We start from the raw sequence: 135,285 nt of genomic DNA, 5'->3' as shown, positions 1-135,285 counted from the left end.
AGCCAAAACGTCTTTATTTAAATATTACTTGTACACTTTTACAAATCTGTTCACTATAAATTACACCCTTTGAAAAAGTACAAATAATAATATGGGATCCATTTGCAACCGAATTTTACGAAGTTGAGTATTTGATACCTAAAGATTAATCTCACTTAAATATATTAATGACATGTGGTATAGAATATCGTAAACAAACGGTTGTGCGACACGACTGAAAGTTGGCAAACAAAAGTGGGTTTTTATTATTTCATTCATACATTAAATCTGCAAGCGTGAACGAAAAACAAATCTCAAAAAAGGTATCCGGTTTAATAACATCTCTGCATGATACTCGGCGCAAGCCAACGTAAAATATTGATGTCAAGCTGACGACAAATATCAATTATTGTATCACTGTTTCATTCGTAGTGTTATGTGAAGGAATACAAAGTATGTTGCAGCTTTAAGTTTTATCTATATCTGTAACGTCCAACGTCCGTTGGTTATGATAGGGTGTCATTATCCTTATCTTTGTCTGTGTGTCCTTATGTGCTGGGGTAATTGCGTGTTTTTTTCATCTTTCATCCGACCGACAAAGAAGATTTGTATAACCAGTAAGCAGGTGAACATAATACTGATGCGTCTTTGCCGCCTATATGTAATGTCCGCACTTGATCGTTGTTCGACTGGTTTCACGATACAATTTACTGTGACACCCATTCGCCCGATATAGTAACCTTTTATAGTTTAAACTTTATCTCCAGTTAATGAATTATTTTGGAATGCTTAATATTCATTACAGATATAAAGCGCATTTTATGGCATTATTTTATTTAATAATACCGTTATTATCTATCAAATTTAATAATGCCGAAATATTGTCTATTTGCCACTATAAAACAAGGAATTGTTGTTCAAGCAAAACTTTATTTTATAATTAGGTTTACAATATCATGTATATGCCAAATTCCCGAAAAGGAGATGGACCTCGGCTTATGTCTCCATCCATATAAACCTTAGGGTGCCGTCCTTATTTATACCTATGACACGCAGTTGTGTATAACCTGTCATAAATACGGTTATATTTTGTACATTTCAGCTTGGGTTTCAAAACGTCTATAGCAATGAAAGTGGTCAGGAAATAAAACTGCATGTCAATGAGTTTGTCATCTGTACAGAGAAGACAGAGGGTAAGAAACAACAGCAAACTTACATGTGACGCAACGCATTCCAGTGTCAGTAGATATACATGCAATATTTTCTGGTGTAACTAGATGTTTCGATTTAAACTGTCAATTGATTGATGCTTTTGTATGATGCAAATTATGCAAATGTTTGTTGTTTTAGAATGTGGGGGTAAACATGAAGACTTTTCTAAATGGTAAGCACAATTCTTTACTGTCTATTTGTCATTGATGGATGCGCGGAACAACAGGTCTGGGGACTCTGTATTGACGGCGTGACGACATTTCTGTTTACAGGTTTTCATTTTTGCTGACGCCTCGTGGGGAAATCAAACAAATTTACTACGAACGAGAGGAAGACGGCAACATCCTCGCAATCAAAAAGGGGTTTGTTGACATGTTAAGCTGCAAACTGCACCATATGAACGAGGTAATAATATAACAAGTTACTGATTGCAAGACACATACGAATATCACTATGTCGAAAGTATTTTATATCAATAACTTAATAACGAAATTCATATGTTCTTATAATGTGTTTATCCATCAATAAAACATAGCATGAATGATTCCTAACTATTGTTTCATTTATGTTCAACTACACTTTAAAGTCCGAATAGTCTAGTACACAACACTATATCACACGACACCATATTTCTTTACACTTAGAGTTACTACAATACAATACATAACACTACATTATATCACACGTCTGCTGGTCTCATTACAATATACCTCGCTACATTAAACTACAAAACAATACATCAGTCATACAATGAACGCTAAAGGGACATGCTCAATATCGAATTAACGCATTTCCACTACATTATATCACACGTCTGCTGGTCTCATTACAATATACCTCGCTACATTAAACTACAAAACAATACATCAGTCATACAATGAACGCTAAAGGGACATGCTCAATATCGAATTAACGCATTTCCTGTTAAGAAGCTCCAGGCGTAACAAACACTTAAAGTGACACTCTTTTTCAAAATCAATACATGCACATGTGAAACAAACATAAACTTTGAGTGATACAGCCTCAACTGCTTACTAAATAATGTATTTGAATAGGTTGAACATAAAGCACATAAACATGGATGGATGTACCAAACGACGGAGAATGGGAAAGAAGGTAATATTTTATTTCCCTGTCTAAATAAATGTTGTTTTGTAAGCTGCATTAACCAGTTTACATACGCATCGATTTAATTGATTCGGTACTGGCAGAAAAGTCGAAAATCTGGTAAAATAAAGTAATGTAATAACGATATCAGCATTTATTTCTGCAGGTCGACATAATTCAAATTATTATGTTAACAAGACTGAGACAGGATATGCTTTCCACAAGACCCGCATGAATTACACACATCCCATGAAAGGAGGATCTTCGTCCTATCAAAAAGTAAGTATAATAATTATATGTCTCAAAACCAGATATCAATGATTTCATTTAAAGTAAACAGCGTAGAGCCAAGCAGTTACACATTTAAAATGAGCTTTTTTAAATGTAAAACCATCAGAGAACCATATATGTCAAAGTCACAAGATTACAGAAATATTAAAATGCAGTTATCAAACCAGATTTTCAAAATTATATTTTGTTTAAATATAAAGCTTTTGAAATGCTTTTTTCCATCTCATACAATTTGCATTGTGATCGAATTGTATTGCGCCTTTGACAATATTTCTTAAAATAAATAATGTTTTTGCGCGCGTTGGGTTCTTAATCATAAGACACATCACCTGTCATCTAAATCCCATTCAATGTTAAATAAAGGCTAGCAATTCGATAATATAATTTATCAATTGAACAATTATTTCGACTTCATGAATAATATTGTTTCTTACGCCGCAATGATTTACGCTAACGCCCAAGTATTGTTGCAAAGACACCCATTATGTGGCATTCATAATTAAATCCAAGAAGGGGTCTTGGCATAAATATCCTTTGTTATCGATGTTTTTGTACAGCTGGTATCGTATCATGCCACCATGTTTTTTTTCCCATTGAACACATAATATTCAAGTTGCATCTTGCATTTTTTTTAATTTCAAGCAAAACATTCATATCCGTATGCAAATTGTTCAATTCGATTTATGTTTTGCAGAATTTGACATTTCACTCCGAGTCCGCCATTATTGAGAGTGTCAAGCTTGAAGAAAATTTAACATTGGACATCAGACATGATGATGGGTAAATGACAAAAAGTTTTTCATATTTTACTTTTTATGCAAATATACACTACTATTTGCAATTAAACTGAGCATAAAGTGCTCGTCAATCAGTTAAACAAAGTTATATTGAAATGTCACTTTACCCCGAAATACGGTAAATTTGTACCGCCTAAACAGCAGCTTTAAACAGTCAAGTTCAACACATCAAAGCGTTTTCTTTGTCCCATTTGTGAGCGTTACTTATAGCTACCATTTAATTAGTCAGTTGAATTAAACCAAATAGGATTGTTAAAGTTTGAATCCTTAACGGGATGTGACAGGGGTGGGTGGTATGAGCCCGTCTCATACGCGGTTAGTTTCATGCGATACGTACAAGTATCTTGTTATAATGTTGCACTCGTTTTGTCATTCACTTTCTGGAAAGGGTCGTCATTGAAAGCACGATCATTCTATGCTTCAGTACCTCGAAATGCTAAGTTTATTTGCAAACAATAGTAAAACGTAACCAACTATTTATAGAAACGCAGCAGTTCAAGTTTTTTAACGTTCAAACTATTTTGCGATATAGCTAAAAAAAACCAGATTAGTTACAAATAGAGCAATACAAATTTAAATAAAAATGCAACAAGGTATTGATTAATGTTGTAACTAGGATATCATGACCATTTTAGGGAAAAGGAAACAATTCCTATCAGCATAGACTTTCAACTTGGTGTTGTATTTGTCTGCATTTAACTCCACCATTGCCATATGACTGCAGATCAATTAAACATAATGACTTTATCTTAGGCAATTGTGATAACCTGGGAAGAATGAGAATCTCTTATTCAGCAGTATCTGAAACGCACACTTTTGTTTTATAACCAAAGGCAGAAATATATCTACAATTACATTTTTGTTTACAGCTTTGATCCATACAAAGGAATGAGGCCATCGGTACACGAGTCTTCTTTCAACGACTTCGGTAATGACTTTACAATATAATGAACAACTTATCCATGCAATGGAATGAATTCGTACCAATCAAAATTGGACAAACATACAGCGATATATTCCCCCTTTTTTACGTTATAAATGACAATTAGGGTCCTTTTAACACGTTATCAATCAAACGGTAGGCGGACTAGACATTTCGAGATATTTGATCTGCCAAAAAGTGCATATGAATTGCATTAAGCCGGATAAAAGGGTGTTCATTATATCTATTAACGTCGGTTTGAAATATTAATAGTATTAATTATAATACTTAAGGCTATGCGCATTCATTGCAATTATTTATTAAATATTATTAAAAAAATAAATGACATGTTTTATTAATGCGATGGTTTCTTATTTTCTCCACCTTTCAATCTAATAAGTAACGACCTGTATGAAAGGTGTATTAAATAAGAAACCATCCATTAATTGAAAATGTCATTTTTTTGTTAAAGTGACGGTATAATATTTAATGAATGAATGCTATTAATGCAAAATGCTAAAATGAGACTAGACCAGAAAACTGTAAAATAAACGAATTTGACATTTGATTAAATCATTATGCGATATTTGTTTGAGAACATGATAACACACTTTCTACGTCTTTATTATTCTTAATTAATGTATTAGTATCAATTGAAAAGCTACTCATATATCATTTATACCCCCACGAACGTGCTTAAGACATAAACAACTGCATTATAACATGTTGTATAGGTAACGATAAACCAGTGTTTTTGTAGCGACGCCAATTGAATTTAATTTGAAAAATTGTTTTTTCCTTAATTGTTTTCAAATTAGGTTTGTAAATTTAAATTGATAGCAGATCTTATTTCCTATTTCATTTCAAAAACAGAAAAGAAAAAGCGGACATGGAATGAATTATACCCCCATAAGATTTTATTTACATATCACTTAAGTTATTCAATAAATATTTAAATATACGACATTCAATTTTTTATATTTATCAAAATTGCAAACCTTCTTTTTTATGAAGCCTTTTTAAAATTTGAAACAGAAAGAAAGAACAGATGTGTTGGCATTTATATATATATCTAAATAAGTTTGCCACGGGCGAAGATAAAATACCCGTATGGAACACTTTTTTAATGGTCACCACATTGTAATTACCTCCCTTGTTAAAGACTGTCGTCTGTAGCATCATAGAAACCTTGTCTTGTGGCAATATTTAGAATGCTAATTAACTATTTCTCGCTTCAAATGTCGCCATAAAAAGTTTTCACGCACCTTTCAAGAAATAATGCTCCACTCCGATCAGGACTATTTAAAGACCGATTTGACTATTAACATAATCTGAATCAATGCGCGCATATCCATGACAACCACGAACTATCAAATATCCATACGCATTATTTTTACTACGCACACAAGAGTTCCCGCAAAAATACATTTTTACTTTATTTTGTTTAACTGAGGTGGGAGAAAAAGCATCTACCATAGCCGCTCGTGTAAGATAGGTTCATCGCGACCCTCGCGCGGGATGTTTTTCGGAAACTCGGTAAACCTCGTTTCCGCAAAACACCCTACGCTCGGGTCGGATTGAACCTATCTTACAATTTCGGCCATGGACGATACTTATAATCTATACAGCATTATCGGTCATTTATTTTACATATTTGTGACCTACAAGCGCTAGCCCTACAAATGACACCAAACTATTATGGGTAACCTGGAATTACACTTGAACGTTATTTCCAAATGCACGATGTAATTACACTGTTATTTGCACATCGAATACCTTAAAATACGCGAGTATTCGCTGTCTGGGAGGTAAATTCATGAGATACAGCCTAACACATATTTTTAATGTTCTGTTTTGTAGTAGGTTCCGCTGAGGGTTTAAATAACAAAACTAATCAGAATAATTATAAAGGTTTGCAAATGTTGTAATGTTCTAACAAAATATAATTTTTCATTTTCAAATAATTTCAGATATGCCACAAATACGAGCGCACTCGAAAGATAACTTAATATTTACCGGGAAAAGAGTTATCGATAAGAATGTTCAAAAACCCCCACACCTTACGGAAGCAAATATCTCTGATGCGGGTGTAAGGAATTATCTTTTAATACTTAATTTTAAGGCAAATAAGGAGTGATAAAATCCTTCTAATACTTCAGATATCAGTGTCACTTTCAATGATAAAAACCGTTAGTTACTATATAACTCCATGTTTTATCATGCAATGCACGTTTTAATTTTTTAAGACCTAGTATTACATTTTTATATGAATATGTGCAAACTACGAGATGATCTGTTCTACAATTGAATAGGTGTTTATGTAAACAATACAATTTGTTTCGGTTATTTCTCAAGTCTGTAGGACTAACGTTATTGTTAGCAATGCTCTTTATCATGTTTGGATACTCAATAAAAACAAATTCATTATTGATCAGTTTCAATGCTCACGATTTAAGTATTATTATCTGAAATACATAACCTTTGTTTTCAAGATGCCTCTCAAAAATGCAAGGAAAAAGGACTGGGGCGTAAATGCTACGGAGGCAATAATGTCAAACCTTGAATGCCTGCGGAAGGAACCAGAGAAGGGTAAAGCATTAAATACTGGAGTTAGATTTTAAAGGGACTCGACACCAGATGGTTCCAAAATCGGCAAATACAGTACATCCTCGAAACAAGACTAGAATTGACAATCCGAGCTAGTATGAGGCCGATAATAATTCATTTTACATGATTAAGATAATATTTTGACGCTGTCTCAGCTGAGTTTACCCTTTTAAAAATAACGCATAATGGTTTTAGAGTGTATAATGTGAATACTTAAATTGTAAATGTCACGTGATTAGTACAGATACATATACCGACGTTATTTTTAAATTGATTGAGATATACGTGGTAGACAAACCCAGCAAATTTATGCAAGTTTTTGAAAATTCTCTTTTTTTCTAGCAGGTGTTTCATTTGGTGTCTAGTCTATTAAATGATTTGAGAAGAAATATGTTCATAAATCAGCATGATAAATTATAGGGAAAATTAAATGAGCTAATCTGTTAGGCTATTATTGTTTTAAGCATCTACTATGACTTTTATAAACATTAAATTTGGTCCTGAGTTAAGGAAGTATTAACTCGGTTTGAAAATCATGTCACGTATCGTAGTTTATGTATTTACCGCTCAGTAGATTTTGTCGATTATGAGAGCATTAAAACGGCTGTTTTCAGGATCTCATCAGTCCAACATGTGCTTTAAGACGTTAGTGAATGTCATTGACAGCCTGCAATGGAATGAATTGAAGAACATTACTGAATGTTATCTGCAATTTCCTTTCTCAAGGTAAAAAATGTTCACTTTTGGTGTTGTTCTCGACACAGATTAATTGTCCTACTTGTCATTCGGTCCTCCTTTGTTTGGTTCACGTACACACGTTTATCATGCATTATTTTGTGTACAATGTGACCACATTTACAAACTTAAATGCAGTTCGCACATGCTACACTACAATGATAACTCAACTGCATTGCCTTTGTAACCACCTAAGAAGGGTCTTCGAAATTTTGAGTTCACTCAAACGTTGTGAAGGTCTTAAATGGTTTCCGAGCGCTTACAATAATAATGTAGCTTGATGTATTTAATAAAATAAAATGTATGTGTTTTTTTGTAGAAATTGTTCAAGAAGAGCAGATCAAAATCATTTTGCTGATGCATTAGGAAGTTTAAAGAGCGAACATTCAATTGAACTCATCGCTAACGTTTTGACAGGAGGTTTATCGCCAGAACGGATTATTGATCGAATTCTAACGGCAATAACTGCTTCAGATATTATCCCGTCTTCGGTACTGCATTTGAATTTTACTAATTTGGTAGCTAGTTATAATTGCGATTTTGAGGTTGTACGTCCACTTAAATAGCGGTTGTCCAGTTAGCGCACTTGCTTCTCACCAAGGCGTCCCAGGTTAGATTTCCGGTCTGGGCGCATGTGAGTTTGGCTGGTGGTCACCTAGCCGCACAAGTGGGTTTTGTCCGGGCTCTCCGGTTTCCTAAACAACACAAGACCTCACTCTCGTTCATCATCGTGCAAAGGATATTGACTTTGCATAAGTTAATATAACTTTCTGCACAATCGTTGTAAAATGAATAGACTAGCAACTTAACGCAGAATTAGTTATCGTTTGTTTCCGATTCGTATTGGATAAATGCAGTTCTCACCTTGCGTTTGGTATAGCTGCAAATTTCTTTATTCTAAAACACGATTTTCTTTCGTGATATTGTTCAGACTTACTCTTTAAACGACTAAAGGGAAGCTACCGAATCAGTTTATAACGTTTGTTTGCAAATGTACTGACCTCCTTCGCTATTATGAAAAAAACAACAACTTAAGTTGAACTGAACTCATAAAACGTATTGCATTAACAATTCGTATTCTTCGCTAATGATCATAGTAATACTTTAATGCATCTCATTCAACCTTATAACAATGTGAAGTTTGACTAATGACTTATCGTTTTATATTGTTCACTGTAGGAACTATTAGATGCTCTACGAATAGAATGCACGAAGAAAGACACACGATTTGAACAAGAAACTCGGCATTCTTTTTGCTTCGCCTTTGGTGGACTAATTGGAAATCTTCACCAGAATAACCAACATTCTGAAGCAAACGAGCATATTCAATATGTTCACAGAGCTCTTGGGCTGCATGGTATTATGTTTTTTTTGTAGTCAACTCATCTGTAATAAATAACTGTAATAATAAATTCAGAATTTGCTAAATGTTATATGTTATGCATTTAACGGTTTTGTTTCTAGATCCATGGGAATATAGAAGAAAGAGGTCATTTATGTCAGAGAGCGAGTGCATCGAACATGATCTAGAAAAGGTGGTTCTGTTAGAGACGTTGGGGAATGCTGGACTCTCGAGCTCATATGAATACATTGCATCTCACATAAATTCCACTAATTCTCAGTGGGTGAAACGAGCTGGTATTTTTGCCCTAAGACGTTATCACGATAAACAGGTACGCAACCAGTAGTATAGTAATGCTACTGCCTCGTTAAAGCTAATAACTTGCAAAGGACAATGAAACAGCGCGCTTGTACGTATGTTTGGACATTAGTTTAATATCATGTTTAACACACATTCCATTGCATTATATGACCGCTTTGTAAAGTTATCATTTTTAAATGATACACACTAATTACTTATTATTGGATTATTCATGGAATTGTTTAAAATGATTGTACATTTGCAGACTCTGGACACGCTTCACAAAGTTGCCATCAGCGATGACGAAGAAGTTGTGAGATATGAGGCAGTGCAACAGTACCAATCCCACCCGCTTGCCGTTAAATCGATGTAAGATTTTCTACTTGTTCATTCTTTGGATTTTGATATAATAAATATAATATCCTCGCAATTTAAAACAAATAGACACATCTCAGATAAATTAATGCACACACCGATTTTCAAATATAGAAACATCCTTCAAAGATATATGATGATGCTCTTTGAGGAAGTTTTCGTTTCAGTTTTAGCCATCTGCGATCATCTGTAGAATGGCGTGCTGTATATACGGAACGTTTATTAAACCTAATAACAGGCAAGAACAAATCTTGCAATTGGACTGTCAGAGGGGCTTTATATGAGCGCACACTTAATAAACATAATAATAATAAACATGAACATAAAAGATAAACAACAAATACGACATTTAAATCCATTCCTGAAGGGACATCTTTCGCAAGCACATGATTAACAGATGCCATTATATATTTAAAGTTGTTAATTAACACCAATGAAACACTCCCTAGCACCATCGTAAGTGCTATTCTTTTTGAATAGTACAATGGAAACTACAAATACAAGTAGCCGTTCATTTAACAAAGACTTCGTTTCAAAAGAAAAGCTAAGGCCTTACAGACAAACAACGCAAATAACAGACAGGCCACAATTGCAAGAAGTCATCAATATACATGTTAGGGTAAATACAATATATGTACATGTAATTGCAGGGACACCACGAATGTTGTTACTCATGATGTATCAAAGAGGTCCATATTTGACAAATCATTAGCGTTTAAATTGGAAACCCCTGGGGTAAACTGGAAAAAAGAGATTGGCTCGAAAACTATTGGCGCTTCGTTTGGACTTATCATTGAAAATCTTCTTGACCTTCAAGTCTGTGAGTTTTCTGCTCGGACACTTCTCTTTGTCTTGTTAAGTATAAAGATCGCAGTTTAGTGGTAATGTAAATATATAGTTAAAGCTATAAATTAATAATACATACTGACACGGTTATTATATGAAAGAAATAAACACTTATCTTTTCAAGCACTGCTCAAGGGGAGTATAGATATCAGAGTGCACGATGAAGCTTACGGCATAGTCCATCTAGGATTTCTCGGTTTGAACTTTGAATTCTTTGTCGCTCGGGTATGCTTCAAAGGTGGAGCCAAATACAATCTGAACATCTTAAAGGTTTGAAATCCTTATAGTTATATGTAAATGGATATTATTCATAATACTATCAATAACACAAAGATCCATACCTAACTCAATTTTTGTATTAACTGTTGCTTACATCTTTGAAATTTTTATAATAAAACAATGGAAACTACAGGGATAAGCCCATATCCTGTTTAAGGGCAAACCACTTAATCCAACAACATTTTAATGTTACTGTTCGAGGTGACATTCACGAAATCATGATGATTTTATAAACAAAAAAGCTGCGTCGAAGGGAAATTTACTATCGATAGCAAAACATCAACATATTGATTGATTTGATGATTTTAATTGCAGGATATAGAAAACGTCTTCCAGAGGTTTAAAAAGTTTGCTGCAACTGTGAAAAATGTTATATCCGCTATTCGAAAGGGCGTCACGGCATTCGAAAAAATATTGAATTCAGATGGTTCAATTAAAGATGTCGTTGAGAGATTTGTTGACGCATTAGAAGAACTCCCTGATAAAGTGAGACATGCATTAAACCATTATCATTGGAATTACCATTTTTTCCATAATCACGTTTACTAGATAAAATGTGGATATATTGTCAACATTTCCATGTATGAATGTAGCTGCAATTTCAGCCTTTGTGCTACTTTTTGTTTTAGGTGTCCTCGTTTGGCGATCGAATTCAAGTTGTCATCAGAAAAATATCAGTGGTTAATGCAAAAAAACTGCCGGCATTTATTATCCCTGTAAAACAGTTTGTTGATGAATCGGTGAAGTTGTACGAGAAAGTACGAAGTGACGTTATGACGTTTTACAATGTAAGTTTGGTGTATAGGGTGTTAAGGTATATTGTTGAGAAAAGTGTAAATTTAACTTTTCATACATAAACAAAGTTAAAAAACACACTTTGTGTCGAAAGGCATCTCTTTCAATTGCGGTGCATCAGTTTTAAGTTAATTGTAAATTCTCAAAGCAATAGATTGCTAAAATATGTAAGGTTATGATGGATAAATGAATATGTAAATCATACTGTACGAGTTTGTGCAGAATGATGAGGTGTATTTCCCGTTTTATGGACACTATAATGTGATAACTCAGGTCGGATTAATACCGATACCATCTATCTGTAAGTGTTTTATCATCATGATTTTTTAATTATCTTCTTAAAACTCCTTTTACACAATATTTCATTCAATACGCCCTTAAACGCAATGCTCACGAATTGACATCATTGACGTTAATCAAAGTTCCTATCGTTTGTTTCATATATCGTACAGCGTGAGTGTCGTCACGTTCTGTTACGCTCGCGGGTGTATTTACAATAATATCACATTTCTACATTTACTATCTCTATTATTGTCATCTGACAACCTCTCTACCAATGTTAAAACATACCAAAGATAGCATCACAACTGTAATTTCATACATGACATACGTCTGACGGCGATTATAATACATATCTTACAATGCATTTGTCAATGTTTCACCAAGTTTGAAACGGCCATATTCCACTCAGCTGACGTCATATTATAACAAGTATCATAGCGCACTGTTATAATGACGTCATATAACGAAATAGTGCGCCATTAAAATGAATAATTGAATGTAAATATAATTTCACAAGTAGGTTATATAATACATTAGTTATTAATATTGCATTTTAAATCCGGACATTTTGATAGTTAGAAACCTCCCTCATGTAAGGTACTTAAACAAATGTCGGTCATATTTTATTCTGGAAAAATGATAAATATATGAAGGTTGTATATTTTTATAACATTGACGACTAAGCAATACATGCATGTCATAAAATAATTGTGTTTAGAGGGAATTACAACAAAGGCAATAATCCATGACCAGCAGTATCGGATGTAAAGGGACAAGTATTTTACAGCTTAATATAACATTAACCATTCACATGAAGAGCATTGTCCTAATTCAGTTAATGGATAATTGTATTGCAGTGAAAAGGATTTTTCTTTTTACTGAAGAAAATCCTGATATTTAATCACGTTACCTCAAACTTATTGGAGCTTTTTAACAGTCATGACCCACGCATTAGTTGAGCTTCATGTTATATAAAAAAAGACATTATGATTAAGTCGTTTTAAAAATCAAAGATCTTGTCAAGTCTTAACATCGCATGTAATACAACGTAAGCCTAAAATGGCACGACTGTTTTTGCAGATGATAGCAGACACCATCAAGATTAAAATTCCACAAGCTGCAGAACAAATTTTTGAAGCAATCCAGGGAATAATTAAAGGATTTATGAACATTTTCATCGATGTTAAAACGTCTTTGTTTAACATCGGAAAAGGTGTAATTATGTGAGTAGTATTAATTATGTTTACTGTAAGTGTCTTCCATGATAATTATTTTAGAATGTACGTTCGCATCACGAACCGACACGAATTAACCAACGGGACTTAACTTGTTGGTATTAATTGTATTAGGTATTAGTAAAACGAACGAAATACTTCTCCATAAAACTCAGAGATCCTGTCTACATAACAGTCGGAGTTCTAATGTGCGTTTTATTTTATTTATTTTAAGAACACTTTTTTCCAAATTTTAGCTATATTGTTTATGTAAATGTTTAGACATTTGAATGTAAACTGTACTGACTAATGGATTGAATAACGACTAAACAACTAACATCAGACAAGAGGCGATACTGATAATTCGCATTGAGCTCTTTGCCCTTATGTGAGCTAACCATAAGGAGATTGGTCACTATTTTTTGAAATAACCGTTAAGTATCATATTTCATTTAGCTAAATGTTTCAAACTTCGTTTTACAAAACAAAATATAGTTTATATCGATTATCTTAAATAATGTTATTACCTTTAAAAGTCTCAAAACTCTTCAAAAGCAGAACATAAGACGTCGTATACCATAACAAAAATCGTTTGTTTAGTTTCTTTCTGTTTTAAGGGACTTAAGATTACTCGTCTAATTTGGGACTGTCCTTAGTTCAGTTCAAAATTTGAAACGCGTTGTGTTTTGTTTATTTTAGTTTTTTTTTTTTGCTTTCAGCATTTGGATCAATGTCAAGGAACTAAACGAAACATTACAAGAAGTGAAATCTCATACATTCATATCAGGAGGTAATATAAATTGTTAAGTGCTGTTAAATTCACTGTTTAAGTTATAATTTCAGGAAGTTCATATTTACGTGCATTATGTTCATACAAAGTTAAGCGTAATATTCCTTTATTATAAAACACACAACATTATTTTTATGAAAATTATAAACATCGCTTCGTTTGAATTTATAGAGAATCATATACACTATAAAACAGTTTTTTATACTACGTGTAGATACTAATTTATAACCCTAGTTCGACATATAATATGTAATCCCTACATATTTAACATTGTTATGCTATATTATATGTTACAGGTATGAAGCAATACTTTTTCGATCTGAATCAAGACATTGGTGTACTTTTCGATATGTTCAAAAATGCATCGAATGTTCTTATTTATCAAACGGAAGACTGGATAAACGAAGAAATTGAAGGAAATGATTTAATTGCAACGTTTACAAACGGGACATACACAATGGTAACACAACATGGTTCATTTTAAGTTTGTGTCAACCAACTTATAATTCAGATAATGTTATTAACTTTCCGCATACATATGTATAGCGAAAAAACCTAAAAAGAGGCAATGAGATGACAGTAAGCAAAACCGTGTCGAGATAAGTTGAGATAGCTTAAAGATAAATCGCGATGTTGTATCAAGAACTGATTATTGAGCTGCAGTTTTCCATTCACTGATCATCTTATTTAATACCCTATTCATATATATTATTTTAATTTGTCAATGTACAAATGTAATAGTTTGATTTTAAAATACGTTAATCAATCAAGAGCTTTCATTGGCGAAACACAAGTTTGCCGCATTAATGACTTTTGAATTTGCGCATCTATCAGTGAATCCTATTATTGCACTGTTTTCAGTAGATAAGGAAGAAAACACAATTTCAGTGCGATTTGTATTTGAGGAGGGAAACAATTGGCCATTATGCTCCGTCTCCCAATCCCGTTGCAGTAATGAATTGTTAAAATGTCAATGTTATATCTCCTTTTAGGGGAAGCTCCGGCAGCGTATTGTTTTGGAACTTAAAAACGCAATAAATGATGTGTATGAACCTCTTAACAGCTTGCTTGACATCGGCGGGAGTTTTCTTGAAAATTTCATCGATTTATATGAGAGCTATACTACAATCAAAAGTGCATATGAGGAACTAAAACAAGGGTATGAAATTAGACGTTATACTTCTTATAATATGTCTTAGATATATTTTTTTCTTCGAATAAAATTAACAAAACACATAGTCAAACATTAAAGAAGCGAATTGTGTTAGTTTATTACATTCAATTACATTTTACTAAGTTAGATTAAATGCGTATAATAAATTTTGTTTATAGTAGTAGCAATGCATAAATCAGGTGTGTATCAATACAACATCAGAGACTAATGGAAATAAGAATATGCCAATCCATATCCTTATCCATATCATATAGTGAAAAATACAACCCGCCATATCACATTTCTGTTATGTTTTGTTAAATTTCATGTTGGTGCCATGTGATGAGTGCTGCCTTTAAAGCTGCACTCTCACAGATTTAATGTAAATACAACATTTTTTATTTCTTGTCTTAGAAAGAGCAAATTTTTGCGTAAATATCTGCAAACCAATGATAAAAGATTGCTGACAAAAGATCAGATCGCATATTTTGATATTTCCGTTCGAAAATTAATGTTATATGGCTTACTAACGGTTTAAGAAAAATGCATAAAACATCCGTTTTTGAACTTTAATAAAAACATATGTGATTTATTTTTTTGTCAGCAGTCTTATACAACTGGTGTCCATGGTTTTTGCAAACATTGGCTCGATCCAAGACAAAGCATAAAAAAGTTGTCATAACATTCAATCTGTGAGAGTGCAGCTTTAACACACTGCAGCGAATTAAAATTTCAATTAATTTATTGATGAAGGAATAAAGATGAATATCAGTAACATACCGAAACATGTAAAGAAACAGTTCCTAAATAACTGTTTTATTTCGTTTATATTCAAAACAAAGCTAAACATCCATAAAGTGATTGTGTTTTTACATCATTTCCGGATTGGAAATTCCCGGAAATGTCGTACTTTGGTTTGAAACACAAAAGTACATGAAAACATATAAATAAACACAGGAGGCATATAATCAAAGGAATATTACAATAGGACGCTAATCTGGCGACCTGCATATCGTCTCGGTATGGGTATTATCTTGCATCCGACTTGACAGCACGTGTCTTATCACCGAACTTGACGCGGTACAGGATGTCAGAAGCTTCCCATTAAAATGTCCTATATATATATTTCGAAAATTGAGTTTTAAAGCACAAAATGCATAAAAATGATCAAAACTGTGCGTATATTTACCTTTTAAAAGTAAGATTGTCAACGTTACCAAGACCAAGTAAATGTATTCGTGCATATGCGCCTTAACATTTTCTTTAATTCAATTTTCTGCCTAAAGATACGAGGATGCGAAATCCCTGGTGGCTCGCATATTGGGGACTAACTGTCACCCTGCCTTTCCCAAAACCAAACGGGTAAGCGGTGGTGGATGTAACGGGGACGGATTTTATCCGGCTAGACTTAGGAATGGTGGGCCAGAATACACAAATGATGGTATCGATATTCTCATAGATGAAAACAACAATGTAAGTGTTCGGTAATGATTGTGTGCTTTTGTTTTGTATTGCTAGACCCAACATTTATATTGGTATCTGCCTATGAAAATATGCCAATTTCTATCATAAGTGTTATGATTTTATTTTGAATGCCTTGATTTGGGAAACTTAATTTAACACATATATACACCGTCTTGAATGCACATGTATAAATCAACAAATGTTTATTAGATAAACGATTAAAGTAAACATGTAACTACAGGGATTATCTAGACCTATTGATGATGATAGTAACTAACATTACCGGTATGTTGCCTCTAAGAATGGACTATCTCATATTGCTGTTTTATTAATTAGTGTTGCTATGATTTTATCCTATTTTTATATTAAGCTGCACTATATTACGTGTTTCTTCACTTGATGTTAGGTCGTTGCGCCATTTGCTGCTAAGGTATATCTGTCTGAGGACGAAAATGAAGTGATACTGTCAAAAATTGGATCACTGCCTTCAAATTCTGAAATAATCATTACAAACGTGAACCCGTCGGATTTTATCAAACAACCGTCGAATGAAGATTATTTCGAGACCTACGTAAGTCTATGCCCTGAATAGAACAGTTTAAAATTTCCATAACAAGATTGTTAAAACAATGCGGTGTGAATAAAATATATCATATCAAGCATCAGCATTTTAAAGGTATCTTATATACACAATAGGAAGATCGTATTAAATTTATTGAATACTTACATGCAGCAAAATCTGTGGCTTGTTTATTAGGCCTTGATCCTTGTGCATTTGAACAGGATCTATTGAGCTTGCCCATGCAGTTGTTTATTTAGTTTTGATGCAATTGTTTTAATAGGTGGCAGGAGGAGATACTATCGGTATTGCAACTAGCTCTCCCTGTAAAGGATTCAACCACATTCATATGTCCTTGAAAAGGGATGGCGGGCTAGTAGACCCCAGTGATTTATTAGAGTCTCGCATACTTCAGTTACCAAAATGGACTCAAATATGTGATGATTACAAACTCGTTTACAAGGTATTTGCAAGGTGTTTTTCCATATTAAATTTAGCTAGTCTTAAACCGGGTTTATGTTTAAACTTATTGCTGCTGAGCTTATTTCTGCAGCTTTTTGCATAAATATAGCTTTTTGCATAAATATTTACATACGTTACGGAAGAATTTTTTTATGCTTAAACGTGTTTACCCCCAGTGAGTTCTTGCTTAGTACAACATTTACCAATGACGATGGTTTGATATGTGCTGAATACTTATTGTCTTGTAGCATTGTGTCTCGTGTTTGATGTTTGCGTGGTTATTTACTTATATTGTACGTATAAGCTTATCTGGAAATATCAAAAGGAAATGTCTAGTGATAAATCTACATGATTTATCAGACAAATACTGCTTTTTAGCGGACCCATGTTTGTATCCAATAATTGGTGTTTGTTTGTTTTAAATTCCTTTTATCTTCATGGGAAACATATTGTTATTATCATACTGTAATGTTTTTGTGCATTTTGGATTATCTTGGTAATCTGTTTACTCAATCTGATTGCTCAATGATATATATTATTTTAGAGTCTTAAAATAAATCAATATACTTTCGAAAACAAGTGATTTCAGATAAAATTGCCACTGATATATGGTGTTGTTTTTGTCAAAAAAACCTTGGTAGATCTAGGTTTCTTACCACAGTGCATGTATTAGTAGTTTAATCAAGCTCATGCTTGTACTCTCGTTACAGGACAGAATTATCAAAGCAGGATTCATTGTTGGAATTAACGGAAGAAGGAATGAAGATACAAGTCAAACAGTTCCAACAGACGGCACGGATCCACCCCAGGGTTTGGCGGAAACACAGCGGCCCGGAGCAGATATTGACGATATGAAGGGTAATCAATTTATTTTATTGACTCCAGGCTTTAGTTAAACTTTATGCTTGCTGTGTATTATACTTATAATGGCTTGATTATACATTCGAAAAGAAAGATCCTTCTGAAACACACCTCATATTAAAGCAGCAGCAAAGGCAAAGTAAATACCGCAGTATTTTTACTTATTTTAAAAATTAATATTGCCATTAAACATTAGCTATAGATTAATATACAACTTATTAGATACAGGCAACCATCGACAAACTTATCACGAAAAAGACCGATGATGCATGAATTGCTTGACAGAAAATGATATTCTCGCCGTTGTGTCACCATATAATAATTATAGTCATGCTTACTGATTAGGAACAGAATGTTATCGGACAACATTTTGAGAATTATAATTATCTGAAATTTTCTGAAAATATTGTTTACTAAAAGAACAGGAAAATGATATTTTAATTAAATCGAGTTCAAATGACCCATTGATACCCATACAAGCGTGCTTTGAAATTATTAGCACTATTTTTAATAAAACTACATATTCACCTTTAAGCTTACTATAAAACAGGGAAATAAGCGGTTTGACGACCAAGAACTATTTTTAAGTTTTTTTTCAATCTGGTTTGACCGATTGTTTAATGGAAATTATAAATGCATGTACATGTTGGTAAATGCTTGCATGGTGTCTGCTTGACACAGTTCTTTATGAATATTGCGTTTATTTTCTATGGGTTGTGGTACCATAACTAATGCCAGTGCGATGAACTAGAGGTGGTGTTATGGTGTAGGTATGTGCCTCTCTTGCCAAGAAATTCCCTGGTACGAGTCAAAACAAGACACCGGCTTGGTCTTGCAGACTGAGTACATACCGATGGAACTGAATCTAGTATATGACCAAAATCCTGGTCAATTTGGCCTAGTTACCACTTCGACCTGGACCACCTCGTCCCTGTTACGAATTCGGCCTGGAGTGTTTCGGCATTGACCATATCGGCCTACGTTTGTATTATGATCGGTAGTAATAAATGTTGATGGTATGAATAACTTTGAGTTAAATTCTTGTTTTATGGTGACACGACTCAAGAAAAACACGATTAGTTAGCTCTTGCTATTATTCAAATCATACGACCATACGCTCATACGGACCTATATCTAGTTTGCAACGGGGATATTTAATGAACGATTCTGGGCTAAGAACAAAAAAGAAATAACTGATTTTAGCATCTTTATTCACATGCATATGACAACAACAACATAATATATATATGATAAAAGTTAGAAAATGAATGTAAGTCAAAGTTTGTCAAGTACATCTCAAACACACTGATACGAGAACCAAATGCCCCTGTCCTCCACTGCTGCCTCGCTTAGCGTATCGTGAACTGACCTGAATAAGGGATGTTTCTACTGAATTTCTACAAACGACTTACTTACGGAAGAGTCACATTGCATAGTCCGTGTATGCTGTAACTAGTTATTACATCATCCAGCTATATCTTCGCGTATTCATTTTTGAATAATAATTATTACTTACTGATGAAATTTTAAATATCATTGACTTTCTTTGAAATTTCTCACCTGCCAAAAATCTTTCTTAGACGCTTTCACTGTTGAAAAGCAGGTGTGAAGGATTGAAGTAACCTCTTTCACATCAGTCGGAATATGAAATAACAAACGGGGGCCAAAATAGACCATACCATGTCTTTCAATCTGTCGTCATATAAATAAGTGGGCCGAAATGGTCCAGGCAGATCTAGTTATTGGGCCTAGTTGATCCGTGATTTTCTAGCGGTCGCCCTTCTAGTTGATGAAGAGTACATGGAACTGGTGCTTGCAGCAGTGTACACATCATTGCTGCCAATACATAAATTCACTTAAACCGAGAAAACTCATATCGGTTCTGGGAAAATCACGAACTTTAATATGTAAGTTATTTAAAAGTATTATTTTCAGGGGACCCTAACAGCATATACAGCGCAACAAAAAAAGGAGGTCGCAGACCTAAACGCTTTTTAAAGAGCATAGGTAAATTGATCGTACTTTACGTAATGATATGATGCGAATGTACTTAATAACTACATGTAACTGTCAGTAATGATTATTAACAAAAGTTACTGTCGTGAAGAGTTTAGAGGGGACCTAAACTCTTACATTTAACATATTAAAAATTGTATACATAATAACAATGTTATACATCTAAAAGTAGCCAATTTTTATTATATTCACTTTTTCAGGTTCTTCGTTCAAAACGATGTTGGAAAATATAAAGGTTTTTTTGAAGAAATTGAAGATACGGCAAATGAAAATGGGCGACATTATTGACTTTCTTGATGTGTTAGGACTCGACAAAACCAAACAGGGATTAGCAAATCTGATGAAAACTGTCAAGGTAATGCAGAAACACAGACTCAAAGTCGTTTAACTTTAAGTAAAAACGATTTAACTTTTTTATTTTACTATGATATGTTCAGTTTTTATGATTGTAAACTTGTAATATGGTATATCACTCAATACTGCTATCATTTGTTTTAATATGCAACTTATTTAATACATGAAGCAGTCTCACTTATTCTGGGAACATTACATGAAGCAGTATAATTTCTTCTGGGAATATTACATAAAGCATTCTCACTTATTTTATGAACATTACATGAAGCGTTACAAATTCTTCTGGGAACATTACATGAAGCAGTTTCACTTCTTCTAGGAATATTATATGTAGCAGTCTTATTTCTTCTTGGAAAATCACATGAAACAAACTCATTTTATCTGGGAACATTACACAAATCAGTCTGACTTCTACTGAAGCAGCCTCACATCTTCTTGGAACATTACATAAAGCAGTCCTACTCTTTCTGGGAACATGACATGGAGCAGTATAACTTTTTCTAGTGACATAATATAAAGCAATATCACATCTTATGGGGACAGTACATGAAGTAGTCTCACTACTTCTGGTGACACTGAGATGCTTACTGACTTTTAAAACCGCGAAGTCCATAAAGATTTCAACTTTATTTCTACATTAATATAATTGCAGAATGCCCTAGACAATGATCGATGCAACAATCCCGAGTTCCTGACTGACGATGAGCTTGAAGCAGAGCTACAAAACAGAGGTCTTCAGCCAACGCAGAGTCGAGAAGAAATGATACAACAGCTAAAGCAACCCGATACTAGTATGAACCTTTAGATTAGTACATATACGCATTTGTTTCAAGTGTGACTGGTGTGTTTGACTCGTTATCATGTGGTTTTATTCTTTTAGTTGTCTTACAAGTCTAGTCCCTGTCGTATTTTGCCCAACTGAGCACAAAGTGTTCAAGGTGAGCTATTGTGATTGGATGGTTATCCGTCGTCCGTCGTCATCCGTCCGTCGTCCGTCGTCAACATTTTCCTTTAATTAACTTCTACTCCTAATCAACTTGGACAATTTCAACCAAACCTCACAGGAATGTTCTTTGGGTAGTTTACTTCCAGATTCATTCAATAAAAGAGGTTCCATGCAGAATCTGGTTGGCATGGAAGCTGGATGGAAAGAAATAACTTCTTCTTCCCAGAAACCGCACACACGATTTCATCATAATTTCTCAGAAATGATCCTTAGGAGACTCTGTATCGAAGTCCTTAACCCCATGTTAGTCGTAAAAAACATGGCCGCCCGGGGGAGGGGTTTCTTTTCACTATATATGTTTATATGGAAAACTTGAAATCTTCTCCTCAGAATCCGCTGGACCGTTTAAAAATAATTTCACAGAAATTATCCTTAGGTGACACTTTATAAAATTCCTTCACCCATGTTGATTCGTAAAACAACATGTGGGCGGCGCATCTTTTCACTATATATCTTTATGGAAAACAGAAAATCTGCCCTACAAAAACTATTAGCCGAATTTCAAAATAATTTCACAGATGTGTTCCTAAGGTAACCCTTTGTCAAATTCCTGCAACCCATATTGATTCATAAATAAAATAGTTGCCAGGGCGGGGCTAGTTACAACTGTATGTCTAAATGGAAATAAGAAAACCTGTCGAAACCTGTCTTAAACTCGCTACAGCTTTGGCCACATTTTATTGAATAAGGCAACGATGTTAAACATGAGCATACACTTTATTTACATCACAGGATACGGTAATTGATTGAAGGTTGCACATCACGCTTATAATACTTTATATTGTCAATATCTGATGTTGTATGCGACACCCTTCAAGAATTCCAGAGCGGTGCGATTGTCAAAATCTCCGACGATCTTTTTTCATCTTCTTTAACGTTTGTTTTCTCACCCTTATTAAAGTAAAATATATAATAAACAAATACCTGTCGTATTTGACGAAGTGTCTTTCGACGAAGTTTCGTGAACGTGTTATTTAGACACTGTCAGAAGTTCTCATATTACATTATATATGCATGTTCGAAATTATTGTTAATGTAGTTTATGACAAATGGTTGCAAACACCTCATATAATCTTTTGAATTAATCATAACAAAAGTACTATGACAAAACTAATATTAATTATATTCGATAATTTAAATTCTAGAACACTTTGAATACCATCGTATTTAAAGCGTGTCATGTAATTAAAGAAACAGGAATTTACTTTAACACTTTACATATTCAGGAATTATGCTGTCATATCTTTATATTCAGGACATAAAAAGGAGATATATATATATATGTATTTATATCGAGAAATGTATAGATAGTTTAAAAATATAATGAGTGTAATGAAATGTTTTTTTCATAGAATGCCCATTGATGACGCTCTCGATGCCTGATTCGAAAATGCTGTATTGTACAATGGACGATATGTGTCTCGGGATCGAATGTTGCATGACAATTGAAGTGTTTGATATTCTGGCGAAAACGTTCAAAGCGTTTATGAGATATGACCCTGACGTCCCTTTACTTACCTTCGGGTTTGAAGACTGGATATACGAAATAGCAGGACCTGCTTTAGGAGGAGGTAATTCAGCACATAAATGTATCGGTTTAGAAAACTTATTCACAATAAAAAACACGTCTGTTTTCTTCTCCTGACAACACATAACAATGCTCGTCAACTTAATGTTAACGTCAAGTAGAACAATACAATTCGGAAGCCTATGGTCTCAATTGATAATGTTTAATGCTGTTTGGCAAATTTGAAAGATTCAAATAAGTAGCTACTATTGTGCAATACAGATTAATATTAATAAAAACTGTGAGAATGAGAGTATTTGCATCTTTAAATGAATCGAACTTCTATTTATCTGCGTTCATCAAAATTTCATGTTGTTTCAGACGACGAGCAAACTGTTAAAACCGATATAAAGTTTGATTTCCTGGAGGAAAACAATCTCATTATCAAGTAAGTTGTTTTGATTTGAGCAAATACTACGAGAACACCCATCGGTAGTATACTGTCTAACCAGCCGTATTTGGTTTTTGAAAGACACTCATTAAGATAGCTGTATAAACATGAGTATGTGTTTCAATACAAATGTCAGATATAATTATCATAACCATTACAGTTGGTTCGAAGAAACATGAGCTGTTTGTCTTGCATTATTGTATACATAATGGTGCTTCATGTACATATTTATATATTTAACATGCTTTATGATTGTCCTGAAAGTGTTTTTGTGACGTTTGCTTTCAATGTCATTTAACTGAATTGAATTATATAATGACTTCCTTACTTTGTTAAAACAGGTTCTCATTGTATTCTGTTTCTCACTTTATGTACATGTTTTCGTCATGGTCGTTATGATACGAGTCCATCATTGCGACGTAAAATAAATCTTGTCATTACATGTTTAGCTTATTTACGGGAAAAAGAAATTGATGTTTGTTGTGTTTGTAGAAGACTTTTATCATAAAAAAACTACAAATCGACAATAACACTGACTGCATGTTTGGAAAATATATATAAAAGTATAGTAAAATAGTAAAAATAGATGTTTATTTTTATTTCAGATATGCATTTAAATTAAGGCAAAAGAACCTCCAAGTTACATTTGGTGCTGGCATGTGTAATCCCGACGACACGGAGGATTGTTTTGCGTTCTTTTATGTGTTAAAAGATGCTATAATTCCTTACCCGACTGTTCATGCAAACGGCACAATTACATTTCCCGAAAGTAAGCGGCGTATTGTCAAATTTGAGGTTATTTATTATCGGGATTAGCCACGGATCAAACATCCCCAAACAATGGTGTCGTCGATTTAAACATTACTGGTGCGATCCATATTCATTAATAGTTTAATGCGGCGCTGTTTCGGCTTAAGGTCCACGTATCTTCACTAAAATAAACCCAACTCGTTGTGTAATCAATCTATACAAACTTTGAGAGGTAATAATAGTTCCTTTAAATTAATATGCAGTTTTAAAAGGTAGCGGATAATGTCAAGTTGAAAAAAGAAAGAAAACACGCCCGAATAGTTCGTGATCTGTAATTTCAACCACATATTCTGATTGTTGATAGTCGGGCAAAACTGTGGAGTTCGCCATTAAAAATGTTTCATGTGTTTATTGACTGTTTAATGTTTTTAAATATGTCACTGCTCAAAGGAAATTTACACTTTTGACTTGATATGGGGAAATTTATCTTACCTTTCTACTGATGGGTGAATTGCTAATATGACGCCTTAAATAGAAAAGAAATGGGTATTTTAATTAAGCTATTTTCATCTGTTTCCAATACCGTTGTAAATCACTTATGCACGCCTTGATGATGATCGCACTGGTGAGAAAGATCGACGAAATCATAAAGTTATTGACTGTGGATTTATTGTCATTGTTTCCAGTCACAGGACTCATATATGCTAAGAGGATATTCCAAAACTACATAACATCTGCATAAAAACATGTTTGAAAAAAAATGTCTTCGTAAGAAAAGCGTTAGAAAGTTTTGCTTATCAATGTAGATTCCATTGTTTCATTGAATGCAAGGTTAGTAGTATCGGTGTTAATGGGATATTTACTTTAATAATACTTTTCTGCGATACATGTCACTGATATACTTTCTTTCAGTTGACTGGAACGAGATATTTAAAGACACTCAAGAGCTTTTCGAAGATTCCGTAGAAAATATTGTAGAACAGGCTATTGACGTTGCAGTAGATAAACTCTTAGAAGCGCTCAACATTGACCCGGTAATCAATACAATTATTTTGGTTTAACTGTATTTTTGATTTAAGGCATACATTCCTTTTTCCCTTTACTTTGTTTACAATGTTTTGGCTTTAAGGAACTCTTGACGAATGGACCACTTTGTAGACGCCCTGAAAGGTTTGAAGATAATGAACTCTTTTTAGAGCTCCAAAGTCGACAACTTTCTACGGTCGGGACACGACACGATTTGGAAAAACGCTTAGAGCAAGACGACTTAAGTATGTCTTAATTCGCTAAAAAGGGATATGCTTCTTATTGTGTTGAACAAACGTTTAATCTACTTGCATCATTCTTGACCATTGTAGTTCGAAATCTTTTCTTAAGCATACACTATGAATTAGCGTTGATTTGAATGAACATAAATAAAATAAGGCCTAACCAGTAACAAACATTCACAACATAGTTATCATTTAATTTAGCATGTTACACGTTCAGTGAATCAGGATTTCTTTTAAATCAATTAATGCATAAAGACTGTCTCACATACAAATTTTAAAAATGTTTCATTAACTTTTCAAACGAAATTTTGTCTTGATTACTGTGTCCGTCTCCTGGTTAATTCACCCGCATTGAAGATAAACGTAATTATTCTTTCTTTATGTTTACAGCATGCAGTGTCTACAATGAAACAGTTATACTTCCGAACGTCAACAACGAACTCCTGTATAACTATATTCAAAATGATTGTATGCGAATTGAAGCGTGCATTGACATTGAAATTCCGTTGACTGAATATACAAAGTCGTTTAGAGCATTTATCAGTTTGGATCCATGTAATTATGTCCTGACAGCGTCATTTGAGAAGTGGTCTACGGAAATCATTATTTTTGATTACGAATGGGGTAGGTGAATAGTTTCTTAAATTTCGAAGTGAATTGGTTCCCTTGTCAATGAGTCATTTCTGTAATATGCAGATATCAGCAGACTGCAGGTTGAAGTAAGCAGACATAGATATGTGCTCTCCGTTAGTCTTATCCAAACTCATTTCTGGAATTACTGTCGTAAACTAAAATACTAAAATAATACTTTTTAGCTCGACTAAGGAGGAAGTGCTCAATGTGAGCTATGATCGGCGTCGGTCGTCGGTCGTCCACAATTTAAAACTTTAAAACTCTTCTTGTCTGAGACCTAAAGGCCAAGACCTTGATATCTTTTGTAGTGGTCCTTTACCGAGATTGTTCAAGTTATGTCACTGCGGTCAAAAGATGCCCTCCCAGGAGTCACAAGTTTTCCCTTAACTTATATAGTAAAACAGTTTGAAAATCGTCTTCTCTGAAACAGAAAGGCACATACCCTTGATATTAGGTATGCAGCCTAATGTTGTAGTTCTATACCAAGATAATTCAAATTATGCCTCTGGGGTTAAAAATGGTCCCGCCCCAGGGGTTTCAGGTTTATATATATTTATTTAATTATATCTTTGAAAATCGTCTTCCGTGAAACCGTATCTCCCAGACGTTTGATATTTGGTATGTAGTATCATGTAATGGTCCTTCACTAATTTGTTCAAATTACGTCCAAGGGGTCGAAGTCCGCCCCGCCCTTGGGGTCCCAGGTTCTCTGTTAACTTGTTTAGTTAAATATTTGAAATTCGTCTTCTCTGAAACCGCAAGGACAAGACTTTTGATTACTGGAATGAAGTCTCATGAAGAGGACATTTACCTATAATATTCCCATTATTACCTTTGGCTCAAAGCTGGCCCCACCCAGCGGGTCCCAGGATCTCTGCTTTCAGTATTATTTTGTATTTTCTTTCTCTGAAACCGCATGACGCAGTCCTTTGATATTTGATATGTAGCCTTATGTAGTTGTACTTTACCTTAATTGTTCAAATAACGCTCCTAGGGTCAAAGTTGGCGCCGCCTCGTGGGTTTCATGTATTCTATATAGTTATATTTAAAAATCTTAGAAATTTTTGATCTCTGACACCGTAAATCCCAGACCTTTGATATTTGGTATGTTGCCTCATGTAGGGGTTCTTTACCAATTTGCTTAGATTTTGTCTCGGGATCGAAGCTGGCCCCAGCCAAGGGGTCACAGGTGTTATGTTTATTTATATTGTAATATCTGCCAGTACTTTTGATGATTGGTATGTAGCCACATGAAGTGGCCGTGTCCCAAAACTGTTTAAATTATGTCCCTGGGCTCAAAACTGGAACATACCGCCTTAGCAACCTATTACCTTCTTAGAAACCACTTACTTCCTTTGTAACTACATACATCCATAACAACCAATACTTTTCTTAGCGGCCAATAATTTCTTTAGCTGCCAATGGACACCTTTGCAACTTACTAAATTCGTAGCAATCAATAAATTCTTTATCAACCAATGACTTCCTTTGCAATTAGATAATTTCCGAGCATCCACTTAATTCCTTCGTAGCTAATGACTTCTTGAGTAAACATTGACTTACTTAGGAACACCTTCCTTTTTAAGCAACGTCCTACATACATAGCAACCACCGACTTCCTAAGCAACCAATGACTTCTTTAGCAATCTCTTACTACCTTAGCATCCAAGAACTTTCTTAGCAACCAATGACTTCCTTACCGACTTTCGCCATCCCTATCAACCAATGACTTCCTTTGGAACTGATGACTTCCTTAGAAACAAATTATTACCGTATCAACAACCTTCATATATAGCAACCATGACTTCTTTTCAACCAACGACTTCCAAAGCAACTATTGACTACCTTTGGCCACAAATTACTTCCTTAACAACCACTTACTTCCTTAGCCACCTATGACTTTCTAAGCAATCACTTTTTTCCTTAGCAACCAATGACCTCCTTAGCAACCAAAGTATTTCTTGGCATCCAATGACTTCCTTAGCAAAAAATGACCTCCTTAGCAACCAGATATCTCCCTGACATCCACTTACTTGCTTAGTAACCAATGGCTTCCTAAGCAACCAATTTCATTTTAAGCAACCTGTCTCAACCACCTTTATTTATAGCAACCAATGAGTTCCTTAGTAATCACCGACGTCCATAGCAACAGTCGGCTTCCATTGCCATCACATCCATGTCTCTGGGAACAATCAGCTGACAATGTCTTGAATTCCCTAGCAAAACTATTATTTTCCCTCTACAAGAACCAACCCCCTTATCAACCATCAAAATACTTGGCAACCACTTACTTCCTTAGCAAAAAGCAATTACTGACTTGTTGGTATTTTTTTATCAATTTGTCGATATAGGGCCATTTTGTCCCTCTTGTTTGTCTTGTGACTTAATTGTGGTCGTCAAGTGCTTGTTTTGACTTGAAACGTGTGTCTTTAAAATATGTCATGGTTTAATGTGTGACTGGTCTAAATGTCCCTTTAACGTGGTTTGCATTGTATTATTGAGTTAGAAAGCTCATTGTCCTTTTAAGTGATATATTTCTTAATGTCATTTTTCATTTCACTCTCGATTTATGCATTTTGTTTGCAACCTTACTAACACGACTAAATACATACTAGTTAAAATCGAACATTTCCGAACAATATAAAAGATTGAAATCAAACTATTACAATTTACCAACAGTATAATAATGGTTATTGTCGATATTTTAATTGTACGTTATAAATGTACATAAATAATGATACAGAATGAAATGTATTCACTTAATGATTACTTTATTAGCGTATATGCCATGCTTGCCTGTCCTTCGCTAAATGTTTACCTTTTAGATTTTGTAAAATTGTACAACGTTTACAGATTAAGTGATAACTGAAACAAGGTGCTGTTTATATAGTGTTCTTTTTCTTGTATTCGGAAAGTAATTATCAAGAAGTAGTTTACGTATGTTTACGGCATAATAACGTATGGAATTTAAAACTAAACCCTTCCATCGATCATTAATTAGTTGTTTTGAGCTTGACAACCATTTCTTCGTTGCTGACGTTAGCTTGTTGTATTGACTTTAACTTTTGTATTATCTGATATGAATTAAATTATTTCAGGCAAAGATGAAATAGTTAAATTGGCTGAGTCTTTGTATCTCACGTACGTATTGAGTTTATATTTCTGTTACTAGAAAACACGAAAAAAGTACTACTAATCTCAAGTTTGACCAAGAAACATACTTAAGAAAATTGCTATTGTATTGTACTGCATATACAATTAAATAAGTTTGACATTAAATGTGTATTGAAATTTCATTTCTTCAGTTTTGAAGATTGATGAACATGTCTCGAATTCTGTTCCTTTCATTTAGGTTCAGCATAGATAAACGTGATGACGAAAAGGTGTTTTTAATTGACTTTGGGATAAAATTTGATGATTACATCAACCAAAACATTTTGAAAGACTTCAAAGTAGGAATACCCATTTGTAATAACAACTTCACATTGCCGGGTATGTACTACATGTTATACAACATACTAAATTCTGCTCAGTTATAACCTTTGCATAATGTGCTTTTCCCTTTAGTTCATATTGTATAATTGGTACATATTTAATTCCTATTGACTTCATGTAATTACAAAATTCTGCTAGAGTGTAGAACATATTCAACTATACATTGTCCTTTTAAATGTAAAACAGGTAATTTGAACGACCTAGCGAATGCTCTTGGAGGAGAACTTAGCAGACAGGCCTTTGAGCTGTTACTTAAGCAATTAGGAATTAAGGATATACTATTACATGGCAAGTGTATTCTACCGGAGCCACCAACAGGTAAATTGAGGAGAATTTTGGTCCTATATAAGTTAAGAAAAAGAACTTAGATTTTTAGAAGATTTTATAAGTTTGTTTCTTTTTTTTTCTTTTTACACTCAATATCGACAGTACATGATAATTAAAAACTAATATATACTTTTTTCAGGTTGTCCTCCCACGCTTGATATTTCAAATGTTGTCCCGGACTCATTGAAAAATATCTTAAGGTGCCAACTGAGTGATGACTGTTTTGGAATACGGTGCTGCATAGACTTGACATTTCAAATTCCATTAAGTTCTGTTCAACTAACGGTTGAAATTCCTATATGGTTTGGCATGGATCCTTGTGAGTTCACCGTTCAGGCTGGCATAGCGGATCTAAAATTTAGTGAACAACTCCTGCGATATAACTGGGGTATGTTTTCAAAATATTGAATAAAAATCATATTAACACTATTCTAATAATATCAAAATAAAATATATAAATTCATTCCTATGAAACGATTCTCTACTTCTTTTATGCATTTAAAAGAATATCACAATATCAGACCATCATTGTGGAGTTAAATATATATGTGTTTTACTCAACAGAAACACCTACTACAATACATGTTGGTAAACCAGAGCATTCACCAATAGAAATAACGTAAGTACATGTATAAACAGGTTTTCATGTGTTGCTTTTAAATAACAATGTGTATATATACCTCTATATAACCTTACTACGTATCAAAAAAAGAATTGCTTGTACAATTCTTACATTTGAAAGATAGCTTATATATAATTACATGAATGTACTCAGGTATTCTGTGGGGAAATACGAAGACGGATTCATCCTCAATCTTGACCTAACAATCTGCATCCCAATTGATGACGAAAAGTTCTGTATCCCCGAAAAAGGTTTAAGTATTCTGGACAACGAAAAACTACCCGCATGCAATTTGGCGGCGTTGGCTAACTTTACGGGCAAGTCAAATACATTGCATGAACTATCTCATACATTTTCATCAACATGCGTTATACATGAAACTGTATATTGGTATATTAAGTTGTTTTAGTTTGGAAAAATACATTTAACAATGTAAAATTATAAAAAAAAACTAATTAGCCTTTTCTAATTAAGCGCAAATATCCACAGTATTGACACAAGCTATGTCTGATAGAATAAATTATATAACGCTTGTGAATTTCTGTCTTTATCTCGATCACGCTTTTAATGCAGATGAAAGTCGACGACATCAAACCAGTAGTTTAGCATTTGTCAGTATTATGTTTCTAAGTAAATGTTTTTTAACAATAATGCTTCGAAATACGAATTTCCTGTAGATTTCACATAAGCATTGTATGTAAATCAAGAAATGCTAGTTGGCTTTACGTGGTCCATTTTATTATTTTTTGACAGATTTTTCGTTAGACGATTGGCTTCAAGAAAAGGGTTCCGATATATCATCTGAACTTTCTGAAGCTGGAGCCCAAGCCCTTTTCCAAAAGCTTGGTATTTCAGAGTTCCTTAAGTCGCCTCCTTGTGATCGCAGCAGAGAACCGTACATGCCGTCGATCAACGGATGGAGCAACCGTAAGAACATAGTACTTTCTACTAAATATGACAGGAACAAAATCAGTATTGCATTGCAATCACATGTTTTACATTTGGTTTAACCAGTATTTATATAAACTAATAGTATATGAAACATGAGCATTGCATCAAATAAAAAAGTAACAAATAAAGTGAGGGCAATGCATAGCAATAATAGAAATTTGGCAGAATTGAGAATTGACCAAATGAATTGATTTTACTGAGTTTCTCTATTTGATTGTTATTGATGAATTAATTCAATTGTCCACAGTGTGTCCTTTGACCTTCGAGCGCCTACCAGTTCTCCCTGATGACCACGTGTCATGCCATATCCCGAGTTATTGCACTGGAATTGATTGCTGTATGAGGATCCCCTCCATTGGGTTATCACTGAACGTTTTCTTTGACATCGATATGTGCAATTATGTCGTAACTGGTGGCATAGAAAAACATACGTTTGAATTCGCGTTGTTCAATTATGAATGGGGTAAGTGGTACATTCTGAGTGGTATAATAACCATAATGATGTACAAAAACACATTTGATCCGCATAAATGATACCATATTTCCATTACAGTTGTTTCCATATATAAAATGGTTCTTTGACCTGTTTTATTATATTTCACATTTTACAATGACTTAGAGGCTTGTCTGTTTATTCGAGAGCTAAATAATGATCGGGAAAAATATCTTCCGTTTATTATAAACATATACTATTCTGTTTGTAAGGGCAGTTTCTTTTAAATTAAAAATATTTTATTCTTAGGTAAATTCGAATCAGTGTCGATATTGAACTTTCTACGCCTGACGTGAGTATTAGCAGGATCAAAAACATTACTGATCATGCAAAACAATCAGTGCCGATCAATACAATTAAGTATATGCGTTGAGTGCCAAATGTATTTGGTAATATAATACGTTCTCACTTTAATGTATAAGGAAACACGAACACTACTTTTCCTATTTTACATGTTTCTTTAAGAATATTTTACATTTCTTTGCTTGTGTAAAACAATTCATGTTCGACTTCAAAATTTCAATTTAATACAAGTACGATCTTAAAGACGCATTGTCGTCTGTTTTTATGTGATGAAATATAACGACTTTCTAAAATATTAGAAAGCAAACATATACTGGTCTTAAACTTATTTTATCAATATACTAAAATAAAAGCAAACATGAGCTACAAATAAAACACACACACAAAACAAGAAACGTATTCCGCCGGGTACTCTAGGTCCGCAGTCGGGGTCCATATCCATTACACCACAGTACACAGATATAATTAGAGGTTTATAGGTAACATATCAAAATAATTTAAACTATGGCGAAATTTCTTTCTCAACCTGCTATTTGTTTTTGTATTTGTACATATACACAATCATACGTGCATGAACAGAGAGTGCTGCTTTAAAATGAATACATATCTACGCTAATTATTAGATACATATCATTAAAAGTCCATGGGAGACGGCAACATATGACACTGAGGCAATTTAGGATTAAGACTTTATCCGTATAAACCGTTTAGTTAAGGTTTTGAATAAGCAACTAGATGTGAATTACTTTGGACTAGTTCGGCAATGTTCAATGCGTACATGTGTACATTATATCTTTTTATTTTTTCTTAATAATACAAGGAAATATGCATTGTTTATAACTGTAAATGCATTTTTATTGTAAAGATATTTTATTTGTTAGACTTAAGAATGACTAAATTGTGATGTTGTTTCTTCCTTCGTAATATACATGCATGTTGTGTTAAAAATGTTTAAAAACATTCCTTCATTATCCAGCTATTCAATCAAGAAAATTGACAATGAAAAGAAATTCCTGATCAATTTAAAAGCTGCAGTATGTTTGGATAACAGCGGAAACTGCTTGTTTGAGAGAAATTTGCTAGAAAACAGTGAAGTTCCTCAGCTTGGGTGCGATTTGGAATTTGACTTTAAAAGTAAGTATTGCATTATGCCGGAAGATCATTGAGGTCGAATTGAAAATGAAATTGACGCATGTATGTCTAAATTCAGATTAAATAAGCTTACTAACGACTCACAGTTTATGGTGCGTTTATATGACCAGATTTGCCCAATGAGTTTTTTTTTAAACGCCTGTATATGGCATTGAGAAAAATACTTTTTCAAATAAAATGCCAATATTCTTTGGTGTAAAAATGCATTAAACATATTGATTATAAAGGTATTAATACTGACATATAATATGAATATATGTATTAAATACTACCAGGGGTAGGGTCGTGCGCCGGGTGTTCCCCCATCCCACCGATTCAGCTCTTGACTATTGTTATAAGCTAAATTTATACCACGTTATAGATTTTTTGTGAACCTACAATAAAACAAATCTCGTAAAAATGTGTAAGACTGTCAGAAAACTGTATCTGTTCGTGTTCATGTGAGTCAAAAAGACAGAACAGCCAAACTTGATCATGGAAGAGCTAAATCAGACATACAAGTTGTATAAAACACCTTAGCCTTTTTAGCAACAGTTTAAAGATGAATTAGACAACGCTTTGATATCATAATGTATACATTTAAGAACAACATTTGTTTTCGTCTTCATTGTGTAAAATTTACTGTAAAACCCTTTAAAAACTTGAGTACACATCAGTTAACTGGCGTAAACAATTTTGGCAAGAATCAATATAAAGTTCTATCAACTGGTATCTTATTTAATTCCTGTTCCTTAAGCTCAATGCAACACTTATGTAATAGAAGGTTTACACTTCAAGAGGCTATGTTCACTATATCAAACTTAAACATATTTCACATTAAATGTCAATATCTAATTGTATATTATTTCGATGATAATATTTTGTCAATATCATGCCTTAGTATTTCCAGCTTAAAGGACGGTTATATTTGTATATAACGTAAATGTACCAACCGTTCTTGTTTCAGTTGAGTTTCGTACTTGCTTCATCCATGTCAACATTTGTTCATTGTTTAAACACATCTCAAAACAGTTTTTGTATTAAAGTTATCATTGTAGTCCTTGGTTCACGAAGTGTATGTACTTCGAATAGTACCATTCAAACCAGTACTAAACATTCTACTTTTTTAAGGTCGTATAACTTTAATAATGTCTGAGAATTTTGCTACAGTAACCGTTACTTTTCATCATTTTCTAGACTTCTCTACAGAACAATGGCTTACGGATAATGGGATTGGAGATATGTCGTTTACGGATGTAAGATGGGATGATGCGTTAGAACTTCTTTTCCAAGTAACTGGAATGGACAAGTCATTTCTGACTTCACCCTGCATCACAACTGTTAATGAGGAAGTTGTCAGCGAAGGATGGATCAACGGTTAATAACCATTTAATTCGCAATGAAGTTGTGACAAATCATCAAGTTATTTAAATATATAACATTGCTGCTAACAAGCAAGATTGTAAACAAAATCCGATATCATGCCTTTTCGGTGCAGTTGTGAACTATTTCAGAGTTAAATGTGCTTTCCTGTTTATAATTTTGACAACAAAAAGAAGGAAAATTAATTGAGGATTAATGTTATCTTTAACTATTTCATTAGACTCTTATTTCTGAAACATTATTCTTTTTGTTTTCAGAGTGTCCGGCAAATATAACAAACGTCCAACTGATTGACAATACCGTCTGTCGGTTGAATAAAACCTGTACTGCATTCGACTGCTGCTTTTATGTACCATTCCTGAAACGAACTATCCAAGTCGCATTGAATATTGATTTCTGCAAGTTTGAGATTCATGGAAATCTTGAGACTCTATCATTCAAACTGCCAATATTCGATTATAAATGGGGTATGATTATTCGTCACAGAACGCGTTAAAACCATTAAAGTCATAAGAAATTTGCTCTGTGTTTATTGATGATTCGATTTCATGTTGTCTGGGCAATGAATAATAAACATATCAAGACATTAAATGCAGCAAATACAGTGTAAGAATTCAAGGTAAAAAATCAATATATCGATTACTTGCCCAATTTACAATGGATATTCTAGTTACCGAGTGCATAAGTACGTAGCATTTGTGGACCGTATCTAAATACACATTATGTAGACTATTAAGACTTATCAGTGAGAGGCTAAGATTACGTATAATATTGCTTCGAAATCTCTGGTCGATGCAGTAAATACAAAGTATTGCATTGGCAAACTCTACAGTTTGATTATTATGCTGATTAGAAAGTGTGCATCTAAACAAGGTCATTGTTAAATCATTGGTGATGGCATTACTAGTTGTCGGGACAAGAAGATGCTTATTAATGTATAATCTTTAAAACACATTCATATCAATCAGTGACGGAATAAATGCCGTATTTTCCCAACAGCCTTATACAACAGTTCGGCTGTTTTGAAAATTGTGTGATAAACAGTACCGTAAACAACGAAGTGATGCGCACTGTACCAATGTTTTTCCATTTATTGCCTCGGACAATAATATGAGTGTTCCATATTTAATATTAAATAAATATTTGTATATTAACCAATTCATTTTAAGTCAATATTCCAAAGCGGAATATACATAAAGACACATTTAAATCACGTGGCATTCCAAATAAGCATTCATTTTTACAATCGCGAACACCTTTGTAATATAGAAAGAGCATATATGGAGCATACTTTTTCATGTTTACTAACAAACGTGTATTTTTGCATGAAAATTTTCAGGGAGAGAACATGTCCAAACAATACTTGAACTGATTCAGCTGAAGTAAGTTTCTTATTAATAAATATACGAATCAAGTTCTCATTTGATTTCTTTTTCTGATTTAGGTATGGTTACATTGCAAAATCATTGTTTTACCTCAACTTATTTGACAATAGTTTATGATCATGTCAGAACTTCAATACTTCGGTAAATATGACACATATGAACCATGCATGTGTTTGACGTAAACACGTATTGAATTTCGTGGCATATGCATTTTTATTTTCAAGTTGTATCAACAATGCATCCATATGCTATTTCAGGTTCAAGATTGACAAGACTGAAAAACACTTTATTGTTGACCTGTCTCTTGCTGTTTGCATGGACAGCAATAAAGAATGCCAGTTAAGCCAAGATATTTTTGTCCATACAATGCTGCCAATACCGATTTGTAATAAAGATTCCGGATTCAGTTTGAAAAGTAAGACACGCAGTTTAGTTAAATATAGTTATTACTCGATTATTGGTACATCTATCCAAAGATAGATTGAGTACATTGAATCACAATTATATATGTACAGTATGTATTTTAGTGTGTAATGTAGTCTCTATTCCTACAATGAACCATATAATCCGGATTAAGTTCAATGAAATCTTTCAATCATATTGAAACGACCATTTCTATTCTTTAGATGCAGTGTGTGCTTTCGAAAGCCCACCCTTAACGAAAGTATTCAACAACTGTCTGTTGTTGATTTTGTTGTTATAGAGCAGGATGTTTATGATATAACAGAACATGTCACTGTTATGCTCAAATGTGTTCGTGGCAAATATACTATTACAATAAATCAGCATTTTCTTCAGATTTTTCCCTTAAGGAGTGGAAAGAAAGCTTAGGAGTTTCACCAGAAGAAATTATATCAGCAGCAGCAATCAGTACACTTCTGAGGGAACTCGATTTAGACAAATACTTACTTAGTCCAGGATGTACAATCAATGATAAAGAATATGCTACGGCAGTTAACGGCTGGGAAAATGGTATGAAAACACTTTGTTTCATAATGTATTATATCATTCCTACAAACAATATGATTGTAAAGCAATAACATTTGAATATATTATTAAACTACTTAAATAATGTGAATCGTTTCTTTTATTTTGTAGAATGCAATGCATTGGAACGGTTGCCTACCTTACCCGAAAATGTCGTATGTCACATTCCCGATTTTTGCACTGGTATAGAATGCTGCATTGATGTCGATATTATCCGTAAATCCTTCAACGCCAAAATTATTCTAAATGCATGTGAACAAACATTCACGATCGGAATTGAAAAGCTTTCCGAAGAAATGTCCCTCATCACCTACAATTGGGGTATTACTCTGCTTTCACTTTGTATTTTTATTTCAGTGAAATGATATTGGTTACATAGTTGTCAAGACAAGTGTTTTATGTTTTTGTTACATTTCAGGAAAAGTGGAAGAAATAACTGTTGGCGGTGTCATCAGAATTTTGTAAGTCATACATATGTTCATAGCCAATAAATGCTTAACGTTTTACGGGTACGAGGCCACCGAAAGGGCGGCTTAACCCTTTTACGGTATCATGTTTGTATAATAGGACAACTTTCTGCCAAGAAAGCACATACTATGAGCCTAAAACAATTTGGTTAATAATGTGATGTAATAAGTTTTTTTTTGTTTCACAAACCAAGAAAAATGAAAATGGATTAACTCAATTTATATAATCTCTCAAGACAAAACCTTTCACTGAATGACAAACGTGAAGTATAATTGCAAATTTGCGGTTTTAAATTGGTACCTATTAGACGAGCGTAGAGAAACGAACTTAAATGTGTAAAATTCTGAGGCAATGCCACACATGATATTTAACGTTATCGATGTTAGTTAGTTATTATAACACCACTTGGTATGAAACCATACCTATTTTAGATATTCAATCGAAGATCTTCAGAGTGAAAATACATTTGTGGTGAATGTGAATGTAAAAGTATGCTTCGAGGAAAACTACTGCGTAATCAACGAGCCACTACTTACAAATGTTTATCTACCAAAGCCATTATGCAATTGGGACACAGGATACTCCATAAAAGGTATGTTTACTGTATTTAAACAATATATATTTGTAAACACTAGGCGCACTGAGCGCCTCTTTGTCAAACTGTTTGCAATAATGCAATGGAAAAGCTTAACGAAGACATTGATTAAAGGTATAATTCAAACGCTTAACAGGGACTAATCGAGAGACACACTGCGTACAAAACAACACAGACTTTAACTGGGGTTTTAAACTTATTTGTGAGTACTCAACCTCAAACTGTTCCCAACACTCACTCGATTGTAAAATTAAAAAAATCAGCATAATCGGAGCCAGCTTAAACTTAAGGACAATGATGAATAACATGATGATGAACTGATCAATAAACTTCTCATTAAGTTCTTAAATACCAGATGTAGGTATACCTGTAAACGAATGAATCCCTTAGGAGCAACAGTGCCAACTCTTCAAAACTGCGTTAAGTTCTTATGAAACTATGAATCACTATGGCACTGACGTCTAAAATAATACTGGACATGTTGTGATCAAATACAACCAATCCGCTTCAAGTTTAAAGAATCTTGTGCAAAGTTGTCCTATAAGTAATACCTGAGCTGATTAAAAATTTACACCCGTATCACATGAACAGATATAAACTAAACATGTAAATAAGTATAGTGTATAGTTATTCGACAAAAAAATGAATAATAGAGTATAATGAAAACTACAGGAACAAGTCGCGTAGCCAAAAAAATAACAAAGACCCCGTTAGAAAGTAGTACACTTAGGCTCAGCAGACACTGAAGGAGACACACAACGTACAAACCACACAGACAGATCATACATGCATCAAACTATATTTATTAATAAGTGTTGGGGTCACTGCCTTTGATCGGTCAGCGAAATACGTAAACTCAGGGTTTAACCAGTGTATGTTAAACACAACCTAAGACATGTCCCGATATTTATCAAAAAAAGTTTACATGTAAGGGTATATGGCCACGGGCGAATACACCCCAAAGAACCACGTAAATTAAATGAACACTAATAAATATAGATTAAACAAGGCTTAAACTAGGTGATGTGAACCTTACATCACACTTGTCCCAACATTCGTCAATAATTGCAAAATTAAAAATATAAGGCTTATCGGGACCAGCATTGACTTAAAGGCAATACTGACATAACCATTAATCGAATGTGAAGGGGCACCAATGCTATCTCCATAACGGTAAGATACCAACTATCCGGCACAGCTCGCCTTAATAAATATAAGGATCAAATTCATTTGTCCAAATGTGAAAATCTATATGAAAACTACATTGACAGGCCCAGTAGACAATATGGGGCATGTCGATAGATGGATATATGTAAGGCTGAGTACTCGTAAATCGGGTTAACCAGCTTTGAGCGCCTGTTATCGCTGATCGTTCCAAGTCGGCAACACCTACAATTATTTTACATAACGATATTTTAATTATATATATGTAATGTGTTTGTTGTCTTTGACGATCTGTGCTTCATGTTGGGAGTTACCTTAGAAATTGAACCTTGCGCCTCTAAAAAAGGCATGGTTATATTTTAGATACTGTTGGGATACTGGTTTCTTTTGTATTATTAACGTTTGGTCTGTGTATAAATTCTAAAATGATCAATAACATTTTGGGGTACCAATCACCATCATCTCGTCTTTAAGGAACAATAACAAAAATAGAAAAACACTTTAATCATATAAAAAATGAAGTAGACAATTTGGAATATTATACATTTGTATGTATCGATCAGTGAAGTCATGCTTTTTAACATTAGTTTAACACAAACGATAATAGTATTCTACGTAATCATATATTTAGGATAACATATACTAACATTTAAAAAGCAGAACGCATTTATTTTGTTATAAATGCAAGTGTTATTTCAACAAACGTAAACTTTGTTTAGATTATACCTTATCGGGCTGGTTGAGCGAACGTTCATTGGATATGAATGGAGGTGTTCTTCAATCCTATGTGGTTGAGAAGCTTCTTCATGACCTTGGTATTGCAAAATATCTCCGACAAAATCAGTGTTACATTGGAACAACGCCGTTTGTTGAAGCTTGGAACAATGGTATTGCATTTTGAAATTTCTCAGAATTAGTTCTCAGATCTCTAGACATGTATATCATTCGATATCGGTTTGTAGTTGTAGGATGTTTCAGTTTTGTAATGTTAAGCAAAATAGCGCATTTGTTACATATTTTCATAAAAACAAATTGTACTGCTATTAAACAAAACCCATAGCTTGTGCAAGCAAATAACGTAGATTGTATGTTCTTACTTTACTTCTTAACCAGGATTTCACTGTAGATGTATTTTTCAGTTTATTTTAATTTGATAGCGAAATAAAAAAAAAATATTCATATGCATTTTTCAGACTGTCTTAAAGACATACAGGCAAAAACACTTCCGAGCTTTATGTCATGTCATATCGAAGACTATTGCACTGGGATAGAGTGTTGTATAGACGTGTCTGTAATACAACGTTCTCTGAGGGCGTACATATTTTTGAATGCGTGTGATTATAAGCTTGAGATCGGCATTGAAAACTACGCCCTGAACATTTCACTTCTCTCATACCCTTGGGGAAAATGGAAAGAATTCAGCTTCGTTGGGATATTCCGCATCAGGTTTTAACAAACAAAAATGTTCATATTAGATATTTAAAAAAACATTCGTCGTCACTTTAGATTTTTATTACATTTCAATATCTACATGTGTAGCTCGTTTAACGAAATTGTAGAACGGTATATGAATCACGGTCAGTTTCACACTAGTATACCTTTGTTTAAAAAGGTGGGTTGTGGGTAATGTTATAAATACATTTTGATTTAAAATTAAACGGCTCGCAAACAAACTATTCAGACATCACTTGATGAAATCGTTTTCGACTATAAAATATGTACATTATATATAAAATGTATTTTTCATCAGATATCGCATCATCAATTTGGAAGCTGAAAAGAGATATGTGGTAGATTTACAGATGGCACTGTGTATCCAGTCTGATACATGTGAGGAAAATGTAGAGGTCTTAAAGGAAGCACATTTTCCTAAACCTGGCTGTGATTGGACAGGAGATCTACCAAGTAATTTACAAATTGTTCAAAGTGTGTAACCAAATAAATAAACTTTAGTTAATGTGGCTAATGAGGCTGTAATGCAATCAAAGGAGTACTCCAACACATTATAATGAGTTGTTTGTGACTCATGTACCTAGCAATTAGTGCTGTGAACTTTTTGAACGCCCATCGACATCAAACTCGTCAGATTGAGTACAATAACTTGCCATAATAGCAGCGTCCCTACTTGCATATATTTCTGCATTTCAGATCTTAAACTAGACGACTTTAGAACCGACCTTAGCATAAGCAGTCTGCCAAGCTACTCAGCGGATATAATTTTGGAAAAGCTGGGAATTCTTAAATATATGAGTAGAGACGATTCGTGTACGCTCTCATCAGATAAATATACTCCGGCAATAGATGGATGGAAAAACGGTACTTTACTTCTGTTCAAATTATTTTACAGTAAATACTTTTACAAGTTATGACAGTATATTTGTTAAAATTTATGCCAATATAATTTCATCAAAGTCGTAATTTGATAATTATAGTTATGCAATAAAATGTTCTACAGATTGCAACCAAGATATCACGATGCCTTTGCTTCCAAACCAAATGAGATGCAACGTTCAAGAAAGCTGCACTGCTGTCGATTGCTGCATATCAATACCCGTCATGGAACGCACGTTTAAAGCATCGATTGATCTCGACGCTTGTGACTTTACGCTAACCTTGAGTTTTGAGAAATATGAACATGGAATATCGTTGCTCAACTATGAATGGGGAACACCACAAGTGCTAAATATTCAAGGCGTATTTCATTTACAGTACGTAACAAATACAGTGTGTCTTGTAATTGAATCTTGCTATTTCATATCACTAAATCATATTATTTGTTTACTTTATTCAAACCTGTGTGTGTTTGCAGTTACACAGTAGAGCATCTGCTTGCAAACAAACAATTTAGACTGTCAGCCAGCTTGAAACTTTGTTTTGAAAGTAGTGGATGTATTATCGACCAGCCAATCGCAGACAACGTTTTGTTACCGATACCATTTTGCAGCTTCGATGGATCTTTTAAATTCCAAGGCAAGTAGTTTTTTGTCCAACAAAGTGTTGTATTAGACATTGAATCGAAACATTAACTCTGCTAATACGATATAGTTTTGTTATTGAACTTTTAAACACATACATATCTACATAAAACAATCGTTTACAAGTGAATATTTTCCTAATTAACAAGTTTTGATAAATCCAGATTTCTCTATCACTGATTGGATAAAGCAAAACGTTGATGGCGCTGCAAATCAAGTGCTAGGAGTTTTCAAAGATAAGTTACTGAATGACTTAGGTTTGACGAAATATTTATCCTCTGAAGAATGCTTAGTTAACAGGGAAGGCTTTGCTCAGAACGGATGGAGAAAAGGCAAGTGTGCTATGATTGTTGACATTGTAGTGTCCATTTATTCATACAAGCACGTAATAACGAAGTCTTTATTTTTTAACGTGTATGCATCGTCCGCTACACGGTGAATATTTTTCTAACAACTACGTATTGATTTAATAAGCAGAGTGTGCTCTTGACACAACACTACCGTCGCTGCCAGAAAGTGTGGTCTGCGTTCTTGGAGAAAATTGCTTTGATGTCTCATGCTGCGTGTTGGTTCCAATCATTGACAGGACGCTCTCAGTGAAATTGGTTTTGGACTTCTGTGAATTTGAGCTGTATTCGTCTATAGAAAATCTAAGGATCAATTACTCGCTGATCTCCTATCCGTTTGGTAAATGTTTATCATAGTCATATAAAATAAGTGTATATTGATTAAAAATACATATAAGCTGTATCGAACAGTCTATTGCAGACTTTTTATATTTAATCTTAACTGCATTCCATATACATTTCAACTCTTTTGTAGATGCAATTATACATATGAAGGAAAAGAAGTATGAAACTGACTATAAATTATTTGTTGTAATAAAGAAATGGAAACTAATATAAGCTATGTACATTTTGGTGTAAACACTTTCAGGAAAACCAGTAGAAACGGATTTAGTAGGAGTATTACGATTAAAGTAAGTAGAGGGCTAGAAGTATATGTGTGATTGTATTTGTTTATATTTTATTGTCGATACTGGCTCCGATAATTCTTACATTTATAATGCTGCTTGTATTTAAATATGTGTGCGAATGTGCGCTCGTAGACCAGTTTAAGCATTAAGTTAACCCCTAAGTGATTGCATATAACGTTTCAAGATGGTAACCCGATATTGATAAATAGACATTTTTTTTTCATTTGTATTTCATTGTTCCCTCTTATTTTGAAGTATCATGTTTGTGACTGTTGGTTGTCTGCCCATATGGTCTAAGGATGAGCGCTGAAAAAATGGTTTAAACCCAAGTGATAACTCGCTTAGGTTTGACTGACCTTGCAAATGAGGATTCCGCAACAATTACTCCTTTCAAATAATGTGTCTTGTGACGTTGGCTATTTGTTTTGGTGTTTGTTTGGCCTCGATACAGGTTTTTGGTTAGAAATGAGGATTATGGGCTTGTTACCTTTGTTCTCTTAATCATAATTGCCAAACTATTTTTTCTGTACGTAACATGTCTGATTTACGAATACCCCTACAATGTTTACAAACGTTGCCTCTTGTTTTTTTGTACAATACACACTACTGGCATCATCTAGACGCATACATACCAATGTATACTATTAATGATACAATGTTCACAACAGGGACAAGCCCATTATCCAAAAATTAACAAAGACAAGTTTGAGGGCCAACATACATTGAACGTCAAGAGCCACACAACTTACAAAAAACATTAACCAACATACGTTTATCAATACATGTTGGGATCACCGCATTTAAATCTTAAGCAAAACAAGTTTTTTTATTCCATATTTTAGACATACGTTGTTGGATGACACGGACAATTCTGCTTTCCGGTTTGATCTTGATATAAGTGTTTGCTTGGAATCTAATGGACCTTGCATTCTTGACTTGAACCTATTGAATGACGTCAGCGTTCCAAAACCACTATGTGACCTCAAGCGGGGATTTAGACTCCCAGGTAAAAACTGAACTTACTCGTTTGTAATATGAGGGTTTGTACGCACAACTGTTGTGCATGTATCTTATTAAAAACAAACTTGATTGTTTATCTATGTTTTATATGTATGTTGACGCTTTTGTGTAACTTCAGCTCACTTGATAATAACTCTTAAGAGAGATAAAACGGATTTTGTTTTAATAAATATGTATTTTGAAACCTAACTATCCGCTGGTGATCCTTAGCAAATATTATGTAGTATACAATAACTCATTTAAATTGATTATTTGCTTCTTTTCCAGATTTTTCTTTAGACAAATGGTTAGCAGAACAAGGACTTGCAGATAGACTCGATATGACTGAACTTGAAGTTTCAAATCTCATTGAAACACTTGGCATAGCTAAATATTTTACTGATCAAACATGCGAACACAATTCAAGTCCTTTTCAACAAAAGGGTTGGACGAAAGGTAAATTTACTATACTAATTTTTACTTTAAACATTATATATTTTACAACGATTGTGAAGGAAGCTATGATAGCTTATGCTAAGTCACTCTCGTTGGCACGATGTTGCGCGAGAGTGTGGTCGTGTGTTGATGGGGGAAACCGGAGTACCCGGAGAAAACCCACTTGTCCGGTTTGGTGACCACTAACCAAACTCACATGCGCCCAGGCCGGGAATCGAACCTGGGTCGCCTTGGTGAGAAGCGAGTGCGCTAACCACTGCGCTAACCGGACAACCAATACTACATTTCCCAAATATTGTATGGGAACACTCATAGATTCCATTGTATGCATATTTGAAAAATGAATTTTTAGTTATTGTCTTATATCACTTTATCATTATCAACTCGTAAGATCAAATCAGCTTAAACATGTATTTATTTAGTGTTGAACAGTTATGTAGATATTTGAATATGGTTACATGTATAACAATTGCTGTTTTTTATAATTTGTTAGAATATGACAACATCTGTTTTAATAAATGCAAACCGTAATAGCATCGGTACGACATGTACTCATACATACTTGAAACTTCTGTACCAACATTTGCAAATTTCATAGACTGTCCTCTACAAGTCATCGTTCCTGATCTGCCAGACGCGGTGCAATGCTACCTTCAGCAGTCCTGCACGGGAGTCGAATGCTGCATTTACGTAGATGCTATCAATCGTCATGTTAGTGCTCAACTAGTAGTTGACACTTGTAACATGAGAATAATTGCTGGAATAGAGAAACTTTTGGTGAATGAGTCACTTGTAGAATATAGCTACGGTAAGTTTAAAATATTTTTGATAGAAACTGGCACTCTTTTATTACACAATTGCTACATAAATGCTTGTTAAATATATGCATTTAAACTGCATTTATATTGTAGGTACTGAAAAATATATTTACCTGATGGGGGTCTTTCGTATGAGGTATGGAGACATTGTTTATTTTGAAGATACGTATTATATTTTGATACTGATTCGGATGTTTTTGTGTAAACTTATCGGTAGTATGTTTCTTTGTGTTTTAGTAATAAAAACACTTCATACGAAACATTCAAAATTGGCATAATTTATTCGCATTCAATAATATCAAGCATTGCTTTTCTGAAACGAAAGACGAACATAAAATGTTCTAAACCCATCTATTGCAGTTACATGATACGTGATTACGCAGAAGTAAGGGAGTTGGGTATTGATCTGGAAATAAGCGTTTGCTTTACCGAAAACAGTTGTGACTACAATTTTCCCATATTTGTAAATAAAGTCATACCTAAACCCATGTGCAAGTGGAACAGCTCTTTCCTTGTGCCAGGTAAACATACTCATCTGTTTTTTCTATTTGGGAATTATTATTCTGACCATTTAAACAGTGCAGAAATAGAATTGTTATGAGAGTTAATTGCATTTTGAAAGTGTATTAATTTTGTTCCAGATTTTTCATTAGAACATTGGCTTACGGAATTGAATATCAACGATGTAACCAAAATAGCCGAGGACGAAATAAAAAAGCTTACAAAAGACCTCGGGATCTTAAACTTTCTGTCAGAATCTTCTTGTGAAAAGGATATGGTCCCATATGATCGAATTCAACATGGCTGGAATTCAGGTAAACCTTTTGTTTACACCGGGAACGTTACAGTTGGTTGTCTTTTTTACTACGTTTTTCTTGTTAATATATCGTCAATTTGTTAGACATTTGTTAAGTTTAAAGAACGAATACTTTTAATTTGGCAAAAATATGTTTCTGACATATTTTTATAGATAACTTTTGATAATTTTGTATATGTTTTGAGTGCAATCAAGGGCAGTTTGGCCTACTGGAGGCTTACGACGTTTAGCGAAACATCTAGTGATGCGACACATATTATCATTTTATATGCAAGATACGTCGGAAGATCTCGTTTCTCCTTATTCTTTATTTACAAAGGTTTAAAGGCGTCTTTGCGTTAAAACGCAAACAGACTGGTTGCATACGATATAAGTTAGCAATAGCCATTATTTTAGAGTTTACCATTTACAAATCAAGACATTAGTAGTTTTGCTGACTGTACACAGGATTGAAAAACCCCTTAGTTTATGGATGCATCAAAGGATATCGCTATGAAGTCACTGGTACTTTTAAGCGATATCCGGATGCCATGTTGATATCCGATGAACAGTAAATCCGGTGGTCATGTTGGCACGTTGTAGAATAGATCTATCATATAAACAAAACAATCGTTTTAACAGATGATATATCTAATTAAATAAGTCGTTTTAGTAGTATACATTATCGATCGTAATAAATATATCCCAACAACACAGCACACACATGCCAAGATACCATGATCAATACCATGATTATGTTTTTTTAATATTCCCGACAAGGACTTACATCTTATATATATGGTAACAAAGCTTAACGTGTTTATTCTTTCGTTGCAGAATGTACAGAAATGCAGAATCTACCATCTCTACCACCTATAATGTCATGCTCCATCAGTGAGGATTGTGCAACATTCAGATGTTGTGTCGAAATCCAGTTACTGAAACGAACAGTTGAGACGATGGTCAACATAGATTTCTGTAATTTCCTTATTAAAGCAGAAATAGACCAGCTGAAAGTATCAAGATCTTTTATCGACTACGAGTTTGGTAAATAATGTTTACTGCTTATACTGCAAACGAATGACTATACTATTTATCACAGCAGTATTTGTTACAATAATTCGAAAACGAATATCATGATGAAGTCAAATGCGTACTTGTATGGAACTGTTTATACATCGACATAACATTACATAATAGAACTATGATAATGTATATTAGTGTTGTAATATCCGTTTAACAGGTACGGAGCTTCATCTCTACTTGTTTGGAGTTGTGAGATTGAAGTAAGTCTATAAATTAATAATAAAGAAACTACAGCGGCAATCTTGGTAAACGAAAACTAAGTAGACTGTATATTATCAAAATGCTACTTGAAAAACATAATCCCAAACCATACGATAAAATACGATTGGGAAGGACACATTAATACAATAATCCCACAGTTTACATTAATAAATCAATAATTGTTGGATGGTGCACTTTTATCGTTTCTATATATATTATTCTAGAACTTTAACAAACAGTTATTGATTTCGATAAACGCAATTAATATATTTTTGAATGTTTCCAGTTTTCAATTCTTTGATACGAGCAACACGGAATATGTAGCAAATCTTGCGATCCAAGTATGTTTTGAGGCAAAAGGAACCTGCCTCATTGATGCTCAGATATTTTCAAATGTGACCATTCCAAAATTAAAATGCTTGTACGGAACATCCTTCTACAAACCCGGTATGGTATCATTGTTTGTTTGACAACATGCTATACTTAAAATATAATAAAGTAAATTTATAAAATAATAACAACTCCTGTCTGTTTAAAGTCGAAAATAAAATAAAATGCCCAGCTACTCTTAAATACATCCCTTTTCATTATAAGTATCCAGAAAGGGACTATCTTTGAAAAGAAATCACATATTATTTTTTTTCAGGCTTTCAATTAAGTGAGTTTTTCAACGAATTTGGAATAGAAAATGAGCAAGTCATCAGTGATGAGTACTTATCTCAGCTATTTAGTGTATATGGCATTGAGAAATACGTCAAAGATGAGCAGTGCACCAAAAATTCAATAAAAGAAAAACAAGGTATGTTTTTTTGTTAAATAATGTGATTACACATTTTATGTTCGTTTACTGTCATCAATACAACTGTCCTATCGATTAAATGTCGTAACATCAGAAAGTGTTAAAGAGTAGTACTGAATATGATTAAGAAGTTTTAATTAAAAAAAAAACAACAAATACAATATTAAATGACACATACCGTTAACATTAACAATGTTCTTTTATATAGGTTGTTCCTCAAGCCAGGAATTACAAGGACTGCCTTTGGATATTAAATGTGTTTTCTTTGAAGACTGTCTTTCATTAGTGTGTTGTGTCCGAGTACCGTTTGTGAACAGACATTTTGAATTAGCATTACAAATAAGTACATGCGAATACTATATGCAGGTATCTATTGAAAACTATAGCTCATCAATCCTTTTGGATACCACACAATATGGGTCTTGGAAGGTTTTTCAATTTCAAGGAATGACAAAATTAAGGTAAATCCTAGTGTTCTCCATACGTAATGTAGATTAGCTTGATAAGTAGTTGTAACTAGAGCTTAGTGTTGTATATTATTTGAAATGACCCTTATCTTAATATGAAGTTTTAAGTGAATGCACAGAATCATGTGTTCAAACAGGTACAGGCTCATAGACATATACACCGAAAACAGCATACTTGTTGACATCAGGGTTCAACTATGTTTGTCTGACAGTACGAAATGTGAACTAGATATAGCAGTTATGGACTCTGTTAAAATTGCCAAACCTCTATGTGGAGCAATAAATGGATTCAAAACACCAGGTAATCACCCTGATTGAATGAGTCATATATAGTATTTCAACCTGATATAATATCAAAAGTAGTTATTAAACCAGTAACGCAATGAATATTCAAAAGAAAAAAAATGAATGATATTTATACAAATACAAAAGCAGGTAGTATGACGCATACGCTCAAATACATAAAACGTCTTATATCTTATTGAAAACCACAGTGTTGCGGTAAAGAGTAGACCGTCTAATTGCTGTCATTTTTTGAGCTGTGTATATGTTTTATTATTTTGTATTTCCTTAGACTTTTCTCTCATGTCGTGGTTAAACGAGACAAAGATCAGTGAAATTGTCGATTTGCCTGATATCCAATTTCCTACATTATACAACGCACTTGGAATAGATCGATACCTCAGGCGATCGCCTTGCAAACTCAATGACTCAACAAGGAACTTCGGTAATTATTATTCATTTTTACTATGGTCTAGATTTTTATACTTTGGATGTATTTTGTGTTTCAGCAACTTGAGGAATAAATTTTTCATTTACAGATTTCTGTCTTATTCTGAAAAAAATATTTTATTGCGCTATTCAATTTGCATTCTTCCAGATTTTGAAACACATTCCAAGAGCTCAAAGTTAATAATAAGTTTGTGTCTACTTGTTGAGCAACTTGGCAGAACAATTTTGACGGAAGTGGAGTTAGACCATTGCAGCTTCGAGTTACAATTTGCAATTGAAAACTATGAAAGATACTTTACATATTCCGATTTCAAGTTTGGAACAATGGAAGTTCTTGATTTGTTTGGTGTATTTGCAATTCGGTAAGTTATATCGGATATTTATTATTAACAATTAATGATATCCTGATGATTTGAAAGGAAGATGCAATGTATATCGTTTTAGAAAACCGCAATTATTTTGATAAACTTAGTAGGAAGCAGACATCAAATATTTCAAACTGAAATTTATTTACAATTGTATCATATGACATAACCAGTCTACGATTTGTCACAATCAAAATGATCAAATATGATAAAAGTCACAATAATAAAAGTTAGCAGTAGTTAATATGCATTGTTATGTACGATAGTTTGTTACATTCCATGTTATGCGATTTTGATAATCGATTTTTAAAATGGCAGACATAAGCATGCTTTTCTCATTAATGTTCAAGTATAATGTACATATAAATCATCAGATAATGATGATAAACAATTCATAGCAAATCATGTGCTAATGTCCACTCCAAGTATTCCTTGCTTTTTTATAATTATACAAATCATAAAAAATATTAACAATATTCCATATACACCCACACACGCACGCACACGCGCTCTAACACTCGTACACACACAGACACACACGCACACAAGCACACACACATTATAAAGTTAAACCTTTCATTAATAATACATTTTATAACCATTATATGTTGAAGGTACGACGTCACAGACTTGAAAGGTTTCAACCAGTTCTCCATCAGCCTCGAGTATCGTATATGCTTCGAAGCACACGAATGTCCAGAATTTAGTACACTTGTCAGTGACTACCGTATTGCAAAACCCAACTGCTCACCGGAAACATTCATAGAAGGTGATACAGTTTTTTAACAATTTAATCATTCTATTTCAAAATACTATTTTTTTCAGTTGGTATAGGGTTTATATATATTTACGTTTACGAATCATTGAAAACATTGTGTTCCAGATATTTCGATTGAAAATGTTTTGTCTGCTATTGGTTACGAAGACGACACAACTCTAAGCCCATACCAAGAAGAGGTTTATCTTCATATGACAAGATTAGCTACATTCATGGAAACAAAACAATGCGCTCTACGGGAATACGATAAGTTTACTGGAGGATGGCTAAATGGTAGGAATAGTGTGCCTACTTAACTGTATCTATAGTTTCATATCAAAGCTGATTACAAAAGTTTCAAAATAATTTATATCGAATAAGGCGTTTGTTTTTTGTTATCCATAAACCTTATTTGTTTATGTAATTTCATTTTTCATGTAAAAAAGAAAAATACTTTTGAATAAAAGACATATTATAGTGTGGTGCTTTTTTCAATAATCAAGTAATAGTCACAAATTTAAACTTGTTAACATTTAGATTAATTCGATTGTATTCTAGCGTGTCCAACTGCAAGTAACTTACCTGTCTTACCGGAAGGTGTGTCGTGCACCCTTGACGAAACCTGCAAACAAATTCAATGCTGTGTGCGCATTCCTTTCCTGAATAGAAACGTTCTAGTTGCCACAAGAATCGACCCATGCGAAAATCTTCTATTTATAAATGTTGACAAATTTGATCGCACTTTACTACTTTCCTCCAACAATTTAGGAATCAAACAACATTTCAGTTTGTTTGAAATGTTTGATGTCACGTAAGTTTTTATCTTTTATTGAATGTATTCATACTTAACTTTTAGATGCTACAATATTAGTTTTTTTGTATAAATCATACAAGTCCATGTATTTAAAGCGTTTGTGTTATAAGTAAGTTCATTTGCCAAACTGAAGATGGGCAGGTACAAGCAGTAACTTTGACTTATTTTCTTACATTAGGATAAATGTGAAGTACATTTCACCGAGCCGCATCTTTATACTGGACATGGAAGTGAGCGTTTGTTTGCAGACAGGCAGATGTGACATGAATAAGTTATTAGATGGAACAAGAATTACTGTTCCTATCTGCAACTTCACAACAGGCTTTAATATAGAAGGTCATCTTGTTATAAACTTTCACTGTGTTTTGTAGTTACACTTTTGATGTTTGCGTGTTCTGTTTATTTTCTTACCGGATATTTGTGAACATTGCCTTTATATAATCTGATGTTGTATGGCTTTGTTTAATGGTAGTTGTTTATCGTTCATCTTCCAGACTTTTCACTTAACAATTGGACGTCATCCAATGGAATATCCGACCTTTTAGAAATGAGTCAATTACAAGTGGATGGTCTCTTCGAAGATCTTGGTATTGCTCGTTTTTATCAAGGTTGTACATCTGCAAGCGGACACGACACAGACAGTAAGCAACCTTATACTAGCTCTTATCTTATATATGCACCTAGTCAACTCCAAAGAATACAGTTTTCGTTTTGTTTTTACTTGTTGCAGCTTATTGCAGTCTCCATGAGTAATATTGGAATTTTCGCGGAAATGTAAATAGTGCAAAGTAAATATGTTTTTTGTTTTGAAATTGTTAGTTTGTTTGAAGTACCTGACATTTAATGTTCTTCGGTTGTAATTTGATAGTATACGTAGCAGCTAAGTAAACCAAATAGGTTGGGGTTTATTTTGATAGGTACTTACTGTATACTTTGTTATTGTGCATTTCATTCTGTAATGATAATATACTTTTTTCAGAATGCGATTCAGGCTTGTTGATATCTACAAACGGCGTCAACTGTTATTTCGAAGTCTCCTGTACTAATGTCACATGTTGTGTAGATCTTCCAGCTTTAAACACGTCGATTATAATAAACCTTGACATACTTCCGTGTGAATTAAAAGCAATACTTACAGTAGGAAAATTCCAGAGACGAATCTCTCTTGTAAATATGGAAGATGTGAAATCACTTATGTTGTCCTTAGGAGGATTTGTGAAAAGCAGGTAAACTGACATTCGGATTAATTTTAAGCCGATGAGGCCTATTGTATTTGTTATTATCGATAAATACTTGGAAAAGTGTGAGGCGTAGCGCATCAAAACAAATTTCTAGTGAACTCATGTTCTAGTAAACGCATGTTTCACAGACCGTCTATGTCGTCATCCCATCGATTATTGAGAAAGCTATTTTGATGCATATATGGTCTGTTTCGTGATTGTACATTTTGTGTTTCTCGTTCATTTCCTTTTGGATCCTGACCTCTTCACTGTAGTATTTAACATAATAACGCTGAAAATGTTTGTTTTCAAGCACATATGTTAACGGCTAATTGATATTAAACTGTTTTGCTTAAAAGAATCATGATAACATCATCGCACAAAGGATTAATATTTAAATGTAAGAGTGAAATGATTTGTTTTCCCTTACTAATTCAGTGCACATTGCTGTTTTGTTTTAGATGTAAATTAGATATTGTTTAGTACACTTTACGATAATTCATATATGCACTCACTGATATAGTAAAAGTATTCATTTCGTCAATCCAACCGGACAGCATTATATAAATATAATAATATATATTTTTTATTTAAGAGTCAATATCCGGGATTTATCACACGAGCAGTCATATCTGGTAGACTTTTCTATTGATGTTTGCACCGAATCCAACAAACCGTGCATCTCTTCAATCAAAGTTTTTGAAAATGCAATACTACCAAAGGCAACCTGCAACTGGTCAGGAGATGATTATAACAATAGTAAGTTGCTGATAACCAACAATCAATAATAATAAATTTGAAAACTTGCGCTATCAAATGTTTTTTTTTATTTATTTATAAAGATAATTTCATGCATTTGTGATCTGTCTGTGTTGTTCTTTAAACAGGATTATGAAATATTGAGAGCGTGGAGTTCGGTACAATAAGTATTACCAAGCGGGATAAATCTTACCTTAAAAGCAATTATATTCCCCTGACATACATAACTAAAATAAAAAGTACTTCAGATTTTATTAGCAAAACTTTGTGACATTTGTCAAATGACCATTTGTAGTTTTCAAACATTGAACTATTACACATGTACCTATATGTTTGTGTTTAGGTGACTTTTTAGGAATCCTTTACCTAATGAATACGCGTAACAATTATTTATCATGTCTTTCATATATGAAAGATAATTGTGAACGTAATTCATAACGTTCTTACATGATTATTATAAAACAATGATAGTCATTCAAGTCTTCAATATCTTTCAGATTTCAATATATTGACCTGGACGTCTGAAAGGGGTCTCATGCTTGGAAACTTCACAGATGTTGACGCTGCAATGCTTCTGGATCGTTTACAAATGTCTCATATTGTGGGTGATGGAACATGCCCGGCCCCGATTTCAAATGGTGAGTAATCAATACATAAACCTAGTAAAAATACTGCATTTACGATCTTTTCTACCATTGCGTTTTTTGGTCGTTGACGTATTATGTAATATTCATCTTGTATAGGATGTCTGCTGGAAACCACAGAGGCTGTACAGTGTGCGCGGTCAGAAACATGTTTACGTGCCGATTGTTGCATACATTCAAAGGAAATTGCTACGTCGTTTCGAATTGCTTACGATATCGACGTATGTAACTTCAAAGCGACAATACAGATAGAAAACCTTGTTCAGATACTCAATCTGTTCACTTATGCGTTTGGCACATCTCAAGAATTATCCTTGTTCGGACTTTTGACATTACGGTATGTTAAACAACTCTACTGTAAGTCACACATACTTAGTTTTGCCAAACTATAAACGATTCGTTTCTTGATAAATATGCTCGATAAATATTTTTTATAGTGTATAAAATGCTTTGGTTTGTATATCAGTAACTTAATACACTCATTTTCAAGGAAAGTATTGTTATACATTCTATTTACAGATATGCTTTTGATATGGATGTGATATCTAAATCGATGACAATCAGTTTTATTGGTCAAGTGTGTCTTGATGAATCAACATGTGATCGTGAAATCGTTATTGCTAATAATACGGTAATAAATCTTCCGAGTTGCATGGGAAAATTGAAAAATACATACGGAATCAAAGGTAAAAATACACAATTAAAACATGTCGTTTTACGATAAATTTACCTTAAAACGAAAGCATACCGTATGAGTTATCTAAATTTTTAAGTTTGTCAGTGAATAGCAAATATCAAGAGTTGTTCAGACTGTTTAAAGGCATTTTCTATACATAGTGTAATTAAGTAACTACCAGTAACCCCTTCGATCTATGAAGAGTTGGCAAAAGCATGTAGTTAATTGAATGCTTGTAAAATGCACTGTAAAAGTCACTCGGTAGACGTATTTATGTTGGGATATATATTCTTTGGAACTCTACTATTCTTGCAGAATTTTCGCTTTCGAATTGGCTAAACAATTTGGATTACAACAACACAATGGATTTGCCCGATTTCCTCTCTACATACTTATTAGATCAGTTAGGCATTTCATATTATCTTGAAGAAAATAGACGTTGCCCTCACGTTTCGAATTCATCATGGAATAAAGGTAAATTTTGCAGTATCACCAGTGTGTATACGAATGTTTGCACTCAAAATCATCTGAAGTTCTACTTCTGACCAGTACTGTATCAGAGAAAAAAATGGTGAGAAGTCGGGCAAGTGTGTTTCCCCAGGGAAATTCCACAGCGAAATACCACAATGTCGTATACAATCGTACGATAGCGACTTAGGATAATATTTTGGTTATTTGTTTCACAATCGATGTGGTCAAACACCGAACACTCCAAGGGTAAACCAAGAAGCATTTATCCAAGATCCTTTTTCAAAGCACTATAATCAATTTCAAAGAAACACTTATATAAAGTCACAAGACAACTACATTTATCAAACATATCAAAACATCGGCATAAATATAAGTTGTGTCATTACAAAGAACATCAAAAAATAACATACACATGTGATAACGTGTCTTTTAATAAACAATAAAATACCTCGCTTATTATTTTATTAATCGTGCAACGTATATCTGAGTCTGCTGAAATGATTTCAAGAGTTGTTTTGAGGAACGTTATCGCTTTGAACACAACAGATGCCGTTGTCACTGTTAATATGTAATTCATTTTTATTACAGATGTTTGCCCACAATTAAAAGACGTTCTGCCTTGGTTACCTGACACGATGAAGTGCAATCTTACAACATGTACGTCCGTTTCGTGCTGTTATAATTCATCGGTGGCTAAACTTCCAATACATTTTACCTTTGTTATTGACCAATGTGAATCAAAGTTTGATATTAGTCTGGAAAAGCTAACCTACAGCGAAAGTTTAGTTGATTACAATTTTGGAAGCGAAGAACAGCTTTGGATTGGCGGAGTTTTTCGAATAAGGTTTGCTATTATTTCGAAATGTTATGCATAACAATTTGTTTTATATGGTACGAGAAGGTAAAGGAATAATAGTTTTTTACATTTTTGTCATAGATATATATATAGATAGAGAGAGATTTGCTATTAAGTATAATTTATTTAAATATATATTTGTTGAACGTAGCCAGACAAAAATAAATGTTCACAATTTAAAGTTAGATTGTATAAGTGTTAGAGTTTACAAAAACAAAACTAGGCATCACTTTATTGCAGATTTCGGTTGTACGTTATTATGGCACCAAAACGATATGTTGCTGAATTACATTTCGACATCTGTTGGGAAAGACTGGAGTGCGAAACCATCGAACTTTTAAACAACACCATTCTGCCAGCGGAACCATGTAGTTATACTTCGGGATTTGCGAACCCAGGTAACATGCGAATGTATTTCAAAACCTTGAGCCAGTCTCTGGCAATAATGACTGTCATTGAGAATTGTCGGCAAAAATGATGCACGCATAGACATTTTAGCATATTTTAGGACTTGAAGGAAAACATATTTAAACTATCAGAGAAAAGCAATATTTTAAAACCCAAAATATTCATATCGTCAATGGATATATGTGTTTATGGTCAAAGCAAGTATTAACTTATATATGAGAAATCAAATTGCCAAAACTAAAAAATAATTTGTCTCTAATTAAATCATCTTAACTTATTAGAGATGAGTTTTAATTTTAGAGACATCTAATTAAGTTATCATTTTTCAAACCTAAAATGCCTACCTCGCTATTATGACGGTTGCCATGGCAGCTTTATCAGATTTACGGACCGTTTTGTTTACGATTTAGTTAAACACCTGTATATGCTACAGCAAACGAGAACTTCTCTTAGAGATTGGCCTGAATGTTTTGTGTTTTTCTTGTTCTTGATAATCTAACCCTGCTTTATTTCTTCCTATAAATTTTAAGATTTTTCATTAACATCATGGAAAGAGGAAAATGGTATAGAACTTGACGGTGTTATCCCTGAAAACTTCCAAAAGCAACTGATATATGTTCTCGATCTGACCAATTTCCTGCAAGAAGACACATGCATGGCGATGAAACAAGATGTTCTAGGTAAGTTAATGCTCTAAATATATCTTAATTCATGCATTAAGCCCGCTGTCATTTAATCTAATAATAGTATTTTGTTTGAATTTACGTTATAAAAGAAGTTTGTATTTGCAATCACTATAAGTGCGCATATGTATATCATATCCTGTATTTACGTCATGCTTTAAAGTTTAAAATTTCCCAAGCGAATGTACGATCGATTCCTGTACTGAATGTACTTAATCAGTTCAACAGTTTGCCATAAGTATTTCCCTTTAAAGGTTGCCCATTACATCTTCCACTTGTTGATGAGCAACTAAAGGGCACACAATGCCAATTGCTTAGCCATTGTACCGGTGTACGATGCTGCATTACGTCGACGCAAACTGGGCTAAACTTTGAAATCCTCTTGGATGTTGATCCTTGTACACAGATGTTAACAATGCAAATCGAACACTACAAGAAAGAGCTACCTTTGCATGAACTTCAATACGGGACTAACTTCGAATTTTGGTTGCAAGGCGTTGTTAGAATGAGGTATTACTTGTAAATACTTAAATGAGGGAGGCAGATTGACCCAAAATCTGCAGTTATAAAATTGCTACAAAAAGAAAAGTGTATACACGCACACTTCGAATATTGGTGATATAACATTTAAAACTTAATAGACAAACCGACGCGCAACGAGACATACATCGCAACAACAACCCTAACATATTACATCAATATCAGTAAACGTTTAGGATGTCGTCTGTTTATAAGATAGCTCACTCGAAGGATCATAAGCTCTATATATCTTAACTTCACACTTGTCTTGATATTATTCTGTAAATGTTAGATTAAATTGTAAGCCTCATCAAATTTATTTCTTTAGATGCGTACGTATTTGAACCAAAATATTATTATAATGCGAAATCAATTTGTTAATTAAGCATTTGCAAAAAATGAAATATGTATTTGTAAAAATATGTGTGACATTATAGTGATTAGATTTAGTTTAAATATGTCCATTTCGGAATATATAATGTTTCTTTCAGATTTAATATATTTGAGCTGAAAGAAGACAGAAGTTACGTCATAACACAAGAGATAAATCTTTGTTTTGAGGCAAACTCTTCCTGCGAAATCAATTACAGTATTTTAAATGAAACTAAACTGCCAAAATATAACTGTGAGTGGGGCCCAGGTTTACAAACGATGCAAGATTTCTCATTATCGCAGTGGTTAGATCAAATGGGTTTAATTGATTTAGAAAGCGCTGAGGACTACGTGTACGATATTTTGTTTACTGATCTCGGAATTGCACAATTTCTCAGGCAACAACAGTGCGTGACGAACATTTATCCGTTCACTGAAGGAACAAATAATGGTAAGATTGAGCGATTTGTTTTCCTTTTAATTGTTCATATATTCAGCGGAACTTAGTGTCAGGTGAGGTTTATCTAAACCTACTCCCAACTCATCGGCAAGAAAAATATTACAACGGCTTTGTACGTTTAATAGAAGTTCAGGAGCGTCACACAATAAGTTATGTAAAAGAAACTGCAAAAGCGACGTGACAGGCGTTCTTTGTTATTGGGGCGCCTTGACTTAGCCCGCGGATAAAAGCATTTGCATTATGTCTCATTGATCCTTCCAATATAAGCAGTGCCGTAAAAATGTTTATCGTTCCATAGTCCTATTGCATATCTGGCAGAAAGAGTTTTAACATTTCTTCCTTGGAATATCAATTCAAATTACTATAGGTGCATATTTTCATTATACATGTGTAATATGTACTTGTAATAGTATAATATTTACAATAAAATATGGTTAAATCTAAAATTATAGTTAAATCTAAATGATGATCTCTAAAGCAAAACATCAAATCAATTGAAGTAGATAATGAATACCAAACTGAATACGCATAATCATTACACCAATCATTGTGGCATATCTTTAAATGAAACATTTATCGTTAATATGACATTTCTATGTTAAGCTTGACATTTCAATACAACTTATTTTACATTTTGTCTTGATTTTCGTTTTAAATTGATTAGTAACCTGAACAAATATTTTAACTGTCACGGAACTGCAAATGGAGGTCAATATTTTTCAACTAGGATATAAATATCACTAAATCCGATTGTACTATTCTATATTCGACAATGCTTTAATAAGCTAATATATATGTTAATAGAATGCATTGGAGCAGAAGGAATATTGCCATTGGATGGACCAGTACATTGTCATATCACGACCTCGTGCCAGACAATCGAATGCTGCACTGATATCGATGTTCTTCATCGAACATTGTATGTACATCTATCTGTGGACATATGCAATATGACACTGAGTGTTGGCATTGAACAATACGTGTACACAATTAATTTGGTGAATTATCAGTTTGGAGCCTTGGAACATTTTTGGCTGCAGGCGTTTGCACGAATGGAGTATGTTTAATTTACTTATCACACATTACTTTTATTTTAGTTTGATATGATCAATAGTTTGCTATTAACGCTATAAATTATTAAAGCACCATAATTTGATAATTCTCCTAAATATATGTGTTTCTTTAATGTCAGTTTTCGTGTCTACAACATCGAGTCAGAATCTAGCTTGGTGGTAAATTTAGACATAAACTTCTGCCTTGATGCCAGTGAATGCTATGCCACACAAACTGTATTATCACAAACACAATTACCTTACACGCCTTGTAATTTCGACGCAGAATTCAGTTTCAAAGGTAATTGCAAACTTTGGTTAAAAAAGAGAAAGCAAACTTCGGCAGATATACAAAGTTCTCTTATTTTCAATATATAAGTGAACATTCAGTACATCTATAAATAGTCTATTTCGAAATAATTATATTAGTCTAGTATGCATTGTGTTAAAAAGTCCTTGTAAACGATAAATCACTTTGAAGAATAAACTATATTTATGAGTGACAGATAGCTTAAACAAAATACGTAATGAATGGAACATATTATTGGGTACTTATTATTTTTCCCGGTATTCAACTTAAGATGTGAATCACCTGTTTAATCTTAAAATTATTTATACTGGTTATAATTTGTACTATGTACCATGGTTGTCAATCCAGGTTTTTCATGGAGTTCTTGGTTGGCGCAAAACAACCTGGTTAGTTATACAGATATTGCACCGATGCAGTTGCTGACACTTTTCGAGCAACTTCAGCTGTCAAAATATATTGTCGATGATGAGGAATGCATCACCAATTCGTCTGGAAATACTTCCGGTAAATATTTAGTGTATCAGACCAACTACTGTTTTCCTAAATTTCTTTCGATGAGACAGTTAAGATAAAATTGTATAACACTTGTTTTTTTAAGGCTGCCTCCTGGACGAGAAAACCAACAGCGATTTTTTGACATGCGCAATTCCCTCGTGCTTGTCTTTGGAATGTTGTATCAACTTTAAACAGCTTCATCATGTATTCCGATTTGCATTCAACATTGATAACTGCAATCAAAATATCCATATAGCTTTGGACAAGTTTTCAGTGGATATCTCACTTCTTGATTTTCAATGGCAGAATGTTTATGATGTTTCCTTGAAAGGGGTTGTTCGTATATCGTAAGTAGATAATGTCTAGATGTAAGAAAAGTGTGTACCATAAATAGATCTGTCTAGCATTTAGGTCATTCCTTAAACAATGCGTTATTATTATTTTTTGAATCGGAAACTCTGCTCACGGGGAGTCTAAGACAAATCAAAAGCGACATTAGACAACCTCGTGGCTGACATTGAGTCCATGCTTGTATTCAATGTTTTTGAATGACTGTTAAAAGCAATATTTACCCAAGCGTTGTCAAAGGTTCTGCGACATATTAAATTTCGCCCTATTGTTTTTATGGCTTTATAATGTTGGTTTTCAAAAGCCAGCATCCTATTAATATGTAAATCCCGCTTAATATCATTGCATGGAAAGGCTAAAACATAGTCAATACTACTGTAAACCCTTTGAATCACTGTTGTTTGTAACTGGCCACATATTGAATGCCCGGTAACGAAATTGCTGATTCGTTTTTATTTTGTTACTACTAGTTTTGTCAGACATATCAGCTTAATTGTTTGTGACTTTATATCGTTATTGGTCAAATTTGAATCATAATTTCTAATTTTCTAATTAGCTTCTTTTGAATTTAATTAAAAGTAAAGTTTTCGTTAGAAAGTGGAAATAAAAGATCTATCTTTCTATCATACATTATGAATACATGTTGGTTTTAAACTTATATATAAAAAAACACTTACTTTATGTCGAGGCAGTACATAGACCGTCAACGCTGCAAATGGCAAAACATTAAAAACTCCATTCCTTGTTTTGTTGAGTATTTAACGTTCTCAAATGAAACGACGTTCCTTATTTCAAATACAATGTTATATCTTGATGTTGACAGATTTAAAATAGAGGACTTGAAACACGAAAATGCCTTTCTCGTCTCATTGTCACTACGCCTGTGCCTTGAAGATGAACAGTGTTTCTTCGAAACAACTGTTTTCAATAACATGCTGGCACCAAAAGTATTCTGTGATTTTTCAGTTACAGACATATATCCCATAAAAGGTAACATTTTATATGTATAGGATGAGTATGAAATAATTAAGCTCTACTACCAAACACTAACTTAAATATTTATAAGCACTTCATAACATTATACACTACTTATTAATATCCCTATACATTTCAATGTAAAAATGCAACACCTCAGAATGGAAAAATGGCATTTCTAACGTGTCACGTATATGACAACCATACATTTCCTTAAAATTCAGTTCAAAATCAATTGATTTAAACAAAAACACCTATGTTGCGTTTCCCCTTAGCTAATCCACTCAATTTAAAGTTGTTCATCTTTAGTTTTTCAAAGAATCTATGTTGCACATGCCAGAAGTAAGCAAAGTTCTAGTCCAGAAGAAAATAAGTTCTGAGATATTCATCAAATGTCTCTGTCTTAATGCATGTATTAAACTGAATTTAAACAATAACAACTATAAATCATGTGCGTTACCAAGACTTAATCAAAATATCAATCTAAAGTAGCATTCTCAATCTTAAATAAAGAGACTGTATCCTGGACCACCTCCCGGCACTTGGTATTTAGTTATAATGTACCAGAAACGTGCGATGTTGTTAAAATACCGTTGTTATGAATATTTTGCAGATTTTTCCCTTGTGGCATGGATGTCGGACCAAGAAATATCAGGGCTTCTACCTCTTTCGCAAGCTATGTCAACTATATTGCTTGATAACCTTGGTGTATCAAATTATCTTGGCAATAGTTGTGATCAATCGGGGATTGGATCGACTAGCAGTACGTCTAACCTTTTATATCGATGTCAGTAAAAATGAACTACTTGAAAACAAGGCCCCAATTTCTCGAAACTTCTTAAGCTTAACATGCTTAAGTTGCTTATTTCAAACAACCAGAATACATACTTATAGTTAATTTTGATAAATGAAAAATAGTAAATTGTGGTAAAAGTAACGATATTTCCAATTTAAAGGATCAAAACTTTTAAAGAATTAAACGCAAAATATTGAAAAAGGAAAATAGTGAGTTTAGCTTAATCCTGTTATAAGGGACTGAAGAAGTTTCGAGAAATTGGGGCAAGAAGTAAACACAATTACATGAGTAATCTCACCTCTAGATTGTTTCACACCCTTATAAGAGGTATATTATTAATTTGATCAATGTCATTCAGTTTGGATTTTTTAATTGTAGGTTGTGGATCGGTATTCGGTGTCCACCAGCTACCTTCGTCAGTTATATGCACTTTTTCAGACAACTGTTTGGAAATGACATGTTGTTTCACTGACTCGTCATTACTACGAACGTTTGCATTCAGCTTGATGTTAGACCCCTGCAAATTCCTTATCACTGCCAAATTCGACAATTATGCCATGACTAGGTCGTTTTTTGACTTCAACATGGGTATGTCTATCTCCGTTTTGATACGATGGCTGTCCCTATTTAGTCGAATCGAATTACTATTTTTGACAATGTGGTCCATGCCGCTTTGAATTTACATATTCTTTGTCAATTATTATGTGCATGGCAGAATAAACAAAAAAAGGAGAGAAAAAGTGCCTTTTATGCAACAACACATCGAAGGTATGCTTCGTCTATGCATTAAACTTACGCTGAATGAACAAAATCATATGGATTATCACTTAATAGCAAAATATTCATGGCATTCTCCAGTAAAAGACAGGTGCACACTAAGACGACATTCATTCTGTTAAGAAATTGTCCAAAACATGACAAAGATCGAACACGAAATAAGAGTGAGCACTAAGTTAAGTTATATTTCACGATTGGCTTTGCAACGAGCATACTATTTACTTTTAGTTGTTCACGAGGTGAAATTAATTGCAATCTTACCCCAGCTAGCACTCACACATCGGGCCAACATCAAGCCGACATCACAAACTATATAGGCCCAATATCGGATTTTACGGCGGGCCGACATCGGGCCAACCAAATTTTGCAAAACGTTTTTACGTCGGCTCGATATCGGCTCAAGTCCTCTAACAGCCTTTAAGCCGCTTTCTTATGCGATAATATTATTTTGTTATGTGAAAACGTTGTGATTTCGAAGATAACATAGACATTAAAACGACTAAAATTTGATATTTCAAGGTTTTTAATAACTTTGATGTTTAATCGTTAAAACAAAGTCAAAGTCATACTTCAATCGGCTCTAGGTTTTGAACATCTTATATTTAAAGCACTGTTACATAAAAATTAAGTTATTATACAATGTAACACTAGCATATTGTAATAAATATGTGTAAATTCATTTTAAATGTAAAATGTGTTACATTTACAACATATTAGTTTCTGGAATTCTGAAATATTGTGTAACAGTAAATTAAAGGGACATATAGACTTGTTCGCCAATTGACAGCTTAAGTCGATTTTTTTAAACTTAAACAATCGAACTACGTTTCATAAGGAACAATAACAACTTTTCACATAAGGGATGTACTTGTAATTAAACAAGCGACAGGCAACAGAAGACAGGAATATCGGTTCAACAATAGCCTTCCTTGTATGATATCGGCACGAAATCTGCAGACTGTCGGATAAATTTAGTAGAAACAACTCTTGTCAACGTGTCTGTCAAGACATGTAAACAAAAATAATTGAGTTTCCTTTGGTTAAAAACAAAGAGAACTGCCATGTTTGAATACTTGTTTTCAATACAATGCTAGCTGGGACATTAAAAATAATATGTTTCATTTAAGCTCATGCTTACTATTTGTTAATCTTTAAATGCCATGTAATAGGAAAACCGCACACGGTTTCAGCTAAATGACGTCATATCGAAAATGACATTGATTTTAATTCGAAGCTTTATGCGATTACATTTGTTTCTCACAGTAAAATAGGCTAACTTTTAGACAATGCAAAATGATTTTAATTTCATAAAATCAAAATGTTAGTGTATTAAGACTTAATCTTCCATTAAATTTGGCTGAAATATATCACCATAAAATTATTTCGTTTGAAATAAAGAGTTTAGTGAATTTAGTGAATAAGCATAATCTGTGATTTTCTGTATACCTTAAATCTATCATCCCTTTTATTGCAGGTGTACCATTTCAAATCAACTTCGGAGGAATATTACGTTTTGAGTAGGTTATTGTTTCGTGCACTTTTTTACATTGAATATAATTACTAAGACCATAAAACTGTGTAGATTTCTATTTTTCTGTGAAGACAGAACGCAATTATACGACGAAGGAAAAATACGAATGTGCTCTTGACTGATATTTCGAAGGTTATGATTATCTCTTTAGGTATTCTGTAAACAACCTTGCATATGGAAATGGCTTTCTGATCAACGCATTACTGAAGACGTGTTTTGAATCTTCACTTCCTTGTGTCGAGATACCATTGCTATCTAAAGCAATATTTGAAAAACCTGTCTGTTCATATGATCTTGGATTTGCAGAAAAAGGTAATATGCTACAGTATATATAAACTGTTGATGTATGCAAGAAAATTCTGAACGGCAGTACTCTCTATTTAAGCAAATTGTTTGAACGTAATAAATAACTTTATAAATGGTTATTTTTTAGACTTTTCACTCCAACAATGGCTGTCGAGCAACGGTATTCTACAAGAATCTCAAATAAACCCAATGTTTATGTCCAAACTGTACGACAAACTGAACCTATCGCCCTATCTTTTTGAAAAGCAATGCTCACTAAATTCGTCACAGACCTGGTCCACAGGTATGTATTCGTTAAGAGACAATATCAGATGAAATAGCATTTTAAAATCCTATCTTGAACGGTTAACTTTAAAATAAAACATTATTGATTCCCAGTTAAGATTTATTTCATTTATTATTTCTACATCACATTTATTTCAGCTAAGAGAGTGTTAAACAGGTCTTTCAAACTCGGCATCTATTCTATTTTTACAAAAGAAATAACGTATCGATTTTAAAGTTTATATATCTTGTTAAGCACCCAAAAATAGTCAGATTGATTGGTAGAAGACTAACTTAATATACAAAATTACTTGTTTCTACCACGAATATTCTATGCGCTTTCTTCATCTTCAGCTACAATTCAGATAATAGAAATATCAGTTTAAACTAGAATAATCAAACTGAATACAAACATTTGATTATGAAGCGACAATCAAAACACGAGCATGTTTTCATGTACAAACTTATTAAAAAACTGTTACGAACACAGGTACAAATGCTTTGTTTAATATTTAACATTAAAACGTCTGTGAAAGTACACATACCTGGATGACGTAATGAACACAAAGTTTCCGTTACAAGTATAGTCTCGTTACTTCTCTAAAAACATTAAGGATACCGATTAAACAAAGATACCGTTTAAATGTGTCAACAATCATTATAATAATGATTATATACCTCTTATACTATATCAAGATTGTGAATTTCCTATCGATGTGCAACAACTTCCAAACAACATCAACTGCCATTTTGATCAATCTTGTACAAGTTTTACTTGTTGTGTGGATATCTCAACTCTGCAAAGGACATTCTTAGTGAAATTTCGCATTGACTCGTGCGAAGACAAAGTGGAACGAGGCAAAGAGAAGTATCGAAGTACACAATATTTATTCAATTACAACTGGGGCGAAACCGAGACAATGTCATTGTTTGGAGTAATACGACAACGGTAACGTATTTCGCTTATAACATTTATATGATACTAGAATTATGAGTATAAGTGTATTGTCACATGGTATGGATAATCCAAAAGTGGAACATTCAGTGAACCGATGGTATTTGCGTTTCAAATAGACACTAATATACTCAAATGAGTAGTACTAGTAAATGCCATCCATTGTAATGTATATGCGAACGTCCTTATATTTCAGATTAAGCGTCGACAATCTTGAAGCCGAAAAGAAGTTCATTGTCAGTTTTGGAATCAGTGTGTGTTTGGAATCCGATTCACATTGTCTTTTCAATCTGGAAATACTGACTGATGCTGTAATTCCAAAGGCGCTTTGCGGTTGGAACAACGAATTCTTGAAAAAAGGTAACCCAAAATCAACCCAGTTGAAGATGTATTCACGGATATAATCTGTCACTCAGTGCATTCTCAACTATTATAAGACGTCAAAAAAGTAACTGTGCAAATAAATGCTTTTCATTTAGAATATCACAAAATTACGTTTCAGCGATGAGTTGTAAAACTATATTTAATGATACGTGCTGGCTGCATTATTTCAGACTTTGATTACTTGGACTGGCGTCATGACAACAATCTTCTTGAAGCTGCCATCTTGTCTCAAAATGAAATTGACGTTTTGGTGGATGCATTAGGCGTAACACCCTATTTAACATCAAACTGCCAGACCAGCAATAAAAGTACAGATGGTCAAACCTGGGTAAACGGTAAGAGATGTTTCATTTATAACATTTGTTGGTGCCTTTCAGTTTTGTTTGGCAGAAATATGACAATACAACATGCAAATTGCTAAATCAATTCGAAAACAGACACTATTTAAAAAGACACCATTATTTATATGTATCGAATTCATTTGAATGATATGAATACGCAGCTGCCCCTACCCCTCTCATGCTTTTAAAATAATTAAAATAGGTTGTAGAATCGAAAATGGTATTAGTATATTGAACATTTTTGATGTTTACACTCTATCAGCAGTGGTATATAAGTAGACATAATAGTTCGTTTTAGAAATGTAGAAGTAGTTGAAATAACACTCATTTAAGTTATGTTTGATTCATAAACTACTTATCGAAAACAGTTTTAATAATGAATATCTTTGCAGAGTGTCCGATAGACATATCATTGCCAACATTACCTGAAGGCACACAGTGCATGCTCCGTAGCGACTGCTTTTTTGTCGAGTGTTGCACCTACCTGGACTTTATCAGACATGGCATGCACACCGGATTCCATTTACAGCCTTGCACCTTCCTCCTTAATATTGAACTTGAAAAACTTTCATTTACAATCAACTTGTTTGAATTTGAGTTTGGGAAAGAATATATTCTACGTCTATATGGGGTTTTCGCTTTGAGGTAAGTAAATACGTTAGATCATAATTTCGAAAATATGAGAGATAGAAATAGTAAATTTGAACGATAGTCTTTTTTCTCATTTTCTGAAATGTTGTTAATAATTGATATGAAAATGCGTTATCTGACTATCACAAACTCTTACAGGTTTAAAATGCAAGATATGTCTAACAGTGGATTTTTTGTTATTGATATTTCTCTCGAGACTTGCCAGAGTACTCGCGTTCCATGCACTCAGATAGATGTATTTGTAAAGGTGAAAATACCCAAACCGGCCTGTGATCTAGACAACGGCTTCAAAATACCTAGTAAGAATGAATGTATATTTGTTTTAACGCAGTAACGGGTTTTATACTTTTTCATATGCATGTATATTACGTGTCGTGCTTTTGTTTTAATTATTTATTCATTTTAGATTTTTCGCTTGAGACATGGAAAACAGACAATAGTGTAACCGAGGAAGGATTTGATACAAAATCTATATCACAATTATACGAATATATTGGCATAGCACCGTATTTGAAACAACGTTCATGCAAAATGGATCAGTCGAATGCATGGACAAGTGGTATGTCAACATTAAACGCAGACATCGATTTTTTGCTTTTCTACAAGACTGTTTCTAAGTACGTGATAATTATCATCTTAATTTTTCAGATTGCCCGAATGATTTAAGTTTAACAAATTTAACTGAATTCGTATCCTGCTCCATTGGATCGTCTTGTACTGATGTCCAGTGCTGTCTGACTTCGCAAACGTTGCAACGAAACATTACAGTGGAATTGAGTGTGGATGCATGTGTGAAGAAACTGAATTTGGCTATTGAACAGTTATACATGAATATATCTTATTACGACTTTGAGTGGGGTACGTGTATATATTCATGTTCTATTACACAGTTTGATTGAAGTGTTTAATTTATTAATAAGCAAGGACCATCAGATGGTATTGGCATATATAAATATACATGTGTATAAGGCAAGTATTGCTGTATATTTAGTGAGTCCATTCTATGCTGAAGAAACATATACACTAAAATAATTTATGTACAGTGACATGAGCAGTGGACAAATCAGTCGTTGCATACCCATATTATTGCAACGGTTGACTGCCCGAACTATATAATTATTTTTACAATATGTTTGCAGGTCAAGTGAACACCTTTTCTATGTTTGGTGTTGTTCGACTGAGGTAAATATTGTGTATATATTTTCCAATTAATTATTTGCGGTAACTTAAAATTACTGACATGCTGTTGTTCAATATGTTTTTAACAATTTTCATGATATGGTTTTATTCATAGATTCACTATAGACTACCTGGAACTTTCAAACGTCTTCATTACGTCACTTAACATATCAGTATGCCTAGAAGCAGACTCAAAGTGTGAGGTAAATGTCGAAGTTTTATCGGGTACGATTTTGCCGATTCAACCATGTGACCTGGACACGCCGTATAAAATACCGGGTAATTTACAGAGCTTTTCTTATACCATTCCAGGGATAACTAATGTATTGACATTGAGTAAAATGACTTGATGTTTCTTAGTACACTCTCTGTAAAGTAAATAGCCTATAGTCACTTTAAGCAATTCGAACAACTTGAATACATCAACAATCATTCGAAAGCTTTTATATAAATGCATGTGAACATGGCATTTCAAGAATAAGATTTATTTTAAGGATGTATCTTTTCAAGGCACATTTTGTAATATAAATTTGCAGAGATGCATAATAGTTCTCATTTTTATTCTGTTTATGGCTACTTATGTTTTTGCATTGCTGATAATTATGAAATGGAATAAAAAACATAAGCTTAATTTCATCGGTACGCGGTGTTTAGCGCAATCGCATATCACCTAGGCGACCCGGGTTCTATTCACGGCAAGGGCTTATTTGAGGTTGATTTGTGTTCACCAAGCTGGACAAGTGGGTTTCATCCTGGTACTCCGGTTGTCCCAATGACAATACAACACTATAGCGTAACATCGTGCCAACGAGCGTGATAAATATAATGTTGATATAACTTCTTTCACAATCGTTGTAAAATAAATAAGTTTAAACTTATTAAAGATGTCGGTCTTAATTACGGTATCATGAATAAATGTTAACATCTTGTGGAATTTTCAGACTTTTCCTTAACACATTGGTTGAAGGAGAATAAGTTCGAAGTAACATCCGTTTTAAATGCCAATGTTGTAGCAGATTTATTTGAAATACTCGGTTTAACAAGTTACCTTCAAGCAAATCAGTGCAGCCCTCGAAGCGACGTGTACGCTCCAGCCATTCAGGGGTGGAGGAAAGGTATATACTTTTTAAGGCGTTATTCTGGACTACTATATGGCCTCGTTTTATTAACTAACCACTCGTAGGATTCTTAATTTCTAAATAATAACCATGACCCATACTGTTATTTATTCTGAAACAATTTGATACAATGGTAACGGTAAACGGTAACGGTAAACAAAGCTTATTTGATTGAAAAACTTTCCTTTTAATATGAGAATTTAAGTTCTTGTTTCTATGATATTTCTATGATTTCTTCGGTTGTTTTATCGAAGGCCGCCTATATAATAGATAAGCAAATTATTTTGAAGTGTATATTCAAAGTCCAAAATAATTTTTGCAAAATAAAATTGCAGTAATTGTTGGTGTTAAAGGATACGGAACAAGAAATTGAAAAGAACGCCTTCTATATGAATTAAATAAAAATATATTTTTTAAAAAAAGAAAAAAGGTAACTTTACAATAAAATATGTTTGATTTTATTTCAGAATGCGGAAAATACGTTCGTATTCCCGATCTACATAGTGATGTGGCCTGCTTGTTAACAGACTCGTGTAATGGCATATCTTGCTGTTTGACATCACATTTAGTCGGACGATCGTTCGAAGTTGCCGTCGATTTAGATCATTGCGAACAGAAACTGCATCTTAGAATCGAAAAGCTTGCGTTTGATCTGTCCATTGAAAACACTGAATTGGGTGTGTTAAAATATTTGATTCCTCAATTTTATCAAGAATGATATCGCAACGAATGATATGTCTGTATTTTTAGTATAGCAAATCATATTAGCGCAATTAATAATAATGACTATAATTGAAGAGAACAACTTTGTTCTCTCTTCGTCGAAAACATATACACATATATGATCAGGCTTAAGAAAACAAAAGCATCACACCTATCAGTTTTGATGATGAATATATTTCAGGCCGACCGATACGCTTTTGTTTGTTTGGAGTTGTATGTCTTGAGTAAGTTTGCTTTATTAATTTACAGCAATTCCTGAATCTGTTTTGCAAACAAAGTAAAGAGTTTTTAAACGGAAATATCAATATGCTTTTTTTGTACAAATGATAAATATATATAATAAAGGTAGATTGTTAAGTAATTTATTTGCGGTCACATATAACTGAAATACTAATAAAAACTTAACAATTGAGATATGAAATGTCATATGTGAAATGTATTAAACAACTCACCTTTCATGATAATAAAACCGCATTGTAAATATGCTTGAACAAGGGAAAACTATTCTTCACATTGTACAAAAATTCTGCATACCTTGTAGGAACTCAATTTGCATATATACATGTTTATATTGTAGGTTGAGTATCAAAGATCTTGTGAGCTCAGACACTTACGTTGTTTCACTAGACATGAGCGTATGTTTAGAATCCAGCTCTGCATGCAATATTAAGTCAACAATTTTCGAATCAACACTGCTACCAAAACGAGCTTGTTCCAGACAGATTCCTAATCTAATGCAAGGTATTTTTTTGTATTATGTAACTACATCTAATGGTTCAATCAGTCGAGTGATAGATAGCTTGACGTACATTCAATACTTATGTGAAAAACTACAGAAACAAGCTTAATAGCCAAAAGTTTAAACATAAACCCGGTTTAATGGCACTAGGTAAACGCCAAAGACATTGAACACAAAAACAAAAAATCACAAACAAGAAACATAGAAGAACAGCACAAAACTCCACAAATAGCACAGTGAATATATAAAAAACTGGGTATGTTTATCAAGGATTGTTAGGTACCGCCTAGGAACGGTCAGTAAAATGTATATTTTCTGGGTGTTTGAAACAGTTTGTGTGCACAACCTCACTCTTATTGACTTGTTGCTTGTTGAGTTTAAAAATCGTTAGTGAAATGTCACTATTAACATGTACTTTGGCCCACATGTACTTACCTAAATCCCTGTTCTCGTGCTTTTACATGTCATTTTAAACATTCTTCGATTAGTTAGCGCAGAAAACACAGTCCACACGAGCACGTACCCGTGCACATTCAGTAGCCTCTGTGTTTCAAAACATAAAAAAATGGATAATAGCTGGTTAATGCCGTAGATTGGAAGAGTTTATCATGGTAAGGCTTAAGCATTTACTGCTACCTTATCAATTCGGTAGTCAAGCCAGATACACTTTTCCCATCCTTGGCACTAACCTGTAATTCTATTTATATTGTCACAAAAAAATAAGTTATCTCATCAAATCATCGGTCTCTAGTTTAGGGATCTGTCGAGACTTACACTTGTATTTTAAAATAGGGCATTCGTGAATGTGGGGCTACTAGGCTTGTTCCTATTATTCACAGTTTATTACTAAAGTATTTTTCTGTTGTAAAAGAACACTTAACAAGTCAAAGCTGTCGATAGATAAAACTTCGTAAGTCTATTTTACGCATTTAAACACTATTTATTTCAAACGTTGTATCCAAGAACGCTGATATTTTGTTCATTACTTCGTCTTCAAAATGACGCCAATGGTTTGTTTATTCAATTTATGAAACTAGTCATATGACGTATGACCTCTGATAAAAATCACGTGGCCAACTGAACTTTATAAAGCATAATCTAACAGACAGCCTGTCAAAATTAATACAATGGAAACTACAGGGACAAGTCTAGTAGTTAAACCTACAAATATAAAGAGGAACAAGATAAGTGATCAAACGTACAAACACCACAAATAGGTCGATTTATATGTACGTGACAGGATAAATACGTTTTTCTTATGAATAAAAATAAAACGCAAGTGACAATATTTTTTGTATAAGAAATACAACAATTTGCAGTAAACACATTTACACAATGCATTTGCTTTTATTTATTCAGATTTTGACCTCACAACCTGGCTGAACAGCAAAGCAATACCAGTCGATTATCCCTTACATACGTATGTTATTCAGGACCTTTTGAACGCAATTGGTCTTTCAAATTATTTGAAAGAAAAAGCATGTACATTCGGTAATACAACCGCATCCTGCAGATCAGGTAAAATGTTTTGATTGGGTTGAGCCTGTAACTTATATTGCACTGATAATACATCGACTATATGCTTAAAGTATAGACTGCTTTACCTATAATAATTTTTAATTACTTATCTCTGGTTCGACTAATTCTTAATTCCAATTCGTATGTTCTTAAATGCCTCAACAACTTCATAGAACTGGCGGTTGGCACTGCCATACATAATACAGCCATCACAGGAGATTTTAACTTTGATATGAACGAAACGTCATCTCGACAAAAGAATGAGTCAGTATATCAAAATTGTTCACAAGTAATCCGTGACGTAACTTTTTTATCGAAACGTCCGTGTCTTTTATCGACTCCGAATGACTTTTTTATCTTTTGACTTGGATGCATATTTTCTAACATATATCAATATTTACGAAGTTCCCTATCAACTAATGACTGAACAACTGGACCTGTTTTCATATCCTATCTATATAATGAAAAAGGACGCGAATCTCTTAAAGATGGGAAATACTGTATTCTCCAAAATATTTCATTATCTTAAACCAGCTTATCATTCTACATTTAGTCAATCCCGAGTTGGAGATACGTCAACTTGTAAAATCTTCGAAGTTTGGTTAACCTGCGTAGCATTCATATAAACTAATTTTTCGAGACCCTTCCTGCCATTTACAATTTCCGCGATTAATGCATTGCTGGAAGATTTTCCTTTTTTACTTCTTTGCCCACCTTTAAGTATAATCTTACCAAGAATAAGTAATAAGTTCCTGTGTATGCACTGTACTTATCTTAATGAATATTTTTCTCCGCAAATAGTGTCAATAGCACCTTTGAGTATGCGCAAAGATATCCTCCATTCGATCAGTTATTTGTTACCAGACCTTTATCTCTTGAAGTACAAATGTTTGGATTAAATAAGCCACGTACCAGATCAACCATATTTTACAAAGCTTAACACTGCATTCGTTGATTTAAAATTTAAAATCTCCTTTATATAAGTTAGACCAAACCTGATTCTAACACTGACCTTACATGTCGATGTTCGTCTCTACGGTTCTACTTCCTTTTCATTTCTTTCCTTTCTTCCATTCTATCAAATTCAAACCTAAATTGACACTTATTTCAACACACACCTGTCTTACACCTTCGCACGTTTCATTATAACTAGCAAACATAACAACTCACAACAGCATTTAACTAGCATAAGCATCCTGACAGACAGACAGAAGCGAGACATATCAAAGGCTTGAACGCTACCTTCTCTATTCTGTCTAGCAAATAGCACAATGTGAATTTTCGACACATTAAATCTTTTGACTATAATCAACCTTTGTATATTTTGAATTTGAAAATGTCATAGAGAAAAGAATATTGTTTAAGGCAAATACTAATCGCCAATGCTAGCGACTTCTTCACACTTATTTCATTACCTTGTAAAATGTATTCACTATATTTCAAACATATTGATGTAAGAAATGCCGTTGGTTTAAATTACTAATATTTATTAGCCCTCTTCTTTTTTTCTTCCAAATGTCTTTTTGAATTGTATAAACAATCGGACATTATAAGTATTTGTTAACTACGATGTGAAAAGTTGAGCATTGCTGTTTCAGAATGTGTACTTCCAATTGAAACCCCATTCGCTGATGATACATCATCGTGTCAAATACAAGCTTCGTGTACAAGTATTGATGTATGCACATATGTGGAAGTAGCAAATCAAAACATGCATATATATCTACATTTGGATGCATGTAAACAAATTATGTTTGTTGGCATCGAACATTTCAATTTCACCATATCGTTTGGGGATATACTATGGGGTATGTTTACAAATTTATAGTACATTTTAGGAAAACAAATAATGATGTACATAAGTATATATGATTCATGGATAAACTGCTTAAATTGCTAAAATAAGTAAACATAATAGCTTAATCGGATTGCAACACATGGCTCGACAGTTGTAAGGGTCATTGCTTCAACGAATAACATATAGAATGCTCTTTGTATCAGAAGTATGACTATGCTAAATATTTTTCTTTCGTATTTGTTAAGGTCAAAATAATATCGTCCGTTTGCGGGATGTGCTTATTGTACGGTAAGTTTTTAGCTAAAATTTACATCAAGCAATAAAACGCTTCATATCCTCATAAAACTTAAGAGTGTAGTCTATTTATCATTTTTTTTTGTCGGAGAAAAAGAACGTTTGTGTCGTTCGGAAAATCCTTCCCGTGCTATATGAGATTTGTCAGTTATCCCTATATCGATTAGTATTTCGATCTTTTCTATTTCTTGTCGAGATTTCTCAATGGTACCTTGATACATTTAGGCGACATTAAAATATTGGTAGTTTTGTGTCGTTTATAAATGCGACATTTAGGTTTTACTTTTGTCTTTGGTGGCATGATTATGATAAAGCTTGCTCACAGTGTTTGTAGTCAAAAAGTTCGGACCAGGATTTGGCATTAGAGGGAGTGGGGACCCACCAGGAAGCGAAATTCAGGCAGTGCGCCCCTTTATCAAGAAACCATAACATATAGGCGCTAACGTGGTGTGGTTTTGCCCCGGGGACCGCTAGAAAAATATAATCTATAACGTTGCATGTTTCTAAAATCCATGCAGATTATTGTGACAATTTTAGAGGGTGTGCGTCGGGTTAGCCCCCTCTGAATATCCTAGTTGTTACACTAGCTTTATGACCCATTTACACTGAAATACGTTTGTCTTTTTTCTTGTTTTTGAATTTGACAATGTTTTCAATGTTTAAGACAGTTTTGTGCCAGTAACATTACTACCGACAGTAAAATTGGAATTATATTTTGTTCGACATTGTTGGTGATCCGGGAAGGCATTTTTTATTTCATTGAATTCTAGCTTGGATCCTGTAAACGAGTTGTTTGTTAATGAAATGATATGGTCATAAATGGATGACCGCTGGTAAACACCAGGGGCCCGTTTCATTAAAGGATCTTAGTCGTAACTCCAATTATCTTAAATATATATTAACGTAACAAATGGCAATACATCGATTTTTCTTTTATTTCTTGAACTTCGTGTTCAGTTCCAATGCTTGCTAAAGTTCAATTCACACAAATATGTACCAAAATTATGAAACTAGGGCTTTAAGACAATTCCAATTTAAGAAAAAATCGACCAATATTTTTATTGAAACAAGTGCGTGTTTTGTATTTCATAGCTGAACTTGAAAGGAATAAAGTTTTCGTAATTTTGTGGCGTCGTCCTATGAATATTGTTTCAAATGCGGTTTATATATGTGCTGCCTTTACTTGTTGACATAACGAATTCAACACAATACTTCAAATAGGTTTGGACTTATTTTAGCGAGTAAAAATGTTTTGGGAACCCCAAATATGTGTTATCTTAAGTCAACGTAGAAAACGGTATCGGTATACGGATAAGTGACAAATCTCTTATAATAACTTATTTATTTATGTATTTGAATGGATGTTTAAAAAGTAAATAAAGTTATGACTGCTGAATGATGTTTAAACCATTATTTGATATCATTCATTCATTTGTAGATACAAAGTGACACATTTACCTGTGACGAATATCTTCGTTGTTGATCTTAGCGCCCACATATGCATGAAAAACAAAAATTGTGAACACAATGTTACAATTCTGGAAGATACAGAACTGCCAATTTTACCTTGCACATGGAACGAAGACTTTGCCAATCAGAGTAATATAGATTTCATGAAAACTGCGGCAGTAACTTTGTATTACTTTTATATATCTACAATTAAGACATTTTGTAGCGCAATATTCATGTAGCATTATACGAAATTCATATAAAAAAAACCTTTGACCATAATAATGATATCGCGGATTAACCTATAAATGGAATGATACCGTTTAACCTACGAAAACCTTTTCAGAGTGTGTAAGGTTAAATGACCGGTTGTAATTATTAATTATTATACTCAATACTTATTTTTGCCATATGTTTCTAATTTCCCAGCATTTTCTTATCAAACTTGGCTGGACTCTAATGGATACAGAAACACAACATTGAATGACGGAATAAGGAAAGAAATATTTGACAGTCAAGGAATCGGAAGATATATAAACCAGAACAAATGTTATCGTTCCATCTACCCCTATGCAAACTCAGAACACGGCTGGACAACAGGTAAACAAATATATACCACCGAAATTATTTATTTTCGAAATTGACTATTGCGTTATGATTTTATTAAAGCAATTATAATGTGTGCCTAATTATATTATATCCAAAAGGTTTGGGCTTGTCCCTGTATTTGTCATTGTATATTGATATTATAATTTAAAAAAACAACAAGATAACGTTTCACAATTCATATGTAAAGAACAAAACAAAATATGCAGGTTTACAGGTACCGAATTTTATATTATTAATACGAATCAACTCAGTCAACATCCTTTTTTGTTATCTATCTTTTTCAGACTGTCAATCTTACGTTGAACTACCAAAACTAAATAGTAGTGTGACCTGCTTCCTGTCTGACAGCTGTACCGCCGTGAAATGTTGTTTAGATATTGAAATTCTCCAATCAAGCATCGAATTTGAATTGAATATTGACGCTTGCGAGCAGGAAATCCACGTCGGTATTGAATCATTACGAACAATCAAGTTTATGCAAACTTATGAATACGGTACGTTTTATACTTATATTATTCTGTTTATGCAATTAATTTTATTGAAAATGTTTATACATCTGGATCCTTTTGTAGAATACGTCTTAACGTGTTTTGTACAGTCCAAGTACATATTACAATACAGTTCTATAAACTATAGTATTTCGATATGGCTGCTTATACCTTGTCCACCATTTCATTTTATTCATCAGTCAGATAAAGCAATAATTGTTTGTTTCATGTACATCATCAAGTGTTTTATTTTCAATACTGAAATTATAATTCGCCCGACCTTCTTGTAGAATACTTGACCTATAAACATTAAACATACGAGGTATTTTTCATCATTAGGCGTCGTAAGTACACGTTGTTAAGAGCCCGGACAAACTATAGCTAAATGTTCGAAGTTATGCCTCTGGATTTTTGTTTCAATTGTAACTCAGTAAAACAAGTAAAACTTTGTAAAAAGTATTTGCCTATCCCGCACAATAATGAACTATTATAATGACTTGAATTTTATCATTTGAACGGTATGGTGTATTGGATATTATGTTTAAGGTGCCTCGGAAGCGTTTTACCTTGGAGGAGTTTTGAAGATGGAGTAAGTTGTAACTTTGTAAATGTAGTGGTTTAAATGTATGTGATTTTAAATCAGTTGTATAAATATGTTACCCAGGTTTGATTTGATGACCCCTCAGCACACTATCAAGGAAAGATCAGACTTGTTTATATAAGTGTTGAGAAACAAGGAATGTATGTGTGACCAGTGTGTGTTCATGTTATGTCCATCGATTTTTGGTCTGCGAGTGGAAAATTCTTTTTCTAGTCAATAATATAACATAATTTATATTAACTTCTAATAGCTGCTCTTTTATTCTCACAAATGACTTGACTTTTGGCTACTGAGCTTGTTTCTGTAGCGTTTTGCATAAATATTGACAGTCAGTCATTGAGATAACAGCCTCTGTACATTATTGGTACTTTATTGCATACAACACTGCCCTGAAACCCCCCCCCCATATTTTTAGAGTAAACCTAGAAAAGAATCAATGAATTGAACCTTTAACCGACTCGAGTTATAGCTGAACGAAGAAGCATATATAAGGCCCGGGTAACATAAATATTTCGTTGTCGGTAAACATTTATGGGACTATGTCCTTTGAATGTTTCTATAGCATTTACGATGGTAATAAATTGTATACGTTTTCAAATATCTAAAAGGTCAATGGTTTTCATATTGTTCTACATGCAAAAAGAATGGTAAATAAGAAAGTTAGAATAAAACAGAAGGAAAAGAAAGCAAAAACATTCATAGTATAATAAGGCTATTTTATAAAGAAAGTAAAACGGTTTGTTTGTTATTAATTGAATTATATGACACTATATCTTTCTGATCATAAATAACTAAAACTGATGCGATGTCTTGCTTGTTTTACCATACCGAAAATGAATTTTCATTTTCAGTTACATAATTGAAAACTTTGATCGTGGAAGAAAATATTCTATCAGTTTAAATATCAGCGTATGTCTTGAGTTTGATGAGCCTTGCTTAACTGAAGTTGTCCTTCAAAGTCACCTGTTTCCTAGAGCTGACTGCAATTGGCGAAACGGATTCAACGTAGAAGGTACAATAATGTTAAGTAGTCGCTGAAATATGTGGTGTAAACAGGGTTTATATTTGAATGTTTGACTATTGGGCCTGTAGTTTTCATTATTATACTCTAATGAAAACAGCATGACGTTAAGTTAGGTTCATTTAGGCATTTTAAGTTTATGTTATTATTTCTGTTATAGGTTTTTCTTTATACGATTGGAAGAGTTCACAAAATATTCACGAGCACGAGTCCCTAACACCAACACAAGCCGACATTTTAATGGATCATTTGGGTTTAGCGCAATATCTAAACGATCCACAGTGCATAACACATGATCAGTGGGATAACGGTAAATGAATAATTTTGTATACTATAACTCGCTTTACGCTGCTGCTTCAGTGTTGTTTTCAATTAATTCGATGCAATTTCATTTGCACCAAAAATTAAAATTTATGCTGCATGAAATATTCTCCATCAGACTCGTATCCATTTTTATAGATTATGTCTTATCGAATGTTCGTGTTTATATGTTATTTATCTGCAATGTACTTTTTTCCAGAGTGCCCATTTAACGTCCACATCGGTTCTTCATTATCCAACGTGTTTTGCAGTATTGACTCTACATGTCTCAAAATTGATTGTTGCCTAGCGATAAAAGAAATAGGGCGAAACTTTAGTGTCTTTGTACATATTGATGACTGTGAACAGAAGATAACATACGGTATCGAAGGAATTGAAGTTTCAAAAACCTTTGGAGGTTTTCAATTTGGTAAGTTATGATGCTTGTCATATATATTTATTTCAAATAAAACGTATCTGTTACATCTTTTCAAAGTTTTCAGCATAAACTGACATGATTTGTATAGTAAGGGTGTGTTTCTTTTCTTAAGACCGGACGAATCATTTCGATCTGGATGGGGTACTTGACGTTAGGTGAGTATATTGTTAATTAAGTATTTGATTATTCCAAATGCGAATATTATTGTTTGCTACAAGTATGAATAAATGAGCAAAAAATTACTCCCCCACTATCGAGTTGGTGACATTATACGTATGGTAAGGGTTTTATCACGATTCCACACTCCTCAAACCCATGCGTAACGAACACCATTTCATCTACAACCCGAAACCTTTGTTACAAATCATGGTAAACTGTTCTGCGAAACCGCACACCGAATTTTGCCAAATCATGAGTTTCTACGTTCCGTGTATTACCATCTTGGGTCACGAATACTAAGTAAAAGCTCCGAATATAACTTATAAGGGTTTAATTGCATCTTTATGTATGGCAATAATTGAACTTAACTAGCAGTGTTCACTTCAATCATGTTCATGTTTGGTATGTTTAGCCTTTTCATTGATTTGCCATAAGTAGTTCAAATACCTACACGAACGTTTGGTGTTTACTACGAAAACACATTAAAATAAGCATTTCAATCATTGCAAATTAATTTTTAGAACAAAATATGTCTTCTCTTTAAGGTAATTGTTCTGGTTTTGCAGGCTATTGGTGTCCAATCTTTTACATGAACGCAAGTTCCTCTTATCGTTGTTTGTGGATGAGTATCACAACGATACAGATATGCCAACACGGGAGTATGGTTTGATTCAAAATGTTTATGTACCAGCTACAATCTGCTTATTCGAAACTGGGTTCAGAGATAAAGGTATACACACCGTACTTTACTACGTACCACGTAAAGATAATAATTTTCCGATTATAAGTTGATGCTTTAAACAGCAATTTGTCTAAAGAATAAAATTTTCCTTATTAAATATTCAGCCCATGACCATGCTATGCTAATATATGCTCAAAAATCAACAAACAATAGAGATTTCGACATTGCATATACGGGAAGACGTATTTTTTAGATTTTTCCCTGCCACTATGGATGTCAACAAACTTTCCATCGCATGTCGGTCAAGAAAAAGATGATTATATACTAGCAACGCTTTTAGAAGACATTGGTATTGCCGACTATCTCCTTCCTCAAAGGTGTACGGTGGAAACTTCAAATGCAATAGGTACAGTCAATGCTCGGATATATTTTTTGCTGAAAGTTGTCGTGGGCCTATCCTTTTGCATGCCCTTTTTGATATGAGCTTAAACAATGTTATATTGCACTGTTTTGTTTCTCTGTTGTGTTTGTAATAATATATTGTGTAAATATAGCTCAATCAAATATATTCGAAGACATCATTCATCTTCAGACTTGTAATTATATACGTGTGAACGCCATTTCACTATGTGAAAGTTATCAGACTCACAGGAGTGTGAACTGTACATATGTATATGGTTAAACTGTAAACAATCTTCACATCAAATGAATAACTATCTATAAGTAATAACGTAAGATAAAGGTGTGACTTATTTGCAGCACATTTCTCTCATAAAGTGGGTATGCCACTTTAATAAGTTGTTCGTATTTATTGTTATGAAAGTGGTTAAGCTTAGGATCATCTCATATATGCTTTGTACTTTAACAACAATTAGGTAAAGATTTTTGTACCTATTTAAGATACATCTATCTGTCCAATTGAACAACGGCTTCAGTCAATTTCAACCAGTGTTTCATGTGCCCTCAACGCGAACTGCATTGGAATTCACTGCTGTCTGACGTCAGCCGAGGTTCATTTGACGTTCGATTTTAGTGTTGACATAGACAACTGCCGGGAGAAAATGATTGTCAAGATTGAACGTGTATCATACACTGTTCTCTTTAAAGATCTTCTTTGGGGTAACTATTAATCATATTTTTAACATACCGCAGATCTTTTTTTGTAAATCATGGACAAAACAACGACATCAACTTAACCGTTGACAGATGTTCTTGCTTTAAAATGGATGTTCTTTTACTTAAAGGGGAAACCATGAACTTCGATCTCGATGGAATATTCAAAATCAGGTAAGTCCAAAGATCGACTTTTTTCTGAAATTAATATATTTTTTTTGTATGTAAGATATTAAATTTTAACCAAAGAAAATTATCGTATGTGAAATTATTTACTATTATGTAAGTTTAATAACGTTAAAGAATTTTTTCACAACTAGTTCAAAAGTATGATGTTTTTAAGTGTATTGGCCGACATGGTATGGTCTGACAAATTGTTCAATTTGACAATTTCCACGAGTGTATGCACAGACGCCAATGGAACATGTACAGAAGACAACATTCTGGTGAATCAACTTTTACAAGCAACTCCATGTAGCTGGAAATCTTTGTCAGAAGTTGAAGGTTAGTGCTATGAATTTCAAAGGCGTTGTTTTATTCATAACAACGATGATATATTGTGTGTAGTGAACAGTTTTGAGCACTGTATTAATGCACCAATACTAAGTAGATCTGAAAGAGATGAACGCGGTTCATATTTATATTATAATATATCATTGTCATGGAAATATAACTGCCTGACTATATGTTGATGAGTAGCTAAAACAGGTTAATGCTGATTCTGAGCGATCTTTGATAAGCATATACAGGTAAATACAAATAAATACTTCACTTATTATTATAGTAAGTCATAATTCATATTTGCGTATGTTCAAACTATAAATCTGAATACAAGTAAGGTTGTGTTGAATTCTATGTTCACTGATCATCATGACAATCCAAATAAAGATGTTTATATTGTGTATGCATTGTTTATATAAAGTTTTAGTTTTTGGTAGGTTCAACATTAGATAATAAAAACTGTCTTTCTTTAAGAATTTTGAAGAATAATGAGAGCTTTAATTTGTTTCCGTTTTGACTAGGTTTCGACTTTACCCTGTGGTTGGAGGAAAATGAAATATCCGATGAAATTGTTCTATCGGACACTTTTTCTGACACTCTGATGTCTATTTTGGGAATGTCTGGATTTTTTCAAACAGTACAGTGCAATCTACAAGAATATGGACCAACACACGATACCTGGACCTCAGGTAAGATAAAGTAACGGTATCATATTTAGTCGAATAAATAAATTTAATAAAAAAAAGTATTGTCAGCCTTCTTTGTTGGTTGCAAAGATGAAGAAAATACACACTGTCCATATAAGTATTTATAGATTGTGATTAACATTTGTTAAGCATATTCCCGTATACCGCTATTTATACAGTCTTAAGATGGATACATGGTAATTCTTCATTAACAGCGAACGCCAGCATATCGATATATCTAAAAATACCGTACATATTTGGTTATGTTATTTTTCAGATTGCGAGATGAATATTAGCATTTCCAATCTGCCATCAACCACAGCGTGTCATTTAGATGCAACCTGTTCATCGTTCACATGTTGCGTCAATGCTTCACATATACAAAAGAAGTTTGAATATCAATTTGAAATCGATTCTTGTGAACAGAAGTTGACACTTCGCATTGAAAGAGTCAAAGTTGTGAGATCCTTCAGCGAAATTCTATTTGGTAATAACCATTTTCGTTTCTTTAGTTCTGAACTATTTGAGGTTTTCAGTTGTTAGTTGTGATATGAACATATATTCTACAATTTTTTTATGATTATTATTACACTAGTGAGTTATCATACGATAACAGATTTTAAAAATGGATTCAGGAAAAAATAAAGGAAATTTTAGTTTATTCCCGAAACTTTTCTGTGCTTTTCCATGTTTGGATAATTAAAACATGTAAAGGAATTATTGCTCAAATGTTATCCAAAATTCACATATCGGAATATGCTTACAAACATTAAAATTTCCACGCGTGAAGTATTGTTTTATTGCATTCTTGTTGCATCCTTAATATTTTTCCGAATAAAGACAAACTGAAAGTATATCAAGTTCTCAAAATGTACAGGGATATGTTAAAAAACACATGCTGGTGAAAAACAGGTTACACTCTTCGTGATACACTTGAGCATCAGGGTTGAATGTGATTATTTTTCACTAAAAGGCAATTTAACTCACTTTCATGTGACTCTGTAAAGGATCAATTATGGTGTGAGTTCTTAAAAATACAAAAGAGTTTCAATTTTATTACATTTTACCCGTACAATAATTTGTGCCAAATATTGGGCTTGTACCACCGACCCACGGATGATTAGCTAATACCTTTACATTTAAATAATCGGGTCCAAAAGAATCATAGTTAACTTATAAGTTTGCTGAGTTGACAACGACTGATCTTCAATTTTTTTTAGTGTATTATTCGGTGGCCTTTTGAGATATGCTTTTAATTAATTATAGGTCAGTGGGAATCATTTCACCTTAATGGTGTGTTCCGGCTATCGTAAGTAACTCGTCGTAATAGTTTGTATTGAACTAAAACGATATTCTTTATAACTATTTATTTATTTATTTATTTATTTATTTATTTATTTATTTATTTATTTATTTATTTATTTATCTATTTATTTATTTATTTTATTCATTTATTTATTTATTTATTTATTTATTTATTTATTTATCTATCTATCTATCTATCTATCTATCTATCTATCTATCTATCTATCTATCTATCTATCTATCTATCTATCTATCTATCTATCTATCTATCTATCTATCTATCTATCTATCTATCTATTTATTTATTTATTTATTTATTTATTTATTTATTTTTTATTTATTTATTTATTATTTTCAATATCCCTATCATAATTAAAATGGTACTTATTTAGTTGTTTCCTTTTTATTACACAGGTAGTGTTTATAAATCAAATCAATGTTCTGTTAAAACACAATGCATTGTTTCTTAACAGGTATCTTATTGAAGACGTCACACATGCAAGAGTTTTTATAGTTAGCGCAAGATCAAAAGTATGCCTCGATGAAAATATATGCATCCTTGACGATACCGTACTTGATGAAGTGGCGATACCTTATCGATCATGTGATCTTGATTCGGAATACATTTTAAACGGTTTGTACTAAGCTTGTGAAAGCAGTTATGACTGTTAACGAATAAGATTCGAAGGATAAGGTGTATTGTATGTCATGCGTTTTACATACATAATCGAATTGCAAAGCAATAATTGCAACTACTCGGGATTGAAATTTAGGCTTCTCATTTAATTCATTAAAAATGCAAACGTGCTATAGTATTGTATATTCAACAAATAGTCCCGATATTGATCAAATAATTGTTTGATTAACAAATGACGGCTGGTCAATTATTTTAGCAAAATTGTAAACTATAACATTTCGTTCATTTATAAAGACAAATATTCTTTCACAGACTTTTCTCTAAGTCATTGGAAGGCCGAACATGGTGTTAATACAAATGCGACACTTGACGAGTTCGCAAAAATAGAACTTCTTGATGAATTGGGAATAACCCTGTATCTGAAGCCTGAAAACTGCAGCAGTTTGATACAAAATTACAACCTTGGCAAATGGAAAACAGGTAATACTTAAACCAAATATAAACAAATTGAATTGCCGAAAATGCAAACGCATTTCAAAAAATATTAAAGTATGTATTTCATACATGCATGTTTATGTGGTATTGAGTGTCACATATTTCATGTATTTGATCTGATGCATTTTGACTTTGTTTAAAGGACATGCATTTCAATTTGACAGAATGTCCTTCGGTGGACGACTTAGACCTCACTTCTCTACCACAAACGATGTCATGTACACTCCGAGCCGACTGTCTGTCAATCGCCTGCTGCATGAAATCCGATTTAATGGGAAAGTTTGTTTACTATGCTGCTTCACTGGATTACTGCAAACGAGAGCTAACAGTTCAGATTGAAAATATGAAACGTATATTTTCAGTGTATGACTATAACTTTGGTGAGTACATACCTGTATTTGTATTACAAGCGTATTAGAAGAAAACAATACAACATTTATGTTATTATTTTCATCTAACTCAAGGCTTATACCAAATGTTCGAGAATTGCCACTAAGATAATTAATAGTTTTAAAGATCCATGTTCTTTTATAGTTTAACAATTCTTTTACCCAGGTTCTGCAATGAGTATATCCATTTACTCAGCTCTACGTTTGAGGTATGGTATTTCTTTATCATAATTTAAAGAAGGCTATCAATAAAAACATTTGTAGTTGTCTTAAAAGTATTATTCCATTTGCTATAATTGGATTATGTGTTAAATAGGTTTGCTTTTGGCTCCTCTGACATTCAAATAAATCGTACAATTCTTCATTGACTTTAGATGGACAATGTGGAATTTGGTATTAACACACCAGATTTCTTTGAATATGCATGTCATGGAATGTTTTGAAAACGACGGACCTTGTGACCAGGTCGTTTCCGTGGCAACGCGGTTAAAATTGCCTTTGCCAGATTGTACTGCAGCACAGGAGTTCTACACGCCCGGTACAATTTTATTTTATTGTTACTTTATGTTCTATACACATACATTTAAAGTTGAAATAAACGCTGGTGTATTACACAACGGCAGGTTTCCGAAGGTTCACATTAAAACGGACACCTAAACTAATATTTCGTTGGCTTCCATGAATGCTTTCACTAAATAGCATTTAAATAAATAGTAAAACCCTCGATATATTATAACGAACAAAACAATTTATCGAATAAACCGGCAACGCATCTTCTACCACCAATGAAATGACTCAAACTTAAGGAATTATCCTTTTGTTGATATTCGAATACTATCTTAAGTGTTTTGGTATCAAATTGCTGTGAGATAATATAGGGTCCCAACCTCCTGCTTTTCTTTTACGGGTATCGAAAAAAGAAAACATGTGTCATAAGCATACATATTATAAGTTTATTTATTATAGACTTTAGCTTAAGTAGCTGGAAAATCGACCATGGAATCACAGGGAACATATTCACAGATTCACAGAAAATGTTACTTCAAAGAGATCTTGGACTAGTTCGTCATATGAATGATGAAACTTGCGTCGTCCAAGGCGAGGAGCAGGGTTACGAATACGGATGGATATCGGGTACATATCTTGCTTAAAAATGAGACAAGAAATTAAGTTATCATATATAATGGATAAAGCATGTATGCATGGTATAAATACTTACTGGAACACCTTGTACATTTGACAAGAAATTCGAAATTGTTCCAGGAACCTTACATTTATTAAACACCATTTTAATTACATATTTCGTATGAAAATAATACTTCATCCATTTTCTTCTGTGTTGTATTAAAGACCTAAGTTACAATAATTTTGAAATAAATAATATTGAAAATGAAGCAAGCAGCAAATGAAACACTAGTAAAATATAATGATGCCCTGACGACGTTTGTGATAAAAGAAGTGAAAAACAACAACGTACTTTTGTTATATCTTCAGAATGCGCTTTAGACTTAGACTTGGCAAATATCACGGAGCAATACAATATATCCTGCAAGATTCAATCTTCATGCTCACAAATACTTTGCTGCCTGTACGTTCCAGAGATGGACATGTCTTTTAATGCATTATTCGATTTGAAACCTTGTCATTTATCGCTAAAAGCTGGATTTGAAAAGATGACAACGGAAATGATTATCAGAGAAATATCAGGTAAATCGGCGTATACGTATAGACAATCGCCATTCATAGCATTGTGTTCTTCGGCATTATAATGCATATCTGATTCAAAAACATTACTTTACAAACAGAACACGGTTTTTGGCTTGATTAACAACGCATGGTTGATTTTTAAACGTGACAAATAATGTGTATGTTTATATGTCAAATATTTACCCATGGAGTTAATTCAGGCAAATAATGGGTCATTTTGGATGCGTATATATGCCAATTAAGAAAAAGGCATATTTTAAATGAAATGCCTTTACAGTGTGTGTATACCACTTGATAAATTACGTCATATATGCTACGTCGGAAGGCAACATTAAGCTAAAAATAAAGACTGAAATCAAAGATAACTTTTCTTTTACCACACCATTTAAAATAAAAGAAAAAGCAGTATATGCCGCTTTAAGAGCCCCGCCTTTCTTATATAACCGGACTTTGATATTGTGATTAGTTTCATTAAAGACTTCGACAAACCTGTTTCCAAAATAATGTTTTGACAGTGCTCCATTAGACGGCCGTATTTTGAAAAGGTTTGTCGAAGTGTTTTAAGAAACACAACTCTCAATTAAACGATGGCTTAAGACCGAAGGCGAGGCTCCGTAAGCGCCGTAGACTGCGCTATGTTTCATTTAAAATGGTGAAGAAAGTGTTGTTATCCTTGTTTAAAGTCTTCATTCCAAGCAAAATATTGCCTTCCGACGTAGCATTTATGACGCAATTTAACACGTGGAATACACACACTGATATAGTTTGTGTTGACTAAAATACTGTTATTCTGCCTTTAAATGGAAATAACTGCTTTTTAAACTCTTTTTTTCGCGGAATGATTTTATGTTGCTGTAGTCGCATTACAATTTAGTGTGTCCTCTCATTTCTAAATTTGTTATAACTGGCAATTCATTGAAACAATGCGTGCTGTGGTTTGCTTAAACGTTAGGATAATGTAAAACCAAAACAGATTTCAAGTATGCGTTGTTGTTCTTTTAAATACACTTGTTCAATAATACGATAAAAACTACAGTGAAAAGGCCATAAGTCGTAAATTCAAAAATAAACTATGTTCTGAGGCACAGAGCAAGAGCCTAAATACAATGAACTAGAGACATAAACAAATAAACACCACACACACAAATACACACTGCAAACAGGCCATACACTCGTCAGAATAGCTTGAACGATAGGATGATAGGATTATCGCCTTGGAACGGTCAGTGAAAGCAGAGTTAACTTGACCCGAGTCTACTTTGGGTTTAAAACTAATAGCTATAACCTCACACTAGTTCCATCATTAATCAAGTATTTACAGTATTAGATAACGACAACAAACGAAGAACACGTATAAAACGAATGTAAAACGGGAACTTGAATTATAATGCATCTATAAAAATGCAAAACTGTTAATAACCATATACATTTGAGGAATTGGCACTGTTTCTCTGGATTTATTCGTTCCCAGGAAATATCGGTATCTGGTACTCGAGATATATGCATAGCATTTTTTTTGTTACCAAAAACATGTTTTTATAAAGATATTTGGGTGCATGTGTGGTGTGTCCGTTTTACTTGAACGTTGTAAATCTGTGTTCATTGTGTGTACGGCCTTAAATGCCTGGCTACTAGGTTTACCGTGTAGTTTCCATTCTATTATTGTCTTACTATTTTATTCATTGTCCTCATGTTGATGCTGCCTCTTTATTTTTAATTTTGCTAGTATTGATAAATGTTGGGACAAGGTTGAGACCTAGTTTCTCAACCAATCCCCTACCCCTTCAAGATATTGTTATGCGCGTGTCTTGTGTCTGTGTTGGTATATACGTCGTGTGTCTCGTTTAATGGCCTTATGATTGTGCCTTTAAACAGGGTATTTGCTGAAGTTTTTACTAGTGGGCTTATCCCTGTAGTTTCCATTGTATTGTTAATTTCTGATATAATAGTTTTTATTCCTGGTGCGAATCATACAAACTACGTATATGTCAATACAAATACCAGTATAACGAATTTCAGGCACGGAAACGGTCCAAAGTCTGAACAGTGTACTATATATGAGGTTAGTTTATTATTTCGACATTACGCATGTATATTCATCGATTGTGAAAGGTAGTGTTAATGCTTTTCGTCATTATTAGCACTCTAGGATCACATTTTCTTTATTATCGATGTGGTATTAATTTTGCAATTGCTTTCATGGCCGTGTTTATATTGTCTATAATAGTTCAAAAGTGACCGAAAGAGAAGACGAGCTTCAAATGGAATGGACGGTCAGGGTTTGTGTAGAAGATAAGTTTGATTGTACCCGTCAAATTCAACTTCTTGAAAATGTCTTTATTCCAAATCCTGATTGTTGGTCGGAGCCAATTTTCAAAAACCAAGGTATTTTAATAAAACTGTTAGATATACTATTAACCGCGTCACTGTAGTTATACTCATAAGTATTCAAGTATTTACTAATCATTTGCTTAACTGAATGTATTACATGTTCCTAGAATTTTCCCTGCAAAGCTGGTTGGGTATCAACAATGTTACATTAGAAGAAATGCTCGAAGAACATCACGATCAGCTGGCTGTAGACTTAGGTCTTGTTAACATTCTCTCGTCCCCAATGTGCAACATTACAACTACAATGAAAGGTATACAATGTTATTTGGTTTATTAATATTTTAGGTTTGTTCTGTGTCAAGTTATCCATACGTCTTATTGACATCATTTTATGTGTTTTCGCATAAATATTGGCATTGAATAATTGACATTTCCTTCTTATGTTTATGTAGAAATTGAATTGGAGTTCATCAACTCAAGTACATCTATTTACGACCAATCGTGTGTACGATCATCGACCGGTGAATATATGGCCTGCTGTGTGTACTCAGACGAACTTGACCGTTACCTTTGGGCCTCTTTTACGATCGACCCCTGTCGTTATCAAATACTTGCTGAGGTGGAAAATATTGCATACAATATAAACATGCTGGACTATATTTGGGGTAAATATTTAAAAAAGTAATAAAATTGTTGGAAGGCAATGTGAACGTGAAAATAAGGGATAAAGCTCACAGAATGAGATAAATGCCAAAATGCCAAATGGTAGGAAGGAGTATAATTAAGGTAAACTGTGCATAATCTTTTGTTGTGAGTATTCTTTTCTAATCCATTCTGTCTGATTCTAGAGTAAAAACATACCGTTAAACCAAAAAAGCTTTATCTTATTGATAAGTCAATCGGATAGAAACTGTTTGTCGTTCTTTCTTTTACGTCACTTTGTTTATCTATAAATAACAATCTCCTGTTTCCATGCAAAGTAATTTTTAAGAAAGAACACGTCGGTTGACAAATATTGCAACATTTTTTTAACATTAATATTTTGTTTTAGTTTTAAACTTTGAGTACGTAGCCTATAATTCAAATATGTGATTCATTTTATCACCGTCTTTTCTTATCGTATATCTAGGGACAAAATTGTTAGCTTATGAGGTAATCGTCAAATGGTTACTTTCCGAATATAACGGACTTAGATTTCAAGACAATTTTCGTTGGTCTTAAAATTCGTAGACAACAATATAATTGTACTGTGTATCAAGCAGGATCAAACATTTTTCTTAATTTCTAGGAACTCGTCATGAAATATCAATGAAAGGTGTTTGGAGCATCAGGTATGACCACATCGCTTTCCAGAAATGTTTTAAAACTTTAAGAAATTCGAGTGTTTGCACACCAAATTAGGCCAGATTTGTAAGCAAAACTTTCTGTTTCGATATTGTTTCAGGTACATTATTTTAATACATAGATACATGCATCTTATAAATGCATTTCTAGGTTTCTTATTTACAATGTACAAACAAACATCGAGTTTTCATTAGACGTGGATGTCAGCCTTTGTTTTGAGGATGGAACCTGTAATGGAACGTTTTTCTTGGCAACGGATTTGCGAGTGCCGTATACAAATTGCACAAATACCACTCAGCCATACCAAGGTACATTTAAACTCTAATTCAATCAGATATTCTACATGATAAAATGTAACCTTTTAAATTCTAAACAATTTGTATCTTTTATGTCTGATTGTAAGCATAAGCAATAATGATGGCGGCTCACTATTTGTATGAAAAAAATGAGTACATCCTTGACATAAAAAAATCATGCACAGTTTACGTTCAAAATCAGTTTTACACAATTGCTCTCATTGATGTTTTATAGTGGTAAACACTTATTTCAACAATAATTTCCCTTCTTTTCAAGACATCTCATACGATTTCTGGCTTCGCGAGGAATGCTCTGCATCTACAACATCCACAAGTGCGTGATTGTTAAAACTTTTGAAATGAGTTCATTACTTTAAGTTTTACTCTTTGCAAAGTATAGGCAAGGTTTAAAAACAATATTAATGATTCATGCATGTTGAATACATTTGAATTTTACAATTGTTTGCCATGGCCAAGCTTACCTTTTAAATCATTTGTTATGGAAAGAAACAAATAACAAATACAAGCGTACGCTCAATTTGTTTAAGATAAAGACTTCTCGAAGCGCAGTATCATTGACTTTCTTCATGAGTTATTGTTTATTTTTACAGTATGCATGTCAGTTCGTCTTCCAAATATCACCAAGGAGATGTGTGTCATTGATGACGATTGTAATGGTTTAACTTGTTGTGTAGAATTGTATCTGGGAGATGTAACACGAAATTTTATGTTTTCCATTCGGTCTGATTGTAATGGAGCTGTGCTGAATTTTAGTATTGAACGGAAATCTTGGCAAACAGATATTCAGTCGAAGCCAGGTAAACAAAGTTTGAGCAATTTAATCGTTTATCTAAACATATATACAACTTTATTTAGACAATTCGGGATTATATCGATTAAATGAACAATGAAAAGTGCAACGTAGCTGTTTTGTTTTCGGTTGCACTTTACAACAACTTGTTCAACTGTCCAATCAGTACCTATCGTGTGACAACGCTGTTCACAGATAATGCTCGTTATCTCTCGACGGTTTTCTGTAAACCCTTTAAATCTTGTATCCATCCCTTTGAAAAAGAGTAATGCTACTTTCAAAACTAAATTTTATGTTCGCAAGTTTATCTATTTCATACCCAAAATAAGTTTCAGTAAATATATCAGTTGAGTACTTTACACTGATAAATAGTTTTTCTAAATATTTAACTTAATTCTTTATCAGATATTCACTTTAAAAGGTCCGAAACATATACTTTGATTAATTTAATAGTATAAGATATAAAGCTTTACTATCCATTCGACCGATAACTGAATAAATAGCTGTATATTTTTGTAACATTTGTTATTTGTTTTACAGCATATATACACCAAAACATAAAAGACGCCATTTTTTTGGACATAACAGTGGATAATGACTCTCCGACTACGATAAAAGTATCCTTCAACCTGACCTTGTGTGAAAGAAAATCTGAAGAAATATCATGTGCTGCATTGCAATATCTTGTCGATCAACGTCTTGGTATACACTGTACAATGAGAAAACGGCGTAAAAGAAGTGTGCTTCCAGAGGAGATGAGGTTGGTTATATTGATGATTTCATCTCTGCCTGCATGTTTATCAATCTCCCTTTTGAAACATACACAATGTAAATCTACCATTTTTAGCGGATTTATCAATGAACGGTATTGATGATGTGTTTTCTTCTTTAAGCATCGAAGCCATTAAACTGAATCTTAAAGAATTGCTTGAGAAGGGATCTTCGAACGAAGAAATACAATCTTATATTGATGCACTTCAGATTGCCCAGGTATTTACCATCTACTTTTCTTTCATCAAAAGAACGATTAAAAAATGCCAAGCTAGTATGGAGACAATATGAAATATCATCACGAAATGATTTGATATGATATATTAGTAAACATTAAAATTGTATTTAAAGAATGCAGAAAAATCTAAAAATATGGCACCAGAAGATGCCGAAGTTTTGGATTCAACAATTAAGCAGACGATGAAAGCACTTGGCTCGAACAACCCAGAAACAATCAAACATCAACCTGTTCCTCAGGGAGGTTTCACATTTTCGCTCGAAGTAGGAGGCGGTAATATATTTTATTTATGCGACGGACGCACAGTTATTCGGAAGCACAACTCCACTACCACATGCACTCAATAACAATCTCCATTGTATAATTAAAGATGTTTAAACAGTTAAAGTGTTAAGTAAATGATTGCGGACTTATTGTACCTTTTAATTATATGCAATAATTACCGCCGTGCTGTCAATGTTTATTTACACTTTAACGGTTTAAAGACGACTATTTCCTGCCAGTTATATTTTAGTATTTACATAATTAGAATCCAATATTAAATTACATGCAGTTTTTGTTTAACACGTAATGTTTTTCATTTTTACAGCAGAGAAAATCGTGATAATGCTAGGCGAACCAAATTCAACGATTAGCAGGGCAAATCAATTATTCATTGTCGGAAAAGGACTGTCGAAGCTTGGTACAGACCTTCTTGGCGCACAACTGGCCAATATGACAATCAGTGATATTCAATCCTTGCTGCACACAAGAAAAGTTGATCCATTCGAAGTTTGCAATATAGTTAAAGACTTTATAGATCTAGCAAGAGTATTGGTAAGAATTATGTATGGTACTGCACGTTGTAAGGAGTAATAAACGTTATTAGTCATATTTATTTTATTTTAATTGTTATATGTTTAATGTTCATATTATTGCATTTGTTTGTGTGTATTCATTTCAGTATTCAGAAGTTATGGAGAAGATAGTCTCGGGAAGTGTAAACAATATTTTTGAATCATTTGAACTTACTTTAAAAGGGACATTTAGTTTTCCAAGGAAACAAATAAAGTTCTTCCCAGAACCTTTTGTTCACGTTATACCTCTTGGTGGAGTTTTGTCAATTACCCTTGGTGAGTATACATGTAAAGAACAAATATAAAACGTGTACACTTTACTCTAGAAATGTTACTTTGGAAACCACTGTACATTCACATATAAATGAATGTATCAAATAAAGACGTATGAAACAGATGAAGCAAACATTGTTAAGGAAACATGTGCGTAAAATTATCATAAATAAATATGTACTTATAAATACTGGATGATATTCGACAAGCTCTCTTACTTATTCCAAAAAAGATCGACCAATCCTACAAGTACATGTTGCCGTTACATTAGTAAGACAATCAATAGGAACAAGGTCAAATATTAAAGAAAATTTTGTTAGAACGGTGTCATTAGTTTCTCTGTCTTATGAGCAACACACTTTGCCAGACTGTGTGTTCTATAAGGTATGATCTTAGTCAGATATAAAACTGGTAAAATCAGCTGAAAGGTTAGCTCACTGTTTTAAGTCAACTTTTCGACAACTCATGCAGACGTAACTTGGTACTTGCAGTTATTTACATTATTTAACTTAGATTTCTAGTATTTTAGTCCATTTTGACAGGAACAGAATAAATTAGTGTATTGGGCGAACACGGTATCATAAGTGTTGACTGTCACAAGGTTTAACTTCAATTCAATGTCATTGAACTTTCTTTGGAGATTATCGATAATTTATGCAGCCTGGTTTTCAGATAGCGTCTATTGAAATAAATCAACGTTTACTCCTCCACCACCTTGCGCAGTTCAATAAAACTGCTTCTTACATGTACGATTAATTGTGGATTTCTTATATCCAACTGTTATATGTTTAACTGCATCATTTACGGTCCACACAAACTGATGTTTTGGGTTGTATTCTCGAATATGCACAATCGTATTGATATTAATTGTAAAAAAAATCCCATTTTTAAGAATATTTCATACACTACCTTTATATAGTTGTTGACCATTAAGATTTGATATAAATAGAGCAATATCATTAGAAAATAGGAATATGTATACAGATAAAAAAGCTCGATATTTAGTAGTTAAGGTTTCGAAATTATTAAACTTGCTGTTAACATTCATAACTATATTAATATTAATGGAGAAAGTAAAAAATACTCATATCTCTAAAATTGCGTACACAAGACTTAACATTTAATATCAAGATTATCGTTGTCACTGTCAATTCACACCGTATTGTTGAAGTATTAACCATCATGTATCGGGATGGACCAAAAGACCTTCTTATAATCAATTAAGGCAAATTACACTTTTTAATTACAGAATTCGATGCCTGGGGGTTTTACGGATTAGACATCGGTTGGCAGGCAAAGATAATTAGCAGAACAGCTGGAGCAACTTTAGTCCCATATGCCGGTTTATCAACATATTTTAAAGCCAGTTTGGGATTCCTATTGTACGGAGAACTGTTACTTGAAGGAGAAATTTGTAATATAGGCTTTCCTTCTGCTGCAGAAATAGGATTTTCAAAGTTTCCACTTGACGTAGGGTAAGTTTGATTTTTTTTATCAATAATTGATTACATAGTTTTTATTGAACGTTTTTTTTAAAGTAAGGAATCCGGGACCTGTTTCTCTTTAAAAATCTTAGTCGATCTTAGTCGTTTTTTGAAATTATCTTAATGTAATATTTTCCGTTATTTTGCTACATATGTGTGTAAAAAGAACGTTAGTGAACTTAACGTCGAAGAAATATAAAAAAAAAAACTTTTCTACAGATTGACGATTATTGAAGTTGTGACTAAGATCCTTTACCGAAATGAGCACCTGGCATTCGGTTATGTTAAAGATAGTATATGTGTGTAGTACATACTGTATTTAACTTTTCCTTAGACATGATAACTTATCTTATCAGAATTAAATCGATATCTACGAATATAAGTTAAAAACGGCAACATTTTGGGATAGCGTCATCGGTCAATATCACTTGACAGATCAGTTAAGTATTATATTGATCCCAACACAATTTATATATGTATATATAACCTTTAAAATAAATCATTCCCAAAGCATGATGCAATTTTAGTTATGACCTGACGATTTGAAAACAAAACCTACTATGCCAGACTTTTATATCATATACTAAAAGTGGAACATTTGATATTATAAGTTATGGGGTTAGTAGGTGACCTGATATGGGATAAACGGGGCAAAAGGAAACCATTAAGGGTCAGAGCGAAGACCGAACCCAAATATGGTTTCTTGCGCCCCGTATAACCCATATGTCACCTATTAGCCCCTTTACTTGTTAATCACGTCGACAAACCAGTTAACATGTTTTTACACGTTTAAATGTCAAACCTATTCATCGAAATATTCACCAGAATCGGAAAATAGACGCCATTTTTGGTACGATATAAATTTGGTGACCCAATATGGAAAAATATGGGGTCACCAAGTGACCAGCCCTAGACCAATGACATTGCGTTATTCATGTTGGAGGGATGATATGATACTTTTTCGTCATGAACATAAACGTGTTAAACGATATTCCTGTAGTTATTTGACCGGTTGGTCGTAAGTTCGATCAATTTTCAACGAGTATAATTATGATGATAATTATTGTTAAAATCGTTTGATTTTCGTTAAATTTCTTCGTAATTGTGTTTTCGTTGTTAGAAAACGTACGACAAAACCGTCAAATCAAATGTTTAATTAACGATAAATTGAAAGAAGCTCCATATATGCTTTGAATATATGACGAGCATCAAAATGGCTGGTGTTTGGGAAGATTGCTGAAATTTTAAAGACTCGTCAGATTACAGCAATCGTATAATTTAAAGGTAGATATTTTAACGATATGTTAACATTAAGCGAACGTACGAACAACTGAGTAACTATAAACATATGCGCAGTAGTATGGCAAATAGGAGGGATTGAATCCAGCAAAGTCACCAATTACGAAGAAAATAAACACTTACAAATAACATCTTCATTAAAATCGCCAGAATGGTTTTCGTTGTTGTTTCTTCATTTGTTAACGTATCGAAAAATCTTTAAATTACTTAGTATAACAATGTTTGAGGAAAGGGTTTTAAAAACATCACGATAAATAATATGTCAAGAGGCAAACAATGTGTGCCCTTGAATTAAATATAGTGGTTTCTCTGTTAACACTCCAATTTTAATTTCATCAGAACGACTAAACTCGAACTAACTTCTTTCAACAGGCATTGTTGACAGTTGAATTTCGCTTAAACTGCCTTAATTTAAAAACGCCGAATTCCGGATCTAATTTCCGGTGTTAAAAACAACATTATTGTTTTATTGTAATTCAAACAGTATTCCCATTCTTTTTGGAGCCTTGAACTAGGCTATTGAAATACTAATACTTAAAGAGTGCATACGTTCTCTTTGTTGAGCACACCTTTAGTTTCTTTCATATATTTACATTTTGAATATGTATTTATTGTCATATAATGCATCAATTTATTAATTTGTTTTAGACACCCTAATTCTGAAGATTATAAAAACGATGTTATTTGGTAGTGTTTTTGTTTTCGTGTATATATCTATCGTAATTCCGTGATCATCGAAACCGACGGTTGCATTTCTAAAATTAATAATTTTCACATCAAATGCTATTTTGTCTTTTAAATGATAATGGTTTAAGATTATGACAACTCTCTTCATTCATTATCTCTCAAATTTGTGATTGAAAGGATTTTAGCAATCATGTGTGTATTGCTGTCTTTAATTAAGTAAGTTATTTGGATGAATGAAAGAAGATACTTAATCATGTAAGATGTTTTGTGAAATAGGGGTAGTACATCATGTCGGAATAAAAAAACATACTATTATTTTCGTGTATAACATCATAAAATGCATGTTATGTTTTGGGATATTATATTTCTGTTTTGTAGGATAACGATGGATCTTGAGATAAGGCCTTTGAAACTTGAATTGTTTGGTCTTGTTACATTGGAAGTGGACCTGTTGTTCGACACATATGAGAAAACGTTGTTCAAAAAGAGGATCTGGATTTATGAAATGCCTAAAATAACAAAGCGTGTGGTAGACGAATCCACGAAGGAAAAAGATGCCAGTCCGCCGATTTTTTCACCAGTTGTGTCTAAAACGGTATGGTGTTATTATGTATTTGTATCGACTTTTTGTAGCGGCTTTCAAATCGTGAAGAAATGTACCGCATTTCACAATTTATTTCATTTTTTTTAAATCAAATCCCTAGTCACTTTTAAGAGAAGCTCATTCATGAGCTTATCTCAGCAAGTGGAGAACACTTAATATATAAGGGCTAATGATATATCATTTTGATGCATGTATTGATAACTTGCTAATAATATTGATGGTTAATGTAAATAACAAAAACACAAACAAATAGGCTAATCATCTCCCGCCGAACGGCGTCCGGTCCGTCCGTACGTCCGTCCGTGTTTCCATCCATCCGTCCGCAGCAATTTATATGTTACTACTGAATAAAACTTTTATCAGGAGTGTATTACCATAGAGTGCTGTTGCGAGCCCAATATTCGTCTGGATCGGGGCAGTATCACAAGAGTCATTGCCATTTAAGAAAAAAAACACTAAAAAATGTCCTTCTATTACTATGTAAATAAAATACCGAAAGTAACATATACGACTGTAATGTGTAAAACTATAAAGTGATGGTGCATGTGCAAGATCTGCATGAATCGGTTCAGTAATATAAGTTATTTCCGTCTCATTAATGAAATAATTTCAAATGTGTCCGTTTGGAGATATTAATATTTAAAGTGACACTGTTATTCAAAATCAATACATACACATGTATAACAAACATTAATTTTGACTGATAAACCTTTAACTACTTACTCAATAATGCATTTATGGAAAATATCAATTATTGATAACAATATTATAACGGTGTATTTAATAGTAGAAAGTGCAACTGTATTAAATGATTGGTGAATGCTAAAATATTTACTGTTGTCTACTTTAGTCTGATTAGGACGAAATACCGTGTTTTAAGCTCATTTCTTTACAATTAAACTTAAAATCCTTCATAAGAACCATTTTTGTCGATATGTATTCATCTTTTTTGGAATATTAAAACAATATTATTAATTATGGTGAAACTTATCTGGGAATTATTCACAAACATTAGTAAAACTAATGATATTTAAACACCCATAGTTGTGCATATGTATGCTTTGTCTAGATGGGATCAGTATCATCCGATTACTTACCAATTAATTTTCAAAATTATTATACTTGAGTTAGTCCTTTTAAAGCCATAACTATGTTCTTGCTGTATATACCTTTCTTAAGCGAATTTAAATAATAATATAAACACACTGTGAGCTCACTACAGTAAATATCATACTAGACCTGTAATTGGGCTGGTTTCCATAGAATACAATTTCAGATAATATTTCACAAATATGCAAGTTCAGAAAAAAAACCTCCTACACTACTAGAATTAAAAACAACTTAATTTTTTAGATAGTTCTCACTTTTAAATTGAACATTTTGCAAACGTATGTGTTACAGTCACAAACAGGCAGAACTGTTTACTTGCTTGATGTATTTGGGCCATTCAGTATGTAATGCAACTGCAGGTATAACGTTTGTGCTGTAGAAAAATGTTAAAACGGTTCTGGGACTTGTAGCTTTATTTTAATGACAATTAAGAACAACTATTTTAAAGATATAACAATACGTACTTACTGATATTCAATTGTCATAGGGTAAGACAATAGAGTTACCAGCATTAAATACTAAAAATCAGATATTCGAATGTATTTTTGTTCATTTAATTACCGCGTACTCGGCATATTGCACCTTATATCGTTTCGCGTTCGTTTAAAATCAATTAAATATCATTATTATAGCGTAATTGGCCTAACATAGTTCGTAAAGAATACCTTTAGTTGACGTTTTTTTTAAAAATGTTGTTGTAAATTATCCATGTTTGTAAACAGAGAATAAAAAGTCGCTGACTAAAGATTTGTTTTGTGTTTGTTCGTTTAAACATAAACTTAAACTATATATGCGTAGTTTGAATGTTATTATGACAAGTTTGAAAGTCGAACAGTTAAACTCGTCACATAACTGACACTTATTTGATTTGTAAATAGCTTGTATGGAAGAAAAATGACCTTCTAAAATGTAGAAAATTAAAGATTTGTCTTATCAATCATAAACTAGATTCACTTGCATTACGGGGTTCCTGTCGTTGAGTACCTGTATATTTAGTTCTTAACCCTTTCACAATACTTTCAATGATAGTATTGAAGGTACCAGTACATGTGTATGTTTTACCTTGTAATGCATTGTGTGTTAGTGTTATCAAAGGCAAGGGTGTTTGCATAGCAGTGTCTTGAAATAAGATTATTAAACGCAACAATTACACGTTATAACATAAAAAAGGATATAAGAAGTAACCATTCTCATGGTAATCAAAACATTCCAATTTGTCGGATCTACCCGTTTTTGATAGTTAGGAATCTATATAATCTTTGAAAAAAAAACCAAACGTTTATAATATCTGGCCATTTTGGAACCATGCCAATTTGCGAGACTTCCATACAGGAATACTTATTTACAAATTCTTCTTTTTAATAAAAGTCTTAAAACTTGTATTCTTTCAAAATCCAGAATTCAAGAACTGCGCGAGCAACGACAGAGTGTGTTTTACGACAAATTGTAAACAGAGACTACACTGAGCCAGCATTTGAAATATCTGTACAAGCAGCAGATGACAAAAGCAACGTAGAGTTCTTTTTAGATGTCGGCTCATTTCCAGGAGGAAATGATATTGTGTCCAACATGCAACTAGGTGGTTCAGAAACAGTGGTAAAAACGGTAACTATTCTATAACTCATGTCTCAACCCATCCGAATATTCTGGACAGACAACTGCCTTATCATATCAATTTAAGGTTATTGACTGAATAAGCATTCCTAAAATCGACAAGGTAACCGGAACAGACTATGTAAATAGCTATTTTCTAGAAATAGCAACTGAAATTTCACAGTCTCTTCGACACCGTTTCAATAACTCTCTTCGCTCCGTTAAAGTACCAAATAACTGGAAAATGGCTCATGTCTGCGCTATATATAGAAAGTCCGATCCACAAGATGTCGGTAATTGACGTCAAATATCACTGTGTTCTAATTAAGGCTATAGAAAGAATTTTGCACAATTACATGTTCAACTTGTTGCATCATAACAATTACTTAACTCCATTTCAATCGGGCCTTTTCCGAAAGATTTCCACTGTCAATCAGTTTGTATCGATCTACCACTCCTTTCGCCTTGCAAAGAAGTCAGAACAATTATGTGTGACATATCTAAAGCGTTTGAATACATGTCTTCTATCAAATCTTCTGGAAAGTTACAGTTCCGATTCTTTATTGTTATGGCTTATTGACTTTCCTAGTGCAAGAAAACAGTGCGTTGTCTTGTCTTACAATGTCTGATACGGTAACAATATATGTTGGAATCCATTCAGTTTCAAAGCAGGCGCCTTTACTCTTCCATATCTACATTAGTGACATTGTTTGTGAAATACAACCATCAAAACGTCTTTTCGACCATATAAAGTCCGTCAAACAAGATAGTCTGGCAGCGTTTCCACCACATGTAATTAAATACTCTCTTAATCGAAAATCTATAACATTTATAAGGTAGTTGTTGGGATATGCAGACATTGCTTGGGATAATCTGACGAAAGCAGACGAAGACGACAGCTGGTACAGCATTATGCAGAGCGAATAATTTTCGGTGCAACACAACTAGCTTCCATAAATAATATACTTACTCTATTACTCAAGATGTTTAATTATCTTACACCAGAATTTTTCTACACTAATTTCTTTTCGAGCTGATGATACAACTTCCTAAACTCTCCGAAGTTCGCTTTACCTGCGTAACATTTCATGTAAATCACAATTGTTGTTGAGCTAGATCCTGCCATCTACATTATCCGCATGGAATTCACTACCTGAAGACGTCCAGTTTTCTTCATCTTTACCGTCGTTCAAGTATAACCTGTGTAACATAAACAAAGACAAAAGTTAATGAGTTCTACTACGACGGTAATCGCAATTCGATTATCAGTAATGCCAAGATAATAAGTTTCAAAATGATTGACATATGATAGCAACTGATTGATTCCAACCCGTCAAGTTTGTACTCTAACAGCAAGTTGAAAATATAACATTCCTTTCTTATGATTTAGGAAAGCAACGAGTTTCCATCTGGTGTCCCTCTTTACTTTATTATGTTTGCGGAAAACAGCGCTGGATCCAGAAGTTTTATCAATTGTCAGCTATCTACTTATGATAGCACTCCACCGACTGGTCGTTTGAATGTGGAATTTACATCAACTAGTAACCCTAACATTATTCGAGCAACAATATTAGTTCATGATGACTCGGTAATTTCCGAAACGTTCGTCGCAATTGGATTTGGACAAGGACAATACGGTGATCAGTTACTTTCATGGGAACATCTGAAGTTAAAAGAAATCACTAACAGAAAACGTGGTAAGCCTTTAAATAAGTTATTTCCGTGAAAAAATGACATATTCTTTTTTATTGGATTGATATTACCGTCAATTAGTTCTCGTTTGCCGAAATATTGCATCGATCTTCATAGTTTACTTACGCTTTCTTGTTATTGTACTTGTGTTCTAGTTCAATAATAGTTTCCTATATAATAGTATGTATATATATATCGATTTGTTGTACGGAAATGCCTATTTTACCAAGATTTTATCATTAATCAGGAACTCAGCCGTTGGATGAATTCACACAGTCACAGGAAGGAAAACTTGTCACTTCTCCAATCATTTCCTTAATTACGGTAACTGCCTCTGATTGTGCAGAAGAATGCCTTAAAATATCGCCATGTCACAGTTTCAACTACGACTATGGCCTAACAATGGCATGTGAACTGTTACCATCAATAAGGCATTTCGATGAATCTTTGTACACGGTAAGAATACTTTTATATATTTTTAAAGAAAACAACAACTTCAAAACTACGTAAGATATTGTAGAACTTACTTCCCATATTATTTACCAAACAGGAGTCGCAGTTTCATTTCTTCGAAAGATTGTCCAGTGGCCAGTTTGTTGACATAAGTTATGACTCCTTTGATATGCGACACAATACGCTTCACTACGTCAACCTAGACGTAACGAATGTCCTTGGGTATAGATCAGTGATTCACAGTCAGGGGATACTGACAGATTTCTCATGCCCCGAACCAGGTAAGCAATTGGTACAAACCTTGTTCGTTTAGGTTATGACTTTTCAAAACTGTAAGATCAAACTTGTTTTAAGATACTGAATTTAAACTTTTTAAACTTTGTTAAAATGCAATGTTTCCAAGAACTGTTTTTCGTCAACTATGCATTCAAATAACTGCTGTTTGACATCAGTAAACAACATCATGTAAGTATTGGTAACATGTGAGAAAATAAAATGTGTATTGAATGTCGAATAATATAAAGTTTTAAAATCAAGGTTTGCAAAATAATAATTAATGTTGTAATTCTGGTGCCGATTTGAAGCAAATAACGAAGGCTAAAAATCCGCACTGGGTACTTAAAATCTTACATATCCACATTGGAATAGTATGTGATGCTGTGACAATGAACATTTCCTTTTTCAAGGGCTTATAATAAATGGATCGTTGGATATCTTAAGCTTTGTCAATTGTCGAACGCTAGTTCCATTCGACAGACTGGACCTTTCCCGATATTGCACCGACCAGCCCGCAGTTTTTCATAATCATCGGTAAGTTACATGTCCAATATATTTAAGTGATAATGCATAGTTTAAACTGCAGAAACACAAGAACGGCATTATGACGAATGACATTCACAATAGAAGATTGCATAGCGAGGTTTGGGCTCGGCTCTGTAAAACCCGCTTTAAAGATAACAATTCAAATATGCCCTATAAAACAAATATTGATTTTTTTTTAGTTTTGTTTTTTAAAGAACGTTTAGGTGCTTTTTTAGCGTCTTACTGTGAACGGTCATAAACAGTTTCGTCGGTCTATATAGTTACAAGCGTGACGTCATTAATGGTCACGATCGCTTTTTATTCATTGGTAATAGTAATTATTTATGCTACAGAACCGTTATCGACGGACCAGGTTCAAGGACTGTGTTTAATGGCGATAATCCTATGACCGAAACATTGTATTCAAGGAGTGATAACTACATAGCGGGTAAATATATCGAATTGTGTTAGTACTTTTGTCAAATAAACTATTAAACTGTACTCCTGTTTAATAATACAATAATCAAAACTACAGGGACAAAACCGGTAGCGTTTAATGGTAACAACATTCTGATTAAAGGCATATGTCAACACCATTTATTAACTGCTACAAGATATTTATAAGAAAAGGGTGATTTGCTGTTGAGATATGTTTTCAGATCATTCATCCAATAGGATTTTTTTCTGAGAACTTGAAGGGGTTATATGTAAAACTACTTTTATTATTCACTTCCTATTTTGCTATTTGTAAAACGTCATGTAATATTTCACAGCCAACTGGGATGGAATCCATGACAATGAAACAGGCATTTTGGTCTACACATGGTTTGTTGGAAGAAATATTTGCGAGGATTCTATTCATCCTGATGTTGACCCACATAAACAACTACTGCATGAATCACACTGGCGAAACATCGGAATTATATCTTCTTCGTCGTCAAACAAGAACATATTTCCACTGCCATGTATGTTTTATCGAATGATTGAATCCTATAGTTTCTTGTTTCATCGATGTATATTTACACCTCAACGTCCATTCCTTAAACAAACGGACTTTGCAATTGCGAATATTTTGTGATTAACGGAACATCTTCGGATACGTTTGGATCACGAATCATCGCGTTTTAATATATATTAAAATGGTTTATATTGTTCTTGTTGTCTCAGCAGGTCAGAAAAAAGTGTTAATTTATGATTTGTTAAACATATTGTTGTCACGAGCGTTTCATTTTAATGTAAAAAAAGTGTTCGAAAAAAATATTTTCCCGCGTTATTGTGAAGTCATATGATAAACTATTTCCGGTACGGTCGCGTCATTCTATTTACGGGATGGGTGAGAAAGAATGACTGTAAGGTTTTATTATATGTAATTAAGTAACAATTTTGGAAAGAAATAATGAACTATTGGTGTAAATAAAAGTAAAGAATTGCGTCATTGGTGTCATCATCGAGAATATGAACGCAGTTGGGCTAGTTAAAGTACGCGTGGACACCACACACTTTTTCCAGCCCAAATACGTATATACCCCGATAATGACATCATTCACATAATTTATTCCTTAAATATAAAGAATTGTTTTCATACACAAGTACTCAAACTTCATTGATTACAATAAGGCTTCAGATACAGTTATTTGTTGAAAAATGTGGCGGCATTAATAAATCGACGTCTCACATATTGTACCTTTGTCAAATGTGTTTTGACCAAGAACATGCGTCAATTGTATATCATCAGAAATATTTCTAAATTTTTGAATTGATCGGAGTATTAAGTTATTAAAATGATCATTTCAGGAATTTCAACGGAATTATTTATATCAAATCGTCATATTTCTTTTAATTTTCTGTAGCATCGTACAAGATACATGCTTCCTTACAAATACTATTCCATATTGATGATTTAGACTCTGATTTGTTGATTTTTAGCTGGAGGATACTATGTCACTGTACGAGCTATGAACAAAGTTCACTTCGGAGGGTTCCTAGGAACGACAATTTGCCATTCGATACCTTATATTATCGACATAACGAGTCCACTCATTTATGAGATTTACAACATTAAATACCACGAGGACATATTTCTGGTGTCAGCGGATCATAACTCGACGTGAGAAAAATTTGTTTTGAATGAAATTTATTTAATTGATTATTCTTTTTTCTGTTTAATTGCGTTATTACATTTCTTAGTACATATGTTTTCTTTGCTGATCCCTTTCTTAACAGAGACGAAGAATCAGGCATTGCATACTTGGACGCTTGTCTTGGGAGCAATCCAAGAAGTTGCGATATTATGAGTTGGTGGCGTAGCCCGATATTGACATTAGTACAGTTTACATTCAAAGTTCCTGACGGAATACCAGCTTGGCTAAGACTTCGTGCCACAAATAATGGTATCGTGACTTTTATGATGAAGTTAGGTTAATGTTTTTTGTTGTATAAAACTATCAATTATTATGTATTTGACTTTGTCACCAAAATGTGTATGTATATGATTCATTAATGAGAGGAAAAAAACTGATATGTTTTTAAAGAGATAAATGTTTTTCTTAAATATAAAATGAATGTACGTTCATATTACATAAGCTTGTACGCAAAACTTATGTTAAATGATATGTTTTGTATAGTTGATCTTCATGTGGTGGAAAGGGCAAACAGAGCCATTCTTCTAGATTCGAGTCCACCGATAGCAGGTGTAGTCAATGATGGTGAAATATACGCTGAAGACTTGCAGTTTACAAAGTATTCTGATAAGGTGGGTGTAGCTTTGAAAAAAAACAGGACACGTCGTGAAACCGTTAAGAACTAAATAAGTGTGAGTGGAACTCAATTAATAGGCTAAAGCAGATATGTAAGGTTCTGTGATACATGTCATGTAATGTCATTTCAGAAAATTTTAAATAAAACATATTGTTGAAATGGTGAATTACGTCGGCTAAACTAGAGTCTTTTAACGTGTGTTTAGCATCGGGTTAGGCTTTTATACTAATTATATAAACAATATGAATATGTTTGTACTACAGTATGTTAATCTGTTCCGGGGAGTGGATGTTTTTTATGTGTGTTTACGTGTTTCTTGTAACATATATATAAAGTACTTAATATGCTAGCGTTTTGTTTTATTCACAAAAATAAGTAGGGACAATTGTAATATAAACTCAATATGGCACTTGAGAAAAGTAATGAAGCACGCGTAGCCTAGTACTTGTTGGGAAATGTGCACGCTTACCGTAGTGAATTTTTAAAGCATGACCACACGAAATTAATGCGACCAATCCTTATATTTACTGTTCAATAGTTATCTATCAAGATTAAATTGAAATAAATCTTATTTTAGGTTAACAGTTTTTTATTCATAGTTCAATGGACTAGGGGTATGTAAAAACTATTTTTGCAACATAAATTGCATGTTTGTGCAAATAACCTTTCTTGTACACAATGACCTTAGGCATCTGCAACTAGTTGAAGCACAATTAATGCACACTTAATGTTTTAGGTGTGTACGAACTGGCACGATTTCCACGATCCTGAATCAGGAATTTCAAAATATGAAATAGGTGTCGGATCCAAACCTGGAAGTTTGGATGTTGTTGGTTTGGAAGGTGTAAAATACTACGAAAGCTTTTATTGTTTTGAACTTCGAGAAAATGAGACTTTAGTACATGATAACATTTATTTCATCACGTTATGGGCATCTAATGCTGCAACAAATATGAAGAACGTGTCCAAGTCTTCAGACGGAGGTAACACCTTAAATTTAAACTAATTAACACTGAACGTGTTTGTTCTAATATTAAATTATATGACTTACTTCAATTCCAATACACTATTTATTAGATTACATTTCTTACTATAAACTAACTTATCGTTTGTGTATATAACTCAACTTATTAAATTAAAACAAGTATATGAATTAAACCATTTCAGTGAGAGTAGACTTGACAAAACCTTTACCAGGCTATGTTGTCGATGGTAATTTCCCAAATTTAAAAGACAAAAAATACAGCCACTCGAAATCATCAGTACAGGTACAATGGAACAATTTCCATGATCCCGAATCAGGTATAAGAAGCTATTCTACATCAGTGGAAAGAAACAGGTAAAATTTACTGTTGCGTAAAATTGGTGCTAATTATGTATATGCACCAGATACAAGGCTATTACAATAAACTTGAACGATTTTACAATATACATGTACAAACGTCTATTGTTAAATTTGCCATAATCTCAAATATTCAAAAGGACAGGTAAATTTTCCGCGAGAAACAATTGCATTGAAAACTTGATTATTGCTTCAATTGTTCATGTCAAGAAACAAAAATAAGTTATATTTGCGGCATGAGAACAGATCAACTCTTCATGTCTAAACACACTTTAATGTGATATCCAAATTTCTTAACCGAATGAAAATAACAGGGGTATGACCCAAGCGCAAAATAAACATACATTAGCATTGTACAATTTGCAGAGGTGGTCAAACATACGTTGTTAAAACGGAACAAGACATCGATGCTACGTCGACGTTTGCAGCTTGGAAGAATTTGAATCTCAAACATCTTGATTACATTCGATCGACAATTATAGCTATAAATGGGGCTTTGAACGATATATCAAATTCCACAGACGGTATTTTAATAGACTTAACTACACCAACTTCAAAATTTATATATGACGGAACATCACTTGGAGCAGATATCCGATTTCAGGTTTGTAGCAATTAAAGATTTCAACTAGTTGAAAATAAGGTTAATATAATAAGTGTAATCACATTTGACCAATCTATCAACTTACCAATAGTTTGGAAAACAAATACAAATTATGAAGTTATGATCAATAGATGTCCAAGTTTAATTGTTAGCTGGTGTGTGTACACTAGTATTAGTGTGTAAATTGTATTAAATATTTCTCAAATGATAAAATAATATAAAAGCGTTACTTTGTAAATAATACATTTATTTTGCAGAGCTCGCTTGAAGAGTTGTCCGTGAATTTTGAAGTGCAAGATGAAGACTCTGGTATTGTCGAGTTGAAAGCTCAAATTCATATCGAAAACCAAGGTTCTACAAAACAATTTTATCCGGGTAAGATATAAAACAAATTATTGATATTCATTAACCTAAGGTCAAAACAAATGACTAGCTCTCTTTAAAATAATGTCGTTAAAGGCCTAGTTTAAGGAATGTTTGGCATGATAATCCCCTGCTGTGCATCTCCTGCTAATTGCACTGGTGTCACAGTAGGGGCCAACTTCTTGTGTTTTCGTTTATTGGCTCAGGGCCATTTGGGGTCCTATATTATAATAAAACATCCAAAACTGCACAGCAGGATACTCAGATCGGAGATGTGATCAGACAATATGGCAATTAGAATAAGATATCAGAGGTTATGTACAAACACACGGTTTTAGGGGGGAGGGGTGTTACTTATAGAAGCTATAACTAGGCCTTTAAGTTATGTTATGCATTTAATTTATTAATTACACTTCTATTCATAAAAAAGAAAACGGTGGATGGATTTTGCTTGAAAACACCGAAAAAACTGTCTTTACGAAGAAAAACCTACAACTGTCTCTTGGATCCAAGTACAAGTTTAGACTTGAAGCAATCAATGGTGCAGGACTCACGGCAACGTTTGAATCTGATGGAGTGCTAACAGACAATACTCCGCCTGAAGTATTTATAGTGTTTAGCTTTTTTATGAAATAACAATTAAAGATTTGCTAAGGCAGCTTTTTGCGAAAATTTATTTGAAATAACGTTGTTATATTTGTTTTGTAATAAATATGTATTTTAAAGTTAATATATCTGGTAACGTTTTTGTTTTAGCTTGAACATCTAGAAGTTGGAGTTCTAAGTGGAGATGATGAAGAAATCGTCTTTGGATACGTTTGGCAGGCTGATCACGATGGCATAAAGGCCTCATGGGTATCAAGTGACCATGAGTCGGGAATCACAAGTGTCCGATTTGCTGTTGGCACAACGGCAGGTTAGTTCATTTGCGATAATGATTACACATCTCAAAATCGAATCGTTCAGATTTTTTTCATTTAAGTTCATAATGAATGCTACAATATGATATTTCGTAATGTATTATATATCTAGGGTCAGACGATGTCTTTGGGTGGACAAAACAGGAGCAGTATTCAAATGATGCATATCTACCTTGTTTGCTTATGGACACTGCTTTGTCTGATAGCAACAATTACTTTCCTGTGTATTACGTATCACTTTCGACAAGAAATGGTGCTGGCTCGTGGAGTACAGTTAAAACATCTACTCCTGTCGTTGTAGTACCGGAAGATGTCACGGGTACAAACCAATTTGTTTTTACTTGATTATTTGATTGTATTGGCTTATTATTTGAATATATATTTGATTCAAAGATGTTAACGCTTGGCATTTTATGCGTACTCTAATAAACGTTCCGTCTAACAATTCATTGCTCAAACACATTTAAACTGTTTTTATCTGACTGTTTTCTTGTGAAAATAGACATATTGTTTTTCAGTACATGTTAATTGATGTTATAGGTATATCTGTTGACGGTCCAAAGGAGGGCCTTTCAAACGACATTGATTATCAGAGTGATATGCATACCGTAACAATAAGTTTTAGTGGATTTGAAAGTTCTCTGCATGGGATACAAACATATGATTGGGCAATAGGAACTATTCCACAAGGAGAAGATGTTCAACCGTACCTAGAATATGCGATTAGACATTCAGAGACAGAAGTGTCAGACCATCATGGTTGGTGTCAGAATTTACTTAACCTTGATTTTTGAAGTGTATGATTTAGATCCTTTGCCCAGTTATTTCGATAAAACAACTACCGGTATACTGTTAAAAGTCTTAAATTTATATGTACGTTTCAAGTTTAATATCTAAGTTTACCTCTAAAATAGATTGTAACTTTGATATTATGAAGCATAGAAATAAATTATTTGTGTTTTCAAATCATTTCATAGGATTAGAAAACGCAGGACAGGCCCAAGTTACAGTTGATATCTCACCAAACAAAACCTACTATTCTACACTCAGAGCAATAACAAATGCTGGAAATGTTTTGCAAACGACAACTGATGGTTTTATTGTTGACACCACAGCCCCAAATATAAGTATCGTAACGTGAGTGTTAAACGTTTGCACTATATCTGTGATACATCGATTTATATGTGTTATTTTCAAAACATGTACACGGACGGAAGATAAATGAGAATGTTGATATATTTTCAGTTTGGGTTCAGAGTCCATGGAAAGTGGAAAGTCGGCATTTCAAATAGACGAAACAGCTTTACCTGGATCATGGTCTTACCATGATGTTGAAATTCACGATGCCAATAACGTAGACAATATATTACATACGACATTTTCCATGGGTTCTTACCCGTTTGCAACAGATGTCGCTAACATCAAATATCTCAACGCGTCTGTTGATGGAACGTCTTCTATTATCGATGAAAGTGTATTGCCGGCGTTACAAGGTTTGCACATGTTAACCTTCAATAGATACTTACCAATTGATACATATATTGTGAACAGTAATTATCTTTACGCGCCTGTTGATGGAGTTTCTTCCTTTAACAAGGAAAGCATATAGCCGTAGATACACAGTTAATAAATGTAATCCTGTCGAATTCGTATGCCTTATAGTATATACGTATCGTATTTAATTGTTGTTAAACGATGATATACTATATATCCGATATATAGGTATACCGAATATTCTCTCTGTGACGGTGACAAATAAAGCCAACATAACCGCCAAAGCCTACTCACAGTCACTAATTCAAGACAACACAGAACCCGAAACTGGGATTGTGAAATGCCATGAATATATCCAAGTAAGTAAATATTAATATATTGTACACTTATGCAATTATTTTTGTTTTCAACAAGCTAAAAGTAATAAGTTGTTATTTGTGTTATGTTGTTAAACTGTTTTCATAATGTTTTATTAGTAGCTAGTGTTAGAGATCTGATTTTGCTCTTGTTTTGCTTTGATAGTATATTTTGAACTTTCAAGTTCACTTTGGTTTAAAATCAGGAAACTCACAAGTGTCCCCGCAAGCCTTTTCGATGCGATAATATTTCGACTCAAAGGCTACTTTTGGATTTTTTTTGTGCTTTTTTATGAACTTCTTGTGGGATAGTTCTGGTTTGTAATCAATATATAAATTATAGCATTGCATTTAAATAATACTGTTAGGACATCCTTCACCAAAGCAGCGTGCACCGGTTTAAATAAGGTAACACTTATTTGTGCGCGTTCATTTCATTCCTTTTAGCAAAATAACTATCTAATATTTAACAAACCAAACTTGTAGAGCCACTTCAACGTAACATGCGAGTGGTCAGGATTTGCTGATGTCCAAAGCAAAGTTGATAGATTCTACATACTTTTTGGTTTTCGAGAAGGTTTTGACGACCTAGCTCCTGCTTATGAATTATCAGGAGATATTCACAGCTATGTCACTTCAGGTCGGTATTTATTTGTTGAGTAATACGTTCATAAATTCTATATGACATGGTTATACGACCAATAGTTTCCCAACACAACCAGTTGCTCGTTGAGTTACAACAAAAATATTGAATGGTATTCGATATAAATTTAAAATTAAGAAACATAAATTTAAACCATAACAGTTGTCTACACCTTCGGTCATTTTTTTACAGTATTACCTGTGAGCCATGCAGATATTTTTTATGCAACTGTCATTGCCGAGAATTCCGTTGGATTACAAGTCCGTGCGTATTCCGCTCCAATATCAGTAGACAATACTCCGCCAGTTTCGGGTGTTGTTGTTGAGTTGAAAAGTGCGTCATACATAGATCCAAACGATCATGAGAAAACTGTGCAATCTACTAAAATGGCATGTGAAAGTCCTTCTGGTAAGTCGTGTTTTAATGACCATTTTTTTATGAATTATATTAACATTTTTAATTTAGTATTAAACTAAGAAAAGCTATTTTAATACATTTTCAGAATGTAATATGGTAGATGCCGTTTGTCAAGAGACAATGAACACTATACGGGCTGCATGGTCGCCATTTACTGACGCCGAATCCGGAATAAAAAGGTTGTTTGTGTCTAACTATGTCTACTATAATTAACAACTGCACTATTTTACTCGTATGAATTTATTTTTCGAATACGTACACTAATTTAATGGAAAACACTATGCGGATGAACCTTTTTTGTTTTATAGATTATGAAATACTAGCAAATTATTTTAAAACCAGTTCACCTTGGTAGCAGTCATGGGCGTATCTGTTTTTTTTTAATTTTACGCACGTACACATGAGCAAGCCGTCGATATTTAAAGGTCCTTCATTAGTTTGGTCTCAATATACGGGTTTGGAGCGGTAGGTGGTATCCCTTCCCTTAGAAATTTTTGAATAATTCATACATAAACGAAACATTTCGCCAACATTTAGTAGAATTACAGCAAACGTTAACCAGTTATGCAAATTCATCACGTAGACTTCACTTTTTGTTATTTCTGATCTCGATATTTTAATTTATGCCACTACGGTGGAACTCATATGTGTACGCCCATGCTTCAGGAAGTTTTACCTGGTGTAGACTAATAAATTAGGAAAAGCGCTTCAAAGGTCATCAGTGGGGTTAATTACGAATTTGAATTATTGAACATAATTGTAAAGGGAATGCATATATTGACGAATACATGTGCATGTAAATAATAATTCAGATTCAAATATCGCACGTGGTCCTACACTAATTTTATTTGGATTTAATTATCAATTATTAAATTTTATTGAATTATTGACATGTAAATGTATATTAGAGTACGTCCTACAACCGATTAGTTCAGTATTGGTTATGTACACAATAATAGTGTTTACTATGTTGAATAACGAGATGAATAATGATTTTATCTGTTTATGTTTAATTATAACTTAAACAATTGACAAATTTTACACAGCCTGCTGATCGCTGTAGGGACAATACCCGGTGGTGGACAATTAAGGCCGTTTTTTCCAATACCAAATTCAGCACAAAACTTTCAGATAACGGGCATCGACCTGTATGGCAAGAGAGAGGTAGGTTTGGTTGTTCCTACATTGATATTCTGGTATGTCGATATTTTCGTTGTAAATATGATGCATGTCTAGATTGTAAAGGCATATTATTCGCTTCCTAATCAACATGTGCACATGCACATACTGAGTTTTAAATTTTGTGAAGAATAACTGTCACTTTGAAATAATCTATATGATAATTTATATCATATCATTTGCAATGCATTAATAAAATACATCATTTTGTTTTAAATGATGAAGTACTACCACGTGTTTATTTAGTTGTTTTGCGAATTATTAACGTATTTTCAGATATTTGTGACGATTAAAGCCGAAAACAATGCCGGGAAAGCTGCAAGTGTTATTTCTAACGGCGTCTATCTCTCATACCTGAGCCAAGGGAAGCCTCCCTTGTATCATATTGGCGTATATGATAGCCATCAGCATGCGATAGGGGATATGTAAGGGGCATATACTGTTCACATATTGTGATAAGTATATTTAGCAATACTAATATTTAGGTTGATACCTTATCGTAGAATATTTCATAACCTTGTAATTGTATCTAACTTTTTCATTTAACGAACATAGCAACAGCCAAATACGACTGAAACGCTCTTATTGTGTGTGAAGGGTTTTACGAGGTAATGTTGTTTTAATGAGACTTATTATGTTCCAGCGATTACCAAGTAGAGACATCATCTCTGGAAGCCAAATGGGATGTGTCTGGTGACCCATGTCCGGTCATTAAATATAAATGGGCAATAGAATCTACTGACGGAAGGGTTATACAAAACTTCACGGACATGTATAGTAAGTCTTCATGTTTACGCCCAACAAACAATTGTGATACAATCATTGTTTAATTCCTGGATGTTTTATTTTTACTGTATTAAAATTCCTCAAATTGTTATTGACTAAGATTTGCTAATTTAAATTTAACTCTTTTTTAAGCGTCAACGCATGGAGTGAACGATCAACTTGATCTCAAAGAAGGTGAAAGATATTACAGTTTACTGCGTGTGACCAATGCCATTGGTTATTCTTACACTTTGCGATCTAACGGCGTTACTGTCAGTTCCGACGTTCTTATACCGGGAGAGGTTTATGACGGTGCTATACAAGGCTACGATTTAACCGTGCAGCGATCCCGAACGAACGTTTCAGCTAATTGGGATGCATTCGGCAAAGTCAAATCAGCCTTAGAGGGTCAGCTTGAAACAGGTTATATGATGTATAGGTCTTTTATTATGTTTAAATTAGGTTGTCTGGTAAGCACAGTGGTAAGCACATCAGCTTTTAACCAAGGCGTCCTAGGTTCGATTCATGGCCTTGACGCATGTGAACTTGGTTTGTGGTCACGCCTGTGCGATTTGTTTGTGGGCACCAAGCCGAACAATTTGTTTTTATCCGGGTAATCCGGTTTTCCCCTACAACACAAGACAATTCTTTCGCGCAACTTCGTGTCAATTAAAGTGATTCATTTAATTTTGTAATAACTCGTTGTAAAATAAAGAAATGTAAACTAAGTGAGTTTTGAATATATTGTGAACATTATGTTTCACCTATAGTTTCTGTTTAGACAAGTGTTGGTATTTAATAACATATCGGAAGTCACAGCTTTCTGAATCTGTTTTTTTATTCCAGGAAACCAGGGACTTGAAACCAAATCGGAGAAAGCAATGGAAATAGAATACTATGAAGTCGCACTTGGAACCGATAGACGCTTTCCAAAAACAAGGGATAATACTGTCCCATTTACGAATGTCGGTCAGAAAAAATCTGTTACCTTTCTAAACCTTAACTTGGACTCCGGGGATGTTGTTTACTACTTCACCGTTAGAGCATATAGCAAGACGTATTCGACTTCTTTTGCGATGTCCAACGGGTTTTATGTACAGTTTAACGGAGGAGTTAATGGTATACGCTTTACATAGACGAATTAGTTTTCCGAAAAAAACAACATGTTTTGCAGTAAATACGCTTGAAATGATAATAGTTACTCTTTTTATATTCACACAATAAATCGCCACCATTTTATTTGCACAAAATATCATGAAGGGATAAAATTTCAGCAATATCTTAAGTTTTTGTTTGTGTTATTTTACGCCTCGGAGATGACCTTCAAACACAACTTTTAACTCAGTTTCAGTGTAGTAAATAGTTTACCTTCTAAGCAAACATGAGAAATAATATTATTGTTTTGTCTCTGCAGCGGGTGAAATAAGCATGCCTAGCTTTGTGAACGACACTAATCAATTACAATATGCTTGGAATGGTTTTTCTTCCGAAGTGGACATTATGCTTTACTACATTGCGTTGTCCAACGGTTTTGCAAACGAAAGCGATTGCAGAAAATATGTTAGTATATCAATGTTTAAATGATTTGTCGTAAGATGCACATCTTCCTAATAAGAAACGTTGAACAAAAGAACATGTCTAGAATGTTAATTGAGTTAACTAGTCGTTATATAATCAATATTGCGAAAGACATGAATACAAGTAGGTGTAAAGATAATGTTGTATTTCAGATTGTTCGTCAGAATAATTCAGTTATGATAACTCCACTTTTCGACGTTGTCGGCGTGACAAACATGCAAGTTGATACGATGGTTCAGCTGGACAATCTTGATCTTGGTCAAAATAACTCTTATTATGCCTGGGTGCTTGGTAAGTTGTGAAATGCTCGTCGTATAATTAGTTTTTTACAACTATTTTGAAACAAAGTATGACAGCCAGTATTATATTAATCACTCCTCGATGAAAACAGTTATCATACGCAGTAGTTCAGTAATGTATTATTATTTGTAAAGCTGTTGCTATTTACAAATGTTCATGTGTTTTCAGGTGTTGATAAATCCGGCGAATGCAATATGACTTATCATAAATTTCATGTGGATATTACTCTGCCAATAAAAGGAAAAACCACTGCAGGACCCTACTATGACATGGTAAACTACTATTATATTAACGTATATATTAGGTCAATTTAGCGCTCTCTAGTGTAAGATGATCTCAAATTGTACGTGGACTATGTTATTATTGAAAACATATACATTTCGAAGTACACAAAGTTAAGATTTCTTCCAAATGAACGTGCTTATTCAAATTAATGAGTTTTATGTAATGAAATGCAATTAAAATTGACTATTTATTTTGTGCGTGAACAAATACCAGTTTTGCAAATCAATACATTTATTGAATACGTTATTTAAGGAAATTGCCTATTCCTCCGCAAGTGACAGACTTCGCGTTCAGTGGACAGATTTTCTAGATGATGAGTCTGGAATCTTAAGGTTTAATTTGACCTTATGGACGAGCAGTCATTGCCGACATAATACACTATTGCCAATTGTGTCACTGGATGTTCTGTCTGATTTTACAGATCATACATTTTATAACATTTCCCTCAAGGTAAGCTTGCACTTAATTTGTATATATAAACCCTTCTAATAAGTTGATTGATTGCAGAATAAGAACGATATTTTAAAGCAAATTAATTAAACAATCGGAACTGTAAGGAAAAGCCCAGGAGCCCAAAACTTAGCCAAGATACCGTTTAAATGCAAAAAAGATAGTGATTGATTAATTGATTGATTGAAGGATTGATTAATATTAATTTTTCAATGATGTGAATTCAAGGTAGGACACACTCAACATTAAGAAGTTCTTGCACATGTATCCAAGAAACGTATCACAACATGCTAAGTTCTTAACTACAGACAATATATTAAAATGCTTCAAACACAATTCCTATTTGGACTAAGAAACTATTATTTGTCAATCCAACCGACTTCAGAATTTAATTTAGGCCTATTGGGTCTACTAACTTAGGATTGCACATGAAAGCCCTGGAGTTTATTTTCAAATAACGACTGATAAACGAAAACCTTCTATGGCCTAGCTTATTAATAATTTAAAATATTTATTCAAATAAGATACCGAATAATAATGATCTTTGAAATTTGTCATTTCTCACAGTTTTGTAGCGATAAATGATACAGAGAAATTATGTTGTCTGTTATTATATTGATTTTAATTCTTCTCTGTGATAAAAATACTAACATTCTAACATGCATGGCCATTGAATAAGGATTTGTTATTAAAAAAAAACAACGATATTTTATCGATTGTAATTAATGACTGAAGCTAATGAAACATATAACTATATATACAATTTTAATACGTATAACTTAGACATGTTGTCGTATCTGTTTACCGGGGATAACGTATACCCCTTTTCAATTATGACGTCAGGTCAAAATGTTTTGCTTCGATCCCTTATAAGTGCATATCCATATCACATCATATTTCGAGTAATATGTGATGGCAAAGTCACATATAATATTCAATATATTGTAATCCATGAAATCATATATAGGGTATTTTAAATTACATTGCATATGTATTTCAGATGGCTATAACAGTATGATGTAAATATAAAAAAAATATATATATGTATGTTTTACAGCCAGAAACTGTGTACTTCGTGTCTGTGGAAGCTGTCAACAACGCCTTGTTGAGAACGGTAGCATTCACATCGCCAATAATCTATGACAGTTCAATACCATCAGCTGGATATGTCGCAGAGGGAGCCGATATAAAGGAAGATGTTGTTTGGTGGGGAAATGCATCATCAGTAAAAGGTATTTGCAACTTCCGTGGACTCCACACATTTTTATAATTAAATTCCATCACAATGTTCATATCTTTAATACAGTTTAGGACCGTTAAATGACTGCTATATTAGTAGATCATATATTTTTTACCAAAAGATACTTATCGATATGGATGTTCTCAAAACAAACACATATATGTTTCGGTTATACACAATAGTGTTTTCGGAATGTAACTAGTATTAGTTGTTATGATAAATGAAAAAGAAACCAGGAATTGAGCTATGCATCAAACTCATTGATATATATTGCTTGTATACGTTTCATGACTTCTTCACATAATTATGGCTTGAATCTTTAAGGAACAGTTCTCCATTACCCACTTTGGGTAGATGACGAATGTCCTCAACAAGATGCATTTATGACTGATGTCCGTTGGATAGCTCTTGATATTGAACGCATAAATGACCCGGATGGAATTCAGTGGGGACTGAACTATAGGCCTGCAAATGTGCATATTGTCAACAGAGATGAAATCAAAATCAAGATGTCAAGAGATACAAAATTTAAACAACTGTATTCAGGAGCCTATATGAAATCAGCTGACTTTTTAGAAAACGGTCTTTATCAGGTACTTTATTTAAAAACAACAACAATTCATCGGCATCTTGGTCACCAGTAATTATGGTATTATGTTATGTTAATTGGTTATAACTTATTTATATTGATCGTTTGTTTAGCATGTAATTAGCTGGACATTCGGCGAATTTATTGTGAATGCATGATTCGTATGAAAAGCTTTATGATGGATATTTAGAAAATATGTATATACGCCACTTTGTAGATCAACATAAAAACGAACGACACTGACGGACTTGCTGTCACGGGAGTAACATTTTGGGATGGAGAAAAGGGCGATCTGCATTTGTTTGACCACAAACCATTGGAAAATTGGGCTTCAATATACGAGTGTCTATGTTGTCAGGCGGAAAGCGAAGTAATCACAATTTATGTTGTTAACTTTAAGTTATAAATAGTATGTTAAAAACTTTTTTTGTTATTTATTAGTAGTAATATGTCACAAACAGTAACTATTTACAATGGATTACAGGTAGTTGAATGCCCATGCAACTGCACAGAGTATTTGAGTAATTTTGACAGCAATGCAACGTCATCGTATTATAATGGAATTGAATCAACATCATCAAATAGGACGTTGAATGGCGGTTCAGTAATCCCTGTGGATAGGGCTTGTGGGATTCAGATATACGGAGGTAGGCAGAATGTTTAATCTGGTCGTTTGATAGAAACGCGATATATTATACATAATAAACTACAAGATGTTTGAAAAACACGATACAACTTTAAACATCTCTGACACATGTAACCAGATATTGAAGCAGTAGAAAATTGCAAACAATCCATTTAAAAAAATACATGTAAGTCAGTTTGGACATTTTTCTCAGAGGTCCTACTTTAACTTTTAATTAATATACAGAAGAACAGTAGCCTGTTGCAGGTTAAATGTATAAAGGCATAAATACCAAGTGAACTCCTGTTTCACTTTTCCTCACCCACCAAAATTAAATTCCTCACCCATCCAAATTAAATTTTAAGATACCCGAAACCATGTTTATGTTAATGATTTATGATATGATAAAATGCAACATTATTGAAACGTTTGATAATGCAACTTCGTGATACAATGTATATAAATAATATATCCTTAAAATTGACTTTTGATAATCATGTTTGTATACTAAATTGACCGTTGTCAAGCAAAATATATTAAAATACCCTTCAAAACACATACATTGTAATATTAATTGTGTTAACCGGGTTGATATGCTGATTTGGAAATGGAAAGTTAACGTAACAAAATTATATCATTCATTTTCTCCACTTGTCCAAGTACCTTAAAAATACAGAATTTTGTATTTTAGATCCTTTTTTAATGAGAAGTTGATACACTGCGTTACTATTGGCCTGAGTGTCTCATAACGGCCCATATCTATATATCTATCTATCTATCTATCTATCTATCTATCTATCTATCTATCTATCTATCTATCTATCTATCTATCTATCTATCTATCTATCTATCTATCTATCTGACATTGTCTAAATTTGTGTTTCAAAATCTATATGTATGTATTATTACGAGATGCATCACAATTTCAAAAATTAGAAAATCTTGATCGGTTAGTATTTATGATACTTAGTAATAATTTACTATAGTAATACATAAATTCAGTAATGTTTTAAGAATTAAAACATCATCAAACAGGGATTATCGCATTCATAATCTATGGATATAAAATCATTTCATTAAATGTATAAAGGCCTATGTTGGCTAGAGCATATGATAGTTACATTAATTATGTGTTTGTATTTCAGGCTCAAACCCTTATGTCGTTACTTGGTGTAGATTCTATAATACATCATATCAGCCAATGTCAGTAACGTCAGATTTACAATTTGATCCTGCAGAGAATTACCATAACTACAGCATTAAGTTTTTGGCCAAACGAGAGGATTTGCAGGTAAGAATAGATTTTTAGGTATGGCTTCTTTTATATTTTAAATTGTTTTCATGTTTCAGGATCAACGTGCTGTTTTTTTATTGTTCTTCGGGATTATTTTGATCCTTACATTTCCTATTTACGGTGATATATTATCTTATTTTCACTTTTGTTATTTTCTTTCAGCATAGTGACAATTTCAATTGATTTAGTGGCACTGATTTTATAACATTCATTTTAATATTGTCACTGTTATAACGTTTTGCCTTTTGAAAGAAACATATCTTTCACTATGCCGGGTTGAATCTAATTGAAGTGAGGTTACCACAATCACGTCACACCGTTGTTGTTCTCCCCAATTTTACAATAAACACCAAATGATTATATTTGTTCTTCAAATAAAGCATAGAGAAAACATACAAATTGATGTATTTCAGTGTCAGATTAGAATTTTCATATCTCTTAATTACAGAAACCTCTGTGTGCAACTCGTGCAATTATAGCTTTATGTGATAATACGAATATTTCACCTATCATTATTATTTAGATAACACAGTGCATCAAGGCGTTTGCTGATCAATACGAACTTTCTGAAATGTGCGGAATACCTCATCTTTCAAAAATGACAATGATTGTACTGCATGTCTGGAACAAAAACAGCAATATTCCTGAGATGGACTTGTTTAACAGTTGGACAAGCTATTCGTACTTTAAAACGTTAAAATTGCCACCAAATGACTCTGAACTGTGTCGGTACGCTCAACCATGGAAAGGAGGCACGAATCCGATAATTTCTTATGAGGCCGGCATCGGCTCATCCCGAACCGTAGCTGATGTGGTTAATTTCAGACAGGTAATTCAATTTCGTTGACATTCTCTACACTGGTCGCTGCTATTTGTATTAATTGTGTTTGTATAGCAGTTACCTGTCATAGTAGTGCATTGTTTAACAACTGCTTAACATTTTAAGGTCGTTCAACCGTGTATTCCATGTAGCGGTCTTTGCTCTGAACTCATTTGTCACAGGAAATGCGGCCACGACACTTATACCGCAATAATGTTTACCATAGATGATATTGACTTATCATCTTATACAAATGGATCGTTGTATATAATTGGTATGTATGTTTTTAATACTGATACATATCTGTTCATCTGAATATCAATCATAATCAATATACCAATCAAGGCGTTATGTTTGCCATTGTTTAGTAACTCTGAAAAATAAGTAAAATAATTTGTTCAGTGAAAGACAATAGATTCGTTCTAAATAAAAACGGTTAAAATGTATTAATGGCATTTTTCTAATTTTTTTTTCTGACAAAGATTCGTTCCTTCACATTATTGGACTATACAAGATAATCTATTGTTATGGCATTTATCTATACTTCTTCTTCGTTAACATGCTTCTGTATTGATAACTTCTTAAATCGATCCGAACGAAACACTAGTCGGTTTTGAACCACATCGATTGCATTGTTTTTACGAATCATTCTGTGTCAGAGTTGATTCCATGTGAAAAAGTAATACTTAGCATTTAAAGTCAGCGATAACAGTCGCTAAACCTTTGACGTGTGTTAAAGTGACGCATAGCTCGAAAATCGAAACACTTTAAGAGTTGTTTTCATATACAATATCTTAGGAATGCGTTAAGGCCAAGGTCAGTTTATTCTTACTGCAATTTTGATGGTCGAGTTTCAATGTACGACAAAGGTCAAAGACGTATTAATGTATTTAAAATAGTCGAGCAACGATCTACGACCCAGGTCAAGAAATTCCTTATGTATTGTTAATGGTCGAGCTACAATCTACGACCCAGATCAATCAATTAATAATGCCACTTCGATTGCCGAGCTGCATTCAACAAGCCAGGTCAACAGATACTTATGACATTGTAGATTGTTGCGCTAGGATCATCTACCCAGGTCATCTAATACTAAATGTATTTTATATTGAGTGTGTATATACGACCTACGAGCTACGCGCCAACTATACACACCTAAACCTTTTTGACGAAATACTATGGAGATGATTTGATAATATCATTTGTTTTAATTGTTAGTTGTACATAGTGTATGTATATTCACTCTCTATTTCTTTGATGATAGTTAAATCATTACTGGGCTCCGGCGAAGAGACACTGTCTGCTTCTAACGGTTTTTACATAGATACAACGCCCCCTTCGTTTGATCTTGAAGTAACATTTTATATCGACGTCAACCAAGGAGAATTTACGCCGGCTGAATACCAAGGATCAAGCGATACCATCAAAGCCGTGTGGTTTTGTGAGGACGATTTAAACGAAATAAGGGTATAACAAACTCACTTATTTGATAGACTTCATATACATACATATATTCAAAATGATTGACACTCCTGTTTTGAAGGTAAGTCATTTTTTACATACAGCTGGAATCAAGTTGATAAAAGAAGGCAGCAAAATATATGTGTTTGTCTTTCTCAAAATACCTGTATTGAAAGAAACTCAAAATAGTATATTGTAGAGTTTTTAAATTTAGGAGTATGAGTGGGCAATCGGCTCCTACATTGGTGGCGAAGATTTGCAGCGCTATACGTCAACTGGAGTCACTTCAATTGGAACAAACACAAGTTTTGAAGGGATACTAGAAACGAATACAACATATTATGTATCTGTCAGGTGTACAAATGAAGCTGGCCTAGTGACAGTACTAAACGATACGAAAGGTACGAAAAACACATTTGTTAGAATTTAAAACATAGTTATGTTTTGTCAGAAATCAAATTCGTTATTGTTTTTCAACTTGATGTTATTTTTAAATAACCACTCGAAACCTGAATTTGCGATAGAACTCATACTAAACATAATACAAAGTAATCTACAGTTTTAAATAAATAAAATTGATTTTAACGTAATATATGGGTAATGCGAAAGAACTCATGCATAATCTAGTTTAAATGTTTGATATAATTATGACAAAAACAAACATTACACAATACAAACTGTAGTTTTTAACCACTATTTCAAGCTTCCTTCTCTCTTAAGGCTAGCTGAATGAGCATTTATGGTTTAGACAGGCATAGTATATGCTAATTCTTGTGCACAAAAAGCTGCACTTGTTTAGATATTTTGACTAGGATTTCTTATTACATAAATCTAGTAATGTTACATAATCATAAAATATTTTAGAGCATTGTGTAAAAAAAGTATATACCATTGTATTCCATCATTCTAAGAGTACGCTTTTGATCGGTTTTATATGCTAACAAATTGTTATTTATTTAGTTGACATTGTAGCTAATTGTATTTGATGCATTTTAAAGGTGTGACTGTTTTACTTGAGGCACCAAGTGAGGATTCTATTAACACTTCCGCGGTAAATGCAGAAGAATTCGATGAAGACGTGTACCCACCAACAGCTTTAGAGACCTCGGATCCGACATCATGTGGTGAAAAATGGACTGAGAGCTCTGACGACTCTGTGGACAGATACGGTATTTGTTAATACATTGGTAGTTGAAGTATATTCGTTCTCGATTGAACTAATAACTTTGGTAAACGAAGTCTAAGAACAAGTTAACTTGCATGTTTTACGAATGTTTTCGATGATTCTTTTAAAAATACATTTTGCATGGTTCATTTGTTTTCATTCTCATGAAATTGGATGCATCCATAATACTTGCTTCACTCAAAACAAATATATGTCTTATGAACGAAATATTATGGATTTAGACGATATTTTCGCACATAAGTTGATTATCAAATGTTTCTTATTGCATGTATAAATAAATTTAACGGTATAAAAAACTTGTAACTCTGAAGAATATAATCAAGGACGATTGTTATTTTCTTCAGATTTCTGCGTCGGAAGTTCAAAGATGACACCAGATGACATAGTGCCTTGCGTATGGGTAGCGGTGAACACCTCTGGCATGGTTGAAATAAAGGATGGTCACATTTATATAGATAGGGTTCAATACTTTAAGCTTTCAGCATTGCAAGCATATAGTAAAGCACATTATACAGTAAAGAAAAACAGTAACAATTCTGAAAACATATTTCACATGGAACCAGGACGGACTGTGTTTTTATTCATGAGGATTTGTAACAAAGCACTGATTTGCTCATACAAACTTACAAATTCAGTAATTGTTAAAGGAAACGATTCAGCATTGGCAATTTCTAAAAATGGAACAGGGATGTCCGTAACTCTTGGACAGAGTTCTGCTAGGAAACAAAAACGTGGCTCGGAATATAAGATGATCAACGCAACATTTCCTAAAGGTATGAGTTATTTTCTCATATGTAAGTATATAATTATTATTGCTCCTGTTTTGTTGATCGAACACGATTCTCAATTATGTTCCATCCGAACAATTCCACCATGTTGGTTTTAGACAACAACATTTATGATGCATTTAATTATTTCATTGCAATATCGACACGTTACAATTTGTATGCACAAAACGATATGTACATCAAGCATGGACTAAAATATAGTACATGGCTCATAGAAATAATTACATAAATATGAATTTTATCAAGCTGTTTACATGTTTCTGAAATGTGCTGTCTTTGCATGTCATTAACAGCTGTTGTTTTTGCATATTACCTTTTGTTCATAATTAGCTGTCGGTGATGGGTACCAAAATGAAATAATATCGTGTGATACTAATTTAATAAATCAAAGAACGTTTTATAGAAGTGCATATACCTATCAATCGATATATTGATTTAAGGTATGAACGGTGGACAAAGTGTTTTGCTAAACGAACTATCTGAAGAAGAACTAACAACAATCTATCAATCTGACGCAACTCCTTTATTCAGGCCCTTTATTGTCAATCCATTTGTGACGTTAAACAAAACTGAAAGGCTTCTGTACAAGAGGTATGTATTGAACAAAATAGCAGTTCATGCTCTGGCCTATAGTATAAGCAGTGCAGACAATGTTGCAACTACCATGTTATTAATGAACAGTCTCAAGCAAACCGAAGCTACTGTTTTAACATGGTGGATGTTAGCGGCACGAATTCCCTTCCAGATTTCATTTCACTCTGTATGCATTATACTATTATATCGATAAAAATGAGTTGAGCATATGCAGTTGAAAATAATATTGGTATACATTTCTTACCATTCTTTCAGGACATATCTAGTTGAAAACTCGTTTACACTCAGCCCAATCGGCCAAGAGGAAATACCTGGCGCTATTGAAATAACACACCAGCAAATAAACTTTGACAACTCAGATCCTGATAGTAACATCACCATGCTCGTACACTGGAATCCTGGTATACATATTTAACATGCATTTAATTAACTGATTTGCATATACTAAAGACTATGTATAATGTTCAATGGCATTGAATACGAAATAAAGTTATCATTTATGAGAGGAATGCTTTACTGTTCAGATGAAGAGGAGTGGCAGATATCTAGCAGATCTTGTCAGGATGAATCTGACACCGAGACACATATTCCGGATCTTGGCGTCACCGTTGTGAAGGTAAAATGTAGTGAAATTGCTTATAGTTTAACCTAATTGGGTGATACAACTGCAAACCTGCTTTTGACATCGGTACCTTCAACTTTTTCATTGGTTTATGTTACTTATTCGTATGCTTCATTTTGCAGGTTTGCAATACCCGTACACATAACAACTCCAACGAAACACAACAGTACATGTACCAAGAAACTCAGTTTGCAGTGGCAACCGTGAGAGCGGGACCATTCAACAGTCCACCGTATCTCATGTCTCCATTTAACATCTCACTTTTAGAAGACTCAGGTATACTGTTCTATGCGTTCTTATATTTCGGTCTAAGATTACACATTCAATGTTGCTCTTATCATACGTGTCGGGACAGGTGTGAGGTTGTTTTAAGGTAACGAAGATAAAAACGCCATACACTAGTGTAAACGGTTAAGTCAGTAATTTATTTAAACCCCAGTGAACTCAAGTTTCGTTGTCCATGTATGGATAAGTGTAGTTGATGCATGTGTGGTCCGTTTGTGTTGTCTGTACGTCGTGTGTCTCTTGTTCATTCTAAATTAAGTCTTGTCTGTGTACCTATTATTTATGTTTACAACAAGCATGTTCATTTTGTAGACCTCGCTACTTTTCAACTATATGCTCGTGACGATGAACTAGATGACATCGCGTTTACGCAGTTCAACACTCAACTTCAACTAGGAAATATGAAGCTAAATAAATCGGGCTGGTGTGTATGTTTGTTTAACTAGAATCAAATTGGCACTATTGATAATGCATTATCTTTATTTTATATCTTCCCCACAGTTTGGGATAAACCCTCAGTGGACAAAAGTTTGTATACAATTGTATCTAAACCTTTTAACGTAACACCATCATTTGGAATGTCTTTTTCAGGTTAGAAATTAAACTGTGTGCTAACTGTTACGGCCACCACTCGCTCAAGATAGAACTAACAGATACACATTCCTTGGGTGAAATAACACCTGAAAAATCAATAGGAACAATCAATGTACATGTAGTGGAACTAAATGATCCACCAACTGCTTTGCTGTATTCTATGGAAGGACAGTATCTTCTAAAGTCAGACCCGACAGAGCCGGTCATAGTAAGATTAGCTTTAATTTAAGATACGATGTATGTATATAATAGGCAAACGTTGAATAGGCCTAAATAGGCCTTTTAAATATTGCATATTCATTTACTTGTCTTGCTTTTGAATGAATTATTCTGATAAAAATAAATTTATCTTAACGATTGTGCATTCCTTCTTTTGAGTTTATTTTAAAGAGTACACGTGTATTTATTACAGTTCATTCAAGAACAACAAATTAAACCGGCGGTGTTTGACTTAGCAATTTTTATAGCGTATGACGTGGACATTAATGAATCAATTCAACTTGAAATGTCGGAATCACTTTCAACATCAAGTGGATTCTCAGTACAAGATTCTGATCTACAGTCGTGCATTGACAATGTAAGTATATTATGTTGTCAATGTGATTTCTTATTTTCTTTCTAGAATTCAATATTTATCTTATATATGAGGTTATACTAGCAGGTAATTTTGTGTCATTCCAGATCAATTGCAACCTGAATGACGTGCGCATGGGAAGCTCAGGACTTAGTCAAGCAATATATAATGTCACGTATGCTATAAACAACGATACACTTCAAGAAATTGGAATCAAACGTTTAAAATTTGCTGCTCGAGATGCTGTTGGAACATACTCTGATGTTATTTCAATTGAATTGTGGATTATGGCTATGAAATGCATGAATGGGGACCAGTGTTTGGGTTAGTATTTAAATCCTTTTTAAAGTATGTTAAATACACGGGTATTTTATCTTTACGTAATGAGAAGCTGGTTCGCGCATTTTGTACCAATTTCTCTGTAAGTATTTTAAGTTATAATACATAGTCAAACTTAACCCAACACTGTTATTGTAAATTGATTTTGGTGAAATTCAGGTAAATATTCAGACCAATATGCCTGCAATGATAAAGTGAGAACAGAAGGGTTTGACGAATATTTCACCTGTGACTGTCCGAACGAGTGGACCGGACAGTATTGTGAAGAAGATGTTGATGAATGCGCTAATCAGCCGTGTTCCGGCAGAGAGGTCAGTTCCTTAAGGTTGCCTGATACATTGATGTTCCGTTTTATAAAAAAACTACAATTGCAGTAATGAGTATAAAGAAAAATGTATTAGGTACTCTATGTAATGGTTGAGAACATATTCACACAAAAGGAATAAAAATAGGCTTGTTAGACCGTTGATTAGCTAAATTGGTATATTTCATATATATATTTGTTTAAAATTGAGTTATTCAATGCTACGAAACCATGCAGTATCGTAGTACGCTAAAATTAGGTACACTTCAGTAATTAAACTTGTACTCGTATGTTGGCGTTAATTGTAATTTCTATATTATAATTCTAAGTTGTACATAATGGGTTACCATTTTTCATAAAAGTAATGATTATAAATGTTTGATTCATGCAAATGGATAAATGAGATAAACATATTCGTGAACTATAACTTGATTATTTTATTTTGGCCCGAGTAAGATGACATCATGTCATCATTTTCACTCCGTCTAGAGAAAACTACTTTTTACAAATAGTTGGTGTGCTCGCAGTTAACTTACCTGAAGTATGAGTTTGCGGAAACAAATTTAATTAGTTTCTATGTTAAAGCATTTTGATTTAGAACATTCTAATAGCTATCTTACCTTATAATTGAAGCGTCTTACTTTTACATTCATCTAATCCTGTTTTTCTTTGGGATTTCCTTGGTTTTGAAATGCATCGATGATGTCGACAATGTAAGGACTTAAAATAGCCAAAATCGCTTTACATTCTAAGGAAGTCAATCTTATATTAGTTTCATGTTAGTTATTTATTTACTTTGCATTTTTATTTTGATGAATGATGTTTAAATACAATAAGTTTGAGCGTTATTTAGCACAAGTTTTCATTAACTGTACAAAACGTTATATATATACTTATTTAAAGGTTTTTTTTATATTCCTGAACACTTGTCTAAATGACTTAAATCGTTAGTCCGAGTTTTTTTAGAATACTAACGGATATGCCTTTTACTTGTTTAAAATTGTAAAACATATGTTTGATTTTACTGCCAAGAAAGTCTGATAATTTTGTGGATTTATGTAAATACAAAAATTGAAAAGAAATTTATTTGAAAATATACATTTTCAATGAACTTGGGACTATTTTATGTAACAGGGCATTCTTCTCGCACTTTTCGGTGCGTTACAATAGTGTCTTAAGCGGGAAAAGGAATTAAAAAAGCACTACTCGTGGAATAAGAAACGATTATTATCTATATATCAAGCATTTAAATACGAATTCGAATTATTGTGATGCATGCTATGATTCATGTTTAGATATGCAAGAACAAAGATGGTGGCTATGAATGCTTCTGTGAGAGTGGTGACTTCTTATGCACTGCAAATCTTGAAGTATGGAGCTTTGCACTCATAATAATCGGGGCCGGACTTTTTCTCACTATTATTACCATTTTCTGTTTAGTGGCACGTTGGAAATGCAGGTATGTAAGAAATGATAAAACAATAATCTTATGAAATATGTTACAACATAAACTAACAATAGGTGAATAAATGGAGTTAAATATCTCGTTTTATTACGTATTTAAACAATCATGATAGCATGGCAAACAATTATGTTTCAGGCAAATGAAGTACAAGATTGGTGTGTTTCCACCGGTAAGTCATACATGTGATACAAATATGCTTTTAGTGAGTAATATGTGAAATAGGTCACATTTAATATAAAGAATGATAATTTAAAATCGGATCAAACTATTGAGTGTTTCATTTTCATGGGTTAATATTTTTTTCATTTCAAAATCTTTATAAATTTATCCATGAAATCAGCAACAATCATACATTTAGAGTAATTAACCCGTGAGTGTTTTATATATAATTCAAAGTACTCGCATACATTAATAATTAAACTGTCACATTTATTTAATTCAAATTTAGAAAGAATATCAAATTTGCATCAATTATTCTTTAGAACGGATCAGAGATTTGCCTCCAAGACGATTTTGACGTAAGTCGGAGTTGCTTTCATTAGCCTTGTAAATACCAAAATGTGGTTTACTAGAATTCAATTTATTTTTCATTGTCGGATACCCCCGAAACACTACTACGCTGTGGTTCGTTGTGTACCGTGCGCGATGAGCTAGGACAATCTCATAATCATGAATAATTAATGAGGCAGTTTTATTGGTGTCGCAAGGTACCAGTTTCTTTACCGTTGAAAAATATTCCGCCTTTTGAGTACAAATTTAATTATCAGCAGTCAAGGCCACTCGGCCAATGAGGCTTCTGACACTTGTGGGTTACTGAGGAATATTTTATTGTAACATGCAAATTCATATGAAGTATATCTTTTTCTCCTGCCTTATGCATATTCATAAAATTAAGTGTGTTTCTGTCAATTGTCCTACAGTATTTATGAAGTATAACGGAATTTAGTACCGTTGTTGCCGACGATGATTTTTTTAACTGTAACTTTAACAAAAGTATGATGATGTGAGATAGTATGTCCGTATTTCTAATTTCTATCGTTGTATATTTGCATTTAAATCTGAAGGTAGGTACACCTAATGTAAACTGCCGATTAACTTGAAAAGAAATACTGTTTAGTTAACCGTATAGTAGTTTACGTACATTAAATAACAAAACTGTCTACTTAAGAATTTAACATATGAGATGTACACAAAATTCTAATGGAGCAATTTGCGATATAATGACTATTGGATGCCTGGTTACCCTTTACAATGTTAGTGTCTATATAAAGAATACATCGCCGTCAACCGCGGTACCTTTTTCCGTTTACACTACATTAGTACCATGAACAAAAATGATCGAGTAAATTTTGGTTTCAAGAATATTAATAAGGTACGTTAGACAAATATTCTTGTATGGAAATCGCATTTTGCAAGTCAATTATCTTCAACTATGAGATAAAACATAACGTCAATTCGTTACTCAATATAGAAAAGTACACACGACGTTATTGCATTGGCTTAGAGAGGTCCCCATTCGGCACGTATGAAATCGCCTCATCATTTATTCCTGATTACGCTGTTTGTCTAACGAAATTCCCACAGTTCTAAATAAAGCAGAGGGTAAATGTGAATCCAGGGATCCAGGTGGAATGACCTAATTTGCAATCCTTTCAAGCATAAATAGTTTATTTGTTATGTTTATTCGAATAACTTTTTACATATTATTACTCTACTGAATACACTCTTTCAAATAGAATCTAAACAGTATGGGGTCCGCAGGCATGCAAAATTCACATAATTGTATATAGAATAAGTTCTTACAATTCGTACGTTTTAGGCGGACCTTCCTAGAAGTGAACCTCCTTTGTCTACATTCGCAAAGAGCAGTACAGAAGATGTCAAGCTACAGGTACTATTATTTTTGAGAACCGCGAGAAATGTTTTTGGTAGTTGTAGAAGTAGATAAATAAAAGCATATTTTGTTTGGCCACACGCGGAATAAATTAATACGTATTAAAAATAATTATGAGTTACATTCTGTTTAATACAAGGTAATCAACAATAAACTACATTGAGAATAGTCTGTTTTAAACGCACGGTGACTAATCTTTTTAACAGACATATTTAGAACCTAAATATAAATATAAATATAAATATATAGTCCTTCAGTGACAGTGAAGTTTTTTTAATTGTTAAATTTAAACAGACTGAAATAAGCGCCGACTCCAATGAGGACGATCACGATTTGCAACAACCTGAATCGAACATTAGTGAGCGGGACATCGTTACTGTGAAGATGTCTGACATGAGGAATAAAATTGATGTAATGGTGAATATGACTTAATATAATAAACAAAAAAAGTCACAATAGTTTTAGCATTTTCTATGTTCGTTTAATCATTGAATTTATTTAAGGTTGCTACTGAATACCATCCGAACATATATATTATCCAGCTAAGTATTACCTGCAAGATTTTAATAAGTTAGTAATTCATTCTGATTTTTCAGAACATGTTTCCATCAGCTGGAATGTTGCGTCCACCAAAAAGAAACGTCCATGTTAATACTGCGGTAGGTTATTTTTACTCGGGTCGGAATAAATAATAAAAAAGTATAATGAAAATGAACAGATTGCTAAATTGTTGCTGAAAACGAAACATTTGGAGTAAAAGTAGAACCTTTGATTAAAATTTGGTTATCTATTTATTAAATGAGGTAATTGCTTTTTTTTAGTTGCTGTCTTCGGCAATGCCACCTGTAGAAGGAAAAGATGACACAGAGTTTTAATTGAAGGCGATACGTACATATCGATGCAACGAACTCTAACTTAAGCTATTTGAAAATGTATATTTTACAACATTAATGTTATGCAAATATTGACTGTCAGTGTTTTTTTTTGTTCAGACAGTGTCTCAAAGGAGACAGTCCTGATAATTCTAGAACTTGAAAAAGGACGTTTTTTTTCTTGAACTGATATCCTAAAGAACTAAGTGAGCAAACCTTGAGCGCCATATTGTGTTACTTATTTGTACATTTATATAGTTATAGACAAATATTCAAAGAGTGTGTTTGTGTTTTTTGAAGTGTATTTTTAAATTTGTGGTTTGGTGATTTTTTTGATTTTTTTAGTGTTAAGTTAGTATGCGTGTACATACATATCTTATTTTTTACTGATGAAATGCTTATCAGTTTTATAGCAAAAATATTTATCTAATCTTAAACTAGAATAACGTGAATAACTTTTACATTTACTAATGTTATATGAATTATTTTGTTGATACCATTTTCTAAAATTAAACGCCTTATCAACGAGCATATTTGGTTTATTACAAACATTTGTAATTTATAACATGATAAATAAGGCCGTATAGAATTCATTCAAACATAAGAAAGGGTAACTTTGAACATCGGAAAGTCATGTTAACAACTTAGATACCAGATCAAATATAACAAATTAAAAATGAAAATAAGATCAAGTAATGATAAAAGGTTTTTAGTTAGCTGACACAGCAACAGTTCAGTTATACCAAAATCTATTACAGCTGTTTGCTGACTTATCAAAAGAAATGTACATTAACATTATTCAGATTAAGACTGTCAGTATTTCCGTATGCTGTTATCAATTACAATGGAGACAGTCATATATAAGTTAAGAACTTTTTTTAAACATTGATGTTCTTGAAGGAATCTTTATTAAAACTAAGTGATCAAACCTTGAGCGTCATAGTGTTTTAGTTGGTTTTGCATGTACATAGTTATAAATATATATTACTAGCGTATATTTGTGTTTCTTTTGGAGAGTATTATTTTATAAAATACTTGAACAATACGTTATTTTGTGATGATTTTGGTGTTTTTTCTTTCTTTTTCATGTGTTTAGTTATTACTCTTGTACATATATATCTTATTCTTATTGATAATACATTTGTTTCACTAATCATTATATTATATTACGTATATTGTATATTCCTTTTACCTATAATAAAACGAGTAATCAACGAGCATGTTTGTTTATTACAAATAGTTGTAGTGTATAAAATGATATATTATAAGTATCTTCCATGGCCGAGAGTGTAAGGTAGGTTCATTCCGACCCGAGCGTAGACCTTTTGCGGAAACGAGGTTAACCGAGTTTTTGCAAAACACCCTGCGCGAAGGTCGGGATGAACCTATCTTACACCAGCGGCTATGGTAGATGCTTTTTCTCCCACCTCAGTAAAACAAAATTAAGTAAAAATGTTTTTTTTGCTGGAACTCTTTTGTGCTTAGTGAAAATAGTTGCGTATGGATATGCGATAATTCGTGATTGTCATGGATATTCGCGCTGTGATTCAGAGTA

At 33.3% G+C, this 135,285-nt stretch overlaps 6 protein-coding genes and 1 long non-coding RNA gene across 8 annotated transcripts; all 7 read left to right on the top strand.

Moving 5' to 3' along the window:
* The first annotated feature begins 51,781 nt into the window (after positions 1 to 51,781).
* On the top strand, positions 51,782 to 53,913 carry LOC128235449 (uncharacterized). Its single transcript, XM_052950271.1, has 5 exons — positions 51,782 to 51,902; positions 52,084 to 52,241; positions 52,400 to 52,546; positions 52,885 to 53,131; positions 53,721 to 53,913. Exons 1-5 carry the CDS (start codon positions 51,889 to 51,891, stop codon positions 53,911 to 53,913), a joined length of 759 nt encoding a protein of 252 aa, XP_052806231.1. The 5' UTR covers positions 51,782 to 51,888.
* Positions 53,914 to 56,310: 2,397 nt separating this feature from the next.
* Positions 56,311 to 58,145, top strand: LOC128235448 (uncharacterized). The gene is made up of 4 exons (XM_052950270.1): positions 56,311 to 56,519; positions 56,772 to 56,929; positions 57,470 to 57,619; positions 57,877 to 58,145. Exons 1-4 carry the CDS (start codon positions 56,311 to 56,313, stop codon positions 58,143 to 58,145), a joined length of 786 nt encoding a protein of 261 aa, XP_052806230.1.
* Positions 58,146 to 63,491: 5,346 nt separating this feature from the next.
* LOC128235447 (uncharacterized) lies at positions 63,492 to 68,819 on the top strand. Its single transcript, XM_052950269.1, has 9 exons — positions 63,492 to 63,537; positions 65,201 to 65,243; positions 65,409 to 65,569; positions 65,691 to 65,846; positions 66,524 to 66,776; positions 66,979 to 67,142; positions 67,337 to 67,501; positions 67,900 to 68,152; positions 68,807 to 68,819. The coding sequence occupies exons 1-9, from the start codon at positions 63,507 to 63,509 to the stop codon at positions 68,817 to 68,819; spliced, it is 1,239 nt and encodes a 412-aa protein (XP_052806229.1). The 5' UTR covers positions 63,492 to 63,506.
* A 106-nt stretch (positions 68,820 to 68,925) lies between these two features.
* LOC128233582 (uncharacterized) lies at positions 68,926 to 69,538 on the top strand. The gene is made up of 3 exons (XR_008260729.1): positions 68,926 to 69,016; positions 69,298 to 69,340; positions 69,453 to 69,538. It is a non-coding gene; the product is annotated as an uncharacterized LOC128233582 (long non-coding RNA).
* A 5,624-nt stretch (positions 69,539 to 75,162) lies between these two features.
* On the top strand, positions 75,163 to 82,897 carry LOC128235446 (uncharacterized). The gene is made up of 15 exons (XM_052950267.1): positions 75,163 to 75,243; positions 75,479 to 75,521; positions 76,966 to 77,126; positions 77,406 to 77,576; positions 77,870 to 78,079; positions 78,620 to 78,662; positions 79,526 to 79,686; positions 79,856 to 80,005; positions 80,216 to 80,425; positions 80,547 to 80,589; positions 81,160 to 81,323; positions 81,529 to 81,681; positions 82,176 to 82,394; positions 82,520 to 82,562; positions 82,732 to 82,897. Exons 1-15 carry the CDS (start codon positions 75,186 to 75,188, stop codon positions 82,895 to 82,897), a joined length of 1,995 nt encoding a protein of 664 aa, XP_052806227.1. The 5' UTR covers positions 75,163 to 75,185.
* Positions 82,898 to 85,960: 3,063 nt separating this feature from the next.
* Positions 85,961 to 116,433, top strand: LOC128235445 (uncharacterized). The gene is made up of 50 exons (XM_052950266.1): positions 85,961 to 85,997; positions 86,177 to 86,392; positions 86,568 to 86,610; positions 86,776 to 86,939; positions 87,368 to 87,535; positions 87,896 to 88,108; positions 90,128 to 90,170; positions 90,336 to 90,493; positions 90,607 to 90,750; positions 90,892 to 91,104; positions 91,728 to 91,770; positions 91,934 to 92,091; positions 92,357 to 92,413; positions 92,691 to 92,897; positions 93,431 to 93,650; positions 93,784 to 93,880; positions 94,013 to 94,172; positions 94,489 to 94,715; positions 94,843 to 95,011; positions 96,258 to 96,483; positions 98,857 to 99,073; positions 101,591 to 101,797; positions 103,176 to 103,482; positions 103,725 to 103,933; positions 104,028 to 104,211; positions 104,617 to 104,740; positions 105,085 to 105,179; positions 105,505 to 105,696; positions 106,658 to 106,838; positions 106,955 to 107,121; positions 107,356 to 107,483; positions 108,225 to 108,471; positions 108,656 to 108,827; positions 109,197 to 109,434; positions 109,692 to 109,809; positions 110,228 to 110,400; positions 110,554 to 110,713; positions 110,830 to 111,036; positions 111,258 to 111,476; positions 111,695 to 111,854; positions 111,963 to 112,210; positions 112,440 to 112,570; positions 113,054 to 113,207; positions 113,403 to 113,618; positions 113,713 to 113,806; positions 114,674 to 114,791; positions 115,083 to 115,231; positions 115,450 to 115,583; positions 115,725 to 116,004; positions 116,418 to 116,433. Exons 2-50 carry the CDS (start codon positions 86,224 to 86,226, stop codon positions 116,431 to 116,433), a joined length of 8,124 nt encoding a protein of 2,707 aa, XP_052806226.1. The 5' UTR covers positions 85,961 to 85,997; positions 86,177 to 86,223.
* On the top strand, positions 116,424 to 134,928 carry LOC128233573 (uncharacterized). Of its 2 annotated transcripts, none has more exons than XM_052947311.1 (32): positions 116,424 to 116,690; positions 116,986 to 117,131; positions 117,302 to 117,440; positions 117,618 to 117,721; positions 117,987 to 118,184; positions 119,242 to 119,416; positions 119,749 to 120,017; positions 120,231 to 120,383; positions 120,498 to 120,660; positions 121,784 to 121,929; positions 122,456 to 122,761; positions 122,879 to 123,026; positions 124,017 to 124,219; positions 124,428 to 124,614; positions 125,212 to 125,382; positions 125,744 to 126,172; positions 126,628 to 126,778; positions 127,037 to 127,182; positions 127,306 to 127,397; positions 127,526 to 127,679; positions 128,001 to 128,112; positions 128,280 to 128,490; positions 128,695 to 128,859; positions 128,964 to 129,180; positions 129,355 to 129,506; positions 130,795 to 130,958; positions 131,100 to 131,133; positions 131,447 to 131,482; positions 132,784 to 132,855; positions 133,153 to 133,269; positions 133,455 to 133,517; positions 133,680 to 134,928. In XM_052947311.1, the coding sequence occupies exons 1-32, from the start codon at positions 116,453 to 116,455 to the stop codon at positions 133,731 to 133,733; spliced, it is 5,115 nt and encodes a 1,704-aa protein (XP_052803271.1). In that variant the 5' UTR covers positions 116,424 to 116,452; the 3' UTR covers positions 133,734 to 134,928. The 2 variants fall into 2 exon arrangements, with proteins under 2 accessions (XP_052803271.1, XP_052803270.1); XM_052947310.1 differs by having other exon boundaries at positions 133,153 to 133,275.
* Positions 134,929 to 135,285: the final 357 nt, after the last annotated feature.

This window comes from Mya arenaria, chromosome 5, assembly GCF_026914265.1.
Source record: "Mya arenaria isolate MELC-2E11 chromosome 5, ASM2691426v1".
NCBI lineage: Eukaryota > Metazoa > Mollusca > Bivalvia > Myida > Myidae > Mya > Mya arenaria.
This window is presented reverse-complemented; position numbering and strand designations above follow the sequence as displayed.

Excerpts from the sequence above, each read along its gene's own strand:
- LOC128235449 (XM_052950271.1), top strand. Across the intron at positions 52,547-52,884 it reads AAGCGGACACGACACAGACA|AATGCGATTCAGGCTTGTTG; the intron begins GTAAGCAACCTT and ends TACTTTTTTCAG. Across the intron at positions 53,132-53,720 it reads GGAGGATTTGTGAAAAGCAG|AGTCAATATCCGGGATTTAT; the intron begins GTAAACTGACAT and ends TTTTTATTTAAG.
- LOC128235448 (XM_052950270.1), top strand. The coding sequence starts at position 56,311 with ATGAAGTGCAATCTTACAACATGTACGTCCGTTTCGTGCTGTTATAAT. Across the intron at positions 56,520-56,771 it reads GGCGGAGTTTTTCGAATAAG|ATTTCGGTTGTACGTTATTA; the intron begins GTTTGCTATTAT and ends ACTTTATTGCAG. Across the intron at positions 57,620-57,876 it reads GATGAAACAAGATGTTCTAG|GTTGCCCATTACATCTTCCA; the intron begins GTAAGTTAATGC and ends TTCCCTTTAAAG.
- LOC128235447 (XM_052950269.1), top strand. The coding sequence starts at position 63,507 with ATGACTAGGTCGTTTTTTGACTTCAACATGG. Across the intron at positions 65,570-65,690 it reads TCTTGGATTTGCAGAAAAAG|ACTTTTCACTCCAACAATGG; the intron begins GTAATATGCTAC and ends GTTATTTTTTAG. Across the intron at positions 67,502-67,899 it reads TGGTCAAACCTGGGTAAACG|AGTGTCCGATAGACATATCA; the intron begins GTAAGAGATGTT and ends ATATCTTTGCAG.
- LOC128235446 (XM_052950267.1), top strand. The coding sequence starts at position 75,186 with ATGTTTGTTGGCATCGAACATTTCAATTTCACCATATCGTTTGGGGAT. Across the intron at positions 77,577-77,869 it reads AGAACACGGCTGGACAACAG|ACTGTCAATCTTACGTTGAA; the intron begins GTAAACAAATAT and ends TATCTTTTTCAG. Across the intron at positions 82,395-82,519 it reads CTTTAAAGATCTTCTTTGGG|GGGAAACCATGAACTTCGAT; the intron begins GTAACTATTAAT and ends TTTTACTTAAAG.
- LOC128235445 (XM_052950266.1), top strand. The coding sequence starts at position 86,224 with ATGTCATGTACACTCCGAGCCGACTGTCTGTCAATCGCCTGCTGCATG. Across the intron at positions 90,751-90,891 it reads CATTACAACTACAATGAAAG|AAATTGAATTGGAGTTCATC; the intron begins GTATACAATGTT and ends ATGTTTATGTAG. Across the intron at positions 104,741-105,084 it reads GCAGTTTTTCATAATCATCG|AACCGTTATCGACGGACCAG; the intron begins GTAAGTTACATG and ends TTTATGCTACAG.
- LOC128233573 (XM_052947310.1), top strand. The coding sequence starts at position 116,453 with ATGGAAATAGAATACTATGAAGTCGCACTTGGAACCGATAGACGCTTT. Across the intron at positions 117,132-117,301 it reads AAAGCGATTGCAGAAAATAT|ATTGTTCGTCAGAATAATTC; the intron begins GTTAGTATATCA and ends GTTGTATTTCAG. Across the intron at positions 128,860-128,963 it reads TACAGTCGTGCATTGACAAT|ATCAATTGCAACCTGAATGA; the intron begins GTAAGTATATTA and ends GTGTCATTCCAG.